Source organism: Caloenas nicobarica, chromosome 8 (assembly GCF_036013445.1).
Source record: "Caloenas nicobarica isolate bCalNic1 chromosome 8, bCalNic1.hap1, whole genome shotgun sequence".
Lineage (NCBI taxonomy): Eukaryota > Metazoa > Chordata > Aves > Columbiformes > Columbidae > Caloenas > Caloenas nicobarica.
In genome coordinates this window covers 7,855,417-7,999,595 of record NC_088252.1, presented here as the reverse complement: position 1 = coordinate 7,999,595, position 144,179 = coordinate 7,855,417, and the positions used below count along the sequence as shown (strand labels likewise).

The window sequence follows — 144,179 nt, the reverse complement described above, 5'->3', positions numbered from 1 at the left end:
ATGTCCTACACCTCCTGCCAGATGTCTGGCGGGAACGTCAGCCCCGTCAATGTGAAAGGACTCTCGGGCCCAGCGTCCTACGGCCCCTACTCGCGGGTGCAGAGCATGGCGCTGCCCAGCATGGTGAACTCCTACAACGGTATGGGCCACCACCACCACCCACACGCCCACCACCCCCAGCAACTCAGCCCGGCCAGCCCCGCGCCGCCCGCGGCCCCGGCGGCGAACGGCGCCGGCCTCCAGTTCGCCTGCGCCCGCCAGCCCGCCGAGCTGTCCATGATGCACTGTTCCTACTGGGAGCACGACAGCAAACACAGCGCCCTGCACTCCCGCATAGACATCTAGGGAGGCTCCGGCCGGCCGCCGCCGCAGAAATGCCGATGCCTCGGCCCCGCTGCCCCTCTCCGATCCCGCCGCGTTCTCCTGGGCTCTCCTGTCTCTCCTCCTCCTCTCTAGCTGTGGACTTTACTCTCTCTGTGCCCCAACCGTTGCGGTGGAAAAATAGTAGCCCTTGTCCGCGTGTAGTGTATGAGCCGTCCTACGGTGAGGAGAAGGCAGTGTGAGTGCGGGAGCTTCCCCAGCGGGGCTGCGCCGGGCGCAGCGGTGGCCGGGCCGCTGCCTCTACGCGAGCTCGGATTTACCGTTCGCTTCTCTGCTCGTGTCTTTGTTTGTGAGAGGCTGGGGAGGGGAGGAGGGAGCATGTAATTAAAATTAGCCCGTTTAGCCCTCAAAACTTTGCTCCACTATAATTCGGCCGGAATCTTTTCGGGCTCAGCCTTGGCAAGAGTGAAGCGGAGCTTGTAAACAACGGAGGCATTTCCATGCGTGGTGGTGCGGGGATGGCGGGGCCTAGACACGGCCGTGTGCCCGCGGTGCTCGTCCTCCTCTTCTTCTTCATCTTCTCTTTCTTCTTTCTCGGTCTGCAAAGCACTGCGTTTCTTCTGAGCTGTGGCTTTTCGTCAAAATAGTACTTATGTGGGGACTGCTGTAACAGCAGATGTGCGATATTGCTGGTTATTAGAAACCAACAAACAAAATCCGCCAGGATCACTCGTGAAACGTTTCGACAACGGTAAATATATTTTTTAAAGGAGACAATTTCCTCTAAGGTCTTAAAAGAAATTTTATACAGGTCTAAAAAAATATTTTGATGTTATTAAAAAAAAGACGGCTTCCTATAAATTTGAATATTTTCCCGTGTGCATATTGTTATTGATAATGAAAGTTTAAACTATCTGCGTTTATTTTTTTTGACCCCAAACCTAGCCCAAAATGGATCTTCCAGTAGGTTCTGCTTTTGAATGCTTGCCCTTTTTCTTAAAACGTTTTGATCCTTCAATTTTACATAGATTAATGTGGGAAAAAAAATAGCGTTTATAATACAGGGGCCAGTTCATAGCGATTTTATAAATGTTTATGTAAGCTGATAGATGCTGTGGCATAGTACCATTTTGGGACCAACTTTTCTAGAGTGAACTAGCACTTTTATTGTACTTTCTAGCCTTGTAAAGTCTCCAATAAAACGCCTTTCCTTCTTTCCATAATCGTTTTATTTCACTCCGCTCCTCCGTGCTCGGGTTCGAGCAGCGGCAGCAGAGAACGGGGCAGGCGGCGTGTGCTGGCGGCGGGCACCGCTCCCGGCCCCGTGTCCCGGCAGCGGGTTTGCAGCGCTCTCCGCAGCCGCGCACGCCTGCTCCGCTGCGGGAAATACGCCGGCTGTACTTGGGCGGTGTAGTGGCTCTGTTAAGTGCCGTGGCGGGCCGCGCACCGGCGGGAAAGGTGCGGCGGGGCCGCCTCTCGACCGCGCCGACCGGCACCCCGGTGCTGGCTTGGTGGCCGCCGAAGGGGCGCGGGGACCGTTTCGTTGGCGGCGCCGGTGGGCCTGGGAGCGCCTCCGCTCCGCTCCGGAACGCGGGCAGCCGCCAGCACTTTGCCCGTATGCCCGGCCCTCCCGGGGCGCTGGCAGGCAGGGCCCTCCCGGCAGTGCCAGGGGCTGTGCCCACCGCAGACCCCTGCTCCCCTTTAGTTTCTTCGCCGCCTGCTCGGGGCTGCGGCGCTGGGCGGCACGGCGCAGCTCCGCGTCGCCTCAGGTCCGGTCCGGCTGCGATGCGGCGGGGCTCGCGCCCCATCTGGGCCTCGGCCGGTGCCGGTGCTGGGAGCCGCTGGTGGGTGTCGCTTTCCCTGCTGGGCCCGTGGCTCCGGCAGCGGCGCTCCCGAGGCCTGGGCCTCGCTTCAAAGCCCGCCTGCGCTCGCAGGCAACGGCCCCGGAGCGGGCGCCCGGGGGCTCACAAGGGCAGGAGGCGGCGTGGGCCCCGCCCGGTGCCGGCCCGGGGCGCAGCGGGTCCTCTTAGACGCTGACCTAGGCCAAGTGTGCTGTCCCGCGGGCGGGAGCGGAGGTGCGGGTGTTCCGCTTGTTGTGAGTCGCGCCAGCAGCTCGCTCCCCGGGCGAGGGGGTGCCAGGGGCGAAACTCGGTACCGGGAGTGAGCACTCCCCTCCCGCGACCGGGAGTGTGCGGCGGGGCCCACGGGAGACCTGACCCGCGGGCGCTGGGTGCAGACAGGCCCTTGCCCGGCTGCGTGATGCTCTCCCTCTCTGACAGGGCCTTCTGCAGGCTCCTTGCACGGAAGGAAGCGGCAGCCTTCAGTTCGGTCGCAGAAATCCGTGGGGTGGACGCGGGGACAGCTCACCCCTCTGCCGCGGCGCAGCTCGGCGGATGCGGCCAGTGCAGAAGGGCTCCTGGGCCACCCGCCGGGCTAGCCCGGCCTCGAGGCGTGTTGGAGGCCCTGCTGTGCCCCCTGTCCCCGGTCCCCAGAGCCTGCTCCGAACGGGAAAGTCTCTGGGAGCGGTGGTGCGACCGAGGGGCTCTGCTCCCGAGCGGGCAGAGGCGGGAGGCTGCGGCAAACGGGATCGCTGCGACGCTCCCGTGCCCTGGCCGCTCCGCGGTGTGCACAGAGCGCTGCGGGGCCGAGCTGCTGCCCCGGCGGCTGGGAGGGAAGGAGCGACCCCAGCTCCAGCACGAACACCGATGTAACGGGAGGTGAAAGACCGGAGCGGGGCGATGGGCAGCCCCGGATCTGCCAGTGCACACGGGACACGGCCTCGACTCACGCCTTTGCTACCCGTGGCTCTGCCGGCCGCTGCCGGGAGCGGGGCACTTGCTTGGGGTCTCTGACCTGCCCGGGACCCTCAGGTGGGAGCTAACGGCGGAGGGGAAAGGCGGCATCGTTCACACGTCCGGAGGAGTGCAGGGCAAACGTGGCGACCGGCCCAGGCAGCCCGGCAGCCGCCTTGTGGATTGATGCCTTGCACTGGAGGGCTCAGGGCGTTTGCTGCTTTTTGCTTATTTCATAGGTAAGACTAGTCCCTCTTGTTTCCTTCGGGTAACGTCGTGGCTATGGCGAATTCGCAAGGGAAACCCCTCCAGCCGCCGGTGGTTGGCACGGGGCGAAGGGAGGAAGGGAGCGCCGCCCTGCGCCCCGCACAGCCCCGCCGGCGTCCCCTCAGGTCCCTTCCTGGGTTGCGCTGTCGCTCGGGTTGCAGAGCCCGTGGCAAACGCCCGGGAGCGGCTGGAGCCTCGTCTTATTTGCGTGAAACGATACCTGGCTGTACTTAGATGCAGAGTGGGAGCGACAGCAGCCCGGGACCGGGCAGTGCGGTGCGGACCTCGGGGCAGCAGCTCGGTGCTGCTGGTCAGCCGGTGCCGCCGTCGGGCCTGTAGGATGTTTTCACGAACGTTTTCCTTATTTTATAAACAGAGGCTGCACTGAATGTAAACTCGTGTGGCTTATTAAACAGCCACCGTGTCCTGGGGTAACGCTGCTACCCCTCATTTCGCCCTGCCCTCAGGGCCTCTCCGGCAGCCCCGGTGCAGACCGTTCCCCCGCTCGGATATGGAGGGACTGGGCTGGTGGGGCCCCAGTCTGCCTCCAGCCCGGCCGAGCCACCGGCAGCGCCGCCTCACTCTGCCCTTGGCCCTTCGCAGAGGGGATGGGAAATCAGAGCCAGAGCCTCACTGGCGTCCCGGGCTGGCCTGCCCACGTTCGCCGGGCTCCATCGGACGGCGGCGTGGGGCAGGTCTCGTCCCGCCGGTAGCAGCGCGGCCTCTGCCGCTGTCGGAAGCGGCCAGGCTTCCCGTTCAGGTCCCACCGGCCTGGGGAGGAGGGCGGCCATCACCTCCCTATTCGCAAGCACCGGGCCAGTGGGGTGCCGGGAGACCTCGCTGTGCGCTAACGAACACCCAGGCGCGGACACGCGGAGACTGAGTGTCCCGTGAGGGACTTATCCCCCCGCGTCCCTAAGTCCAGGCCACTGGGCAGCCTTGCTGCTGTGCAGTGACACTTGGCACGGCAGCTGCTGGGCGGGAGAAGGGGACTGTAGCGACCCCAGGTGCAGGCAACCCCATGGACACGAACGGGGTGCCCATAGCGGTTCAGCGTTCCCTCGCCCTGGGCCGCCGCGTCCTGTGGCTCCCGCCTGTCCCCGGGCGGCGCTGCCACCCAGGCCCGGCCCCGGAGGCCCCTTACGAAAGCAAGCGACCCGGTCTCTTGGCAAGAGTTGGGCTTCTGCGTTGTGTAAGGCCTTTCCCCGTTACATAAATGACAGCAGGAGGAACGCTCCGCGGAGCGCGCTGCGATCCGCGGGACGGCACCGCGGCACAGAGCCTCCGCCCGGCCTCGGGGCCGCCGCCCACAACGGGGCTGCTCCGGGGTCCGGAGCAGGGGCGCCCGAGGCCGCTCTCCCGGCTGAGCTGCCGTCGCTGCCCTGCCGTTGCGGCCCCAGGTTTATGCAATGCTGGCGAGAGATGAAAGCAGAAGAGCGAGCGCTATTCTCTCCCTGCACGGAGCGGGTGTGGAAGCAGTGTGTGTTGGCCACTGCCGGAGCGGGAGCGCGCTGCCCGTACCCCTCGAGGGAAGGGAAGGGTTTGCTCCCCGGGTCCCGTCGCCCCTGTGCTGCTCCAGTCCCCGGGGCAGTGCCAGGCCCGGGGGCTGTTTTGCGGCCGCAGTTTTTTTATCCTCTCTGGTCCTTTGCGCAGCCCTCGAGCTCTGGCCGGACTGGGAGGGTGGCAGAGCCGTCGGCGCCGGGTGCGCTTCCCGCTGGCAACGGCACGGCACGGCTGCCCTCTGCCTGCGGCCCGGCGGGAGCGCGGGGGCGGCTGCCCGACAGCTGGGTCCTGAGGGACTCCAGGGGACCGGTCGAGCTCCGAGGCGTCCCGGTTCCACTCGTCTTGTCCGAGGCGGGTGGGCGACGGTGCCGGTGGCTGCGGTCAGGTCAGAGCCGTGCTCCGAGAGGAGACACACATAGAGCTCTCACCTTGCGCCCCCCTCCCGCCCCGGCCGGTGCGGCTGTTGAATACCGCCGGATTCCTGGTATTCTTGTCCCTGTTTTAAGTGGTGAAAAAGTCATTTCCAGTCCCATGGTCCGTGTTTCACCCTGAACTCATTGAAAAGAGAGTGCGGGGTCAGGACTGTTTATTATACAACCAATTAAAACAGGAAAATATGCAAAGGCTTCATTCAGCGAGATCCGGCTATTGTTAAGCCGAAAACGATATTTTTGTTTCAAAAATAAAAAAATACATTTGTTACTTAAAAAATCTCCCCTCTCCATGTGTGACGGACGCGGCTCCCGGGCGCTCTCTACGGCTGCCGCGCCCCGGCGCTCGGGAGCGCTGCGAACTCCGGTGTCCGGGCTCGGGCCCTGCGCTGCCGGAGGGCGGCCCGACGGGACGGGCGGCGACCGAGGACCCCTCCTTCCCCCTCGCTGAGGCTCGGCCCGCCCTGCGGGGTCCGGTCCTGCCCGCTGGCAGGGGAGGCCGGCCACCCTCAAACGCAGGGACCCAGCTCGGCACAAGCCGGCGTGCTGCTTTAGGCAGTAGAAGACGGTGAAAAAAAATACTGCGAGAACGAAAAAGCCCGACATTGTTGTGAGCGATGGCCAGGGCCGGGATAACCAGACTGGAGAGCCCCGAGATGCGCTGCAAAGCCCCGGGCGCAGCGCTGAGCCCCGTCAGCACCGCCCGTAGCCCTGCGCACGTCTGGGCGGCCAGGAGCTGGGGACGGAGCCGGGCCTCAGGCAGGGCTCCGAGGTCTGCGGTGTCTCTGCGCCTTCTCCATCCACCTACGCACACGCCTTGAAGAGCCCATCTCTGGGTCTGCGGGGTATCCCCGCGGCTTGGCAGGGCTCTCTGCTCTGCGGCCGTGTAACATCTGCCCTGCAGCAGGGACGCGGCCCCGCGCAGGGCATGCGGGGGTGGGGGGGAGTCCTCCCGGCGGGCGTCGGCGGCCCCCGCTCCGCTGCCCGGGCCGGCACGGCACCGCCGCCCGCCCCAGGTAGCCCTCGGGGATGTGTTCAGCAGTGGGCTTGGGAAGCGCTCACCAAAACAATCGCTTAGGCTGGCCTGATCCAATGGGTTTATTTTAGTCCTTGAGCTGTATTGAAAACATTAGCTCTGCTTCTTGTGGTTGTTTACAGTGTGTTGGTCTCAACATCACAGCCGCCCTTCTGGAAAAGTCTTACAGAATTCAGGCAGAGGGAAACCAACACAGAAGTCACTCAGAAAGCATGATGGCAAAGGATTAATGAAATCAGAGACAGGAAGGCGGAGGTAATCAATGAGTTTTCACTTATAGTTTACTTGGATGGACATATTTTTTCCTTTTTCTTTCTATATGTTTAGAAACCACACGTGGTTTTATTAACCAAACAAGCAGCTGCAGGGTTTAGTGGGCTGGTGGGAGAGAATTCGTTCAAAATCAGCTGCATGTTGCCTGCAGCAGAATTCGGCTTTCGACAAATCCTCGTGCTTGCTGCCGCCCTAGCACACGGAGCCGGGCGGCGGCCACCGAAGCTGGGCTGCGCACCGGGGGCGCCCACCCGCTCCCCGCTGCGGGGAGAGGGCGTCGCGGAACACGGAGCACGGACACGTTGACCAGGGGAGCCTTGCTCTCCCTCAAGTTGCACAGAGAGCAAATGTGAGAAATCTCATGAGGTGGGATGTGATGGGGGAGCACTGGCTGTCCCTGCTCTGCTCGGGGAGGGAGCACACCCTGCCCTCGAGTCCCGGGGGCCCCGAGCGTGGTTTTCCCGGAGGGCGCAAGCGGACGCGGGCACTCAGCCGGCCCGGCAGCCTGCCCGAGCCAGGAGCCGCCTCTGACAGCGGCGGAGGCTCCTGACATCCCAGCAGGTCCCGGGAAATGCTACAGTTTTGCTGGCAGATGAGTTGTTCACCTACCTTCGTTTAATTTATTTATGTCTCTCTAGCGAGATATCACCACACAAGGCGAATAGCTCATTCAGAGCAATTACAGCCATGGACTATCACATTTCTCTTTTACACTGACTATTTTCGATTAAATTAGGCAGCACGATGTGAATGTCGGCACGGGAGCGGCGCAAGCTGCCCCAATCCGCAGTCTGGCCCTTGGGAGGGCATATTTCACTGACAACTGGTGAGAGCCCTGGCACTTGGCTGGGGCGAGGGTGTCTGAAAAATCCGTGAGACTTCGGTGAATGGGCTCTGGACGAGGGTGGGGAAGTGCTCCGTGATTTCTAGGCTGGCGGGGCAACGTCCACTTTTTCGGGCCAGCGGTGCGTGCAAACACCCGGGATTTAGAGGCTCGTTGCCGGCTCCGCCGCACAGAAAAGTCAGCGACCTGTTGTTTAAGATACCACTCCCGTTTCCGCGTTTTTTCACAACGATAGCTGTGATTTTTCTTATTACTATCGTTCTGCTCTGTGAAAACCCAAACAATCAATAAAGGAGAGGACGAAGCTGAGCACAACACGAGGCATGATGTCCTAAGTTATCAAAAGGGGGAAGAAACAAAAAGGAGTCACTCGCTACACATCTTTTTTCAGGTGTTGCTTTTAACAAGATGTTCAGAAAAAAAAAAAATCAGGCACATGTTGACGATGGGCTGAGTTTCCTCTGATCCTTACTTCAGGAAACGATATCGCTTGGTGCTTATCGTCGACTACGTCTGTGGCATCTGGTACATGACTCCTAAAGATTGCCCACGCTCAGGTACAAATAATTACTGCGGTGCAAAGCCGGCCCGGCAGCCAGCCCTCACTGCAGCCAGTCCTCGCTGCAGCCCGCCGAGCCCCTACGGAGAATGAGAAGCGGCGCCGGTAACGGTTCGCACAGCCTAGACAACGACCTCTTGTGAAGGGGCAAACGTTCCCCGCAGCTGGCTGCCTGGCTAACAACAGAACCCCCCGCCCCGGGGTGAAGCTAGGAAGGGTTTCGGGGAGAGGCTGGTTTCAGGAGGCTGAGGTTTTGGCGGCCCGAGGTCTCCCTTGATTCGTTTTCAACAAGATTTTTCAGCCCGTACCCATTGCGAGGTGGGCGCGCTGCCTCGGAGCGCGCTGCCAGCCCCTGCCGCCTGCAGAACCATCCCCCAGTGAGGGTACGCTCCGGCTGGGGACGGCAATGAGATCCCCAATACTAGTGGAAGATAGATCCCCGAAGCACGTTAATTCGTGTTCTCATGGATTGCTATGGCGACCATCTAATGTCCCCGGTGCCCGGGCAGGGGGGAGGCGGGGGGTTGGCGGCGGGGGAACGAGGCCGGCAGGGGCGGCTGCTCTGGCCCCTGGTCCTACAGACTGACTCTCCGGTTCCAGTGGTGCTTCCGGCATACAGGGACATTAAAAATAAATAAATAAATGTATTTACAGTTAGCAGGATAATTTGTAAGGTCTGTTAAAATATACATCATTGATCACATCTCCAGTAGAGGAGCTTCCTGCCCTGGTTGCTGTAGTTTCAGTCCCACGGAACAGCACTCGTCGTTTTTTACTCTTTCCCCAAAGCAGTGAGCTTGGTTTGGAAGTCCCTTGGTTTGCCTTTTTTGATAAACTACCGTTCAGTTCATCTCAGAGCAGCCAAGCGTTGTCTGGGACAGTCACCAGTTACCCTGGAATAGAAATGGGAACCACTTGTTTAAACATCCTAAGGTCCCAAAATCTCTACGAGCCATCACAGAAGGTTTTTTTTTTTTTTTTCCCTTCCAGGAGCGGGAAGGGAGCAAGGGGATTACAGGGAGGAATGTCTGCTCAGGCTGCTACAAGCACCATAAGATTTCGGTTTGCCTTTTTTTCTTTTTTCTTACCATCAGTTTTTCCATTCCTTGAGGAAATTTTTTCAATATCTGAATCAAAGTGCATTATTCCAAGATTTTTGTTGTTGTTTTATCTTAGCCCTTTTTCATGTTTTCATTTAAAAAGTGACAGATTTGGTAGAACTCTCAACTGTTTCCCATTAGAGAGGGAGAGTTCACCAGTGCGCTTTTCTGATGTTCCCCATTACACGTTCGGGAGTTTAAAGCAGGCACACATCCTAAGTGGTTGCAGTCGGGCCGATGTGGGGAGCCTCGATGGCGTTATCCCCTGCCCGAGCGCTCCCCGGGACTGAGGTGGCCCGGCCCGCCGCTGCCCCCTGCCGGCCCGCGCCGCTCCGCACCGCCCGGCACGGCACGGCACCGCCCCGCCCCGCATCGCACCGCCCCGCCCCGCATCGCACCGCCCCGCTCCGCACCGCCCCGCACCTCTCCGCACCGCACCTCTCCGCACTGCCCCGCACCGCACCGCTCCGCATCGCCCCGCCCCGCCCCGCACGGCCCCGCGCCCCCGCCCCCGCCCCGGCCCCGCTCCGTGGGGAGCAGCTTCGCGGGCAGCCCCGTGGTGCGGAGGGCCCTGCCGGGGCGGAGGGGGCTCCAGAGGCCGGTTTGCCGCCTGCTCCGTCCCGGCGCTCCCCGCATCGTCCCGTTGCCAGAAAACACCCAAAAGAGTCACGGCGGGCGAGGGGCGTTTCTCAGCCTGCAGGACGCTCTTCATTTGATCTTGCAGTGTGGGGAATTTCTGGGTTATAAATATGCAGTTGTACGCTTCTTCTTTTGCCCTCTCTGCTTCCCTCGCTTATTCTTCTTTTCACTTTGCAGCTGGTCTTGCCACTACTGTTGCTCACTCTCTGTATGGGTTGGGGTTATGTTACGGGGGTTACAGCGTTCCATCCCGACAGCAGGCTTTTACTGTTGCTCTGTTCCATATTTTTAACCACTAGTCTCTCCTTTAAGGAAAATCCCTGTTATGTAACAAGACATTGAATTCTTTTGCTTTGGAGTGTAGCCCTGTACAAATACTAGCAATGCAGTGTGCTGGGCAGTGCTTTGTGTGAGAGTTACAAGGTAAGAAGTAATCTTCATAGCCCAATTTTCTTGTAAATACATGCGGGATACAATACATATTTATAGAAAATCCTCCTTTGGCAACTGAGGCCTTATAACGGTAGACAATGTCTTTGTATGCATGTGCTGAAATTTTTGGTGATAAGCCTTCATTTTTTACTCCTTAGACCCCAAAAATCACTGTGTAGTCCATTGATCTTGAGCAAATGAGCACATTTGTGATTGCAAAATATGAAATGAAAAAGAAAAAAAAAAAGTGGGCTTTCCATACATTACTCACATTCAACAATACAGAGACGCAGGATAGCTGCTAGCTTATAGCGGCAGTTTGTAATTTATACAACAAAAGTGCTGCAGTTATGAGTATAGGAGTGTTTAAGGCACTCACAGTTTATTAGATCCTACATGAATTCTAATATTCGTTCTGTGATCATATTGCCCATATTGCCATTTATTTGAAAAGAAGTACCGAATATTTGTAAAATATTAGGAGAAACAGAATTTGCTAAAGAAAATCAATCAGTGCGTTCTAGAGAAACACAAGGCTCAGTGAAACTATTTATACCCAAGTGAGAAGGAAGTCCTGGTTTGATCTGTGCTGACGCGAGTTCCCTCGCTGGGGCCTGGCAGTGGCCCTTCCCCCTTTTGGTTCTGTGCTGGGGGATTTGTGCGCTGGCAGCATGACTGCCAGGGATTCCCCGCATCCCCCTTGTCTGATCTAGCCAAGGAAGAGCACAAAGATGAGGCTGATCCTTGTGCCTCAGCACTCATCCCAGCTGGCGGGTGAGCTGTGGTGTTTTTGCCTCCACCACCAGCACAGAAACGCAGACTGCGACTGAATCCCCCAAGTCCCTGGCCGCCCAGACCTGACACAGGTGATGTCACTGCCCCTTTCAGCGGTGCAGTGTGAACATCACCACTCTGATGGTAGAATGGCATTTTGCAATGGGAAGGACTGAGCTAGGGGGGTTCTCCACAGTGAGCAAATATATATGCCTAACTTTCCAGGATTGTTTTTTCTTTAGATCTTTCATCTTTCGAGTGACAGGTAAGGAGTAGAGCAGAGCTGAATTGTAGGCTCCTTGAGTGCCCACAGCTTGAGCCAGCGCAGTGGGAAGATGGGGTTCTGGCTGTTTCTGAGAGGAAGGCACTCTCCTCCCATCGGGAATTCCAAGAGTGGGAATTTTTTTTGTTTTATCTTTATAGCTATTGTTATATTTGTTTACTGTTCAAGCAAGAGTGGTGCGTTGCTGCAATACCACAGTATACGAAGCAGCCCCAGGTCCCGAGAACCCTCAGTAAAAATATTTCTGTGATGTTTTCAGACTGTTGGCTCCCTCAGGTGGAAGGGTGTCTTGCTCAGAGAACTTGCCAGGCCTGATACTTCACTGGTGCAAATCAGCACCATAGTAACAAAATCAGTGCAGCCCTATTGTATGAGGTGTGGATTTCTACTTCTATTGAAGTATTCGATTAATAATGCTTTTTTTATTTATCTTGTGCTTCATGTCGCTGTAGTACAGCACAACTGCCATGATTTAGCTTTTGTGCTTTTTCCCAGAGAACTGAGAAGCGTCATTTTCTGGTGGTCACTTAGTATTTTCTGTCTAGTAGTCAGAAAGAAAGCTCATCCACCTGAAACCCAGGTGGGGCAGGAGTAGGGTAGAAAAGATTAAGCACTGTGCACTGCTATATTCTCAGACTATTTGTAGGAGGGTGCCTGTGGATTTGGCACCAGTGGATCTGACACAATGTGAGAACTGTTTTTCTGTATCACTTACATTATAGTTGAAATGTGAAATGAGCTCCATGTGGCAGCAGCCAAAGGAAGGAAAAAGGGAAAGAAAAAAAGAAAAAGCAGCACTCTCCAAAAGTTTCAGTTATACCTTGAAGCTATATTACAACATATACTACTCTAATTGAATCAGTGTGAAAACTTTTCCCCTCCATTTACATCAGTGCTAGTCTCTGTCCTCTTGTCCCTGGAGATGCACACATTTGATACAAAGATGTGCCAAAGACACCCACACCTAGGGTAGGGGTTTAACATTTGTTTTAATGCTTAAACTGCTGAAAAGAAAATGTCAATTCTTACATGCCTTTGCCAGAATCCATTATGGCATTCTCCCTCTTCTCTCCCCTTCTTTATAGACTCTTTATAGCACCAGGGTGTGATGCAGGAGAGTTTTGTCTGAGTAAAGGCTACTAGATCTGCTCTGAGAACACAATAGATTAAATAATCATTTCTAGGGAGTTTGTTGAGATGAATCAATGAACCTTAGAAATACTGGTGGCATCTGTGAAGAGTTGTTAACAAGTCTGATGGTGATGGAGAAGGAATGTGGCCTCAATGCTGCTCAAACTCTACCACCCTATTAGCCCTGACAAGGAGTTGCCCGTGAGTCCTGTCCTTTTTCACCTGTGAAAAGACACCAGGCAAAGCCCACTCGGCATTTGTTACATTTTGCAGGATATTTTTGGAAGTATGGAGAAAATCTCTGCACATTTTGAAGTATCAATGCTATTACATAGCACAAAATTAATTGACAGTTCAGAAAACAAAGCAATTGATCCCGAAATACACGTCTGCTCTTTAAGTATTCACATGTGCGAAACAATATGTGATCCACAGAAACATATGGCTCTTGTATCAAATACATGGAATCAAGTTGAATTATGAAGACTTTGAAAAGGTCCTCAGTTTAAATGTACACGGCTTTCTGAAACGTCCAGCTAAGTTTAGTGAAGCAATTAAAAACAGATAGATTGTCAGGATGCATAGACCAGGGGTAGAGTTAATTCAGTATGAAAGAAATGAGTGACTGGGAATGAGAGAGAAGAGCAGAAGCAGCAGGAAAGAGCAAGAATGAGTGGAGAGATGAAATGCTAATAAGAGGGGTTAGAGAGAGCCAGGAATAGAAGGGAGGAAAGAAAGAAGTGGAAAAAAAGGAGAGAGAAAAAAATTAAGGAAGGGTATGAGATATGAAAGAGAAGGAGAGCAGCAAGAAAAATAATGACATTTTATTGTGTAAGCTGGCAGCTTTCACTTTAGGAGAACAAAGCCTGGAGCAGACCTAAAGGCTACTACTTAAAAATTGAAACTATGTGGGAGGGCTTTTCTTTGATGGTTATATACACATACGCATATAACTATATAAATAAAATTACATAGAAATTGCAGTCTTTTTGGAGATCTCACACTGTTCCCTGGAATCAGAGTTTTCCCCACCCTGCAGCAGTAACGCGCTTCGTGTGCCCCGCGCTGTGAGCCAGGGCTTTCTGTTTCACTTTGCTGTTTGTTTCTGTCCTGCTTTCTCAGAGCTGGAAACCGTGTCTCTGGCTCCCCTGTTCTGCGGCCCCCAGGGAGGTGACAACCTGATCCTACCTCGGGGCTGTCCGCTGAGATATCATTGTCGTTGCAATCGCTGGTTCCTTGTGTTGATATTCATGGCAACATTTTCATTTCACACTGGCTAATCCAAATTGCATCCAACATTTTATTCTTGATTTTTAAAAAAAATTTATTGTTTTTGCCTTGTCTGTCCCTCTACATGCAAGCTGCTAGTAAAATGGCCTAACTTATCAAACATTTTTCGGCTACAAAGTTAATTGGGTGATATTTTAATCTATTTACTTGATACTTTAGCAATGCTAAATATCAATCAGAATACATCTGCCTCCTTTAAAACAGGCCTTTTCTTATTTTAACATCATCTTCTGCCTTTGGCTTGAGGACTACTGGGACCATCAGTTACGTGGTTTTGAGTAAGACTATTTATACTCATGCCCACTAAACTGTGCTCTGTTGCTACATGAAGAATAAAACACTTGGCAAACAAAAATGGATTGGATGTGATCATTCATCTGGCCTTAAGAACACTGTCTCAGGGAGCGGGGAGCAATAGAAGAGGTTTCTGGCTTGGGCAGATTGGCGTGACACACATTCCTCTAGACAGCTGAGCATCCCAAGGAATTTCTGCTGCCTGCTGGAGCAGGTGAGCTGCCGAACCTCCCTGCCATCTACCTGCTCATGTGCTGGACTGATTCTTCTCAGTAAACCAAATACACGTTTTCTGGATCTTCTCAGCAGATCACAAGATTCATTTAAAAGCTGCCTGTGGTCCCTGTGTGTTCTTCTCTTGCTTGAGGTCAAACCATCACACCCACCACACCCTGGATGTTGAGGAAAGTGGAAAATTTGCTCATGTTGCACAGTCATTTATTTGTTGCTGGATGTCTGCATGGGTGAGCGTACCCACATAGCTGGCTCCTGGGCTTGCACTGATTCCTAGTTTTGTGTGAGCTATTCCAGCTCCATTTTGTCTTGCCTTAGATGTTCCCCCCAGGCTGTGAGCAGGGTCGGACCCCTTTATTAGTTTTTTTCCACACATTGGAGAGCTTCCTCTTCTACAAAGGTATCTTCAGGTCCTCCCATGGTTGCCTTTGTCCCTTGTTCCTCCAGGGAGGGCACCTTTTTGAGGACTCCAAGAGATCAGTACATATGTAGTTCAGCAAGGAATACTTTCTTTTCTGTTGCTGTTAAAAACGGCGTCTGTGCATTTTGTTAGTGACCTATATGCTTCATTCCTATGCCCTGTTACAGCTGGCATTGGTCAAAATACCTTTTCTAGGGTACAAAGTTTTCTAGTTTAAGCATGGTTCACAGGTTCATTAAACATTATATGGTTAATCTGTATTTTTTCTGAAAAAAAAAGGCTTCCGGCCATTGCTGGACCATTTCTGAATGTCTTTTCTGCTGTTTCAGATAAAAATCTGAGTTAATTTTTGCTATTCTCCCTCATCATTTCCCTGTTTCATTTCTCATCATTCTAATAGTCCCATTATGAAGACGAGAAGCTGAAACGTGGAGGTTTAACACTTAACAATGTCTTATTGTCTCATTGCTTTTGGAAAAGGGAATAGAAGAGGAAAAACCTCCCATATAGTTTTAAACAAAACAGAAGGAAGTGAGGTCACTATCCACGGGAAAGCACAGCTCTCCCACGAAGGAGATTTTTATTTTGGTTGAGGGGAAATGCACCGCTGCTCCGGTACCGAACAGTTCTTTTCAGCAGGCTGTAGTGCTGCAAAACTTGTCAGGAAATCCCAAATGTGGTCTGTGTACCTTGGGAGCATTTCTGCTGAAGATGGTGATGAAAGCAGCTCATAGTCTACCAGTGTGAAGTCAATGGCAAATTCATATTGAGTCCAGTGTTGCACACTTGGTCTTGCTAGGGAGAAAGAAAAACCACATCCTGCCTTTTCCAGAGGTGTCATTTCTAGTGTCCACTTGAGTCTGACCTCTGTAGTCCTGAGTACCTCCCCAGTTGTTGCTTTCCAACTCTTGGCCTCTTTAGAATCCCATGCCTTTCCATGTCTTGGATATTCCTTTATCTTGTCCTCAGCCCTGACTTGCCTCTGGGCATTATAATGACCTAGGAACCCAGCAAGGTCCAAGGGCAAGGCATCCTCAAGCCACTGGAGATCATGGCTGTCATCACTAAATATAGTAAAAATAGTGGAAGTTAGAACTTCTGAGGTGGTTAAAGGGAGGGATGGTGTAAAAAAATTCCCTATGTTTTAATAGAAGAAGAGAAAAAAGGAGACAGGATGAAACAAACCAACCAGATAAAAGCTGCTTATAGAGTCTGAGGTGGAATCAAAACAATTGGAGAACTGGGGATGAAATGGTTAAAAATCTCCCTGGAAAAAGTTTACAAACTTAGTGATCTTTGTGAAAATAGCAAATAAACAGCAAAGGGCTAACTGAAGTACAGCATTGTGGTCATTACTGCATAAGGCAGAAAATGAGTCATATCCTCAGTTTAGAGCCTCAAGTGAGTAACAGAAGTGGGTGTAGCATCATCACAGCATGAGTTTTCTTGGGGATACCTGCAATATGTCTCTCAGCTTGACTAGAGAAAGGGGTTGTAATAGATTGCTTAATGCCTTGAGTTTCATAAAGCACAAATATAATTGAGCATTCCAATTTTATTCCCTTCCTCCAGAAGATGGCAAAAGTTAGCTGGACTTAACACAGACAGATGAAGAAACCTGTTCCAAGACTGTTTGTGCTATGCTCCAGTTTCAGGACACCACTGGTTTAATGCTCCAGATGGAAGGGTTGATCCCAAACCCACTGAGATAAGCGGTTGTTTGGAGCAATCAGCCACAGCACGTCCAGCGTGGCAGCCCTGTGTGTGGTGCTGTGCTCCGGGCAGCTGAAGGGGCCGCTCGGCTGCGGCACGTGTGCGGCTGGGAGCCACACAACTCCCAGCTTAGGTCAGACATTTGCCTTTGTCAGGAGCAAAATTGTCTGTGACATCTCGTGGAGATCACGGCCAGAAATGCAGGTATGAGAAGTTTAAATTTCGTACACAAAATACGAGAGACGTGAATTGCAGTATTTGTTTGTGCTCACAGTATTGCAGACCTTTTGCTTGAAGAAAAGTCCCTTGAGACTCACGCCTTGAGTACCAAAGAGGTTAGTTGCCATTAATATAGCATATATTTTGGCTAGGACAGAGTGGAGAACTTGCATTTATAGAAGAACCTTGACTAAAAAAAGGAAAAAAAAAATAACAAATAAAGAAACATCAGATTAAGTACAGATTTGGCAGCAAGGGATTTTCTTCCAGCTCAGCAAGGAACTCTAGAAAAAGGGAAGAAATATTACTAATAAAATCAGAAGAGACACTAAGTAAGTGAACAGTTTGTTTATTTTGTTCCTATATTTAGCTGCTCTGGCAGTTTATCATTTCAACATTAGGAAAATGTGAAAGCATTTGGGAAAAGTGATACACTGAAGTCAAGAGGCTTCCTGCCAGTAGAGAACTGAGGACTGCTTGTTTAAAGGATGCTTCTGAGGTGGTTCAGCTTAACCTGGTGCTTATCCCATGGTGAAGTTCTAATTTGATTCCAAACAAGTTTGTCCTCACAGTTTTTTCAGCCTAAGGGTTTTGACAGCCGCTGTAGGTGACTGATCAATGGCCAGAGGGGATTTGTGCCCATGCCTTTGGAAGGGAAGGGAGCAATGAACCAATATGGAGGGTGTTACAGACACCTTTGCAAAAGCCAACAGGCCAGAAACCTGTGCTAACAACACAGCAGCCCACGATAGCTATTCCCTTTCTCGGATCTCCTCTAAAAGGAGGTAGGCTGCGTCCCTAATTGGCAGAAAGCTCTAACTGTCTTCTTAGATACCTTGTGTCAGGGCAGGACCTGCGGAGGTGCAAGGCCACATGACCTCCCACCAGAGCTGCCTTTACATTGAGTTCTGGTTTTGAACAAGGTGCTTCCATTGGAACACACATTTGCTCCTTTGGACAGTGTTCAACATATCAGTCACATTGCTTAAGACCCACAGTAAGGCAGTGATTGTATCTTCTGTTATGAGAAACTACTCACGTCACAGTTGATTTCTTCAAAGTCCTATCCTTATTATTCAAGCCAACTGGGAATTTTTAACAAAGTGATTCCCTGGCCCTCCACTCCCTGAGAAAATGCAAATTTATCAGAACAAAAACTTTTTTCATTTTGAAGACTCTTAATATGTCAAAATATTCTGTTTCCCATCCAGGAGGAGGGAATCTTGTTATCTCTCAGTTTTTGGCAGAGTTGAGTCTTCTGGGTAATACAAATGTGCAGAAGGAATATTGCCAACTAGCTGGTTTTAGCAACATGAGAAACAATACCAACCATGGAGAATGAGCCCACTTTGCTTTCATTTGAATGACTCAGCAAAACTGATTGTCAAGAACAGATTCCGATCAGGTTGGCAGAGTCTTGCAACTGCTGCTTAGTTCAATCCCAGCGGCTGCGTCACGGATGGTTTCCCTTGCTGTTGAGGCAGAGGAAGCAGTGAGACAATAGCTACAGCCGTAGGAAGTTTTCTAGCCTCACCCCTGCTTCCTCCTGGCAGCAGGGGTATTACCTGCTTCTCCGCTCTTCTCTCCTGGGTTCACCTCCCTATCGTCCCCCTGCTCCAGCAGCTCTGGTTTGGATAGAGGGAGTCACCTTCAAAACTCAGCAGAAATGAGGTTGTTCTCTAGGTATGTATTTAGCAGTGCACTGCTGCAAGCTCTGGAGAAGCTGATGCAGTGTTAATAGCTCTGCTGCTGCCAGATGAAAGGAGGAGAGTGTTCAGATCTTATAAATCAACAGACGTTAAAGCAGTTTCTGCCTTCTCTGTTAGACTGCACATCAACAGAAACATGGTAAAGTGCTTTTTTGTACCGTTTAGCATCTGACATTTCAGCACATCTTGTAAGTGTGCATTAGAAGAGTGGAATGTTGCTATATTTGTACTTGCATATTTGGAATGAGAATAAAATCTGGAGAGATGCAATGTGCACATGGAATGTTTTCCAGAGGGACTGAAGCTGAGGAAATCCAGCACAGCAAAGTTTGAGCTGCCTTGAAACTTTAGGCTGCAAATGCAGGGAAGCAAAGCATGTGTTGGTTTTGAAATGGAACTGAAAACTGTTGAAACTTGTAGCTGCTTCTCCAAACCCTGCTTAATTGTAAAATACTGAACTGATGTGTTTGAATTTTGCAGTTACTCTCAAAATGTGTTGTTTCTTCATCTTGTCTGCTAGGATACCAATGATGGCCCTTTGTCTAGTCACTTCAGAAGAGAGCTGTTGTCATTGCAAGTGTCATCTTTAGGGAAGCTGGGCTTTTACTGCTGAGAGCTGGCAGAGACAGCACTGTCTCACTGCAGCCATGGTACTGTGCATCAGCACGATCTCTCCCTATTCTTCTATCAACAGTTTCCTGTTAGATCCCTTCTTCCCTGTTAGTGAGGTCTCTGGAGTCACCACAAGCCTGTCATCAGCAAAACTACCCTCTTGATGAGTCAGGGCCCTTAGGGCACTAATAGATCCCAATGAGCCTGAAGAGCCTCACCTGGGGCCTCCACCCACCCCCTGCCTGTGGCCCAGGAGCCTCTTTCAGCTCATCCTGGAGCTTTCAGTCTTGACCTGAGCTACGTGACGGGAGTGTGGCTCTCCAGCCGTGGTCATACCTGTGCCTGGGTGTGGACCCTGTCGATCTGGACCCCAACCTACAGACTGGTGTCACAGCCTGGCCTCAGACCTGCCTTCTCACCATGGGCCTGCCTTGGAGACCTGCAGGGGACAGGTGTGTTGCTCGAATGGTGAGGAACCAGCAGCCTTGGCTGCATTTTTATATGGGAGGTGGGTCTAATGTTTAACTCCTCCATCCTTGTAAAGAGAAAGCAAGTTCTGTCCAGAGGTGAAGGAACTCATCTGCATAAGGTATAGAAACTCCTTCCTGGTAGCTTTGTGCAGGGAGGGTCAGTGTATTCTAGAAGGTGGAGGTGAATTGCAGAGGCACAAGTTGCAGAACTCCTGTCTGTCTTCCCTCATTTTCCAATATTTCTCCTCAATTAGCTTGAGTGTTGCCTCTCCCTTCTACATTCCCTTTTCTGCTCCTGCCTGAACTCTACTTTGTCTTTTTTAAGAGCAACATCAGCTTTCAGGTCTCCTGTGCTTCCATTTCAATCACCTGTGCTCCGCTGATCGTCTACTTTGTTTCCAGCAGAGCCTGCTAAGGCTGCCTTTAGTTAGTGGGGTTCCAAGGGGGTGCAAGGGCATACTGCCTTCTTTCCTTCCAGAAGGCCTTTAGACTTTTCCCTTTGATGGGAGGAGCTGAAATGAGCATCTTAGACAAGGCCACAGCTCTCAGGGGTTTTCCATTGCAATTCAGCCGCTTCCCAGGATACCCTGCCCTGTGGCCAAGCTACAGGAGGATGTGTCCCTTCCCTCCTGTAGTCCAGTCCCATCACCTTCACCCTCCCCTCCATCTGAGCTACAGAGGCAAATCGGGGCAGTGCTGCAGAGAGACTGCAGCCAGCTTGGCTTCCCCACCTGGAGTGTGAGCTTAAAGGCACTTGGAAGGAGATTGAGCCAGGAAAGGCTGTAGCACATGCAGGTGAAAACATAGATACAGGAGGAAAGGCTTTGGATCTTGCTGGAGTCTGGGTATTGTAAGAACATTTAATATGTCTCTTTTTTTAAGGAACAGATGGGTAGATATACCTTGTTTTATGGTAATAGACACTTCTTTTTTACCCCAGGCATGATAAATTCCTTTCTTGGTAGACCTGGAGATCTAGTGCTGAGCACTGATTTGCAGCTTGAATGTTAAGAAAAGGGCCAGCTGGCCAGAGAGCAAAGCTTTGGGCTGTTAGCAACTGCCCACCAGAGAGTGGTTGCATCCTGCAGTGCCTCTGCGTTTGGACCATTTGGGTGTTACAGATGTTGATTTGAAGGCACAGAGGCAGGTGATAGTGGGATCTAGCAAAAAAATGAAACTCTGCATTAGCGAGCTGCATGGGAGCCTTCATTGGACACAGCACGATGCCTTGACCCTCTCAGGCAGGACTTCACCGTGTCCGTGTTTGTATTAATATTAGTAAAGGAGAATCTTTCATGATCGTCTGCTCCGTGCTAATGAACATTTGGCTAAGGCTCCCCTGAAAAATCATTCTATTTCCAGACCGAGTAGCTGTCCCGGGCTGGGCATGCTTTCTGTCATGTTCCGCCGTCGTTTTGCCGTTTAGGCTGGTTTGGCGTGGTTTATTTCATTACCGAAGTGATTCCGTGTTGAAGAGTCCCGCGTGTCGGCTCTGCGGGCCGCGCGGCGCTGCCGCTCCCGGCCGCCAGGTGGCGCTGCCGCCCCGCCCCCCGCTGCCGGCACCGGCGGGGGGTCCCGGGGGACCCCGCTCCGCTTCCCGCTCCGCTTCCCGCTCCGCTTCCCGCTCGCACCGGCTGCCGGCAGTCACTCTTCGGGCGGCCCGTGGCCGGCCGGATCCCCCCGCGCCGCCTGTCCGTGTCCCGTACCTGGCCCTCCGCCCGCTGCGGCAGGCAGGTGCAGTGGTGGCTTTGCTGATGTCCCCGGTAAAAAAAAAAACCAACTAGACAAATAAATAAATGTTCAGGATTTTAGACTTAATGTGTATTTGTAAAGTGTAGAGGGGCCCTGACTCGGAGCTGCTGGACAATAAAAATACTCAGAATCTTAACATTCCACGAGGCCAGCGGGTGTAAGAAAATCTCAGTAACAGGCAAGTATGGAGTTATGCGTTACTGTGTCACGCTTGGCACATGCACACTAGTCAGAATTGCAGGTAAAGTCCTGAGGATGTTGCTGCCAGCTTCGATGGAGCTGAGATTTCAGCTAGATCCTTTGTTGAAGAAAAATCAAGTGTTAACATACAGCACTTGTGAATTACTGCCTCTTGGGTACATGGTGCTGTGTTTGTCCATTGTTGAGGTCCTTAGGCTTTCTGGCATGTTCTCCAAGGGGATTTAAAATGATAATTTACAAATATCTAACTAAATGTTTACTACCCTTGCCCCAAGTGGAATAAATATTGTTATTTTATAAATATATTTATAAATACACATCCAATCCTTTTTGAATACAGAGGTTTCTCAGCTCAATTTAAATCTTGTGGGAATGAGTTCCATAGCTTAATTATGTGCTGTAGGGAAAGGGATTTTATAATTTAAAATGTTGCCTTTCGAATTGTATTGAAGTTGTCTTGTTCTTGTATTATTAAAAAGGGGTTACCAGTCAGCCTAGGGCTGACAACAGGGATTTAAACAATATGTGCTAGTGTCAAAACACGTTAAGCATAAACAGGTTACTATCTTATCCTGTTAATGTCCAGATTCTCTCTAGACTCCCCGTGAATTCCAGTGTGAAAAAGTATTTCCCTTCTTCAGATTTGAGTTCTCCACCCTTTCTATTTCCTTGCCTATCCCTGTGTTCAAACATCAAGACAGGAAAGAGCCAAGCTCCTGTCTCCCATATTGATCCTATTAATTCCAGGGTGTGCTTAGATCAAGTCTTCTCTCATTAACTTCTCTGTCCTGAAAAGTCACAGTCTTTCAATCTTGATGTGAATTTTCCCAGGCCTTACATCATCAGCATCTTTGTGAAGACCAAGTAGTCAACAGCTTGAAGGTTAGTTAGTGTTTTACTCTGAAGCAGGCAGGGCTGTGATTTCCCTTCTTTCCCAGTACCTTTTAGCACGGCTCATGATTTTTTTCCGTAAACTGAAAGAGTAGCTATACAATTTCACATAATCACTGCCATACAGTGCCCACATATCTCAGGTTCCTACAAAGATATTTTATTTTTTCAGTGTCCCGTACCTCAAGCATCCAAACACCTTGTTGCCTTCTTTGACCATAGCTGTGTGTTCCCATGAAGGCTTTCCTAAGCTGTTTGTAGTAACACCCAGAGAGATTTTGTATTGGCACCATTAGCTGTGAGCAGCAATGTCTGAAAACAGCCATGCCTTATTACTTCACTGAAGTACAATTATTTCTTAAAAAGCCTAGGGTGAGCTAACCTTTATTTTATCTCCTGTAATTGAAATGTGGCTTGAACTGTTTCTATCTACAGCCAGTAAATAGAGACAAAACCCAGTGCCTCAGCAGTAACTCATTCACCCATTGCCCGACAATGTCTCCAATGATTTATTTGGTGACTGTTGCTTGGCCATGTACAAGATGGGGTGAGCAGTGAAAATGATATTCATTAGGACAGATAGGAGCACTGATGAAAAAGCAGGTTCAACTATTGCTGAATGATCTGGGGAGTGCGTCAGAGATGACCGTATATTGGATATGAGCTATATGTTTCTCAAAGCAGTAGGAGGAGACATCAAAATATGTGCATCTTTAAATAAGCTGGCACCCAGATTTTGTTACCTGTATTTAAAGTTATCCCAATAGGCCAACTCCCAGACTTTACTGAAGTTTGCTTATGCAATGTCTGGGGTTTTTTTCCTCTTCAAATTTTGTCCAGAGGAAGCAGGGAGCAGCTGTCAGTGAGCTTCCAGTAGTGTTCTGAGTAGAGGGTATGGCCAGCACATATGAAAATAGGATAGCATTACTCATTATAAGAAGCGGCAAAATCTGGCCTGTAGATATCGCCACTATTTTTCCACTTATGCAGAGTGTTGGTCGTATGCCAATAGAAGAAGCTGCCAACCAAAACGTTTTAAGAAAGGAAACACTGTTTGAAGCCTGGCAATAAATGCTTTCCTTCTCCTGAAATATGTACTGAACATATATAAAGAAGACTGAGAAGAAGTGTCTAGTGAGGTTTAACATTTTATAATCATCTGGGTGGACTTGTCAACATTTTCCACTCTTTGTTCTTTAAAGATGAGCACTGTAGTAAATACTATTCAGATAAAAACGGTTATTAAACACTGAAAACAATAGATAATGTAAAGCAGTTGGATAACCCCAGCAAAAAAGGCAATAGTATTACATTAAAATGCCAACACCGTGAAATCTTTGTTGGTTTTAAATGCCTTTGCTATTCTCCCACTTCCTTTGTTTCTTTATGCTACTGTTTTTTCTTGTAACTGAAAACATCAGATGACCACTAGCAATGAATACGCAGCAGTGCTGCTTCCCAGGATGTGTAGCTGCAGCCTCTAAGCCCAGTGTTAGGGCAGCAGCCAGGATCCACGTGGCTGATTGTTTTGCACACATAATGGTGGTGTATTTATGTATCTCTAAACTTGTTTTTCAGGATCTGTGGCTGCCTGCGTATCGTGAAGCTCGCTGCTTAACAACAGAAATAAAGCACTTGTCAGGCAGAAGCAATGCGTCAGTGCAAAATGGAATTCGCAAGACTAAAGTTTACACGAGGCAACAACAAAATCTACTGTGCCATTCTGTTAGGCAACAAAGGTAATTTGTTATGCAACATAATGAGGACTTGTGTGTGGTAGTCGGCAGCGGCTCTCAGTTACAGGGCATTGACATCAACAAGCACATGCAGCGTGCAGATATAAGAGAATTGCTATACATAGCAGAGAATTCAAAAGCTTTGTTGTTGTTGTTACAGGGTTTTTTTCCCCATCTTAAAATCACAGAATAAACAAACACACTGGGACTAGTCCTACTGTTCTGTATGGTCTGGGTAGGACCTTCATCATTTCCTTTTGGGTTGGTCTGTGTCTTAGACTTGACCATGAGCTTAGGGGCCACAAGGTCAGAGCTCACAAGAGTCATGCATTTCATGTGGCTCTGACACATTTGGCAGGTCTCCTGCCAGCCCACAGAATGACAAGGGAGGAGCAAGTGTGGGGGGAGAAGTACGATACACTCGTAATACTCTTTACAGCTGCCTAGAAATCCATGATGTCCAATCTCACACGCTCCACTGCTACTGTCAGTAGATACTCTCCAAAGCCAGTTCTCCTTCCTACAGGGAAGCAATGGTCATGCACCTACTTGGCAGGTAAACTGCCAGCAAATGGGCTGCGTGGAGAGCTGGAAATTGAGACATGGCTTCTAAAGCAGTGAGGTTCATCTGCTTTGCCATATCACCTTTCAAAACAAACCTACCTGCTGGTGTGATTTGGCCTCTTGTTTATGATGACTTAGGCTGCTCTCTGCCTCCAGAATTGGGACCAGACCCAAAGATCCTGTTTGCTGACATTCCAGTGCTGTCTCACAAATGCTTGTGTAACTCACTGCTGGGTATGTGCTCTCCTGGCCCACACTGAATGTTTCCCTTGTTATTTACCTGGAAGAGAGAGTCTGGGAGAAATCTCTTCCTGAGAGCTGCAAGGGAGTGTCTGTGCTTGAGTTTCACTGATAAATTCATGTAGGAGAAATAAGGAATCAAGACTGTGCCACGCAGCAAGTAGAGGACTAAGCTGAAGATGTGTTGGTAACTTTAGTCCTGGCAATCTGTGGGGTTGGTTCTGTTTCTTCAGTGTGCATGTAGCATTGTACCTTACGCATGATATTCTGGGATAGTCATGGTCAAGTAACAGTTTCATTCAATGGCTGCTGTGTTCATCTGGAGTTAGTGCTTGATTTTGCCTCAAACCACAGTTAAACCAGGCCAGACCACATTAGGGGAAGCTGCGCCTGTAGAAATGTCAAAACCCTCTGTTTCCTTGTGTGCTGTGACTTAAGCATCACTGTCAGTGGCAGGATATTGGAGTTGTTCTGACTGTGCCAGTGACTCAGCAGGGGCCTGATCTGTTTACTCTTACTCAAACAGCAGCTCAGCTACTTAGCACAGTTACGACTGCAGTACAGTTAAGAGTAAACCACTCTGTCAGCCACTACCTTGGCCAAGCTACTTTACCTCTTGGGTAACATGGGAGTATCATCACTATGAACTTACTCCCCAGTGCTTGAGAGTTTAACCAAACAGACTGAAATAGCTAAAGAAAAGCTGCTTTAGTGAGTAACGGTGTACTGTTGGGCATGACACCCAGGCCAAGGTTTTCAAACTAATATCTGATTGAGAAAAAATTGTATTTTAGGGCAAAACAGGCACCTGTACTTAATTTCCAGAGATGCCAGGCACCTGTCATTCTTCACTGGCTTCCTTGCATCATAAGGCAGATGGGTTTGTCTGGCCCTGGTTTTCTCATGTACTTTTTAAAGCCTCTTGAACCATAGTGATCTAGTCCTGACACAGATATTTTAGGAGCCACCATGATAGAAATACTTCATGATGATACTGTTTTTCTTAATTTAAACAAGGTTAATTTAATTACCAACCAAAGAAATTAAATTAAGCCTAACCAAATGAATATTGCATCATAAGAAGGAATAAGATTCCATACCGTGAGGATAAGAACCAAACAAACCAACCCTGACTTTCATGCAGAAGATGCTATCTGGCATTTGCATAGATATTGTATGTGTAATTAAAGCCGTCCTTAATGTGTAATGCTGTTAGTACAGCCCTTGCTATTTTGTAGCAGTTGGTAGACCTTGTAATGAACAAGTATAAAAATATCGCAGGGACTCTAGAAAGCATTAAAGTGACTTTGCAGACAATGACAGTTTTGAAGCAAACCCCACAAGTATCCTTGCTTTTTCATAGGGAAACATCTTGTAAGCACCTGTCAGCATGAATGCCACTTTGCATCAAGAAAACGCTGATCACGGTGTGTAGTGTGCACAGAAAGCTCACAGGTGAGTCAGCCGGCTGGCTCTTTCTGTAGAGCAAATTCAGTGTGTTTTCAAATTCACAGTGCTGCTTGGCTGAGCCTCAGGGTCATGCCGAGGTGAGCCGCCACGCTAGACAGCCCCACGCGAGCTGCCCTCCCAGGGGTACCACGCTTGGCTGCGTGGCGCAGCAGAATTGTGCAGCGGTAGGCGATCTCGCGTCGCATGTGCCGGAGGGTTCTCTTTCCACTTGAATGCAGCCACTTGCAAAGGTTCTGCTGCTTCGTTCCTCTGCAGCGCTGCTTGCAGGACTATTTCAAGGTCAAGGCTGTTAAGCGGGCTGTGACTGCAATGCTTCCACTCCAACTGTGAGGTCCACAGTACATGGCTGATTATTTACAATACGCTTGTGCAGTACCTAGTGCACTGAAATGTTACTTTCCTCAGCACTTGCAACCTGCCTAGGAGCCACATGGTTCATGTGCCTTTTGTGCATCTGTCAGCCCCACTGCCTGTCCCCCGGGGTCTCCAAGTGGGCAGCTGGGCTACCTGAGCCTTGGGGCTCTCACCCCACATACTGTTTGCAGGGAGCAGCTGGAGCGATTGGTGCTGGGGATTAAGGCCAGCTTTTTGGGCTTCCTTCAGCCAGCCTTTCCCTCTCATGTAGGCAGCAAGCGAGCATCCACCTGCCAGCAGTGCCAGCACCCAGAAACATTTTTGTCAAAATTACCTGTCCCTGAGGTTTCTCCACCAGCACCTCTTTCTCCCTTATTTATTCCCTTGTCTCCTTCCCCTGTAGCAGAGGATGCCCCACCACTTCCCTAGCCCTCCTTGCCCTGTTCTGTGGAGTCGGATGTTTCCTTTCCAGCACTACCTGAGTCAGGCACAGCAAGGTGAAGGAACAGCTTGGTAATGTTTAGTTGAACGAAATATCACACATATTGCTGCACAGAACTCACACGGTTTCCATCAGCAGCTTACCAGAATATGAATGAGTAAAATTGTTGAAAAAACAACAAGGATTTTCTCATGTAAGCATTTGAACTGAGAAGTGTTGTGGTGGCAGATAGATGTGTGGAGTCATGTTTCAGGCCTCTACTTTACTGTCTTCATGGTATTGTATTAGTGGCTGTCTCATCTGGTTAGAGATGGTGGGAATTTGCTCCTTTGCAGGAAGTTTGCCATCTGATTTCTGTGTGGATATTTTTTTGTGCAAATAGTGTATCTGTAGTGCTTTAAAGTCAGTGTTTGTGCTCAAACTGCGCCTAGATAAGCTGCTTCGAAATTCAGGAAATGTAGCAGGATTTTATTTTAACAGTTAGAAGAACCAAAAACTAATAGATTGCAACAGGCACTGCACCGCGTGAATGTCAGAGACAGGATGAGTAGGACTGTCAAGGACTGACAGGTGACCAACCAACTTTAGTTGACCAAATTGGAAGTTTTTATATTGTAATCTAAACTGAGTTTCACAGCAGGTGTGTTAGAGGTATTTACTAAGTGCTAGGGCTTGGTAAGTGCTGTTAGTAAGATGAAACTTGAAATTAGGCAATTTGAAAGTCATTATAGGTTGAGTGTCTAATGAAAAATGAAAGAATGAAATTAGCAGGAACAAGAGAGCTCCCACCAGAGCAATAACCTGGTCCCTGAAAGCAGCCGGCAGGCTCTGCGGAGGCAGTTAGCGTGCTCTCTTCTCACAGCTGCTTGAATCTTCTCCCAAGACTGTGGCTTGGCTTAGTTTGGGCTTTGTGGTCCACACAGGCTAATGTGAATATTGTCTGAGTAATAACAGTTAAAATCTCAGGATATGCCTCTGAGAGAATTTTGGCTATTTTTTCAGGAGTAGTCATGCATGTTGCTAACAGCAAATGGTTCTCTACTAGTAGTCAGTCATTTCATAGCCCAGTCTTACTTTCATACTTAGCTATAGAGCAAGAAACACTCAGAAATCTGCTGCGTTCATAATATGCAAAGATCACTTACTGAAAGGGTATGTCTGCGAGGAACATGCCAGTTTCTCAACCTGCCACCATCTTCCCTCTGCTCAGCCTCCATCAGCCCATGGTTTGCTCTAAACGCTTCCTACGGGGCTGCTTGCTACCTGGAGATTGCTCCTGTGCTGCTGCTTTATGGGAATGGTTGGTTTTGGCTGCCTTCTCCTCTTCCCACAGTGAAAGCAAAATGCTGAGCGCTCCCACTCCCCATTCACGGAGTTGCTCTGTGTGTGCCAGGGGAGTCAGAGCTCTCAGTGGTATTGCCAGATGCTACTCTTAGCACATCTGCTGCTGTGTGTGTGGATGCGAGGGGGGTGTTTTCTGGTTTTGAGCTTTCTTGTGAGCTTCCAGATCTTTGAAGTTATGTTTGTAAGAGAAAATATCAACCTTAAAAACTAAAACCACCAAAACCCCAATTGTCATCCTTATAAAAAAGTAAATAATTTAAATTAATAATACACTATAAAAAATATAATTTTTTCCCTAATGGTTGCATGAAAAAAAACCTTAGAAATGAGATGCAGCTGTAACCTAATAGTTCAGGCAGAAATTACCTGATAATTAATATGAAAACATCATACGTTTCAAGTCATTTGCATGATTTTTAAATGCCAAGTATTGGCAATATAATCTCTTTAACAGCTAAATTCAAAAGTACTAAATTGCTTTTTCCTCCAAATAATGTCATAACAATATGGAAAAGTATGTTTAATACTGTTACTTGGTTTGAATTGGGCAAGCATAGACAAGCAAGAAATATGGAACAACATAAACCCCATTCCTTGGGGACTTTACAGGACCATCAGGACATTGTCATTGCTTATCAAAAAATATGCAAATAGCTCCTGGCTCCATTACTTACTCAGGGAGTGAGGCAAGATCTTTTTCTGTAAGCCTTCTTCCAGGAAACTCACCCTCCTCAAGGTGTGTAACAAGAGATGACAGTAAAAAGAAAAAGCAAGAAGAATAAAAGGCAGCACTAGATAGTGACAAGAATACAAAAGATTCTGGGAAGTGGTGAGGGAGAGGCATGGATTGTCAGGATCTGAGGAATGCTAAATACGCTGATAAGTGACAACTAGGCGAGATGAAACTGTGTTCAGGAGTATGTAAGTTAGGCTGGGCAGACAAGCTGTCTGCAGACTGAAAAATCCAACTATGCTAGTGAACATTCAAAATAAGGTTTCTTCACAGCAAGGGCAAGAAACTGAAAAAGTCAGACTTGTCTCTGCAGTACCTTAGTGCCTCTTTTCCTCCTTTCAGGCGATGCTTAGGTGCTGTGTGCAGTGCGTGGGGAACAGCCTTAGATGGAGAGCGTGGAGGGTGGAAGAAGTGAAGTATTAGCCATGCTCTGTGGGAGGAAACTGGAAGTTTGGATTAAAGAACTGTCTTAGGGATACTCAGTAGAGAATTAGAGGAAACTGTGCTTTTGCTGCTGGTTGTTCTCTGGGATTTTTAAGTCGACACATTAACTCCCTTGGTGTAGGTGGAATTGTTCTAGTTCATACTGGGATGTTGAAAGGAAGTAGAGTCCTTTCAAAGCATGGTTTAACCTACAGTTGCCATAAAAGCTGCTGGTAAGGTGCTGTCAAAAGTCCTTCACGGAGAGCAGTACCTCAATCAAAGTCTGTCAGTTCTGATATAAACTCAAAAGCACCAGCAATCTTTGAGACTCACTGGTGGAGAAGTCACAAGTACATTGGGAAAAGAAGCAGAAAGCTCAGGTTTAGTCTGGATTAGTTCACTCATCCCACTCGTCTGGTGGGGAAGAAGCTTGCAGCAGTGGTAGGGAGGGGGCAATGCAGAGGACACAACCAGCGGGCAGGTGAAGGTGGTTTCTTCTTGTGGTGTGGTTTTATGCCAGATACATTTTTGTTTGAACTCTGGCTTTATTCTTTCTACAACTCCAGGTAGAAGCTGCACGTACAAAGTGCCCCAAAGCCCTTCTCCCTGTGGGAGGGTGATGTTGCAGTGTGGTACTATAAGTGGTAGGCAGAGATGTTTGTTCAGGGGAGGGGAACCAACATGCTGCAAGGAATGGCAAGGAAGCTACTGCTGGCTGTATTTTGTTCTCTCTCAGTGGAGAGGGAGGGCTCTGCTCATTCCAGGAGGCAGAGAGTGGGAAGAGCTCTGGCACTGTGGATCTGCAAAGCCAACCCATAAGCACGGGCTCCAGAGGAGCCTGGGAAAGGAAGCTCCAGGTGGAGGCAGCTTGGGGTTCCTTTGTTCTGTGACATTGGCCCTGCTCAGACCAGTTTGTACCAGTACAGCTGTAAGAGGGGTTTTGGCATTGCTGTTGTTCATTGCAAGCTATTGCTCATGCAAAGCATTAAAAGAATGTCAGGCTTTAAAAATACAATGTTGCTGCATTTTTAACATATTTTTCAACCTTGTATGTTTGAAAATTCTCGTTAAACCTTCCTCCAAGTACTATGATTTACAAGAGACCATTAACCCACGTTCTTCTGCTGACGACAACCATTCTTGCTGCTTATGACAGTCAATAAAACAGGAATACAAGGTTCAACTCGCTCTGTGGGATGTCCCAATCCTCCTACAGGGGCATTTTTTAGATTCAGGCTTTTCTTAGAAGCCACCTTTGTCTTTGGTCCCCATGATTGAGGCCATCCCTTCTGTGGGGGCTGCTTACTGTCCCCCTCTCAGCTCTAACAGTTGCCTTCTGTCTTCTAGAAGACACCCCCTGGTCTTCCCACCAAATATAGCCTGCAGTGGCAGAGCTACCGCCTGACATGTTGCCAAATGTGATGACTGGACTTGCACATCTGTGAACACTACACCTGAAGTTACAGGTTTTGACTCACTAAAGCACCATCTCCCAAGGTGGCCCAAAACTTGGTGGTTGTGTTGCTGGTGAAGGTCGGCATAAGATGCTACTGAAGTGTAGAGGATAGTGCTTTGGGTGAAGCTGTTTTGATGACTGGCTGGAGGTTGGTGAGGTGTCTGGGTAGCTGGTTGCTGCTCGTGCCTGTGAAGCATGCAGCAGTGCTGTGCTGGCTCAGGCAGGCCAGAGTGTCCCTCGTCTTGCAGGGTGGTGCCTGCGGGATGGCATGTGTCAGCCTGAGGGGCTGACAAGGGGCTCCTGCATGAATTTTGCGGTGGGCAGAGGCCTGTGGCACGCGTGACATTTGTGGGGAAGGCAGGCACTGTGGATGGATTCACCGCTTGTGATTCACCACTGTGAGACCTGCCTGGGAGAAGGAGGTGTGAGATGGCAGGATGTGGTGCCCTCAGTTGGCCGTGGCAGACCTGGGCCCTGCATCCCCCATCGGTGTCATGTATTACCTGGTCCTTTCCAGCCGGTTCCTCTGGGGGAATTGGAGACTGGCACTCAACGAACCAGCAGATTTTATTGCAATAAAAAGAGACAAAGGGGGAGAAAGCGAGGAACATCTGGATAGCGTTTAGCATGACTCAATATTTTACTACCAAGTCCAAAGTCATCACTGAAAAAAATCATGCTTGTAAACTTTGGGGGCTGGCCTGCTGTCCCACGCAGGGTGAAGGTGAGTTGCTGTCCTGGGGCACGGGCAGAGCTGGGCACGGTGGTGACACACAGGCAGGGCCGCCGCTGGGCTCCCTCTCACCCCGAGGTGCTCCCGAAGGACCAATGCCTGGGAAAAGAACAGGAGCTGTCCCGGAGCCCTTGGGTGGAGCGGGGTGCCAGCAGCCCCGCTGCAGCCTGGGATACCCCATGCCAAATAACCTTTAGGTATAAATGTGCCTTTGCTCCGGGGCCGGGCCGAGGAAGAGGAGGAGGAAGAGGCGAAGGAGGCGGAGGCGGCCGGTCGGCCCCGGGGTGGGGCGGGCAACCCGGGCCGGGGACGCCGTGTCGGTGCGAGCCTGCAGGAGACGGGCCCGCGCCAGCAGAGCCGGGTAGGACAGCGGGTCTTGTTCTTTATTGCACTTTTTACCTTTCCCCCGACCCCCTCCCAGCATGGAGAGCCCGGGGCGCGGCGGGCGGCTTTCCTCCCCGGCTGGGCTGTGCGGCTGGCGGGGCGGGAGCGGGGCTGAGCTGCCGCTGAGCGCTCCTTGGGAGAGGATCGCGGGGACGGCGCCGCTCTGCGCTGGGCGCTGCGGAAGAGCCCGGGCTGAGGGACCGGGACAGCCTGGTCCTGCCTGGTCCTCTGCCGCGACAGCCTCGGCCGGGCATCGGCTTCTGCGGCGACAGAGATGAGCTCGTCCCTGCTCCGATCTACTAACAGCCGGCTCCTTCCTGGCTGTGGGGACTCTGGTGTAGTCCCCTCCTTCTTGCTGGCGTCCGGGGCTTTTTAATTTTATGAAAGCTCCTCTGTCCCACTTCAGTGGATGCTGGTTGAGTGGCTTCTCAGTCCTTCACGGTGGTGCATCTCCAGGAGGTGAATCCTCCCTCCCTGGAGGTGCTTTTGGGGTCTCATTCAATTTTTTGAGAGGAGGGGATGAGAAGAGGGGTTGTGATTGAAAAAGGATCAGAAGCTGCTGGATCAAAAAGAAAACAGGGAGGAAAAAAAAGAATCAATCCTGCCAAGGAGCTGTGACTACAGAGGCTAATTTACCAGAAAGCAATGGGAACAGGGCCTCCAGGAGGGAAACCTCCAAACCTCAGGAAAGTCTGGCAGCTGCGGGGAGTGGGGAAGTGTGGCTGGCAGTGTGTCTGAGGCCAACACCTCCTGCCTGCCAGCATGTGTCAAACTGTTTAGGGTGCTAATGAGAAGAATTCACCAATTAAGCGACATTTCATCCTTTTTTCCTTGAATGTTTTCCAAATGTGCTGTCCCGAACTGTAACCTCAAATTTTTAAATAATGTGACGCATTAATATTGCCCATCTTCTGTAGCAAGGTGTTTTCCTTAGCTGTGATTAATCACCCTGTTTTTCTTTTCCAATTAAGCTGCTCACTTGGAGCACTGAGACAACCAGTGTCTCATTGTATGAGCTCGTCTCAAAATTATCAGCAAGTTTGTCTCTTAGATTGGATTTTTTGTTTTCAGTTTTGGGTTATTATATTTTACTGGCAATTGTAACATGTAGGAGGTTACTTGGGTCCATGACCTGTTAATGCATGGGCAGACTGGGAGGGGGCTGATAAGACCAGAGCCTTGATTGCACGCACGTAGGTGTGCTTGGCTTCTTGCAGACTTTATGTCCTGTAAGAGAGCTACTGAGTCACTATGGGTGATCAGTTGCCCCCAGATCAGATCTGTTAAACATTTGAAAGTGATGTTCCAGTAATAGTTTTTGTACATTAAATATAAAGATCAGCGAGTTAATCTTTGACGTTATCCGGATGATGCGCAACATTCCATGGTGAGCTTAGTCCCTTTTGGCAATAACTGTGGACGGGTACTGGAGCTGAGCTGCTTGAGGAGGGGAAGAAAGGGGAAGGAGCAGCCAAGTACTTGCAATTCTCAAGCATGGGAAGAGTCTGGAAGTGCTGGGCTGAGGCTCCTGTTGCTGGGGCCTCCTGTCTCCTGATGTAATTGGCTTCATCTTTAGCAGTGACAGCCTTAAGGGTTCCCAGAAGTGGTGAGGAGCAGACCTGATCACCAAATGCATTATTTTGCTGAAAATTTTAAAGCGAAGCATATTACTTTTGCCAACACTTGCAGTATATTTTTTTAAAGTTTTGAATGCTTTTGATTGACAGCTTTGACTCAACTGCAGACGGGCTTCCCTGGCTGGGCTGTATGTCCCCAGATGTGTCATCATCTCCCCTTTGGGTGATCTCACACCGCCTGGTGGGAGGTTGTGCTCTGGCGAGTGCATCCAGGGTGACTGAACCACAGCTCCAGTGAGGCACTGCTTCAAAACCAAGTTTTTGTTGAAAAACATAGTAGATCTGGTGGTTTTAGAAATAAAATACTGAAATACCGGACAGAGTGTTTTTAGTGGAAAGCTTTTTTTTTTTTTTTTTTTCCCTCTTCTGGAGAAAGCCACGATTTTCAGTAGGAAAACACCATGAAGGGAGTTTTTTCAGCAGCCCCAGGCAGCAGTTATTAAGGTTCAATATTAATGGAGGGATGAGAAATGAATGCAGTCAGTCTTGTCTGTTTCTCGCCTTGACAGCATCCATGAGTGAAACCCCAACTTCCACGTCATCCTGGTGTGGCACTTTCTTCTCAGAGAGTAGGTGGCTTGTATAAATCTTTATGCTTTGGTCCAAAAGCCTACGTGGTATATGTGCCAATACCAGTCCCTTTCATGCCTTGGTGGATTTTTGTATGCTAGTTGCCTAGTTCCTAGCCTAACAGAGCGGTGAGTAGCCAGGTTTATTTCCCACACTTTTGAGGCATACATGAAAGTTTTTAGGACCTGGGAGTTCTGCTGGGATGCTGTTTGCTGTACCAAGTGCTGTTTTCAGGGAAAAATGTCATGAGCAGGTTCTAAACTTTATGACTGGGGATGCCATGTTCCAAATAGTGGATCTTATTTTCTGCCTTGCATAATATTTGTCTAACTTGGTGGTGAATTTTAGCAAAGCTTTTCTGGCCTGTCCTGCAGTAGTTACATTTAAGTTTGTCAGACAGTGTGGCTGGGAACCTTCCTCTGTAACATCTGGACATGGGCAGTGCTGGAAACAGGATACTTGGCAAAAATGAACCTTGTCTCTGAACCATTGTGTTTTTTCTAATGGAATTAGTTTGCCACCTGCATCTCTCTGGGGTGTGACTTTATTTTAGAGATATTGTAAATGTATAAACAACCTTCTGACCTTCCTCACTTCCATCTTTTGCTTTCTTCTCCATTTCCTTCTCTTCATCTTCTCTCACAGTCCTGCGTCCTTGCAGATGTACCTCACTGCTGGCTTGAGACATGTTACCAATTGACCATTGTTTCACAGCTACTTCAGACAAGAGGAGGAAGGAGCTTGCTCAGTGGGACAGGTATACTCCAGGATTTAATGAGCACCCCCTAAATATCACATCAGCTAAGCTTTGACTTTTTTTTAAAATTTTATTTTATTTTTTTTTCCCCTGAAGGCATCACAGTACCCTGGTTCTCACCCTCTGACTCCTGAGCATTGTGGCAGCTCAGCGGAACTCAGTGCTGGGGCCCCTGTGCGTATATATCAAATCAGCCTCTCCATTTCTTGTACAGAACGGACCTTAAATAAAGAGTTGTGAGCAGTGAGACCGAAACTCCCCAGTGACTCTGTGATTCAGGAACTCAATTACCTTCGACAGGGTAATGCTGTGAGAGAGAGGTTTAGTAGTATTTTTCATGGAAGTTTCTCAGATATTTGTGTTCAAGGCCTGAATATTTGGGATTATATTTTTTTATTTATTGTAGTCAGTCAAAACATTGGCACTGAAACTTCTGTGGGAAGGTTGCAAACTATTAATTATTTTCAGTGTACTTGGCCTAATGAGAAGGATTATTAACATAACCAGTCTTGCAGGTGATGACAAATTCAACAAGCATTACTTCTACTTTTTAAAGAGTTGGGTTTTCATTATTATTAGTCTTTCACATAGATGCCCTTCTCCAGCTGACACAAATTCCTTTTAGAGCCAACCTGAACCTTGTAATTTGCCAGAAATTTAGGATTGCTTTTTAAATAAAATAGTTTCCCTCCTTACTTAATGTAGCAACTAAAACCAGGGCTTTCATTTTGTCTTCTAGAAAGCGAAATGTGGTGACACTATCTCAGCATTCCAAAGTTGCCTTACATTCAATTCTGTGTCTTACCAATCCATCTTAAGAGGAAGAACATGTCTGCTGAATCACAGGATAATTTTTGTCTTCTCATTCAATTAAACACCTTACCTCACCAATATGGCCAGGAGGAAAATAGTTTTCCATTGTTCCTATGTGTTTACTTTCAATATTGAGTGTAGCAGCCTGGATCACAGAGGCCAGACTGAGAATGGACTTAATGGTGGTGAAGAGGATATGGACATTTGGGACCAGCTTGCACTTCTGTTCTACCTACAGCCTCCTTCGTCGGGTCACTCACAGCTCTGACATAATATTGTCAGCACACGTGTAAGCATTAAATTGCTTTTGTGGCTTTGATGGACATCTGTTTTGGTGAATATATGTTAGTTTCTTGCTGGAACTAGTATCCAGATTGACATGAAAGACAAGCTATGTAATCTTACTCATTTTACTGCCTCCATTGCATGTATTGCAAGCGTGCGTTTGTTGTGCGGTACCGTATTACATTGACTACTAAAGTGTCTTGTGGGCTCAATGACTTTTGAAAATGGAGCAATAAAATATTAATTCATGAGAAAGTAATATAATAACGTGAATCCCTGTCTAGTATATCAGCTGAACTGTATGTGTGAGAAAAGTTAGCCTTCTAATAGCCTAAATAGGGAGCTGCTTGTGTGTACCTGTAGGAAAGAAAAAAAAAGTCCTGCCCCTGCATGATTTTTATTAATATTAAATATTTAGATTTCCCTCAGTGAGCGGGTGTGGTGATGATTTATCTGTAGTTAAAGGAAATTAATCTGTTCTGGGTTTAGCTACTCACTTGCTTTGAGGTATCAGAGGGGACAGGGTCACTTCATATGGTTAGAAGTACTCAAGTTTTATGATGAGGCACTACTCTTCTGATGAAAACATACCTTTGAGCATCCCACCCTTACGGCTCTCCATCAGTAACTTACTGAACTTTCCCCAGTCTAAGCAAAGCTTTGGTGCTGCTTTTTGTGTTAGTCGGTTTCATTGTTGACACCATTTTTTCTTCAGTTCCACTGAAATCTACCCTCTGATGGTCTTTTGACACAGGTGGCTTTGTGGAGCCTGAAATAAGCTGCCATGAAAAATGCTGGTTTTCCGAAGCTGAGGTTAAACACAGCCTCAGTGCTGGGAGCAGCGAGTGCAGGGCATACCCTACAGCAGCGGTGACATGTCATCTCCATGTGTCCCTAAGACTTTTTGCTTCCTATTACAAACACAGAAATGTGAAGCAATGTAAATATCTGCTTATATTCCTTTTCCCCTATGTGCCTCCCCAATTAAAATGCTGCAGACAAGTAAGCATTAAAAAGGAATGTCTATTTCTATCTTGACTTTTAACCCAAGTATTATTTCAATGGCAAAGATATTTCTGTCTTGCCATTCATCTTTTGTGACGTGGTCCAATGCGTAACAGTGTAAACTATATTTAAAAATACAATTATAGAGAACAAAGTGATGACTGAGAAAAGCTGGTGTTGTCAGTACCTATGACAGGGCTCCTTCAGGAGTACAGGTGACATCAGAAGTCAGCGAAGTGTCCTCTCAACTTTGTTTCATGTGATACAGATTCAGATGAATTGTCTTTGATAACTAAGCTTGCAAAGTGATGGTAACTTCCTCAGAAGGGCTCAAACCTTAGTTAATACTGTAGGGAACTTTCTTGTGAATGACCTAAGTGATTTTTACAGTCTTCCTTTCAATTTTTTAACCTGCCTTTCCCCGTCCCGTCCCCCTCCCTCTCCCGTCCTCCCTACCACCCCGATTTTTCAGCTGCGTGTTTTATCTACAGTATTTGCGCCCTGTTTTTGGTGAGTGAGATGGGAACACGGAAATCCCATTTTTCATGTTCCCCAGCTGCACAACGAGCGTATTATAGTTCCACCTGTCTTGGCAGGGATTTCCTGTTTTAGAAGATTAATTTTGTTGAGTAACTCTGAGTTCCTCTAAAAGAAACGCTTTTCTTTTCCTGTATGGCAAGGGAGATTGCAATCTTCTGAGGCTATAAACTTGTTTATACCTATCAGTAAAGCAGTTGCTACCATGTAGGGATACCTCACTGTCTTGTTTAAATTCTGTTCTGTTACACAGATGTAAGTCCAAGTAACTGCTGTGGCTTCCTTTACGTCTTTTAGAGATTGTTTTCTGTGTAGCCAGAGTTTTTCATCCAGCTAGAAGCTTGCCTCTTGCTCTCATTATTTCTTCTTCCAAAGCCAAAAGTCACTATCTATATTTTACTACATCTCAGAAAATTACTGCCTTGGGTTACTTCAAAACTTAAATTCTGCAAGTGTGCAAAAGTGGTTTCTAATGTAGCTGCCCAGTTTTGCTGGTGCTACATATTCATGTGGAAAGTATTCACGTGGAAACAGTTTTCACTCCCTCTCCTCTCCTCTCCTCTCCCTCCTCCCCCTTTTTTCTTTCCCTCCTGTTCAGCTGGTTAACTGCTAGTGCTTCTGCCTCACCCAGTGAGCTTGTTCTGATCGAGTTCCAAAAGTCAGTGCGTGAGGAAATGGCCTTTTTCCTACTGATTTTTGCCTCTGACATGTTGGCACATTTCTTACCTTGTTATGAAGTGCATTTGAACGTTGCTTATTAGGAGAGCTAGATTCTGGCTTCGTACTCATTTTGTTGGGATATCATTGGATATATGTGGTACCATTAGGTTTGAATATTGACATTTGGGTGCAGGTGCACTGTTTGTCTTCATCCCCCAGAGATGCACAGTCAGAGCCGCAATACAGTGAAGCCTTGGTGTACCAGGGGCTGGTAGCGACTGTTCCCACAAGGGTCTCCACCCTTCGTAGTGGGAGGAGGACATAATGTATACATGAGGCAGCACTAAAGCCTTCTGATCTAAAACAGGACCTAGCAGACAGATGAGACACCTGTGAAGTGAAGCAGTGGGGCCGTATGCTGAGCTTGTTTTCTGAAATATGTCATGGTGCTAAGTGAACCAGAAAGAAGAGTCTTTCCACGTGGTTCTGCCCGAAGCTCAGTTGTCTGCCTTTGCTAGGCTGAGCTTCACAGCCAAGTCCAGCTCCTCGAGCGGCGGTGGGTGGCAGAGGTTCTGTGTGCAGGCAGCCAGTGCTCAGGCTGCCGACCAAAAGTACTTTCTCTCCCTGAAGCTCTACAGGTTTGTGAAACCATGCTGTAGTAACAAAAGCACGTGGCATATGTGGCATGTTTTTATTTTCTTCACCTCTAAAATACAAGCAATTTTAAGTCTCATTATTGCATACTCTGTTGCTACGGTTATTTTTAGGCAGTTACTGGGAGGCATAGGCAGGTTGGTTGAGATAAAATAACGGAGCCAGAACCTGCAGCAGGGCTGATGCGCTCATATGTGCCCTGAGAGGGCAGCCCCGCTTCTCGGGATTTCTGGCACAGTGGTGTAGTTGTGGTTTCTGTGTACTTCGTAGAACTAAAATACTAAAAATAATCCTAGACAATTTAAGTTGCTTATGCCAGTGTAGTTTGATTGCCTTGCTTTAAACTGGGAACATTTAGGACACAACTCCATAATTTCAAGCAGTCTCAGGTTTTGCTGTTTGTTCTTTCTTCCTATGCTTTTTAACTAAAGCCTGGTTTGCAGGAGGTCTCTTCATAGCTGGGAATTCCCAGATTTCCAAAGTGCCAGAACTTGGTGCATCACATCTCTGAATCAAACATGGTTACAAGTGAACATGAAGCCAAGATGCAGCACGATGGGAATAGTGGAGAGACAAGGCTAGGAAAAAAATAAAGGGGACAGTGTATCATCCAAAATGAATAGGAGAATGTGGAGAGAAGGGAGGGAGTTCACGAGGGACATTGAGATTTTTTGATCTTTTTTCTAATTTAAGCACAAGCTATAAAAATATTTGTTCATATATCTCTCATATGACTTGCTTTGAAGTCTAGTAAGATTTTTCCATGAATAAAACTCTTTGTTCCTCTCTCTCTGACCTGTCATACTCGATCTTTTAAAATAGCTACAGTTTACCAGCAACTGTAAGAAGATATTGGAACTGGTCTCCCGATTCCACCCTAGCATCCAGAACCAACACACCAATCAGTGGTTAATAAAAGCCGTAAGAAATAAGCAACTTGGTCTGTGTGTGCCGTGGACACATCACTTATTGGAGATGGCAAGGCAGCACAATGAGATGTTGTCCCATTATTTTTTCACTGGATCTCATTAAGCCCAGATCTAGCCTTGTTAATTTGACACTACTGTTGATTTGAAATTAAGAAAGAAATTCCTAAGAAACAGTTGGGAAATACTGTTCAAAATATGTAGTTTTTCTCTCCCTCCTATTCTATGTCCAGGTGGAATTTTGGCCACAAACCAGACTTCTGTGTGTTTTTTCCACCATGTACTTAATTTGTCTCATGCAGTTTTAAGGAGTTAGACTAAAAGATGTCAGCTCTGCTAGAGAGCTTTTTTTTAAAATCTGATATAACGAAATCATTTGATACTGATTTTAAAACTCATACTGACAAAAACTGGAAAAATAACTTGACAAATGACAGTCTTCTGCCAAATACCTTTGAACAGGTCACACTCAGCTGGACAATTTGGAGAAACACTGTGGAAAGAAATTTAATTAAGCTAGTTCTTTAATAAATTTCCCCTTAATACCATTACAGTGTACATCAGATAGGAAAAACTGAAAGGAAAAAGGTGAATTTGAAACCTTGGAAAATCACAGTCAACTAGATGGAAAGGCTATAAACAGATGGGATGAATTGGAAAAGGGCAAAATGTACAGAACCCGATGTGCTAAGTGCAGACTGGTTTGGAAAAACAGTTGAACTTGGCAGGATTGCTTGTGTGTGTAAGGTTACATGTGTGGATATGTGGAATCGATCACTGCAGACCGATAGTGCAAAGCAAATGGTGTTTTTCTGTGCATTAAAAAGGCAGAATGTTAATTTACATAGACAGTATCTCGGTATCTGTCAAAGAACTTGAATGAAGCAACTGCAGTAATGCAGAACTGGCAATAAACTTGCTATGCAGGCATTCATTTATAGCCTTCAGACTTTAGTAGCCTTGAATCTAATCCTAATGTGTTTATGTACCATCATCCGCTAAGTGCAAAGCACTTTGCTAATATGCAGATTAGTTTTTTGGTACTGAGTGAATGTGTCGTGTGTATCAGCTGCGACAGCATGTTCCCATCAGTACGAAACACAGGTAGAAAACTCATTTTTAGTGTAGAGACTGGGAGGAGCAATGTTGTGATAGCTGAGGTTTCTGATGGTCTGCAGGCAACGCCACAGGTGCAGCCGGTGTGCGGTAGCACTTACATGTGCTCACTGAACACGTGTGCTTGAATGTTATGTTAAGACTCATCTTACTAAGGGTGTGATATATGCAGAGTTTGCCCAGAAGGACTTATTTCAAAATACTTTGTTTCAGGCAAGATGTGTAGTATGGGATACTGGTTTGTCCTTTTAAGCTACACGACAAAAGGACTTTTCAGGTATATCTTAGCAGGGAGTGGAAAAACAGTGTGACAGGATGGCAATATTCTGCGTGCTGACAGCGCTGGAAGGGGCAGTGCCCTGGAGGATCTATTACCCGCTGTAATGAGAAACACAGAGCATCTTTTGTTGAGTCTCCCTACATTGTTATTCTAATTGAGTTTACACACTGCAACAGCCTCACTTCTTTATCAGATATTAATTAGGATCTATTCATATTTTTTCATCTTTTGAGGGAGGTTATCGCCTGATCTTTAACAACTCGAAATAATCACATTTTTAATAGAGTTCACATGGCCAAGCCACTACAGAACTGCATGTCTATTCCCTCAGCTGTTGTCATGGGGGGAGGAGAGAAAACAACAAAGGAAAATCATGCTCAGTTTTTCAAGGTATGTTTATGGTAAATAATAATTTAGCTGAGCATCATCAATTCATAGCTTTGTGTAAAATGACTGAGACACAAAGCGTAATGGCATATTCTTTGGTAGAAAACCTGACATCCTGTAACAGCGCCTCATTTTCCATATCTGTGTGTATTTCTTTTTTAACATATATCTCTGAAAGATGGTAGTTTGAGTTGTGACTAAGATTAGAAGAGGTGAGGTATGCATCTCTAATACTAATACAAACATGGCACTTTTAAGGTGCACAAGAGATGATATTATACTTGACACTTTTTGCCATCCTGAAATGCCCCTCTAGTCCACACTGTGATTGATTGACCCTACCTGGAAGTTGTACTTGGCAAAAGGAATTTTAAATATAGTTTAATGACAAGGTAAGGATGTGTTTGAAGTTTGAGTTTAAATGATCCTGTGTTTGTACTAGTTGTATGGTGGCATGAAAAATGCTGTTGGATGTGCATGGGATAGTTGAAGGCAGTGTGCTCTCGTTTAATAGTATTACATCCCTGCTTTGCTTTAGCAGTTCACTGTAGTTCAAAATATGGATGACTGCAGCTGATATAGGCTTGCCAAAGTCCTCTGCTCGAAGCTCTGTGAGTTAGTGTACAGTAGTAAGGATACAGATCTAGGGGTAGACAGATATGTAAACATTTCCATATGCCAGATGTGTACAGGCTCTCATTAGCAACCAGTCTTGGCCTTCTCTAGTTATCATTATCTGCCGGATAACGAGTCTGCATCCAGCTGCCTGGTGGGATGTGGTATATAGGACTCATGCAAAGAGGGCTGGGAGGCTGTGCAGGGGCTGCTGTAGTCCTGCCAGACCCAGCTTTGGAACAACAAGGTTCCGGTGGATGTCAGGCTGAGGTCTGTCATTTCTTGCATGCATTAAAAGATAGAAGGCCAAATTGCTGTGAAGTTGCAGGCGGGTGAGGATTATATACATCTATACGTGTACGCAATGTACACAGTAATAAGCCTCCTCAGGAAATCCCCTCTCCTCTGCAGCACCGCGTCCTGCGTTACCCTGTGGGCTGCTGGTGCACAGGCTGGAGCGGACACTGGCCCCTTCCCCGGGGCCTGGAGAGACCTCTCTGGGCAGGAGCAGGGGACACGCTGCTGTTTGCATCTGGTCCTGGGTGGGTGGAGGAGAAAAAGGAGAGTGCAAATGCATTTCTATTGCTGTCATCACATCCCCTGCTGTATAGGGAGTTTATAACCTGAGCTTTGGTGCTCTGAGTGCCCTGAGTGAAAATAAACAGATTTTCAGTTGAATATAATTTCTTGAAAAGTCCAGAAGCCCCTGGTCTTTCTGAGAGTCCACTTAGCCTGAGCAGTAATGTTCTTAGAAGTCTGGAAATCAGTAGTTTTATTGGTCTTTCACCAAAAAAAATTATTTCACGGTATATAGAAGAATTAAGAATGCAGTGAGTAACTCTTTCTTAGGAAAGCAGCAGTGGCTACCCAAAGCTTTTTCTAAAGGTGTTTGCGGATGGTTTGGTCTTTCCAATAGTTCCTCTTCTCTGGGGGAACTAAAAGCAGCAGGGAAGTAGCATTCAAAAACCTTTCTTCAAAACAGTCCTTACTGAGCACTGGCATTCCTGTGATAGCTGTAATACAATCATTAACTCGTTGCTGCATTGCTGGAAACAATTTTATGAGCAGGACAGGCTCGTTCTGGCATGGTTTTTGCTTTGTGCCTGTCCTGATCAGCCCGGACATAAAAATAGGCCCACATCAGTTACTGAGGTGTGTACAATAGTTCTCATGTTACTGTGACCTGATTTTGCCATGGTGGCCATAATTCATGTTTTCCTATGCTTTATTTTCTTTGAACGGTGACTGATGCTGGTGCTGCAGTTATGCAGAGGTGGGGAAGCCTACTGAGACCTGGTGGCCTTGGGAGCTGTGATATTCAGTACCACTAATCCATTACTCATCCAGATCTCGTCCAGATGTGGGAGATCAGGCAAAAAAGGCTGCTGTAAGCAGGCGAAAAGAAGGGGCTTGGAGGAGGTTGTCCTCTGGTACTTCTGATTTCCATACATTGCCCAAAGAGGAGCACATTTCTTACTAGTTGCAGTTTGTCTATGGGAGCAGTCTTGTTGCAACTAAATAACAAAGCCAAGGGAAACTAATTTAACTTTAAGACAGTCTTCCAAAAGTTCTATTGGAGCCAAATGATCAGCAAATGTCAAAACAGGTGATTAATCTCCTGTTCTTGTGCTTTGTTATGCCACATTGCTAATGAAGCCCTATCAAAACCCCATTAAAACCCGGTGTTAGTTTGCCCTACTTTCAGCTTGGAAGATCAATTGAGCTTTTTCTTTTTCAAGCATCTTTGTGTACTGTGAAAGATGTTTCAGAATCAGTGAGACCCTTAGCTCTAGGTAATGTTTAGTGCTGCCGGTGTCATGTCCTCAGTTGGGCTGCAAGTTTGCCAGGAAAACGATTCATTTACACAAAGGAGAACAATCCAACTCAGTCCACAACTCTTAGCCCTGTGCAGTTAGCAGAAATTAGAATAAATAATTTATACCTGGAAAAAGTTATAGAAAATGCATGACTTACTTTCCCACTCAACAGCTCTGTTCAAAGTTTTTGCCCAAGCACTTTTCAGAGTGGAATTTGGTGATGTTTCCTGGGCGTTCCTGAGATACTTGGCCCTAGGTCAGTCTCTGCTACAGAAAACCCTTTGAGAAAGTATAAATTCCAGTGGAAAATCCCAGAAATTTCCTCGAGCAGCTCTCCCTTGGGACTAATGGTTCTCAGTCTCACTGAGGTGATTCAAGAACTCGTCTTTGCCCCAGTGATGTTTTAGCTTTTAAGCACATCCCCTGTTGGTTAGTTGGCTCAGAGCTGCATTTGCCCCTGTTGTGGAGTGTCATAGACAGTAAAGGAAAAGGAATTACTGGCATATGCTGTGCAAACAGTGTGCAGGCCTAAAGCAATACTAAATTCCAAGGGGATTTCCTCTGACAGATTGACAAGAACTGTAGCTTCCCAACACTGTGCTCTCACACCCTTGGGAAAAACATGTGAAAATACTTAATCTCAAAATTGGGGGAGGGGGAAATATAATCAGACAATTCATGATGGGAAGCCAGGGTGGCATGAGAAGAACCCAACTTGCTTCTGATTCGAATTTGTTAGTTGTCTTTAAACATGTTACCAGGATTGTAATATTCTGGGGACATCATGTAACCCCACTGCATAGGCTATGAGGCCAATCAGAGATCTTCAGAGGACACCTCTGAGTAAGGCTTCATTAGGTAAGTTTTCAAGGGGTTTAAAATCTATATTGGGAGATAGGGGAGGAGGGAGATTCCAGTCACTGGTTGGTAGGAAATGCTTCATTAATATTAAGCTTTAGGTGCAGAAAAACAGAGGAAGTTATTTTTCTACTATCACAGAGGGAAGTAATACCAGTTAAGCCAAGGCCTGCAGCAGAAACATTTACTGGAAATGTTTACATGTTACTTAATACCTTGACATGCATTATTCAACTTGTGTAATATCAGCTGAGGCGGAGCAAGGAGGAATGGCTTTGCAGAAGAGTTTGTTTGCTCCCCATGGAATACTTTCCTGAGCATAGCTGCCTTCTTTGGCAATGAGGTACATTCCAGGAATTAAAAAAATGCTCTTCAGCCACACTTTTATGAAGTGCTGGAATGTGTTCTCTTGCAGAGGTGACCTAACCTTGTCCAGATGGCTCGCCTTTCTCTGAGCAGTGATATCCTGTCAGTCTGTCTTCATTGTAAAGCAGAATTGCAACAAAAGCCCCCTGTGAGCCCTCTCCAAGCAGGGGAGCTACATACTAAATGGTGAAGCCATTTAAATGGATGCGCTTCTCATATTGGAAATGAAAGCCCACTTTCCCTTTCGGAGGTGCATGCAGCAATTGCTCTCTCCTGAGCAAACTACTTAGTGTGTGCTTCAGTTTTCCTCATGCACCTGAAGGACTTTCTGAACTGCAGCCAAATGGGCTGCCCTTGGGGAAAAAGGCAAGAATTTGCTCATGGTAGCAATGTCTCAGTGATACAGTGAAGGAGAAATAGATGGGGAAGCGTGAAGCTAAGCTGGGATCTCTCTGCTTCCCTCTGTGTTTACTTAGCATTCACACAGACAGTAATTTCATGATTCACCTGCTGAATGATTTGTTGCGCTGACAAAGCTGCGATAAATAGCGACTTGGCATCATCTGTATAGTTGTTTAATCTAAAGGCGTATGAGTCATATAAATGAAGCTTTCAGACTTGTTGTGATAGATTGCCAGACAGAGTGGGAGAAACACACACATATTTTGATTTGGTTAATCAATACCTGGAAACGTTGTAAAAAGTAATTTAGCACAAAGCCTGGAGTTTCCAAAAGAGGAAGGCAGGCTTAATTTCTTAGTTTTGAAAGTGATAATACACTTTTCCTCTTATGCTGCAGCTTTTTTTTTTTATTTGGTGGCACCTAGCCAGATTTAGTAACATTAGCTATTGAGGACTAAAAAATTGAGATGATGCACATATATCTCGAAGAAATTTTCTAAAATGTAATTCCTAGAAATAACACAAGTCTTTCTGATTCAGGATGACTGGAGTGTCTAGCAACAAAAGGCTGTGCGGAGCATTGCTTGGGAAGATGTACTGGCATTTTAGGAGTATTCCAGAATCTCTCCTTTGTTGGTTGTTTAGTGGCTGTCAGTAACACTTAATGGGTGCTGTTCTGAAATGTGTCACTGCTGGTTTTTCTGAGGGTGGGTTTCATGGCTTGCGATCACAGGAAGTTAAATTAACAGAACTGTGAGATCAAAGTTTTTCTGTTTGTTCCAGCAGAGCACTGAATATTCTTGGTTCCCACTGACTTCAGTGTGTCTTAGTGACTCTTTTTGCACTGATCTTAGTGTAGAAGAACAGCTTTATAGCAAAACAATGTTTGATATGATTAGACACATGAATTAGTATGAAAGGTTTCTACACACTTGGAACATCCTTAATAAGAAATCTATAAATGCCTTTTGAATGCCTATATGCTAGATATATGTATTTTTGTTAGTCCTTTCAAAAATAGAAACTCATAAGTGGTATTAAAATTGTAACACATTCACCAGGGAGAAGTTCAAACCTGAGATTTTTAAATAGGGTTTCAAAATAACAGTCCATTTGCAGCTGAGAATGTATATTTTTAGAGGAATGATGTTGCATGCATGTTACATGTAAAAATTTGTTATTTTTCTTGTGCTTACTGATTTTGAAAATTTTACATGAACTTTTTCAGTTTGCTCTGATATGTAGGTATCGATAGGTATAGATGTACTAGCTTTCTAGTAGTGTGTAATAAACAATGAGATTAAACTGATCATGTTTCTGCATGGGCTAGTGAAACATTAATGCAGTACTTGTGTTTTACGGCAGCAGTAATATATCACATTTGCTTTTATCTCTTTGGTTTGCACATGACATGTAACTTGTGTGAGAAAAAGAAAGATTTGTGTTTGAGCAAGTCTTTCATGACACGAAAATGGCACATGACCAAATTCAGAAGTGATGTTCACTGTGTACTGCAGGTCACTAAATGTATTTGACTCAAAGGATAACTACATTGGTGTAATTTAGGGGCTAAAGACTCCGTGTTTTCTGGCTCATGGCAGTTCTACACAAAACGAAGGCTTGCTAACCCTGACTTGCACCATTGTGACTGAACAATTAGCTTCTCTAAGAAAACTTGAAAAAACATCAGTTGAAAGTCTTCTGCAAGGCCAAATTCAGAACTAATATAGCATATTTCTTATCCATAGTCATTAAAAAGTGTGATAGATTCAATAGTATTTGTGATCATTATTCATTTTCACAGTTGTTGTATCTGTTCTCAGAATAGCCTTAACAAAAAGGCCAGCTAGAAAATGAATATATAAAGAAGGTCGGAGAGATATGGGTTTCTTTAAACCGTTTGTGTTCCAGTTCCCATAATGAATCTCTTCCTAGTCTTTGCCTCTGTCTGAGAACAGTAATACACCATTAACCCAAGAGATGTAAAACATGCTGTGCTGTGCTTGGAAGGGTGTCAGAAATTCCTCCTGTAAGGATGGGAAGTCTTTTATTGCCTTTTCAATTGTTGGACAGTCTAATCCTAGTACGCATTTTAGCAAAATGGAATTACTGAAGTAATTGTGAAGCTTGAGATTTGATTTTCATAATCAGCATATTGCAAAGATGAACTGGTAACACAGCTGTATCAGGGCAAGTATAGCAGCTATTACACTTGAAGTGCTAACACATTACAACCTGCTGGACATTGAAGCCTATTTTTAGTAAAAGAATAAATAAGCCGGCTGTGCCCTACTTTTTGTTAAAATGTGTCATGGGATCTTTATATTTGATTAGAAAAGTCAGCAGAAATAACACAAGGGAACTCAGTGCCTCATCTAAAAACTGGCAATTCTAACAATCCCGTGCTTCTCTTTATTACAAAAATATGCTAATATTGGGTATGAGGTCAGACCTATAAAGTGGGCAGAGGAGATAACAGCTGGTGGGAGACTTGCCTGTGTTGTGTGAAGTTATATGTGAACAGAAGTCCTGGTTTTATTAGGCACTAGCTATTCAAGATGCTTTCGATGAAAGAAGTTCGTTTTGTATTGATTAATGGAACTATTTTTGCAAAATCTGTGTGAGGAAACTGGAAAAATGAAAAACTATTTAGAGATATTTACATATAAAGAGAGAAAGTAGCAGCAAAATCAGACAGCTTGGAAAAAGTCAGACCTTATTCTTCTTAATTCTGAGCAGTTTTTTTGATCTTCACAGGCTGATATAAGGTGGATGTCCACATACCTCATGAACAAGCTGTCTTGTAAAGTACAGCCATATCTAGAAACCTCTGTTTGCTGTGAGCAGATGGAGAAAATAAGCAGCTACACATACATTTACTATTGTATAGAATTAGTGACAACTAAGTACTTTCAACCAGTTTCTCTACAGATAAGTGATATAAAAAATTGCTGATTTATTACAGTGGAGTTGGCATAGATTGATCAAGAATGCCACCACTTAAAGGTATCTGCGGAAGAGCTCCTGATCCTGGAGTTCCTGTGATTTGGAAGCAATATGACGATGTACCTTCTTGGGGTGGGTTTGCAGGGTAGGGGAGGAGGGTTCAGCTCCCAGCTCTCCCTGGCACACTTGCAGCCTCAGTACAGAGGGACTCTCCAATTCCCCCGGTCCACAACCCAGAGTTAGGAAGCCCGAGAGGAGCAGTTGTGCTCTGTGGGGTCACAACCAAAGCCGGTGCTCCAGAACTTTGGGTTAAGGCCTCTCTCCCACTGGGACCTGCTGCTGCACACCAGCTCAGGCAGCTTGTCTGAGCGGGGCAGAGGGGCAGGAGCTGAGCCCCCTCATGCCTGCTGCATCCATCAGCTGCCCTGCTGGTACTTCTGGTGTGGTACAGTGGCCAGGGGAGGTTGGGGGGTTGAAGAAGAGGCCCTCTATTTCAAGTGGCTTGCATCATTTAAGTTAGGCTTAAAATTTTAAAATGAGAAGCCTCGAACACTGAATTCAGTAGACAGAACTGAACAGTGAAGTGCCAGGATGCTGAACATTTGGGTACTGGTGCTGCTGGCTGTTTGAGGTGCTGCTGTAGGTTTGCCTCTCTGGCTCCCGTACATACGCTGTAAGTTCTCAGAGAACTTCTTCACTGAATATTACACATATTAAATAACTTGGCTTAGCAAAGCACTGCTAAAAGCTGCTTGCTCTTGCTGCAGGCTGTAGCTTCATTAGCCAAATTCAGCATCCGTTTTGTCTGACATCTGCATTTGCAGTCTGGTACTGAATGTCACTCAGTCCATTATTTGCTGCTGCTCCCCCTTCACCGGAGTCACTGTGAGAAACAAAGAGAAGCTTATTATAGACGCACACATGGGTGCAAGTGCAGGAAAAGAGACCAATGGAGTGTACAGACCACCTTTGAAGGAATGTTAAGCTTCCAAAATTGAGTTTGTGTGTTATGCTGAGTTTTTCACCATGCCACTAGCACTTTGAGTGTACTCGGAGAGGCCCTAATAGCAATGGCCAGCTTTGATCTCAGGCGTTGGTCTAACATCTGCAGAGATGGGTGGGGAAGGTCCAGGCCAGCTCTTATTTATCAGCTGAGGCTGTTATGGGATCGTGCTACTCTAACCTAGTACCTGCAATCAGGTATAGACTTAGGTAAACATACTTTTAACATATGGAATTCCTTGAGAATCTCAGAGTATTTCCTTTTTAGAAGCTTAAATATAGACATTGACAGTTAAACCTGATTCTTGTGATTTATTTTTTCTAAACATCTATGTGATTATCTCTGGCTTGAGATAGTCATGCCAAAATTATTTGCTTTTGCTTATTAGCACCTCTTAAATTTCAGTGACTAATGAGAGATTCTGTCCCCCAAATGGTAACAGCCCTACTACCTTAAGCAACAGGGAACATTTTTTTTTGCCTAGTATAGATGAAGGAGGGACTTAAAATGGAAAAGTTCTGTTGATTCCAGATAAGCTATATTTTGAATGTTACAATCCAAACTGGATTTCCTCTAGTGACTACTTAGGAGACTGTCATGTTATTTTTCATACATGAGATGTTCTAAAGTCTTTTATTTGGATGACAGCAGGCAGCACGCTGACAAAGGAATGACCATGCGGTGTAGAGTGACCATTATTCTCTCTACGATTGCTCACACAGTTTTTGAATACAAGTCTTTTTTTTCCTTTTTTTTTTTTTTTTTATTTTAGGAAATAAATACTCATGAGAGATTCTCATCTTATTCTGTATTTGCCACAAAATGTTCCTGTGCATTAACTACCCAAAGCTGATTTGGTTTGTAGATGTTGCCATTGTATCACAGTATCAGACACGAGGCATGTTACTATGAGCATTTAAGTTTTGTAATAAATGATTTCTAAGTGCCTCCTGCCCAGTATTCAGCTGTGTTCTGGATCATTGTCCTTTAGATTTACTAACTTGGATTTTTTTCACACCAGCTTTATCTACATTGGGCCAAACATCCTTCACATGCCATTTTGCACTTGCATGTTCTTTCTCCCTCTGTCCAGGTCCGCTGCCACAGTTCTGTGATGTCTGCAGATACGCAGATGACTTGTGCATTAGTCCCTTACTTCTGATCACTGCAGTGACACAGGGCTAAAATAATGTAAATTCAGAACGATGAAAATGACACATTTTCAAGTGACCAAGAATGTGCCCTAGGTGTACAGCTGTTTCACATGCAAAGACATGACTCAGATACGGCCTTTTCAGACAAAACCCTTTTGTTATACTGAGAACGCATGTAACAATAGCCTGGGGGGGTTGAGAATAATAGAACATTTGTTGTTTTGTAAAGGGGGCAGGAAGAGAATCAAAAGATGAGGAAATTGTAAATTAAAATGATATTTAAAGTCTGAGGTTTTTTTTCCACTGCCACACAGGGTATGAAAACAATTCTTTAAGATGTTTCAATACAAGTTCCGTATCCATATTGCACGCACTGTCCATAATGACTCCACATGTGCCAAGAACATCAATATTATGCAAGTTGATAAACTACAGCCTGAAATATGTTGATAACTACTGATTGAGAGGTCTTTACTCCAACTGCTAAATACTGATGATGTATTTAGAGGCATTAAAACACAAAATGGAAAGGAGATTTGAAGTCAGAGATTACAACCCTACAGAAAAAAATTATGTTAGCAGATTTCATTGAAGTGTATTCACAAATACAGGAGAAATTGACTATACAAGACAATTATTAAGTGCTTGCGACTTTGTGCATGACAAATGCCTCAAGGCATCATTATTCAATTGAAAAGATGGCAGTGTAGGAAGCAGATTTTGAAGTTTCTGGATTGTAGCTCTCTGCCCAATCTAGCAAATCACTCGCATCCTAGTTGATTTACACTTTACAAAGACCGCACTGGATCCTGTAGAACAACAACCTAATGTTGCAAGATCCAGAGTAAATAGCTCTTTTCTAAAAAACATTATCTAGCCTTTCCAGGCACAAAACCATTTGTCATCAGTGAGGCCAACTAGTGAGCCAAAGTTCGAATATCTAGGCCGAGACTATCTGGAACATTTAATGTCAAAACCACAAGTATTAGACTGGTTTGAAAAGTTACATATCTGGGACTTTTTGCGCTACTGGATTTCATTAATACCTTATTTTTCAGAACTGTATTCCAGTAGCAATGTAAACAAAATAGACAAGTGGCTCCATGTGCTGAACTGAACTTCATTATACAGGACACGATCCGTAGAGATGATACGGTCTTTGTATGATCTGTACACTTGCTTGATTAAACCAGTTACTTTCCTTTGCAATCTATTGACTTTTTTTTCCCCACCCCAGGAAGAAGGGAAGTCAAGTGAAGTTACCACACTCCTGCGGTACGAAGAAGGAACATGACGTTCAGAAACAATGCCTGTAGTGCTGAGTGGCCTTAGAACAGCTGGTTTAAAAGCAAGAAGAGGAACTATTAATTGATACAACAGACGGGCTTGGAAGGCAGCTGACACGCGGTAGGCAAGATTTCTCATTAACTTCAGCCCTTCCACTGAGATTTGGCTCGGTGTGCTCACTGTTCATGCAAAACCCCTGTTTGCTGAAATAAGTGGGGAGATCATTGTCCTTCCCATAAATTTCCTGTTAATCCATGTTGTGGTTGGTTAGTTTCTTTGGAACAAACAATTAAACATCCCCTAGATGTTTTCTAATCCAAATTTAATGAATTTTTAGTGCCTTGAGAATTGGTAAGTGAAGCTGGTGAGGAAGTAAATCCATGCATCTTTCTGTTTTCAAAACTGGAGTAACTGGAAAAATGAACAGAGGAAAAATAGACAAGACTAATAGTACGGCATGATTATTAACATGGAGATGTTAAAATATGCATAATATGATCATACTCTTTTTGAATGTGGACAAGGACATGCTACGCCTCGCCCTATTTTCATTAAAGGCAGTAGGAATGTTGCTGCTGATTTCAGTGGGTGGGAACGGGGCTAGCTGCATGCAAAAGTTGTTTCATTACTGTTTACATTCCACCTTGTTTTTCTTTGATTGTGTCTTTTAAGCCTTAGAAAACGACCTACTTTTTAATGTACTAGCTTCAATGCAATTATTCTTAAGAGCTCAGCACCAAGACTCTTAAAATGAGGATGTATCAGGGAAGTCATTGGCTAGGCGATAAGCTGCTATAATGAGGTCTTCCCTGCTGATTTCCAAAAGCCGCTTCGGGAGAGCTGCTCTTTGATGAGCCCTTTTCAGTGTGAGCGCAGGCGGTTCGGTCCGCTGCCAGCCGGCGGGGGCTGTGGAGCCGCAGGCTGCGGGGCGCCTGCGGTGTTCGCGACCACGCGTGAGAAAGGCGATGCGGGAGTGCCGAACAGGAGGGGGAATGAAACTCCTCCTGACTAAGCGGGGCTGGCAGGCGGCGGGAGCGGGCGAGTCCTGCTGTAGCTCGCAAGTGGGGTTTTCGCGCGGGGCTCCGCGGCCCGGCTCGCGACGGGACGCCCGTCGGGCGCTCCCCCTCGCTGCCAGCCCCGCAGCGCTGGCCGGGTGCGGCCGGGGCCGGGCCGTGGGGGCCCCTCGCCGCCGCCGCCTCCGGTCCCCACGGGAAAATGGGCCCGGGAGAGCCCAGCAGGGGCGGGGACGCGCCGCGCGATTGGCCGCCGCCTGCAGTTTGATACCGAAAGCTGCGCCCGGGTTGGCGGCCCGCGCCCAGGGGGCGGAGCGGGGCCCGAGGGCGAAGCGATTGCCAAGGTAACCCCGGCGCCCCCGCCGTGCCCGCGGAGGAGGCGGCGGCAGCGCGCGGCGCGGCCGTTAGCGGTGGCGGCGCGAGGGAGCGGGCTCCCGCTAGCGACAGCGCCGCCGCGCTGGCTGGGGCGCGGCGCGGGGGACGGCGCCGGCCGCTGCCCGGACAGGTGCGTGTGCGCGGGCAATGCGGGCCGGGAGGCTTGGGCGGCCCGAGTCGACTGTGCCGCGGAGTGCGCGCCGCGCTCCGGGGCGGGGGACGGGACGGACCGGTGGGGCACCAGGTCTGCGTGGCAGCGGGGGTGCGGCGGGGCTTCCCCTCTGCCCCCCACCGCCGGGTCGTTTCGGTCGCTCCCCGCCCCGCGCCGCCGAGCTCCGGAGGAAGGGGGCACTTCTCGGCTGCCGCTCGTTGCGACACGGCAGTTGCTCAACCGAGCGGGGGAAGGTTTCGGCGGGCTGCGGAGGGGGGTGCGGGGCCCGGGGCGGGCGGCGGCGGCCTCGCGGAGCGGGCGGGCGCCTTTGCGCGCGGCCGCGCCGCGAGCCGGCGTTGTGCAGGAGCGCGCGGCGGGAACGGCCGCCGCAACAAGTGGCTCCCGCGCCCTCGGGCCCGCGGGTCGCTGCGCCGCCGCCCCGGGACTCGCTGCTGCGCCGCGCGCTGGTTGGCGTCCCGCGCGGCCTCCGGGCTCCCGCGTGCCGGGCGCGGGCGGCGCCGCCTCGTGCCACCTCCGGTGCGGCCCGCGGGGCAGCGCCTGTGCGGCCCTTCCGCAGCCGCGGGGGCTCCGCCGCCACAGGCTCGGCGGCCCCTCGGGCGTTCGGCGCCTTCTCCTCCGCGAGGTTCCGCCGGACAAGCTTGGTCTTCGCCTGGAGCCTGGTGACTTTTTCGAATGTATCTTTCCAGGCTGGGAACTCTTAGTGCTCGCTTTGTGATTTTTAACGTGGCGTTTAGGTTACTCGATACTCCTGGCTGGTTTTAGCTAAGTTTCCGAGCACTGTTTTCCTTCTGAACCACAGGAATTTGCATGGAAAGCCGCGTTTGTGGAGTGCATTTCCAGTCAGATGCTCACTGCGCAGCCCGGAGGGGGCAGTGCGCAGAGCGGTCACTGGCAGCGTGCTGTCTTGTATGCTTTCTGAAGTGACAACTAAAGTCTGCCACAGATGAGGACTTGTTTCTGTGTAAGGGAGAGATAAATCTTGATGAGTCCTAAAGAGTTCCTAGGAGAGAAGCAGAAACCTTTCACGCCAGAACCGCTGGTCTGTCTCGCTGTAACACGTGTGCTCACAGACTGATGCTGCATACATTCCAAACTCAAGGAAACTTAAGTGTTTTTTTTGCCAGAACCTTTCTGCGTTTACCAACTTTTCTTGTCACCAGATACAATGATGAGTTTATTTCATTGGGACTGGTAAGTGTAGCCAAAGGAAATGTTATGTACTGAGTCAATGTTGCTGTTACACTGTCGATATTGAACTTTATTTGGGCTTAGGAAGTTTTTGAAGCTGGGCATTACTAGAAACCCCAGTAACACATTATTTATGTTTTCAGGACTGTAATTTAGGATTTGAAGTTCTGTGAATATGTGAAGGATGTCATACAAATTCAGTCAGCCTGCGGTTTGCAGTATTAGCTAGAGCCTCCCACAACTGTGGGTCTTCAAAAATTAATTAAAGGTGAGATAACTTACTTTTAGGAAAATTGCTTATGAAGAAATGTTGAATATCCATACACTTGTCAAAGGGTTGCGAAGTCTAGTGGAATGCATTAAGATGGCCAGGGAATCAATCACCAGGCACATTGGAAACTGTCAGCTGGAAGCTTCACACTGACGATGGTTTTCCAGGCTTTGGAAGATTCATGCCAGGAAGCAGTGCTTTTCATAGAGTTAGAGAAAGAAAAGAATTGTTGAACAAAAATTCTTTGGTAACTGGTTTTTTTGGCCTTTTTAAAAAGAATATCAGGGATATTGGTAACATCGAGAATGTTTTGTTGTGAATTGACTTGGAAATGTGTTTGGGTGGGTTTGCAGCTTGTAAATAAACATTTTATATATATATATTTTTTAAAAGGAACTTCCTCCATACATGGTCCTAAAATATTTTTGTCGATGTCCGTTTAAATATCTGGTTTTCTTCAATAAAAATCACTTCCGTTAAGTCAGGTTTCACTTCCTTGGAATATCTGATGTCATAAATTTGTTGGTTCTCCAATTGTCTCTAGACTTTTGGCAGAACTCCAAATTCTAGTGTAGGAAAGCCTTAAAGAAAAAAAAATTCTTTTTTTGATTCGCGTAATATAGTAAAGAGAGAATGTACCCTGTCTCTCCTCCGTGATTTCACTACTCTGCTACTCCTTTCCTATTTTTGGAAGTTGAACCTAGAGGCGATAGGCTTGTGAAATGTTGCATGCTTTTTAAAAAGTTTTTGTGTCTGCAGTATGCTCTGTTTCACAAATGTGAAATTTTAAAACAAAATGCAGTAAAAATACAAGCTGTCAAGATGTTATGTGTACACCAGGAGGGTGCAGGAAAAATACTAACTGTTATTGTTTAGAGACTGGGTGGAAATGCATGCTGGTGTTTTGGCTGTTTGGCTAGAAAGCTGTTTCAGTGACCAGAGGGAGAGAGTTTAAGTAGCATAAGTGCTTTTTTCATAGATCTAGAGATACATATGCAAGCTTTGCCATTGGTTCTCTAGAAGGTGCCACTGGTTAACTTATCTGAAAATAAATACTAGGTTGTTGGGCTGTGGAATGTGGCATTGTATTTTATGCAAGGTACATGGGGCTGCTTCAGTTTGAGGTGGACTTTCTGACTTGCCATGCTTGGTAGCAGCAGACCGTTAAACTATGAAGTTAACCCTTTTTCACAACTGGCAGTTTCTGTGAAAGCAGTCCTGGATAGAAAAATCTGAAATAACCATCATTTTCACAGTTACATAGGAAAGCTTGCCTTTTGGGGTTTTTTTTAGTGTATATGTGTTTGTACTCAAACTGATACACTTGGAATATTGACACACATGGTGCTACAGACTACATCTCAAATCTCAATTCTTGCCTCAGAATAGGAGGACTTTGAATCACAGAGGGCTAAAAAAATATTGAGTATTAGTGTCCGAGTGGGTTAAACAATTTGTTTTGTGGCAGTGCTGTTAGTCCTCACAGTCACTAGCCAAACGAAAGTTTCAGTGTGTTTTATTTTGATAACTCAATGAGATCTGGTGGCAAAAATAATCTTGCATTAGAAATTTAGCAGTTTTCTAAAATTAATTTTCAGAAATTGGAGTTGTAACTTGTAAGCCGGTGGTTTTGCTTTGAGTTGGCAAGGTGTATACTTATGGTCCAGATTAACAGCAGGTAACAAAGTGGTGTTTCTGTCAGCTATCACAAATGGGAGAGCCTGCAAGGTTAAGGTTACATCTATTTGTATAATGCCTGAAGTACCAGTTAGTTCATGTGCAAGGTTGACCTATCTGTTTTACAATCTATCAGATTTACATGGGTAAATCTTTATATCTCAACCTTTGGTGGAAATAAATTCAGGAATGTGGTTCCATTTACATATGTTAAAGTTGCAGAGTGAGGCCCTCATATGCAAATGCTTGTGGATATGTAGCTACCAAAATAATTGAATTTACATAGTGGTTTCAGAAGATTAAAGAAACAAATAGTGGTGCTGATGTGTCAAAAAAAAGCTTCCTTTGAGAATTAGGTTGGAGCAATTATACTGTATCTCACTGATAATTTTGTTGAGGGGGCATGCACATTGTTTATTTGTTTCGGTTTTGGCAGTTTTAGGTAACCAAAGTTTACTAGCATGCTACAGAGTATGACCTTTGGTTAAACTGGTTGTATGCAAATAGAGGACCCACACTGTCCTCAGGTACAGTCTTTGCTACTTCTACTTCAAGGCTTTCACTGTTTGGCCATGGGGGAAGAAAATGACCCAAATATTTCTCAGTTGCAATAAAAAGGGGAAAGAAAGGGGAGGGGGCGGTGTTGGAGGGGAAGGGAGGAGCTGTGAGAACTTTGATTATTCGCTTTCTTATCTTGGATACTCTTGACTTAAAATTGTGAATTAATTGAACTCAGGAGTAATTTTGTGTCTTCGGAGCTAAATCTACATATATAGAAATATTTTTTCTATTTACTTCAAAAAGAGTATAAGAATGATGAGTACTGTAATTTTTCTCTTGATGCAAAGTATACTTAATGTAAATTTGCTACTTAGAGCTTGCTTCTGTTTCTTTCAAAATTGTTAAACACATTTTTGATAATGTTGCATTAAATTTTCACTGTGAAACTGAATTGTAAAGGGTACTCTTCTGTTTCCAGAAAATCTTGCTATTATTTGCAATAGCTGTTCTGATTTTTAGAATAGCTTTGTGAATTCTATATCAAAATATCTGAAAGGAACTCTATCAGAGATATCGGTATCTAGTTTTATGCTTGTGTAACTTACCTTGTGTTGCTGTAATGCTGAACAGCTTTGCTTCCCATGTTAAGCTGATAAATGATTTTTGCTGCTTCACTTTTTTGTTTTGTTTGTTTTTTAAACAGAAAATTTGAACAAGTGAGGTATAGTTCCTTGGGACAGGGAGGAGTGAGTTGAACTGATGGGATAGATCTACCTCTGAAAATAAAGCACTTCTAAGAGATCATGAAGAATTGTGAATATTGCACATAAAATAGAGCTATAAATACACTTTTTTTCAGAAACCGACAATTGATTCAGAAAGAAATGCTCTGTAATGGAAGAAAAAAATAAATATTGTCAGTTTAATTTTTGTACCTGTATGTGATGGTATCTTTCTTCTTCCTATGAGTTTAGTCATAAGAGGGGAGGAGGTGACAACCCTGTGATTTCTAATTTTTTTTTCTGAGACCCAAGTAAGTGGTGCATTCTCATTACTGTCTTTTGAAGTTTGCTTTTGGAGACTACCAAGAGTTTTGACTGAGGAGTCTAAACTTCTTTTCACAATATTCTTCTGAGGCTTTTGTTCCCAGATTTCTTGTATCCAGAGGAGAAAGCAGAGGCTTTTGTTCATGCATTAATTTGGAACTCCCTGGGGAGCTTGAACGTTTGGTGTCACTTTGACTCATTCCTGTTCTCCCCCTGCCCCCAGACACTATATATCCACCGGATTTAAAGGGAAAAAAACCAAACAAACGAAACGCAAATGAACCAACAACAAAACCCAAAAACCAAATCAAAACACCAAACAAACAAAACAACAACAACAAACTGTAAGAGGGTTCAAAGATGAGTTAGATGAGGCGAGTTCTGAGTTTGCATCAACTGGCAGCGTGTGCAATAGCTCATTTGGATATTAGAGGCAGCTAAATAGTTCCGTGGAAGTCATGGGAGTGTTTGTGGTTTGTGTTGTCAGTTAACAAGAATTAATAAGAATATTAGTGTGTCTTTGGTTTTAGGACGCTGTTGTTATGAGGCATTTGCTAATTTCAGAGTTTCTGAAAGTCCTTTCTCTGAATGCACAGAAGATATCTTCAATGAAGCAATGAAGTATTTTAAAAATAAGCATAAGAATAGTTGTTATGCTTTTGTGTGGAATGTGCAATAACTGTCATTCTGTAGGATCAACCTGACATTTTAAGAGGCTCACAGTCCTGCTGTCAAGTGGGTTTGCGACAGATCTAATGAGGAAGACTTGTGCTTGTCAACAGTTACAGAGTACTAGAAGCAGTTTGAAAATCAGAGTGGGTAGATGGTTTGGAGAATATTGTAAAAAGTTGCTAGAAAATAAAATAACCGGTAACGTTTGTAGTGCTTGAGATTCTTGTGGTAGCAATCTATTGAGCAATGTCTGGTTTATATTTCGTAAATAACGCGCTTGGGAGATGGATTTTGATATCATTGCATTATTTTGTTTTCTAAGAACAAAAGGTGATATTTTGAAATGTGCTGTATTATTTTGAGTTAAGAAATTGATGTATGTGAATATAGAATGCTAATAACAGAACAATATAGAGCATACCTGATTTTAAAAACTGATTACATTTGTGTCACTACAAATAATGCCCAAAAAGACTGCTTTCAGGTAGCGCAGTATGATGGTTTTCTGTCAGTGATACGAATATTGCTGTTGAGTGTTGTGTGTCCTCCAGCCAGCTGTGAGTTAGCTTGTGGTTTGTGTATACACACATGGGCACAGGCACAGAGGAGAGCCAGGTAAACAAGGGTAAATGTTGTTAGTAGAAACTCAAAGCTAAGTACAAAGTTGATGTGGTAGAAAGATGCACATAAAATGTTATTTAAAAATCATATTGGCTACTGTATCCCCTTCCTGCCTGGCTTCATGAGTCAAATTCCTTCCTCTGTTTTTGAAAAGCACCTTGATCTTTATGCCTGTACTTTTTTCCACTTCACCTACCTTTCAGTATTCCTGTCTTTTGTGGGATTTTTAAACCTTTTTTTTTTTTTTTAATCCTATGATCTGTCTTTACATTTACTACTCTTGGCTTATTCCTTCTCCCCAGATCCCAAATTATTTCCTTCCCAACCCAAAGAAATTAAGGACCTGTGCGTTAACTATGTGAGTCCTCACTCTGTTAAGTGTCTTGTCTTTTTGGACTGCTGGTTCTTGGGGGCACAGGCTAGTTCCTTACTGTGCCCTGGAGAGCCCTGTCCTGAGGATGCATATTAGAAATAATTTATGTTTGACAAAGTATTCTATTCTGTCAAATGGAATCTGCAGAAGAAAAGAGTCTCTGATGACAGCTGTGGGAGGAAAGGAAAGCAGCAGTGACAGATGAGGTCCAGGCTAGGAAATGAGCAGACTGCCATGGTGAGGGCTCAGTGGTCTGGGACTAAAGGGACATGGGGGAGACGTGGGGGCTGCTGTGGTAGGACTTGTGATGCTGGGAGGCTTGCTTTTCAATACTCAGTGTTTCAGTGCTCGAAGAGGGCTCACAATATTGTTTGTTCTCTGCTGGTGTTGGGATGTTGATTTATTTTTTTTTCACATCCCTTTTGGACTTAAATGGGTGTTGCTAAGGGGCGCAAGGCCTTTGGGATTCTCCATTGTGCATGGTGATCTGAAAATCAAGTGACAAGCCATAGGACAAGAGGAAATGGCCTCAGGTTGTGCTGTGGAGGTTTAGATAGCATGTTAGGAACAATTTCTTCATGGAGAAGTTTGTCAGACATTGGAACAGGCTACCAGGGAAGTGGTGGAGTCACCATCCCTGAAGGTGTTTAAAAGACGTACTTAGTGATCGACTTCACAGTGTAAGGTTAACAGTTGGAACTGAAGATCTTGTAGGTCTTTTCTGACCTAAGTGGTTCTGATTTTATTCTTTCAGTTTTCTTATGTCAGGTTCGAATGGGAGTTTCATGTGAGTCTTATATGCACCATGACATTAGGATTGAGACATAGTATCAGGAGGTGAAGAATACTTGTCTGCATCTGCCAACATATTTTAAATTATTTACTCACAGTAATAATTTAAGTGTGAAGAGGTGTGTGTATGTGTGCGGAGAGGAGCTGTCTTGTTTTTCTTTTAATGGGAGGACTGTATTTAGAAATCTGTGATAAATGTTGACTGGAAAGTGACTAGTAGCAGTTGCTGAACCCTCTGGAGTGAAGAAAAGCATCGTTAGTCTGGCAGGTTGTCAGCAGCAAATGGTACATTAGTTTTTGGCACAGAACTCTTGCTAGCAAAAAAAGAGGCTTTCCTTTCTGTTGTTAATAATAAAAATGAGGAGGGACTGATTATCTGTTCTCAGCAGGCTGATATTGTTCAGCTTCTTTTCAATATCCACGTAAAACAAACTCAATGCTTTTGACAAAAGCACTTTTATATTTTATTAAAAATAAAAACATACTTTCTGATATCCTAATGATCTGCATCCCTCTACATAACCAACTTTTCTTTAATAATTTTATTATGATTACAAACTCTATGTAATCTATTGCAAAATTTCAAATGTTATTTAAAGATGAAGATATACCACTTTTAAGATGTGTATTAAACTGTGTGGAATATGGTGAATCTTCATCCTAGGCCAGTTTTATTTCCCTAGCACTTCAGAAGCACTGTTTTACATCTACTACTAGTGGTAGTAATATAAGGAAGTCCTATTTTTTAATTAAAAATGTTTTTCTACAGTTGAATTAGGTAATATCTAGCTATGCTGAAAATTTTAGTAAGCTCAACATGATGATTGCAATTGATTTCTTACCTGAGCAATAACAAAAGCATTTTTCTTTACTGAATTGTTGCTCTAAGTGTTAGGGTACTATTTTTTAATACTCAATGTGATTCTGCCTAAGTTCTTAGAGTTCAGCTAACATAAGTACATAAAAATTGTTTATTTTTATACAGTAGTCTGTTTTGATAACTACAGTAATTTCAAGTTCCTTGGGGTGCTGTAAATAAATCTGGTGTATGAAGAGCTACAGTGATTAAGAATAGCAGGAAAGTACTGCATAAAAAGGAAGGGTTATTTAGTAGGAATTGAATTCTTCAGCAAAAACAAGATTTGCAAGAATATAAATATGTAATTTAAAAAGTTAGAAGTAATGTTAAGACCACAATCAAGTCTTTTCCTCATCAGTTCTCATCTGAATTTGTAGTAGTTTCATCAAGATTTGCAGCAGCTCTGTATTTTTGGAAATCGAATGCGCATATTGAGTGCTTTCAGAATTTCTGTCACTGGAAATATACTGAATTGCGACTCACTTTGTATTCGATTTGCTGTTAACCGCAAAATGACAAAAGTCTTCATCTATTTCCACTTTTAATACTAAGAACTTTTCACTTTCAATTTTTTCCTTTATTCCATTTTGTTTGACTTGAAAGCTTCAACATTCATTCACTTAAGTGAGAAATACTGTGGGTAATGCAGTGGCTAGGGATTTGTAATAATTAGATTCTGTTTCCAAGCCTGTTTTCATCTGTGCGTTGGGGATGAGGTCGTTACTTTTTTCTTTCTTTGTTGTCTTTGCTTGGTAAACTTTTCTTGTGTTTATGTCCTTGAACATACATAATGTCAACTGTCTTGGACCTTGAAGTATGTGAGATGCTACTTCAGGATAAACGCAAACACTTAATTAAAAAATACTTTGTAGCAGCTCTGGTGGTTGAAATGGATAGCAAGTACGTTTTATGTGCTTTCTATTAGGATGGAGAGAAGATAAATGTATTTTTAAGTGGTCCCATTTAAAAAAAAATCCATTTGGGTGGCCACATAAAATCATCCTAGCTCATGTGCAGCCTCACTTTGCCTAGTATCTGTGAGAATGCTTTTGTTGAAAGAAAATCTCCTTTATTGTATTAAAAAAGGAGAAATTATTATTAAAAGTAGGTAGAAGCACTGTAGTATAACAGCTAAAGTATTTTTAAAGCATCATATTAAAAGATTTAAAAGTTAGAATCTTTAGTGTATTGTTGTCATGGGAATAGAAATTTGAGTGATTAACCCCCTTCTATTTATAGCTGTTTTCTCTGAGTTAATGTTCCTGTTCCAGTTAACTTCTAGGTAAATTTTACGAGAAGGCAAAGCAATTCTTGCCTTAGTGTGTCACTGCAACTAATCATTTCAGTGTCCTCAAGTTACTTTCTTTTTAATGTGAATTTCACAAGTCATGTTGCTGTATTTTCAGATTTATTTGTACTTTGATAGCTTGTCAACTTTTATTGCATGCAACTACAGAATTTAAAGAGGCCTTCAGCGTTTGTTGGTTCCTTTTGTCTTCCCATCGCTACTTGCTGATTTTTAATCACTGGTTAAGACTGATCTTCTGGGCTTATTGGCTCATGAGAATGAGAGCTGCAGGCTGTGTGTGCTATACCAATAAAGCTGGAAAGGGCCAAACCTAATATATACCAATTATTATGAAAATTTTCCACCCACTTGATGCCAAAAGTTGCTTCTTTGTCACTAATTTAATTGGGGCTTGTTGGCCAGAAAAGGAGCATGCTACTTTTACTATGCTTTTAAACTCTATTTGTGGAGCAATGAAGGGTATCTACCTGTTTAATGACAGTTTTCTTGAAAAACAGACAGTATGGTTGGTTAGACCCCTTATATAAGGAGGAGTCTTCAGAAACAGCAGCATTCCTGAAAATTTCAGCTCAAGCTTCTACATTTTGGTGATTAACAGACCCAGCTAATCTGTAGAAAGATTTCTTAGGGTGCAGTGGCAAATGAAATGGTGTGGTGTTTAATTTTCTGTTGTACTGTGATGTACTTTTTTCCTCCTGTGATTTACTTATGAGAAGTAAAACAGGATTATAGAGGGGCTTTGTTTTCTTTCTGACTTATCATGGGACAGAATTTGAAAGAAGTTAAGGCAAATATTTTTCAAGTCTTTCCTCAAGACTTGTACCCCTTGGCAAACCACACTTGTACTGTCAAGTGTGATGGTGAGAAATTTTTATCATGGTCAAACTACTATTGTTTGTGTGAAAACTGAAAAGCCTTTGCTTTCAATTTGCAAGAGTCAGTTTTTTATTTCTGATTTCATGGCATATTTGAAGAATTGCTTTCTTAAGTACAAATGCTGCTGCTCCAGCGCTCTCCTATGTGCCCGGGTTTATATAGCTTGTATACTACTACCACTATTACTGTTGTTTGGAGTTTCTTTGCACCTTGCTGTTCATGGCTTATCTCAGTGTGAGGAATTGCTTTGCAATTTGATTATCTTGAATATAGAATTAATCTGGTTAGAGCAGTTCTATTCACCATAGCATCTACGATACTAAGGGTCATTCACCTGTGTTAGAGATCTGCCAAGCAGCCTGCTCTCTTCATGGAAGTAGCTTATTTCTCAAGTATTTCGGTGCTCTGTTAGTGCTGCTGTCACGCGGGGTCATAGTTGTTGGTACTCTTAGTGTGAAATTCTCTGAGGGGAGTACACATGGCAATCACTGAAAAGGGTACTTAGGGCAAGTTACAGCTCTAGTACTGCTATAGCTCTGTTGCTTCTCAGAATATCGAAGTAAATTTCTCACTGCAGTGTTCCCTGATGCCATGCAAAGCTTTTACTTCTGTCAGAAATAAGGCTACAGGAAAGATAGTTCTTTACTGGAAGCTTTTAATTAATGAAGGAAGCTGAAAGATGCCATATAGTCTGAATGACTATGCTGAGCATTGCAGGTGATGAAAATTGAGGGTTTGAGGGTGTGGTTTTTTGTTTGTTTGTTTTTTTACATCAAGTGTTCTGTAATTTTAGGTGGTATGTCTAAAAGCTGTGTAAAACATCTGAATACTATTCAAATCTGACTTTTAGATCCAAATCCAGATTTAAACTATTGATTTGATGAGAAGAGAGTTGTCATCTTTTTTTTTTATTTTCCTCTCTTTAAACCAAGCACTCCGCTGCTTCTAGCCGGCGAGTTCTACAAATTTAGGGTTCTTAAATTATGTAATATTATGAGTTGTCATGCTGAAATGGTGCTGCTTTTTTTTTTCCCGAAAAAAACCCCAATCCTCGAAATACCCACCCAAACCCAAAGCAGTCTTCCATGAGTAGAGCCTGGTAGCCGCATGCTTGTTAAGTTATTCTTCCTATTATTGATATGTAGTAACTGTCATAAAGAAACCTAAGTAAGTTTATTAATATGGAGAGGAATTTAAAAAAATATGTTGGTGAAGCTAGGAATTACTTATCAGCTCTAAGAAGACAGAAGCTTTGGTAGACGTACACTTTTTTCTTTTTAAATAATGGATGTACCACATGAATGAGAAGATTATAGAACTTTTATGTAAAGAGGCATTAAGGGAGACAGTCTACCAATATATATTGCATTGCAGCTTTTATGATATTAATGGAAAAATATTTAATGGAAGGGGTAAAATAATCTTGCTATAAATATAATATTAATGCAAAAGATTATATTGGAACCTGGGAACTTGACTGTTTAATTTTATATAGAAAATTTGATCTCAAAATCACTCCCAGATACATTCTATATTTCAAACTGTGCATGGATTTCCATTGTACTGCCAATCTGAAATTCATACTTAAGGGCTAGAAGGAATCACAAAGCTGCTGTCATTTCAGTGTTTCAGAAGAAGTGCAAGAATTAAACCCGAACCCCAAATTTGTATTCAGGCTTGCTATTAGTTTTCTGTTCAGTTTTGCCTGTTTTTCCTCACCCCTTTAAACGCGTATCAGGTTTGCTGTTGAGCGGCTAATACGAGCAGGAGGGTGGCTGTCCTTGCTTTCTTCAAACTCTGCTCATCTCGCTTCCACGTTCCGCTAGTGATGCTCTCCCTCTCTGTTCTGAAACACAGTTGAGGTTCTTGCTGGGTTTCCATATGCACACTGAGAATCTGAATTTCCACATTCTGGCATATAGCATGCAGGTCCTTTGATAATACCCTGAGTTTTCAGCACTGGAGTATGAGGCAATAGAAGTCTCACTATGTGACAGAGGAGAGAGTAAGAGCGAATTAAAATGCAAAGTGTTTCATTACCTAAAAAGCTTAATAGATTTGCTGTTGAGTGTGAGGTGTAGCTGAAGGTAAACTCTGTCTGTTAGATGCTTGAATTTTTCTTTCATCACAAGAAATATTGTTAGTATTATAAATATTACAAAGTAATCACTATATTTAGTATTTACTATATTTATTATATTTTACTGGCGACGAAATAGCATTGATATTTCTCCACCCTTTGGAGTTTGTTTTAATCATAAAGAACACAGACTTAGGTATCTGGAGCATAGCGGGAAGTAACTTTACAAAAGGGCTCATAACAATTACTGAAAAATTGTTTAGTCTTGCTTAACTCTGCTAATGTGTTCTCATTTACATAAAATTAAGTAAGCACAGAACAAAAAGCAGAATTTGGGAACTAAGTAGAAGTAAATGTGCATAGTTTCACCATATTTGGCATTTAACAGTGTGAATAGGAAGTGAAACATCAGCATGTGAAAGCAGTGAAGAAAACAGACTACACAGAAGAGAGAAGAAGAAACAGAAGTACTGAGTTGTTCTATTAATAATGTTTCAAGTAACTAAATAATTGTGATAAGATCTTTGGAGAGACAAGATGAAGACTCAGTACTTTATTGCTCTGTTTAAAATGCAAATAAATATTTATTAATTTAGTAACTTTTGGGCGCCATCAGTAGGGGTTTTTGCCGTGTTTTTATATCTATGACACACTGGTGAGTAGAAAATGTATCAACAATAAGGGCCATATTCAGGTATCCTGAATTGGGAGGAAATGTCTAGTCAGCGAGAGCTGTGCACCTGAAGTCTTTCAGAGTTTAAGCCAATCAGAGGGAAATCATGGAGAAGAACTTCATAAACTTTAGAATTCTGAAAAATGGCCTTGATGTCATTAAATGAACATAAGATTTCTTTATCAAAAAATGGTGTCGAGGTAGTTTTGTTCCCTAACAAGTCCTTGTGTTCTGTGTTATACCCAATAATTAACTTAGCTTCGAAAGTAGGTTTTAAAATAAAAGTAGGAGGCATAATTGTGGTGTGATATAGGACTGAAAAAGCCAGTGCTTCACTGACATCTCGCTGGTACAGGAATTGTTGTGCTGCTGGCAATTAATGCCCCCTTCTTCGAGACTTCTGTTTTCAAATACTGCTTTAGATGTAATGAAAATCCATGCAGAACCTGTTTTAAAATTATTGCTTGCAATCTCTATTAGTATTCTGAAGGATTAATTTTAGTAGTACGATTGCAGACCAGTTGACTGGCAGTTCATTAGCTCCTGCAGACATCTCTGTAGATGTCACAAGGGCTTGTACAGGGTGGTGGATTTGTTTGCACCTGCCTGAACTACTGCTCAGTGGTTAAGTTAGCTCAGCCTCAAGCCTTTGAGCTTCATACTATGTGTGTGTCTGCATGTGTGTATGCATATAGTTATGGATTTCTTGGAAGAGGAGCACTGCTCTGTGACCATGGCTTCTAACTCTTCACTTGTGTAAGCCAGATTTAGTGAACCAGATTTAGAAAAGCTGCTGCACTGGCCTGGAGGTGTAATCTGTGGGCTCTGGGAGGAGATGGGGGAACTTACATCTTCACTTGGCTGAGTGTGTTCAATCTAAACTATTCCTCTTTTTGTCACCAGCTTTGAAGCTACTGAACCAATGGGATAATCACTTGTGGCCTAAACTGGATTGGAATTGGAAATGAGCTGGAAAGCATTACTCATTTGACTCTGTGTTTATGCATCAATATAAAGCAAACATAAGCACTTGTTCATGAGTCATCTGAAATCACAAAAACACTGCTGTTCTTATAAAATGGTCACACGCAGCCTAGAACTTTGTGCTTTTGACCTAGGGTATATTCTCAGATCTAGTACATTCTCCAGCCCAGAATCTCTCCTAGGATGTTTTGGTATTCTGCAGCTGTTGTTATAAGTTATTGGCACTGGCAGCCAGCCCTGTGTAATACTGAGCACATTTGTAGGGTCTCCCACTTAAACAGACTTTGCTAATGTTGATTTCAGCATATTCACATCACAAGAATGATCGGTTGCCTAGCAGAATGAGAGCGGAAAAAATTGCCATCTACTATAGTATTTTTTGTTTGTTAAGCTTCAGTATTAGTGATGTGTTCCCCTCTGTTTTGCCCAGGAGCATTTCTTTTGAAGGTGACAGAGCAGAAGAAAAACAGTTGAATCATTGAGGGACAATAAAAACAAACAAGGTTTTCGTTTGTCGATCCTAAGTTGTGCAGGTGATCCCTTGCCATCTGGAACCATCCGTCCTTTGCTCCTTTAGTTGAAGGTCCTTCATTTTCCAGTGCCAGTAAGAATCCTGAGCCTTTTGCTCTTTTATTGACTGTATTGTAAAGACAAAAGTTTGTAATTTGCCTCACAACTTCAATCATATTGACTTCAAAACTACAGGGAGTAGGAGGATTACTGGGTGACTTAACCCTGAACACCATCAGGAGAGATCACTCTGAAAGAGGGATCCTCTCCCCCTCCCCAAATTAAATTTAAATGTCAGTAACTGATACCCTGTTAGAAATCAGTATTTTCAAAATCAAGAGTTGATGAAAGCTTGCAAGATCTTTTTAGTATTGTCTTGCAGTTCTAAGCTGAAAGGAATTCAGTAGGGTGTGTAACCAAGCAAAAAAAAAAAAAAATCATAGAATTGTTTCTGTTGGAAGAGACCCTCAGGATCAACAAGTCCAACCATAACCTAACCTAACTCTAGTACTAAACCATGTCCCCAAGAACCTCGTCTAAACGCCTTTTAAACACCTCCAGGGATGGTGACTCCACCACCGCCCTGGGCAGCCTGTTCCAATGCCTGACAACCCTTTCCATGAAGAACTTTCTCCGAATATCCAATCTAAACCTCCCTTAGCCCAATTTATTGTAAAGCATATTAGTATGTGCTTGTGTGAGTATAAGTTTCTCTTAAATAAGCCTGTTGGGCACTGAAGGGGATTTCACAGAGGTTCACTCTGGGCAGAGTGAACATGACTTCACTGGGGGGTGATTCATAGCAGTTGAGGACAGAGCTCCTGCTCTGAATCACCCACTGGATAAATGTAATTATGGTATCGAGTTCTTCTTAATGAAGACACGTAACTGTATTTAGCTTCAAATCATGTTTTGAACTGTTACCCATTTAAATTAAACACTGACCCACATTTTTTAGTTATTCATGAAAATTCTTTGTGGTCTTTCTTCATTTTAAGAGAGGAAAAAGAAAGCCTGTAAACTGATAGATCTTTTTTTGCAACTCATTTAGCTTAGAGTTTGGTATTTTGCAGTTTCTGTCTCTGCTTGTGTGGTGTTTGTTTTTGTGTGGTGGGTTGTTTGTTTTTTTTCTTTTTCTGTGGGTATTTTTATGTGATGAGAGCTTGTAGCTCTATGCCTGTTTTGTTTTGGTTGAAAAGATTTTGTATGAGATAAATTGGTTTCATAGAAAAATTTCGTTCTGCATTTTAATGTGTCACTTTTCAGAAAAGGTTGAGCTTTTTTTTTTTTTTAAAGGATACTGTTGGTTTTTGACCAACAACCAACACCTGTGAAAGTGGAACACAAGGAAGAACAAAGCTGTGTGTATAACAGTATGCTGCCCATATCAGTGAAATATTTTGTCTCTTAATATTAGTGCAGAAATAAGTGCCACCTTTAAAAGGTCAAAACTGGTGTCTGCTGCTTAAGTGACCATGGGCACTGCATAATTAGGATGATGCTTCTGTACAGTTCTGCTGTTTGGATCTGTCTGTGTGCAGTGCTATGCAATATATAGGAAATAATTTTTTCAGATTCAGGCTTTAATTTGTATTTTCAACATTTGCACTAAGATGTGCGGTATGTGGAAGTTGGAAGTTGCTGTGATTTAGCCAAACACACACTGCTGCAAGTTCTTTTTCTCACTGTTTTAATTCCTGAACTTGGGTTGTAATGGCTTAATTACTGATAGAGAAAGTTCTTGAAGAATTTTGTGCCTATTATTGTTGAAACTTAGGGCTGATGAAGGAGGGAAAATAATGTTTCTTTATATTTCTCAATATTCTTTTCATTTGAAGATATTTAGTGTGTTTACTGATGGTTAATCCTCTTGTCTCAGAGCCAATGAAATGATGAGTTTCTTTGTTGCTGAGTGGATGCTACAGCAGCTAATTCAGCTCGACATTCACTTGTCCAGTCTTCAGTGCTATTGAGAGCATGAAATGCACAAGACAGCTTTGAGATAGCTAAAGATGTGAACCAAAAACTATAAAATACCCTGGCTGTATGTTTCTCTATGTATCGCTGTCCAAAACATCTGCTAGTGCACTCAGCACTTGTCCTGATGTCTTCCACAGAGCATTCTTCCAGAGTCGGAGATTTATTTGCAGAGAAGATACTCAATAAACTGCTATATCATGTCATTCAACCCACTCAGAGTTCCTTATCCTAAAGCAAACCCGGAGTATTCTCCGTAACAAACGGTTTCTTTGTGTGCTGTGGCTGAATTCACAGAGGAGTCTGTCTGCTGAGTCTAGAAATTGTTATAGAGTGGAAGACTGTAGGGCCACAATTAGTCCAGTAATTTCTATGTGGCATCTTGCATTGCTTATGATTTTCTTTTTCTCTCTCTTTTGTGAGTGGCCTACTTCCCTGGCTTATAATTGTTTCTGTTATATATATATATCAGATGCCACACAGAAGTTCTAGGCAAAAGTGTCATTTACATTTTTCCTCTTCCATTGTGGTCCATTTTTTTTGTCATACATTCGTAAGTGTTTCTGTGAACATAAAGACATAGAGAGGGCAGCTATATAACTGTAGGAAGTTTTACTGTACTGTCACAGGCGTTCTGATAGCCACCACATAATTTCATGGTTCCTGAATTGGTGAGATTGCTAATGTTTTTTCTAAAACAGTTATGATTCACATAAGAGAAGTATCTATGTAGTAAAGGTGTAATGAAAGGATTCACAAAAATTGTTACTTTGGAAAATACAACTTCTTGTGTAGAAGTTGCAAGCTGAAACAAAATAGGATTTCTGTGAGATCCCTGGTGGTATTTTCTGTAGAAGTGGTGCAGGTGTGGACCGAAGGGCAAGTCTCCAAAGTGGTTGGCATTGTGTTTTTGGCTGAGCTCACGGTCAGCAGAGACCCATGAAGGAGGTCCTGCTGGTGACATCCAGGTGAGAGTTCTATTTTTCCTGTGTTCCCCACAGAGATGCAGTGGGGAAAAGACGTGTGCTCATTGTGGAGTCCAGCTTGTGTTTGCTGCTTGAGGCAGTTGCTACAAGTCTTTCTGATCTTTACTCTGTTTCTAGAGATTATGCTTGCAGGTTTCTTACGTTGTTGGAGTTCTCACTAGCTGTTTATAGTAGTTAGAAGGCCAGCAGAGTTTGTACCTTGGTCTGTTAGGTAATATACTAGCATTTGAAAAATTTTCCACTCGTGCTTTAAAGGTAGAAAGTGTACTGTCATATGAAAGGTTGACCATGACCTGATCTGCAGTTACACTGATAACCATCTCTGTAACTTCTGTGCTGCTGTTCTGAAAAATGAGAAGGGTTGGTTAGCTAGAAAAATTAAGTTGCACATGGTCATCCTGTAATGAAGGATTTGTTTCTAATGCTTATAGTAGCGAGTAGTTCATCTGTATATATGAGAAATGTGTTAGGGTCTGAAGAGCTAGCCATTCCCCTAGCTATACTGCATATAGTTGGTTGCAGAGGACCAACAGGAGGCCTATTGTCAATGTCATGTCTGAGTTGCAGTGGAGATGCAAACTGCTGTGAGAACAGAGGGGAAAAACAACAGATCTGTAGGGAAGTGAGCGGAAGTCTAGCAAGCAAGCGACTGTGGAGAACACAGGGACTGTGAGAGGAGCCATTCACAATGTGCTGGCTTGTTAAATGTGTACAATTTGTGGACCCTAGATATTTGGGGGGATTTATGTGTGTGCCTAACCCTTAAATTGGATGCTAATGTGTGGACTACTGTGCTAATACACATTTCTTTTATTTCTCACCAAATTCTGAATAAGGCATAAGAAGCATTTGTTCTCCTTGCCTCACCAGTGCCTTAGAGGTGAATACAGTGCAGGAGGTTGACTCTGAGATAGGAATGATTTGAAGCATGATAGGAGCCAAGCAGCTGTGTCCTGTTCCAGGTCACAGTTTGCACTATGTGATGTGAAGAGGAAGGAAAGAATGAGACAGAAGGAGTCTTGGGGCAGAAATTGCAGCACTAATATGACTGCCTGCTTTGTCTTCTGGTACCTGAGGTATTTCACAAAATGCAGTTGGTTTTTGTTGGTTGGTTGGTTGATTTTTTGTGTCAGCCTTGTTTGGTGTTGGGTTTTTTTGGTGGGTTTGTTTTTTCCCAAATGCACTCTTAGTCAACAAATCTGGCAACACATCTGTGTTACACTTTGTTCTCATTTATGAACTTAATAATATGGGTAGATAGCATGGTACAGAGAATGAACAATGTCACAGTTTTTTCCAGTGTATCAGTGCTGATACTAGAAAATTAGTACTGTGCCTTTTGCCTGTGGTTCCCATGTTGCATTTGGGAGGCTTTTCTGTAGTTTGCGAACCTCTATGGAAATGGTAAATTTATATCATATATACCAGCAGTGGCATATGTGTGATTTCAAAACACCATTCTTTGCTATGTTGGTGCTGATAGGTTTCCTGTGAATTTGGGATGGTGTGTTAGGCTCCCACCATCTGATTTGTCATCACCTGACTAGTTGGCAGATACCTCAAGAAGGTTGAGATATCTAGTTTTTAGTTAAAATAACAATCTGGTTCTGCCCCAGGGTATGGTACAGATGGAGCAGCAACTATTTTTCTCTCAAAGCCACTGAAGAACTCTAAGTTGCTTCACTGTGCTCAACATGCTGATCTCTAGAGAGGTTCTGCTCTGCGTGGGAGAGGGAATAACAGCCCTTGTTCTGATCTCTGTGCTGCACTGAGTTCCTACAAGCAAGTGTGGAATACCTAGTGTGCTGTAGGAAAAGAATTGTTTATGGCAGGAGGAGCGTAGTTAAACACTTGTGTTTTGTGGCTTGGCCTACAAGCTTGTAGATAATATCAGTACAAACTGATAGCACTGCTTTGTTCTCAAGGGGGTTTTAATTCTTGTTTGTTTGTTTTTTGTTTATTTCACTTTGCCGAGAGAGGCTGTTTTGCAAGGTAGAGCTAAATGGAGATGATGTCTTTGCTCTGTGGAGCTATTTTGTCCTGTACATCTGCAGGATGTTGGCAAGAGGAGACCTGAACCTTTCTCCTGCTGTTTCACAAATTGAAATATGAATAGGATGATGGGATCACTTGTGTCGTCAACCCAAATTCTCCATGATAGAACTACAGATGACATGACACTCTTTTAAAAAAAACACCAAACAAACCCAAACGAAACAACAAACAACAAAACCAGCTTATAGCCAAGTGTAAAAGAGAAGATGTGGTTAGGAGAGTGAAGCCACTGTCCCTTTTTTTGTCTTTACTTGCAATGGGCATCTGCTGATCTGATCCAAACTGAGTGTATAAAAATTTAAAAATACTTGCAGCAGCTAAAAAATGTTTTTGACTATGTAATTTGTTATTATGATACTTGTGTTGTTAAAATAAATGACATCTTCTACATATATTTTTACTTTCCTTTTTTTCTTTCTGGTAACCTAACATTTGAGAATTTGACATTCATTTAAGTATTGGATTGTGTAATGTGAATATGGTACTGTAGTATTTGACGAGAATTAAAGTCTGTGGTCAGATATTCCTGCACAAAAAGTTTATGGAGCTATTAAACCCACTATAAATTGCTGATTTTTCTCATTTGTTTTGCTTTTTTTAGGTCTCATTTAGGTCATCTGGTGGAACTTTACGAGAAAACAACAATAATAACAAGAAAATGATATTTAACAGAAGTATCACTACACAGTCAGAGTGAAACACGAACAGGTTCTGTGGAGTAAGTATTTTACAGTGTGGTGTGGTGGTGGTGGTGGTTGTTTTTTCTTCTAAAGTCAGTAGCATGGTTATTAGGCTATTATTGTATTTAACCTTGTTGTAGTTGCAATAAAAAATACCAGTGGTTTCATACTCATTTCAGTTGATTGGCTGGTAATGGCCACTCTTTTGGACTCTTATTGAGATACAATTGCTTCCAAGATGGGAGGTATCTTATGAGATTTAGATGTTTCAGATTTTTCTCATCTCCTGTGTATTCTGGGTATGGTTTTGAGCAGGAAGTGGCTAAGTATAGATGCGATTACATATAACCCCCAATTTGCTGGCAAAAGTTAAAGCCTGCCTGTATCTTCCAGGGAATTTGAAAATTTAATTGGGTTTTTGGCCTAACTTCCACTCCTGGCACTTTCTGTATGACTTTGATATTTTTGTTGTCAGTATTTTAATATTTGTCTTGTATTGCAGTTCCATCATCCATCAAACTAGCTTAAGTCTTCAGTTTGTCTCAAATACGTCTTTTCTGCACAGTAGTTAACTTCTAGCTTTTGTGAATCCTAGGCTGAGATGTGTGTCTCATTTATGATATAAGAAGCTTAGCTACCTAGGTTGGGGACTGTGGATTGCATCGTTTGGTACTAGATACCTAAATATTTATATACTGATACAGTATAATTCTTCATTTCTGTGTGCTTCACTTGATTCAGATGGGAAATGTAATAATTTTTCTGTCACCTTGTTTGCATCAGATTGTAAGATGTTTAAACATATTCTTGTAGAGGTTAGAAACTGGGAAAAATCTGCGTAATTGTCTGTCTGATGCAGATTTTACTCATGATATGTGAATGTAATTCTACTGGAGTAATTGAAAATACGCTTCAGTACATAGTTAGGAGTGAAATAAATCTGGCCATAAGAACTGAAAGGAGGTGGAAAATGGTTTTAGTTTACAATAAGTGTATTTTGACATATTGCTTTATTGCCAAGAGGAAATGACTCTTCGCTGCTTCTTCAAAAAGAGATGTGTACATGGTGTCATAATTAAACTAGAAAAATGTCTGTGAAACCTAGTCAGACAAGCTAAACTTTTCCTACTTGGTCTTTCTTCACAAGTGTTTTTAACTGATGGAATAACACATGGATTGATAATTTTTTTTCTTTTTTTAAAGGCGGGAAACAAGTTGTTATAAAACATGTATTTAGAGAGGCTAATGTGTGTGTTAGTTCCCTTTCTGTAAGTACTTGAAACAAATGCTACAGCTTTAAGTCAGGACATGTAAATTTGTATCAGTTCCTGATCTAGGGCATATGTCAAGTGGCCGGTAAACATGCTTGCAAAACGTTCTTGCAGCACCTGATACTTGAATTCTGACTTGAGGGTTTTAGAAACTGTGTTGTATGAAGTGATTTGTCTTTTACTAACTTACTGTTAATAGACAACACAGTAGAAATGCAGGGACCTGTCACAGTGTCCAAATAAAATAATACCTGTTTGCTGCTTACACACTTATTTCGACAAGTTAATTCTTGACTCCAGTAATCAAGTTGCTGAAATAGATTGGTAATAAATTTGAAACTGAGCTTTCCAAACAAATGAACTGGCCATATAGTCTCCACCCATGGAGACTTTCAAAATTATCTGTACAAACCCGTAAGCAACATGCTTTAACATCGATGTTGAAACCAGTCTTGGGACCAGATGACTCCCAGACATCCCTTCCAACCTAAATTATTCTGATTTTTAGATAATCTTAATTACTTTTTGGTCTTTGTGTTGAATGGCCAGAACTACTTTTGGGTTTATTACCATTAACTTAATGACAAAAGTCTTGATTGTGTGCAATTTTTTTGATTTTTCTGTTCTACCAAATGGCATTATATTTCAAATTGTCTTCATAAATGTCGTGAAAAAGATGGATACAATACATCTAAATATTTACATTAGACTGGAATTGTTGGATTTCTTCAATACTTGTTCAGCATTGAACAGTCCTGTTCATATAACAAACAGCTGTGAACAGCCACCTCTGGATCTGTGTAGTGGGTGACAAACTGGTGTTGGAAGAAAACTAACTGCACATCTTGGTGCAGATCAGAAATCCAGACTAGATTGCTCAGTGTAAGAAACTCACCCAGTCGGGAAGAATGTCAAACCTGATGAAGCATGTAAATGTATGGTGTGGGGGTTTTTTTGCCTTAGAGAGCATCTTTCTAACTTTTAATATCCGTGGCATCTCTGTATATGAGACTTAAGCACAGTCTCTTTATGTGATAGCTCTGTGTTTTGGTCTATGTGCCTTCTGTTTAGGAGAAAAATTCACTCCTAATTAATTCTCCGCTGTTTTTAATGATTTCACTTTTTTACCTCTCTGTCTAGATGCATACAATCTGCCTTCTGGAGAATAACCCTCTCTCCTAAAGGTTTTGACTGAAATATCAGAAATAATTGAAAAGCAAATCTTTTAGTCCCTGTGTGAAGAGGTATCTATATATAGGAAAACCTCAGTTTCTGGTCTTAACTCTTTAGGGTAGAAAGTAATCTAGCTCATAATTTAGAGATGTAACATTTTAATAGCTGAAGGGAACAGTCGTCTGCTGGTGAAATTTGATGGTCTAGGTCCATTTGTGCAATTCGAAAAGAGATTGAATATTAACCATTTATATATTTAAATGTCTTGCAAGTGGAATGTTTACTCCTCCTTTCCTCTCTGTTTACAGTGGAACAATTAATTACTCTGTGTGGTAGAACAGGCTAGAAAACACCAGAGAGCAGAATTAGTATTGATTTACTACTTCCTGGTTTTGTTGTTAGATTATTAAGACTTTTTGTACAATTCTTGTATAGCAATGAGAGAACGGGGTCCTTAAAGTTTACTTGCTACAATAAAGTATTAAATCTCAACTCCTAAGTTTTTAATGCATCTTTTCTGATTCATGACACATGCATTATGTAGTCTGTTGAATAATAGCTTGGGTTGTTATAAAGCCAGACCTTTAGGCTCTAGTTTTATCTACAAGTTTTAAAATGAGCTTAAGAACTGTAAAGTAGCAAGCCAGCCCTGGGGCTGGAAGAAACCGTCCCTCTACCTCTGCCACTCATCTTGCTTCTGTTTACATCTCCACTTTGCTGGCACAAGGAGTTATTTGTAAGAATAAGCTTCGTAAGAAACTGTCTGACTCACCTGTGTTAAAATGACATCTTTGTTCTGGGTTAAAGTTCAGCTCTTTCTCCTGCTTTCCCCTTCGGTCTGATTGTCCAGTCTTTTCTTCCCTTGTGCCAGCTCCATTCACCTTTTTTGTTAAGCTTGATTTTTATTTTATTATATACATTTTTTTAATATCTGTGTGAGCATCCCATCATTTAAATGTTTGATAGAATTTTTTTAATAACAGAATTCAGCATATCCTAACATTTCTTGCTAACCTTCCCCTAGTACATAAAATATCTACAGTGATCTGGATTATTAAAAACAGATTATTGAGATTGTGAACTAACTTCTAACTTCCGGTCTAATCTTCTGCCAAATCTTTAGTCTTGTTTTACTATTCTGGAGTATGCTATACACAATGGATTGCTCTCCATGCTGGGTCCCACTCTGCCTGCTGCTATTTAAAACTTATTAAAAGTGTCTAAGAGAGCTGTTTACAGATTTTCCTGAAGGTGAATGTATTACCCAATTGACACACAATACTGAATTATTTGACTGGGCTTTTGGCTTCATTTAAGCTTTTCTTCTTGCCTCTCTGGCTCTGTTGCTCCAGGTGTCAAATTAACTGTTATTTTTATGACAGTGCTTTTCTAATCTACTGTTTTCTTTCATTTCTTTATGTTCCCTCTCATCTCGACCTTGCAGAACTGAATTCCCATGAGGTAAAGGGGATGTTTTCTTACAGTGGCACCAGCTTCAGTGTGATCCAGTGATCAAATACTTCTAGAGCTAATTTCAGACAGTAGCATTTCAATGTGAAAGTTTTTATTCTCCCTACAAGTTACTTCAACTGTACAACACAAAAAGATGACCTGAAACTCCTTATTTATGTATCTGTATTTAATGTATCTATCTAGTGATTTCAAGGTAGAGCAAAGGATAGTCATGAACTAGCTGTGACAAACTGTGATGTTACTTTTGTATTTTGTATTCATTATGAAAGATGTGCTGCCTGTGAGTCGTCTGAAGTCTTGACTTGCCTGAGACTTGAGTTTTATTCATTTATTTCGTCATGAATAATCTTTGGAGGGAGCAGGAACTGCGTTTACTTGCCTGAGTATAAAGTAAGGAGGAGAAAGAACTTCCTTTTCTCCTCATTATTCAAACCAGTTCTGGTAAGTGTTCTTAGTCTAGAATATCATTTTAATAGCGATACTCTCTACCTGTAGACTTGTTTTGGAGGAGTAAGTTTCTGAAGACAACAATCTCACCTGCTAGTTTTAAAGTTACACTTTAATTGAATCATAGAATAATTTTCATAAGAGGGGACCACCAGAGGTAGTCTAATCTGTCTGCTCAAATCAGGTTGTGTAAAATTAAATTTAATTTTAATTTGAAACAAGTTAACATGTTGGCATTTTTTTTTGGTATTTCTAAGTCATGTAGAAGTCAATTGCAAATTCAGGTGCTCAGCATTTTTTGAAAACTGGGCCACTTTTAGAGGCATTAATATCAAAGTAGAAACTCCATTCATTGTGGTTTTAAAATTCTAGCTTCAGTTTTTAAAACTTAATGCGTATTGCTATAGGTACAGCAAAGGAATAAAGTTACAGAAGGTGAACAGAAGAAGTAATCAGGGACCATGGGAGAAAAAACTCTATTAAATTATTTTTATGGAAAACTAGATATATTTCATGAGAAGAATTAGAGAATCTAGACTTGAATAGCTGAGACACCACTCTTGGTATCAGTCTGAGCACTGTGAAGGAGTGCCATTTAAATAGGGCCTTTAGTGTTTTCTATATGTGGATATTTTTAGAAAATGAAATGGTGATATTTTTACTCTGATTTCTTGAGGAATCCTGACTAAATGGACACTTAATTTTCCATTCCATAGGGCCAGTTTGTCTGGCAGTTGCACCAAACTGCTGGGAAATATTTATTGTACCACATGATCTTTAAAAATAACTTCCCAGGCCACACTGTAGATGTCTTGAATTCTTAAAATCTTTGCTATTGTAGCTAGCGGAAAAATCTTAGCTTTGCTGATTTAGGCCTTTGTATTTACAATCAAATTGTTTGTATTTCCTTTTTAAGATTGTAAACATTTTGAGACTGAAATTCAACGCCAGAACCTTGAATGGATTCACTCTTTTGGGCAAAACAGCAATTTCAGTGGCATGGTATGAAAAAAGTGTCATTAGTGATCCTGTGTGAGCTGTGAGGTCTATTGAACAGAAAATACAGTTCTTAGTAGTACGTGCATTGGTTAGCATGGGTGCCTTCTTCTGTCACATTAAACTTTTAAGCAAAACTAGGTTGCACTTCCACATTACACCTGATTTCATCCCTGTGGCTACTACTGAGATGTAACTACAGTGTTTTCAGCCCACCCTTGTCAGTATAAATACAGTGGAAGTCAGTCAGCAGACTGGAGTCCCGCGCACTGCTCTGAAACTGCTGCCGGTGCATTGCCTGCAGAACCATCGCCTTGGGCCTGCAACTCATAGGCTGTGATGGCAGCTGTGGATTTGTTACAATTTTAGGAACAGAAGAGGATGTAGTTTTATAGAGCCATGAACTGGCACACCAATCTAATGTCTATATTTGACTTCAGAGCCTTCGAAGAAATCAGAATTCTAAGTTTCATAGGATATGTCTTCCTGCATATTCTGACTCCTTTTCCATCTTTGCTGCTAGATTCTTTTCCCTTATCTGTTCTCAAATATTTCCTTTATAGCTTGCTCATCTTTTTATAACTAGATGTTTACGTAGTTAGAAAAACTATTACAATGATTACATTGTGTAAGTGCTTAGTGTTTCTCCTACTTAGACTACGTGATATGCGGCTGCTGTTTGCTAGAAAATTACTGTGGTCAGATTGTCATCTAGTCTGTTCTGGACAATAAGATATTGTTTAAACACTGTTCTTGTGTGTCTGGCTGGATAGGGTGGCCCTTTTCAGCTGCTTTCGCTGCTGTAAGACTTTTTGGGTTTTTTTAGCCCCTTGACTGCCACGTGACGGAGCAAGCAGTAGATAAAAAGCTGTATTGATCACAGTGATGATAATCTTGAATGTGGTGCTTAACAGTTGTGATATCTTATTATATAAAGCAAATATATGAATAAGCAGGGTGCTCTTAGTTTTTGCATAATCAAAATAAGCTAGTTTCTGATATTTGTCCTTTATGTAAATTTAATGTTTTTAGTGAAAAGAAAAATAAATCCAGGTTTATGTGAAACCTGAAGAGCTGTAGGTACTTATGTGCCCTTAAAATGCACACTTGTTTGAAAGAGGTGATGTAAAATAAATTTTTTTCTTAAGGAAACTGACTTTTTGATACACAAGTGATTTCTTCTCCCACTCCTCCCCCCACTATTCCTCTTTTGTATCTATTTGGGATAGCATACTTATTTCATCCTGAGAGAACTGTGACCATATCTTGAGGATAGGTGACATCATTTCAAATGTACGGTATCTCTTCTAAATAACTGTCTGAAGACTATATTTTCTTGGTGCTACGAGGCAGCCCAGGAGAATAAATGCTATGAGGGATAATAGGGCATCAGAATTTTCCTCTAACACTGTGTCATGTGGGTATTTATATTTACCAGCTTCCTTGCAGCTTATTGTCTTTTATTAATATTCTTTTGGATTGTGCTTTGGCATAATAGAATGAATGTTGCATTGGATTTTGCAGTGGTATTCTTTTAATAACAAAAAAAATACACCTCAAAGGATGAGTGTTAGGGGATTTGTGGCGAGTTCACAAATAAAGGAGAATTTCGAACTTAGTGACATAACGTGAAATTTCGTAATTGGTGCATTCTTCAAATGTTGGTTTAGAAGAACTCACCTGACACAGATTAATGTTGGACGTTCATAACAATCCATATGGATTTGTGAGTACTTTTTAATGTGTAAGTCTTTCACTGATATGATAAACTATTTTCAAAGGAAAGTTCATTGCATTGTTACTCCATGTCTAATTTTTTGTGGTGCCTCAAGACAGGCTCACTCTTTCTGAGCATGTTCTTGTTCTCTCTCATGCTTTGCTTTTTCTTTCATATCTTCTTGGTCAGCACTGTTTTATGTCAGATATTTGCACCTCCTGAGTTTAATTCCTTTACATGAGCAAGTTAACTACTCAACACAGGAAAACTGAGTTCACCAAGTCTTACAGCAGTGATGTGAAGCCTTTGCAGCTGGGTGATCCTGGGATCTTAGTGCTGTTTTCTCCTGAAGTAGTCACGGTGGAATTGAGTTTGCCACAAACTGGTCTTGCCTGCCTTCTCAGCAAAACGGGATTAGCTTCTGAGTGGATGGCTTGGTAAGGGAACACAACCCCAACTTGTAACCACAGCTTCTGGAATCCTACTGGTCTCTAGTTTAAAAGATAAGTCTTGTAATTCTTGAGGATGTTCTGAATGCCTGGGTTTTGTTAATTGATATCTTATAATGTTCCAGTGGCTCTGGTGGTGATTGACACTTGCTGAAGGCGTTGCCTACATTGTTTTTGCAGACTGCTTTTTACCTGCACTGGATATCCCAGGCACACGTGGTTCTAGTTCCATGTTTTGGTTGGGGGGGGGAGCGGGGGGGGGAAGAAAAAAAAGAAAAAAAAAAAAAAAAAAAGAGTGGGCTGCAATTCACAGAAAAACATTTGTAGCTTACTTTTGACTGTCATCTTTTCTGAAAACCTTTTAGGAAACAGTAAAGAAGCAGCCTGCTTCTGATAGCCCCCTGTTTTGCTTGTTTGTGTGGTGGTTTTGTTCGTTTAATTGAGTGCGTGTGTTTTTGCTTGGGTTTTGCTTGGGTTTTATTTGTTTGTTTTTCACTTTCCTAGTGGTCTCTTTGGTTAGATGATGAGATATACTTTTGTCGGGGTGGGGTGGAAGCTACAAAGTCTCTTGGCTTCTGGAATAGGCTGTTAGCACTAGAGCAAATTCTTCTGTCTGCCTAGAAGTGGTAAGTCCTTCAAAAAAAGGAAATAAGACGCACACGCCCCAAACCCCACAACATAACAAGAACAACAACTAAGAATCCTGTGTCTGGGAACACAGCTGTTGTCAATAGCTGTTCAGGAATTGTAGTCTGTGGCTGGTCTCTCCTGCTTAAAATGTCTGGTTATCTTGTGATCAAGGTTACAAACCAGAGGAAAGACAGAAAATTAAATCCTGTAACTTTCACATTGATTTCACAGAGGAAATTCTCACTCTCTGCAGGAATCCATAATGAAGACAAAAATATCTTACATTGCTTCTGTGGTGAAACGATCTGGTCTGTTGGTGTAGCAGTGTCAAGACAAGTGAATGTTTATGGAAGACATCAGTGATGGAAATCTGTATAACTTGCTGTATAGTTCACTAGAATCCTTCCTCCCCTTTTACCTAGCTGGAATTGTGTTAGTGTGAAGTATTAATTTTGCTCTAGGCATTTAGAATGTGAATTGTCTTTCATTTGGGAATTCTTTCTCCCTGTTGAAAGCAAATGAAAGCGTTACTTCATGTGTTGCTTAAGTTGCTCAAAAAAGGGCTGCTGTCAGAAGAGATGGTCGTGCCCTGTTCCAAGCCAAGTGTTACTACCACTTTCTCTCTGTGTTCCTGCAGTGTGCCTGCTTAGAAAGCTGTTTTCACTGAAAGCTAACTTTAGAGAAATACCTAAAATCTCAGTTGGATCAGTGCTCTGATCTTGCTGACAGGGCAGGATGATCTTCCATCAAATTTAGCCAGTTGTAAACCGCATTGTGAGGTTATGACACAATCTGGAGGCTTGCTGCTGATGAAAAGGGAAGATCCTGCTTCCATTCTTCTCCTTTCAGAGGCTCTGGCACTCTGTAGATCCTTCTGTGATTTGATTCAAGTAGACAATGTGAAAGAAAATGACTCATCGATTCCAGCTGGATGATAAGGTGAAATGGTTGGTGAGGAGACTTGAGGTGTGCTGAAGCAGGTGCGGGCAGGGGAGCAGGACAGGGCAGCCCCGAGCAGGGGGGCAGAAGTGGGGATGCTGGCTCCCTGCTGGCTGTCCATGAGCCTGGCACTGTGTTGCACAGCTGCGCTTGCACCGTCTGATGGAAACCCTATTATGGAGGTTTCCAACCCGCGGGTCGACAGCTTGCAGTGGTAGTTGTTCCACTTCAGTCCTAATGCTTGGTGCAACATACCGGATGTACAGATTCATTGATAGAAAAAAATTGCAGGCAGTTGTCTTGGTTTGTTGTATGGCTTCTTGTCTGTGTACTTTAAATGCAAAGATGGGTGTTACATTTTCTTTTTCTTTTCCTCATTCTGCAGATGTTCTACTAATGTCTGTTCCATTTCTTTCCATTAGTCTAAACAGCTCTTTCAGAACTGCTGGTGTATTAAAATACAAATTGAGTGTTTCTGAGATTGATTTACACATTTCAGATTTGTATGCGTGTGTGTATATATACACTTATATATGCACACACACACACTCAAAGTTCAGAGAGAATTTACACCTTACATGGGGAGGTTTGAATGCTCTCTGTCAATACTATGTACCTGTGACTTAGAAAAGCATTTAATATTGGGCTTTGTTGCTATTTAATTCAAATAATCATTGATTAGACACTTGAGTAGCCAAGTTTAAGTACTGCTTTAATTACTTCCTTCTTTTGTGCTAGAGGTTGTTTTTAACCTGACGGTAGGCAAGAATAGCTATGAGGTTAACAGCCTGAAATAACTTTTTATTATTATTTTGATGGTGGTTTTCTTTCCTTTAGCTGGAAGTTGTTTAAAAGGTCTCTGGTGTTATTGCTCCCAATCCAGATGGCTTTCTGCCTTTGTTTCAGTTACTAGATGTGATATTGTTAGTCACTAGTGCCACCACACATTTTACAGTTTAGCCCATGACTCATTCTCACAGCCGTCTTATGTTGGCAGTCAGTGTTATTCTCAGTATAAATACTTGTTCTTTCTTGACCCCTGTGATGTCAGCTATTGGTGGAAACTGGGTGCTGGCTGTAAAAGACACTAACCTGGTGCCTTGAGGAAGGAAATATTGAGTAAGTGCCTGAAAGCAAGAATAGCTTCCCAGCATGCTCAGATTGGCGTGATGATTGCTCGTCCTTTTTTAATTGAAAATGGAAGTGGTATTTTAAAATATTCTGATGCCTGTGTTGAAAGTCTGTGATTATAAGAAAGTATCTTACAAGAACATAATAACTCTGTGGTGTCTAGGTTATTGGTATGTAACAGCATTTTGAAGTGTTGCTGCTTTGATCATTTTAAACTCTAGTTGATGCACTAAAGTGGTTTCAATAATTGCACATCTTGTGGAAAAACTCCCGAAAGAGGATGACAATAGAGAAGATCTTATGCTGAATTAAAATAGGAATTTTGAACGAAATAACTATGCAGAACAGATTAATGTTTTCCTTGCTGCTGTATCTGTTAAAGTGATATCACTTTATTTTGCTATGATGCCCACGGAAAATAACTGAAAATATAGTCTGTCTGTGTCCAGGTATGAAAAATCATTAGTTTTACATAATTCAAATGATTTTTCCGTGACTACTATTGTCAGTTACAACAGAATTTCAGCCATGATTTTACAGGTAGAAGTAGCTGGATGGAGGAAAAGAAAGAATATCCTGTTTAAATAATAGCTTGTTAAAGATATACTGATTGGTAATGAGAAACACCACATTTTCTCTAGATTTTTTTGGTAGATGCTGTGTTATTCTAATAGTGTAGTCTGTGTTGCGTGGTGGGGTTACATTTTATTTTTTGCCTTTAGACAATTTAAGAGATTACACACTGTGCTTAACTTTCCACACCCATTGATGAGTGAAGGGATGGATTTGTCAAGATCTGGTAATTACGATAAAATATTTTCACACCTCATTTATTTTCGTCACCAGGTCTACACGCCCACCTCCATTTCTTTTTGTTTTGATTCAGTCTGGTGCAGTGTAGCGGATTTTTTGGGACAATAAGGACCCAATGCTGATAAACTATTATTCGATGATGAAGATGATAGGAGCTCCCTAATGGTTGCTTCCATTGGGGAAAAGTATTTTTCCTTATGTATTTATGCTTTTTGAAAGTTAGAGGATTTTTGTTTGCCTTTAATGAAAATTCCACTTTATTTTTATCTAGTACAAGCAAAATACTAAACGATCCACAAATTTAGTTTGGTAACAAGATGTATTGGCAGCAGTTGTGCTTGTGTGGGTCCTCACAAGTTTGCTAAGGCTGGATGGAAAGGTTTTGAAATGACTTGGGTCTCATTATTTAGTGTATTTACACGGCCGTTAGAGGTGAGACTTAAGTGTCATATCTAAGGCAGCTTTGAACTGGCAAGCTAATAGTAGCACAGCTGTGCTACCAAATACCTGCTTTGAGTATTTAGCTGGGCCCCATGTGGAGTTTGGACTTGCTGTTTCACTGGTCACTGGTAAGCTCTAGGAGATTTCAGTTCTTTCTAGCCAACCCTCTTTCTCTGCTGGAGATTTTAATCTCTTGAAGTTTTCTAAATGTCAGATGAGCAATTTTATATATTTACGGTAACTGGAGGGGTAGACACCAGTACTGAGGCAGAGATGGACTGCGAATATTTTACAATGATGCTTTAAATGGTAGTATTTGTTTAACAATGATGATCAGTAAAAGTTAGCACTGAACAGCCCTTTATAATATTTACAAAATATTAATAGCTTGTTTGTCAATAAAAAGTCAGGCTTATGTAGTAGTTGATTTTTGTGCTGCTGACGTATTCTCTTATCCATAGTAGGCAGATTCAGCTTTTCCCTATGCTTGCTTGCTCATTTATTTCATTGTAAGCTGCCTGTATCAAGCAAGGGATTACAAAGAGACTTTCTGAAGTCCGACTTTTGCATTTCTGTTGTCAGTTAGGGACAATGATGCATGTGACAATGGATTGTTTGATTTAAAAGCCTACCAATTTTAAAGGTTGAATTTCTGTAAAATGGAAGTATCAAACAAATTTAACTTGCTATAAATGAAGTGCTAACTCCTGTGTATTGTAAAGTTTGGATTTAGTAGCTGGTGGTGTGACTTTTCCCAAACTAAGCTGATTTGTAACGAAAAAAGCTGGGGAGTGAGGGGCGCTTGCATTGTGTTGTAGTTGGTATCCTGGAGTTTTGTGGTGGGTGCATTATAAAAAGGTTTCCTGGTTGCTTGTTTTGGTGGAAAATAGTAATAAAGTGCTTTGGGATTAAAAAACTGTATTCATAAATACATATGCATTTGGAAAGTTTGCACAGTGTGATAATTATTCAATGGCATGACCAATTTAAGCAATCTGTACTGTATCTATGTATACCTCTATACGTTTAGCACCTGTAGAAAGGATTACCTTTTGATAATGGATTTTGCCTAATGTCTTAACAAAGTGGAAAATATGTGTCAGACTTTTTTGCAATGTAGTCAGCAGTAGCAACTGAATTTCAGGAGGCTGTTGTGCTTTTTTTTTTTTTTAATTTGCTGATGAGCTTGTTTGAACCTGCTCTGTGATGTATAAAGAACAGCAGCCCAGTGGGTTGGTTGCCTCCTGCTTTTTTTACTGGTGCTGTAATATGGGAAATACCTTCAGTTAAGCAGAACAGGCCTGATTTCAGAGCAGGGAATGGATCTAGAAGAGAAGGGAAGGAGTGATAAAAGTAGTGGAAAGCTGTAGCGGAGTTACACATTCTGACTTATTTTTTTTACAAATGGTGATTTCCCACATGTTATGACGTCCAACAAGAATTAGAAAGGTGTAGGAGTAACTTATCTTTATCAGAATAGTACATTACCTTAGTGTTTTACAACATGTCTCATCCCTTTGTCAGCTGAAGACCATTGCCTGGATAAAGAGGAAGATAAATACTTCAGTGAATAGTGATTGAAGGGAAAATGTGTCTTCTGAGAGTGGTAATCAAAACATAGGACTTGGAAGGTCAGAAAAACTAGTTAGTAGCATTAAGAGTAAATAAAAAGTCTTGAAATACGAAAGACAAGTAATCAGAAAGCTGGTGTAGTCAGCTGAAGTAGATCACACCAAGGGTTTTCCCCCACCCTGCAGTGGATGTAGTTTACACAGTGGGTTGAATTCCTAAGAGATCTTTTTTGGAGGGTGAAAGCAAATGAGATAAATGTATTTAGGGGAAAAGTCACTTTCTAATAGAGCTGAAGTTGATTTTCCTACTATTAATATAGACTTTCAAGTTGAATATGTTACTCGGGCCACATTTGTGGACAACTAACAGGGAATTTGCAAAAACAAATTATGAAATGGATCATGTGTTTTCATATTAAATATTGCCATGTGTTGTCCAAGAGGTTTGCTTTGATTGTCTTTTATGCAGGTAAATAATTTTAGAAAAATCCAAAATGAATTTCTACCTTTCTTTTTAACCAACCTTTAATTAGTTAGTTTTTTCTCCTTTTACTTTGTTTTAATGATTTAAACATCTCAACAATAGTGCTTTACTAGACAAGTGCTTTTATTATACTAAATGGAATTAATGACTAAAACTATGCTTATGTGTTTGCAATTCTGGCATTCGAGACCTCAGACTTGCAAGCTGAGCTGTACAAGCAGGCTTATATAAACTTTCCAAAGGCTTTAAAATGTGTGTCTAATTATAGAAGGTTAAATATACTGAATTTTCTTTTTTCCCCCTCCCTAAGGCCATGTGGTTATGATTTTATCGAGGTTCCATAATGCCTCCTGCCGTGACAGACAGCCTTGACATCTGGGCAGTGGATTCACAGATTGGTGCTGATGGCTCAATATCTGTGGACTTCCTGTTGCCCACTGGAATCTACATCAACCTGGATGTACCGCGAGATGCCACCATATCTCATATTAAACAGGTAATACCAAATGGTCAAGTAACTTAAAAGTTAACTCGTATTTGGAATTAGTGCTGTGTCTGATTTTTATGTACCTTTTTGCATATCGATTAATGAATTTGAGCAGGCATAACAATAACTTACCGAAGGTGCAGGCAAAGCAGATTGATTAATAAAGGTGTGTATGTTTCTGTAGATTTGGAATGTTTTTGGGCAGATGGCAAGGTTCAGAGGTTCAGAGAAATTACTTCCTGATCATTACTTCTTACACTTCAGCAGAGATTGTTCTAATAGCTCTACATTAATACTGTATTGCAACATCTAAACCTTTTTTAACACATTGTTAATACATTGTATGTTGATTTAATATTTTTCTGACTAGTGTGCAAATAGGAGACCTTGTGTGTAATTTATTTTTTATTATAGAAGTCAGATTGTGCTCCTCCTTCTTTTGATTGACACCTGAGATGGATGCTTTATAAACTATGTATGCCACTTCTTAAAGGTTGTGTTCAAGTGCCTTGTTAGGGCATCGCTTAAAAAGTGAGGGAACACCCAAATAAAAGGAACGGGAACATGTAAGGAAATAATCACAGATATTAAAGAATAATCTACTGACCTGTCATTGGGTACTGGCCATGTGAGAGCATTTAGACAAGTTACTGTGCAATTAGGTAGTGGGTGAATTACAACACCAACTAATTTGCTCCTTAAGCGAATAAAAATAAAATAAAGAAGTGTGATTTCTAGTTTCATTGCATTACCTGGAAGATAAGTACAATGTTTTTCATTCCTATTCAGTCTGACAGTAATCACTTGTCTATAGAAGTTATTTTCTTTGTATTAGTAGTAGCTTCATGTAATTTACTGTACACTTAATTTGAAACTTTCTAGACACTGAAGTATTTTATTTATGCAGTGGACCACCCAGGATTTTAGAAGAAATAAGAATGCCACTAGAAATTGAAGTGATCTAAGAAATAAGTTTTGTGCTGTACTCAAATACTTGAAGTAATTCTGACTGGAAAAATGTCATTGTTGTTTCAGTAAAAGGGTAACCTGGGCAACTACAGGTTAGTTGGTGAGTAAAGTAATGGAATAGCTGATAGTGATTTCAACTGATAAAGAATTTAAAATCAAGTGTATAAATGACAACAGGAACGGACTTGAACTAGGCTGTCTGGTTTTCTTGATGGTGTTGACTTGTTGAAACTTAACATGCTATAAACAGGTACTGTTGATATTTGGCTGTTTTGCAAAGAAGAGGAATGTTGATCATAACTAGCGAGGTCTTTAATGAAAATAACCGTATTTGAAAATAAAACAATAACGAAGACTTTGTCATTCTGGATTAGTAGCTTTGCTCCACAACGTTGTTGTGATAAGACCTCATTTGTGGACCCTTGGTTGTATAAATAGAAGACTTGAGAGAAAGTGTAAGGAGTTTATCTTGTACGTGAAACTGTTAAGATTAAAATACGAGAAAAGAAGAAAAGTAGCCAATTGGTTTAGGCCTGAAGAACTTTTAATTTCTGTAGACTTTATAATTCTACCAGGCCAGTACTTTGGGTGATGGCAAATGGCTTTCAGTGGAAGTCAGGTTCAGAGACTTCATGGCTTTTTAAATTTTACAATCATTAAGAGATGTAATAAGTACCAGTAGTTGGAAATTGAAGTTAGACAACCCAGGAGGGGAGAAAAAGAAAAGTACAGACATTTAATCAATATAATTATAATAGCTATTGGAAAGGAACACAGAGGCAATAGTAGATTTAGTCTTTTGATACCTTTAAAATTTGAATTTTTGCTCTACACCAAAGGTGGTTGCTGGATTCTGCTCTTAAATAGGCAAAACATACTGGAATACATTTCTGGAAGACAGAATTCATTGTACAAATCAATGAAATATACACAGGTATATGCAGTCTGGCAAAAGAAGTTCAGTTCAGCTTCAGTTATTTGAGCAGGGGTTTTTGTCATTGCATTATTGATCCTGAAGCTCCTGTTTCGAAAGAAGGTTCAGAAACAAATCTATAAAATATAAATTATTAACATTAGGACAAAAATATTCTTACATATAAAGATTTGAATAGTATTTAGGTTGGGAGAGCTCTTTTTACTTCCAATTTTGATTTCTGCTAAGGATTTGGTATGTTTTATGTATTTAGTACATTGGTGTTACTTAAGGTATAATCTGCTATTTAAATATTCAGTTCAGTAAAGCTTATTTAGTGTTCTGTGGGTGAATTGCATGTCTTTGTGGTTTGCCAGTAATTTACAAATAATTTTACTTCAGGCTTCTCCAGAAAACAGTGAATTTTTTATTCAGGAATTGTTTCCATAGTGGGAACTTGCTGCCTGTGTATCACAATAATTACTGGAAAAAGAAACTATAGAGGTGTCTTGAGGGAGAAGAGTTTCGATAGGAAGCTACAGGAATGGATGGAGGAGAGTGACAGTGTGCTGGTCGGTGTCAAGAACATCTGCCTGCAAAATCAGCAAGTGTTTTGTTACTGTAGTGGCAACCACAGTCCTGCAACTTCACTGCAAATAGGACAATATTGGGTCAATCCCAGGAGAAGCGCCAGGATGAGGGTTAGTGCTGCCCTTCTCTCATTACGTCGTAGTCCTTGTCCTTGTGGGGTGTTTTACCCTGGGATATTTATGCACACAATTTCTGCTTAAAAATAACCTCAAGATAGAGACTACAAGCAAGACAAAGTAAATATACAGTGACGTATAGGGATAGAAATTAACGAGGTTACCAAATATGTTACTCTTATGTTCTTTTGGGAACATAAATGGAAATTAATGTTACTTTTAGTGCCATAAGGTATGCTCATGCTTTCTTGTTTAGTTTGTTTCTTTGTTTTCTTTGCAGCTGTTATGGAAGCAGGCACATTCCTATCCACTCTTTCATCTCCTCATGGAGATTGATTCTTACATGTTCTCCTGTGTGAATCAGACTGCTGTACATGAAGAATTAGAAGATGAAACACGGAGACTTTGTGATGTTAGACCCTTTCTTCCTGTCCTTAAACTAGTGACAAGGAATTGTGATCCAGGAGAAAAGTTGGATTCCAAAATAGGTGTCCTTATAGGCAAAGGTAATTATGTTTAACTTTTCTGAAAAATGAGGTTAAACTATGTTTTTTGAGGGCCTAACTTAGCAGGTAACAGTGGGGGGAAAAAAAAAATCAAAACCTAAGTATTTCTCTGACAGAATTTCCCTTTCTCAAGCTGTTATAATAGTGACATAGTTTTAAAAAAAAAATACTCAAGATGAAGCATTTGAAAGTTGTTGAAAGCCACATTCTGTATTATATTTCAGCAGTGTATTGTATTACTCCATCAATCAAGAGCAAATTTTATCTTACTAGATGAGGGGGAAAATTTATAATATTATTACTAAGTAAAGGAAAGCATAATCCCTGAAAAGTGTTATCATAAATAGCCTAACAGACACAGAAGGAACTAGAAATTATTGTGGTTTTGTTATACATGGGTTCTGAGTTGGTTAACAATATGATTCTTGTTTTTGCTCTGAATTGTGGCACTGATTTTCGGCAAACAATGAACAGCTATTTTTTAAAGGTTTCACAGTAACTTGTTCTTGATGTTATTTCAGAATTTTTAGCTTTTAAATCGACTCTGCTTGGTTATACAATCAAGATTGACAGGGTTGCGTGAGGTCATACCTCTTGTTTTAAAACAATGAACCGTTGTTAGCTATTTTATAAAGACTACAGGTTTTGTTTAGATTTCTGTCTGCCTATTTGTTAAAACTGACAATGGAAACAGTTAGCCAGTTTAACCATTCAGACATATTCTGACAGATTCTGAGAGATTCACATTCTTTGATTAAATATTTTCCGTATTATAGCTGTATGACATCTTTCCTTATTCAGCCCCTATTCTGCACCTTAGCAGTGGAAAAAATGTGTTCCTGTCTAAGCTTCTAAACTTAGTGGTTTGTTCTCAAGAGGTGTTCAGTGCTTTGTGTAATTTGGACAATGTCCTTCAAAGTTCAGGAGAAAAGAAAGTAACACTTGCAGGCCCTGTACTTCCTCAAGTACCGAGTCCCGTTATGTGGACTCTCCACTGTGTATTCTCTCTTTACATATTTTGGAAAAGAAACTTTACTGGTCTTGGATTGGTTAAAATTTTAGTGCTGTCATTTTGACTTGAATGGAAGAAGGAAAATTCAAGAATAAATCTATCTAGTTACAGTCCCACTAGCCTTCTTTTTTGGCTTCTAAACAAAATTTTAAAAGTATCTTATCTTTCTGTGGGATTAAAAAAAATAGCTTGCAAACACTTCTTCCCCCTATTTGCTGTGCTTTCTTTGCATTTGCTCTTGTGAGGAGAGACATAAAACTTTCCAAACTCTCTTGAGCTCAGCGTGAGATTGGCTTTTTCATTTAATAGTACCTAAAAGAGATGTTAGTTGTTGCTGTTTAAACTAAACTCTCATGCCAGGTTGCATGGGAATTGTGCAGGTAACTTTAGAAGTCCGCTGATGTACAGGACAACACAGAACTCAACTCACTTTTGAGCACCCAGTTTGGGTGGGATGTCTGAAGAAAACCACGTATGTAACCTTAACTTAAAGATAATAAAGGTTTGAGTGGGCTGGTAAATAGATGAGTAGTATTTGCAGAGGTGTGTATCCTTTTGCTTGCTTGAATTCTTTCAGGTCTCCATGAGTTTGATGCGTTACAAGATCCTGAAGTGAATGACTTCCGAGCTAAAATGCGGAAAATCAGTGAGGAAAAGATTCAGTCGCTTGTGGGTCTCTCCTGGATGGACTGGTTAAAGCACACTTACCCACCGGAACAGGAACCTGTTATCCCGGAGAGCTTCCAAGATAAGCTTTATAATGGAAATATTGTAGTGGCTGTTCATTTTGATAACTGCCAGGTAGGAATGGTCATTCACCACGTTTCATGTACTGTTCTTGATCCTGATCTCAACTAGCTTGTGATTGATCAAGGATGTAAATGAAATAGAATACTAGCGTTATGGTGTTGGCCTTAAAATGCAAATTTTTTCACCAGGATCCTTGACTCTTGAAAGAAAGTGAGGATGTGAACCTGTAGTTGTGAACTGAATGTCTAAAGTCAAGTTACAGTTCTACTTCTAAAGTCAAAACGTACAACTCGTATATTCTATATTATTTCATGTTCATTTAAATGTAAAACATAATTCAAAGTTGTCAGGACTTTCTTTGGCTAGGTGTTGTTACTGTGTTGCTTAACTAGAGTTCAATTTTAGGCTCAGGGGATGCTGATGAATTGGGAGGCACCATATTCAACACACTTCTCTTTGTGTGTTATTCATTGTTGAACGTCTTTGGGGTTGGTCCAGTAATTAGGTTGAGCGACATTTAAAAAAAAAAAAAAAAGGAATTGGTATTCCCTACACTAGAGATACATATAGACCAATAAACCACTAGCTGAGATTTAGAGTTACCTTTTTGTTTCAGCTAACAAATCCGTAGGTTGTTTATTTAAAACAAAACAAACAACAACAAACCAAAAAACACCACCCCAAACCAAAACCTTTAGTTTCCACCTAAAATGATTTAGCTTCATTTTTTTTTGATGTTGAAGTTTCTATGATTCTACCTGAGTTCAGCATGACCATCCTTCTCTTTGCACTGTCTTCTTTTGGGTAACAGTGAGGGATCAGCATTGGAAACCATAAAATCTCACAAGTGTGTCAATATATCAGGCTATATTTGGTGTCTGTTTTGACCCAGATGCTACATACTGACTTTTTTCTAATGATTCAGCTGATTTTACTTGCAAAACTATCGTAATTTTGATACTATCATTTTTAACTTAAAAAAAATAAAAAGTCCAAAATGGTAAAATCATATCTGACTTTGGAAACACTAATTGCAGAGGTGAATACTAAATTTGATCACCAGTAACACTAGCTGATGTTGGATGTATAGGTTTTTTATAACAAAACCTTTTTCCATCTTCTTTGGCTTAGTAGAGGCCGTGTAGTTGTCCAGGAATGAGAGTACCTGTGTGTTAGCTTTTAATGAAAATATTGTGTATATATATGTGTATGATAACAGTACAAAAGCAGTGCAAAAGTTCATGCTGGTGCAGAATCTATTGCCTTCCACTGTAATAGCTTAGGCTGCTGACATTTCAAATGTTTTGGATGCTTCTGCTGCCAGTTCTGACCTTCAAAGCTATTAACAGTTCAAATCTGAGCTGGTTTTTGGAGCAGTAAACTGTTCCAGGCTATACTACTTGCACTGAGTACTGGAGTAATCTCAGGAGAATTAAATAGGAAGTATGGGAACTGTCGTGTTCTTTCAGTAAGAATGCTGCAAGATTGAGAGAAAGGAATATTAGAAAGCTTTGTCTAGAATGTGTGGGTGAGCTGTAAAAGCTACCTAATCATCACTGGAGCACGAGAAAAAGACTGATTCTCTTTTCTGTGACATATGTGCAAAGACCTACAATTCGGAAGCAAGGCAGCTGTCCTAGAGCACCAGCTTCCCGGGGAGAAAAAGTGTCACTGCCTGTCTACTCGATACCAGTTATGATAGGAGAAGAAAGCCTTCACACTTTGGCAGCTTTCTGAGAAGTGGAAGCTGTTGTGAACCATGCAGAAACCGAGAAAATACTGAATTAATTTTGCCTGTCTTTACAGAGCTAGATTTTTCCATTAGGGCAGCTTGGCTTTTTACCAGTAAACTTCTATATAAATAAAGCACAGGTCAGACGAATATTAGCCAGACAACAGTTCACATTTGTAAGTAACTGCTTTTAGAATGCTTACATCTTCAGGAGTCTGTGTATGTAAATTAAAAAAAAAAAATCAAAACAGTAAAACCAGAACTTACTGAATCAGCCTTTGCAAGTAAGTGTGGCAGATTAAGGGAGATGCAAGATTTCACAGAAGGCCTTTTACATGAGGAGCTTTAAATTACTTTATTTTTGTTTTCTTTTAAATTTTAAGAAAGTAACTTTTAACCTTTTTATAATACATCACTATTAGAGATACTTTGGAAATATGTAGGTAACCTCTAAAGGTTTGATGAAAATTTTTCTTTGAAAATGCAGGGTCTCTCTGTTATATTCAGAATGCTACAGTATTGGCCGCTACCCCTCTTTTCTACACTCCTCCAAATGAAATGGTGTTTTTGTACATTGTCGAGGTTTTGATTGTGGGATGACAATAAACCATGGCAGATGTATTGTTAACCCCCTCTCCCCACTTCCCACTAAGGACAGGTGATTGGGAGGGAAAGAAGGACAGAGAGAAGAGAGTTGGAAAAATTAAAAATGTTTTACTAATGCTACCAATAAAAATAGAGAAAATAATACAAAATATACAAAACCAATCTTGAAAGTCCCGGCAACTGCTCCGGCAGATGTGGGGCCGGCACCCGAAGCCCTGGCCTGGACTCTGCAGCCAACCGGAGCTGGATTCAGTCTGTCACTAGGACTCAGTTCACAGGGACGACTCGCAAGGTCCTCTCCCAATGTGAGCCATAAGGAAAAGGGACGAGATCCTCGTGGTCTCCCACTTTTATATGAAATATGACATGAATGGGATGGAATACTTTAGTTGGTCAGTTTTTTGGTCACCTGTTTCAGTTCACTGGTTTTGCGAGATGTGCACCCATCCTTATCAATGACCTCGCATTCCATTGCCATGTCTACCAAAACATGTATCTCGCTTTCAGGAAAACTGCAGTTATTTAGAAGGCTTTAGCTGACAGGGAAATACACTAAAAGAGAAACTTGTTTTTTAACAAAACCAGGACATACATAAATAAACATTAACAGTTTCTTCTGCTTTATTACTTGAAGCTTTCTTTTTCTTAGTACAGTGGTATCTAGAAAGAGGATAACTTGCTAGTGGCTAGAAAGAAGAAAAATTAACACATCTAGTAGTGCTAAATACCTTGAAATATATGCATGATTTATTGTCTCCCTTATTCACATTCTAAAATACAAGCTTCTAGAACAATATCCTGATCTAGAAGTCTTTAAATCACTGAATCCCTTAGATAAAGTTCTGTGTTCGTAAAAGTACTTCTGATACTATACAAGTTTGGGAATAGAACATTTTGCAGCTTTTGGGGTGACTGTTGCACTGATTACACTGAAGATGTAGACATAACTATCTTATAATAGACTAGTTTTAACAGTTCAGTATTTCTGTCTGGTTTATTGTGTATGCTATGGTTTAAGCCTTGTACATCTGACTATAACAAGTTTGACATTCGGTATTCCTGTTTGTGTTTTGTTAGGACGTATTTAGTTTTCAGGTGTCTCCTAACATGAATCCCATCAAGCTGAATGAGCTGGCAATCCGAAAACGTTTGACTATCCATGGAAAAGAAGATGAGGAAGTTGATCCTGCTGACTACGTGCTGCAAGTTAGCGGAAGGCTAGAATATGTTTTTGGTGATCATCCATTAATTCAGTTTCAGGTGCGTACAGCTCTTTAGAACTTGGTGTAACAGTTCTCTGGTGCCTTTGCCAAAAGTTGACCTTGCTTCTTGTGCCACGGGATGGTCAGCTATGCTGAGCAGTAATACGCTTCCTCCTCACGTCTGCAGCCCTCTCCGATTGTAAAATACATGTGCACCATTTCCTTTGTATCTCTGTAATATATTATTTGTTTCGTTGATTTGAAAGTTGCGGTAGAAATACCCTGCTGGCTGATAACAACTGTTTTCCATGGGCTTTTAGTATATACGCAACTGTGTGATGAACAGGACTCTTCCTCAGCTGACTCTAGTTGAGTGTTGCACCATAAAGAAAATGTGCGAGCAGGAGATGATCGCTATAGAAGCTGCCATACATCGAAAATCATCCAACCTTCCTCTTCCTCTGCCACCAAAAAAAACAAGAGCAACAACTGTAAGTTGATATGGAGAATATCTAATACCCAAAGGAACAGTGACTTGTGGAATATAAATCACAGTGCCTGGGATTTGTGCTACTGCTGTTGTTTTCCAGTGCAGGTCACCTGGGTCTACTCAGAGTCTCCTGTTGCTTGTGAGAAGATTTACATCAGAAATAGCAGACTTTGATGCTTCCTGGAAGCTTTTTACCTTCTCTTGCCTCATCCATCCCTCTCCTTCGCCATTTCCTTTCCATTGCTATTGATTCTACTCTTAATCAGAGCCCAGAAAAGTGAGTCATGATCTGTTACCAGCAGCTGGAGAAGTTATTGCAGAGAACCTGGATTCTCCAGCTTCAATACAATGTGTGGGCTCCACTAGCTTGGGTAGTGGTGGTCTGTGATCTCTTGTATTAGCCCAGATCTCTTGCCTGGTGTTGCCACTTCAATGATGGCAAGTTTTGCCATGATATACACCTAAATATCTTTTAATATGGTGCTTCCTTTATTCCTAAACTTATGGCCTTACAGAACAATTGGAATTTATGTACTGTCATTCTAAGAAATCCGGACAGACTTTGCCTGTTACACACTCTATATATTCAGAGTGATCAATAATTTGAAAGGTTATTTCAAATTGCCAGCAAGTAACACCCAATGTGTTTTACCACCTCCCAACCTCCTCTTTCATCTATGTGTTTTTTTCTAATTTTTTTCCCTTTAGAACATCTTGTATGGTCTTATGATAATAAATTCGTTTGAAGATTTCAAATTTACGTTTTTAAAAATGCATCTTTTTAGTTTGTATTTATGACTTTGCTTAAAATGCTTAGCTTATAAAATAGGTCTGAATATGTTACATTGATTAAGAAAGAACTTGTAATCTTTGTTTCCCTTCTCAGAGTGTATGGGATATTTCCAACCCTTTCAAGATTATTCTGTTAAAGGGTAATAAACTAAATACAGAAGAAAATGCCAAAGTAAGTAACTATGCCTACTATCAGAAGATGTTCTCTTCATGATTTTAATAACTTTCAATGTTTAGTGAAGTCAAAATAATACAGATTTCAATTCAGCAAAAGTGTAAGAATTTTTAGTTATTCCCAGTTATGTTGGTAGTATTGGTTAAAATCTTGCATTATTGCTAAAGTATTGCTTTATTGTCTGAAGTTAGATATGCGCATTAGAACATTTTCAGTAAGCATGGGCAGTATGACACAACTGTTCATATGGTACTTGATTTTTTTAAGACGGTATCTGTATAGTACTGATATTGGTATGAAATACGCTTATTCAAACTAAACTGTTGTAAACATCTGACAAATTGAAGTAGATTAAATAATAAACGTTTTTCAATGGAACTTAAGGTATTCTTTTAGTCCAAAATATATTCTGTGTGTGTCTAAACATGGACTGCATGCTTCCATGCAATCTGTATTTTATTTTCTAAATGTGCTGAACACAAAGAAAAGCTGTAGTATCACTTCCTGTAAAAATGTACATGACTGGGCTACTGACTGTTTTACAGACCACAACTTGTTAACACATGGGAATTTATTGCACAAGTACTTAAAGACCTTACAAGACACTTGCCTGTGAGGTAGAACAACATTCATTTCCTTTATTTTGTTTGGCGATCAATAAGTTATATAGCCAGTCATGTACATTAGGAAGAAATTCAATTAGCCATTGAAGTTTGCTGTTCTGATGCTTTATTCAGGATACTCGGTGCATTTTCTTTCTTTCAAAACTGTTGTTAGAACCTCTTTGTATATTAGCCATACTACATTTTATTACATAGCTCCATGAGCCATAGTTAGGATTTTACTACCTGAGGTACTGTGCCCATGGAAATGGCTGTCTGCACAAAGTGAGGTTTCCTTTTTCTCTGTCTAAACCATTATTTAGCTAGGTGTGCTACCTTCTTAACTCTGCCTTCTGTGGACTCTTGAAGTTTTTAAAAGAAAAGGGAAGGGAAAAGAGAAGGTGGATTCCAGAAGCAATATAGCTATCAAGTTGGTTTGTTTGGTTTCGGTGGGGTTTTGGTTTGTTTTTCATACTTACAAGAAGTGAGTTTTGGCTAATTTCAGTATGCATTTAGAGGAAAAAGAAAATATATCGATTGTAAGCTTGAGGAGAAACAGGAAAAATTGACTATTCTTTGGTATTGGTGTCTTGTGGGCACTCTTAGTATTTACCAAAAACTTGTACCAAATTTTAAAGATCTCAGCATTTTCCTTATAGTGCTCAGAAAGAATATGATAGCTTGAAGGGAATGTTGGGAGGGTTGTCTGAGGAGCGCAGGGAAACCTGAAACATGAGTTCTTTTACTCATTTAACCATAACATGGAGAACTTCCTTTTGATGGTGACCAAAGCATAACATTTGTGGGTTTTTCCCTCTCTCTCTCTCTCTCTTTTTTTTTTTTTTTTTTTTTAAACCACTGATATTTTGGAAGGTCACCTGAAAGAAGTTGACGTATTTGTTTCTTCGTGGTTTTTGTTTGGTGTTTTGTTTTGTTTAGTTTTTGGTTTTTTGTTTTAGTTCCTCCCCCCACAACAAAAATAAAGACAACCTTGTCATTCTTGTTGAAACAGTCCAAGAGTATGAATACAGTTTTCTGCTATTAAACAGAAGTGCAGAAATGACCCACATCTTAGCACTGACCTGTAATGTGTTTAATTTCAGTGCCAATACCTCCAGCTTCTTTCTCTTCTTGCCCTTTTCCCTTCTTGTTCACTATTTTTATCATTCAAGCTAGCTGGTTTTTTTTGGTTTCTGGCTTCTCAAGACAAAACAGAATTCCTGGAAATCATAGATACTGTTCCTATTATTATTACAGGTGATTTTGGATGTCAGAGTCAGCAGTGTTCCTTTTATACATTTTTATAAACAGTTTAAGTAAAAATGGATTTTTTTCTTAAGCTGAAAAAAAACCCCAAACTTTTCTCAATTAGAAGCATAAATTGGTTCTACCCAGAGATTGGAATTTGTATTCAGAAAATTAGATTTACCTTTTCATTCTGCTTAGTTGTTTGTTTCCTATTATTTCCTACATGTTGTGCGTGTTAAGTTAAAAACATTTGTATATCCATATATTGTATTTGTTTCTACAAATTCATTACTACAAATGTTGTTATTATTAGTTGTATATGGTAATATAAGTAATTTGGTACTGAAAAAATAGGTAGCCAACATGATTTAAACAAACATATTTTGATTGGCCAGGAATATGAACAGCAGAGTAAAAAGAATTTGTTCTCAAGAATTGTTTGGTTCATTTTAAAACCTCAAAACGAGTATTTCCTTTAAGATATAAATATGGACAAAACACATTTGTGTATGTTCTGTGTAATATTCTATGTAGAATTTTGTAGGTTTCGTGGCAAGCTTAAGATTCCTCTTTTTTTTTTTTTTATTGCAGGTTCATGTTAGGGCTGGTCTTTTCCATGGTACAGAGCTCCTTTGTAAAACTATTGTAAGCACAGAAATATCTGGGAGAAGTGACCATGTTTGGAATGAAGTACTGGAGTTTGAAATAAATGTCTGTGATCTACCAAGAATGGCAAGACTCTGCTTTGCAGTTTATGCTGTGATGGATAAGATGAAAACTAAAAAGTCAACCAAGGCAATGAATCCTTGCAAATACCAAACTATTAGGAAAGCAGGAAAAGTGGTAATTATTTCATTTGTTGTTTTTCTTGAGTGTACCTCTGAATTATATAGAAATAAGTATTCAGAAATCTTTAATTGTCTTCACTTTTATGTTCAAGAATGCAAAATGACAAAAAAAATAAAAAGAACATATGTATTAAGAATGGTGCATCTTGATACGAAAAAGAACTTTTCATACTTCTCAGACACTGAAAAAGGCATGAAAATTTTGGTTGTAAGCCAGTTGGCAAATGGCTGCTTAAAGAATTGTATTTTAAATGGTCGGTTGTGTTCTGAACTCCAGATGAGCTGTGATTGGGAAAAGATGAAAAAATTAGCATCTAGGCTCATGTTCAGAGAAATGTGTATTTATGTGTGTTTTTACAGTGACAGAACGACACCCTTAATTTTAAGTCTTATTGTCCTCAGTGGCACTGGGGTTCATACTGAAAACTCTGCATGCGCTTAACTGCTTTTCTGAAAGATATCATCATTAAAAAAACCCCGACAAAACAACAAAAAAAACCCCAACAACAAACCCTCAACCCTCTTGATTTTACTTCTATTGTAGTGTTTGCTGCATAGTAGTGTTTACTGGCACCTTGGTTTCCATGTAAAAATTCTTTCCTTTAACAGCATTATCCTGTAGCCTGGGTAAATACCATGGTATTTGATTATAAAGGACAGCTGAAGAATGGAGAACTGGTACTGCACAGCTGGTCGTCATTCCCTGGTAAAGTTTAACTTCGAAGATTTGGACTTTATTTATAAGATCAAAGAAGAGTAGTGTCAAACAGTAGAACATTTTCTGTCTGCATGTTGAATTTTCTTGTCATAATCTCTTTACTACTTGTATTTTTTATGTGGATAAATATATGTCTTAATCTCTTTCCTGAAAGTATTGTGTATCAGGAAGGAGAAGGCCAAGAGTCTACTTGGAAATAGTGTTCTAAAAGTTTTATCTGTTATGGAAGGAAAATCACATAGAAATAGATGCATGTTGATATCTAGTGTTATCTGTTTTTACGATACAGTTTAGGTTTCATTTGGTTCCCTGTGTCATGCATGCTAAACTAAAGAGATAAGCTATATTGTATGTGATGATATTTGTGTCAGCAAAAAATGTGAATTAGAATTTTTTTTAAGTCTTCCTTTCCTGACATTCAGATTGATTAGTAAGAGTGTCTGAAATCTCCATGTCACTCTTCATTCTATCCTGAGAAACGGTGTATGAACTCTGCTGTAGTGCTGAGAGAAATCTGGCTTAAAACTCTGTTTTTTCATGCTGTGTGTTACATAGGCAGTGTGTATACTCGTTTAGAGAAGCTGCAGATCTTACTGGGATTTGGCTCAGTATAGGGGTGTATCAGCTTCCCGTGACTGTTACGTTTATTTTGGGAAGAGAAAATCAGTTTCTCATTGGGTGAGAACTGGTGAATGTAGGAGGTATGGGTAGTTTATGCTGGAAATGCAGTGCATTGTAATAAAAATGCTGTGCAGCAAAACTTGCTTCTGCCCATTGTAGACAATAAGCAATTTCTTATTGCGTCTTTGCCTTTCGGATTTTTTAATTTTAATGCATGTCTCACCTATAATATTAATTGTTCTAATGTTTCAGATGAACTTGAAGAAATGTTGAATCCAATGGGAACCGTCCAGACTAATCCTTACACTGAAAATGCAACAGCTTTGCACATTAGATTTCAAGAATATTCAAAGCAGCCTATTAATTACCCTCCCTTTGATAAGGTAATAGCTATTTCTTCTTTCCTTTCAACACTGCCTTTTCCACTGGATTCCCCACTTCCTTAGTTAACATACTTGAGTTTTTTAAACTTACACTGCATGAGAATACCTGTGCTCTGATTTGGGGGTCTTCAGACAGTATTATGAAGACATATACTTAGTCTCTTGAGGGTCAGAAGCATAATCAGTTTCCAATATCAATGATTTTACAAGAAACTAAACTTACGTGCCATTCTGGAAACCTTCAAACTCTGCTTGCCTGTGATCTATAAAGATCTGTTATTTCTTTGTACAAATGTATGTTATCCATTCTTTGGGACACTTTCCTCTATGAGCTAAAATACTTTAAGGATAAATAGACTCCAAATACTGTGTGAAAAGGGATTTCTCAAGGTCTGCTCTTGAACAAAATCCACTTCAGTTGCCCTGCAGTTTTCTACAGATATGGAATGTCTGTCTAGAAAAGAAATGCATCTTTGGAATACACATGGTTATGTCCGTAGTGTGAACACGAGATAGCACGTTGTTCACAAGCCAGCAAATAAAGCTGAGACCAGGAAATAAGTAATAAAATAAGTGTTAAAACAGATGGCTAATGATGCATTTTAAAAACAAGGTTTAACTCATACATACATTAGTCTGAATTTTGTTTTGGGGAAAGTTAATGATTGCTTAAAGAAAATGTCCCCCTTTGGGGGACATGGACAAAAAGACAGAAACTGCCAAGCTTTATCAGTTTGATAAAAAAGAGATTTTGGGTTTTAACGTTCATCAAAATAAGATCAAATAACAAGATAAGGTTTTTTTATTTTTTAGGTTGTGTGGTTCCTTCATTGTTGTTGTTTTGCCCCTGCCACCCCCATCCCACCCGCCTTGTATTAAAACAGCATTGGAAATACCTCAAGAGCTAAAACAGTACTTACTAATTGCCTTCTTAATGATGGTTGACCAGTTTACTCTTCATACTGGAAATATTTTAGTCAGTTTTGTTATTGGTTTATTTGCAATGCTTTATTTTTTTTCTCATTATACTTTATGTATTTAATTTATAAAGAAAAAAGCTGCTTTTATGTGCCTATTACAAACATGTTATGCAAAAGTATATTTCTTAAGTAATTGCATATTTGTTCTAGCTCTGTTATTCCTTCTCCTTGCACCTGTGATACCAATTTTTCAGTATGTTAAAATGCTGGAGTGAATACAGACAAAAGATTTTACTGAGCAAGTTGCCAGATGGTTTGACATTAAAGCAGTGTCTGATGGTCTTCGCCATCCCTTGTAACCTTGGTTAGCTGCTGGATTGTTTTATTTTGTGGCTTTGCCCCCTTCTTGAACTGTACCTGAGAGATCCTGTGTCTCAGAGGAAAATCCCAGAGCATCTTTATAAAGTGATTGCAGAGTTGATAATGAAACTCTCATTGAAAGCACTCAGCTTTGAGGAAATGCTACAAAATGGTTTTGGTTTTGTTTTCTTTTTTAGCATTTTTTTTTCCCCAGTAATTTTTGTTACTTGCAGTTCCCTAGAGTTAAAAAACTGTTTTGCAGTATTGCTGGGAAAATCAAAGCTCTAAACTCTTTGATAATTAAATCCATTTCTGTGGGTAGAGTGAAATTTCTCCCTTGGAAAAGAGAGTAAGATACCCGATCTCTGGAAGATTCTCTTGGTGAGGGTCCTATTGGATCATTGTAGCTGCTTGAATTATATCAGCTGAGAATCTGTTTTTCAAAACTGACTGAATGAGACTTGCCTGCTGCATGGCTGCTTCTAATTTTCCCAGTGTTGTTGTTTGTTTCTGCCAAGAAAATGGAGAATTGGATGCCAAGTTTTTATTTTAAGAAGCATAATGTGCAAAAATAGATGGATCTTTTCAATCCTAGCATCAATCCACTTGCAATGAATAGCTCTTTGCGGCTGAGTGAGCGGAAGTGCCTTGACAATGGATAAGAAAACTGTTATCTGATGCAGGAGCCATATATTGGGCTGGTTAATGATCGGTGCTGCCAACACACTGAGGGGCTCATCATTCAGATGAACACAGCTGGACTTGCAGAAACTTTCAAAGATTATTTGCAAACAGAGTAACTCTAAAAAGCACAAGGCGGCAAGCATCAAACACAGAGTTAGGACATTGTGGTTTGGTTTATGCGTGCTTTTATGCAGTGTATAAACAAGCTTTGTAGCCAAGTAGCAGATAATGCATCGTCATAATAAGCATTTCATACAGAGAAAGAAATAAGACAAGCTAATATACCTTTTTAAAGGATTTTTAGCTGCTGAGTATTTATGCTCGGATTATGGTAGTCTTTTGTTATTTCTCATATTGCCTGAGTAAAGACAATACAAGTCTTGCTAAATCTGTGTCTGGGGGTGGTGTTATGTTCGCGGGTGATGGGAGAGGCAGACCTCTGAGGGAAGGGAGGTGGTGTAGTTCTTTAGACTTCTTTCTTAATTGACATTTCGTTTTATGAATTGTTCCTCAAAGCAGCAGCATCTGACAACTGTAGATATACCTACCTGACCGGTTCAGCTTAGGCAGTCACCGTTCTAACACATCTCTGTTGGTTGCAGTAAGGGTGCAGAATAGAGTTTGTTTGTGTTTACAGCTGTACTTTAACTACTCATCATGATTTATTACATGAACTTCAAAAACTAAGTAGAATGTTCAAAAGGCCAAAAAAAAAAAAAGGAGCAACAGTAACTCAGAGCTAAACTTCCGGGGAGGTGTTGCTTTGCTGTTAAGAAAAGTAGCAATTCTTGTTCCTGAAGGTTGCTTTAATTAGCTGGTGCTGAGAGCTTGTTGAAGGAATCTTCACTGTATCATTAAATGAGTTTGCATTGGAAGCTGATTGTTCATGATGTTACACCATGGAAGATCCTAAATTTAGAGAACTGGAAACGCTAATTGAGATCATATGGGCGATCTGAGAGGATGGTGAAAGGCCTGAGTTTGTGGATTCTCACTGAAACAGAATGCTATAAGTGTGGATCTGTGGGTAACAGGTATGGGTCATGGAAACTGGGCCGCCAAAACCAGCAGAAGAAGAGATGAGAAAGCAAAGGATAATTTAGAGTGGAGGAATTGTTTTGCTGTACTGAAAAACAAGGAGGAAACACAAACAGAAACAGACAATGAGATGCTATCGGGAAGACGATTTAGCCTGTGAGTGATGAAGAACAACAACATTTAAGTAATCATGAGAGCTCCTATTCCTGATCTCCCTAGTCCTGCAGATTGGAAAAGGGACACGGCATAGAAGTCCATGTTATACCACTGTATATACAAAATAATAGTGTTGTAATTATCCAAAAGGTAGCAAAATTTCCTTATCTAGTTCATTTCTATGTTTATCCTTTCAATGCAGTCAGATTTGTTTTAAAATCTAATTTAATTAAAACCTTCTTTTTGCAGATACTTGAAAAGGCAGCTGAGATTGCAAGAAGCAGTGATAATGCTGCAATGACGGTAAGCATCTGCTAAAGACCATTTAAAAATTAATTTTCTGAGGTTTCTTGGTTTTTATCTTCTACATCAATCTAGAGATAAGTCAACTGCTCGGGTAACAACAGTTCTGCTGGCTCTGTTTTCTTATGTAGTTCACTTCGGTGAACTGCTGTATAATTCCACTTTTTTTTGGGTATATATCCACTTTTTCCGATATATTTTTGGACTTCTTGGCTGGTTTTTGTCAGAAAGCACAATTGCTTCACATACTCTGGATTTGGAACACAGCTAAAATTTACATCACATCTAGATCTGGAATACATTCCTAGGATGCATGAAATATTGCTGGAAAATTGCTCAGTTCTGTCAAGTATGATGATTTGCCTGATTGTCAGATGTTTCCAAATAAGCTCTCTCAAAAATGGTCATTGATGATGTTTCTTAAATATGGTGATTATATGCTGCTTTTGAGGAACTGGATAGTTCTAACTTAAGGACAAATTTTGAAAAGATCACCAAAATCTGAAAGTGTTTTCTTTGTGTTATATACAAAAATACAAAAAATTGCAGTTTAAGATGGTGAAATCACAGTTGGATCAACAGTAATAATAACTGCATTTTATATAAGAATAAAGCAGTTAGTCGAAGAATGTGTCAGTTGCACTACCAAGTGCTTTATGTGCTCAGGAAAAGTGAAAACTCAGTGCTACTTTGGGTGCAAACAACTTAGTGTGCAAATAATTGCAAATCTTAAATGGCAGCAGGCCAACTTGACAGAATTGTGACTTAATTTGAAATATTAACATTTTCAGATACAACAATCACCTTAATTTCAAGACTGTTTACTTATTTGGATACAGAATCAGAGTATGTGCTTAGTTTACCTAACAAGCATTGCAATTCAACCAGCTTTTTAAAGTCTGTTCGGTCCTAAAGAATTTATACTTAGGTGGTATTTTTACATGAAAATACTTACTTAAAACATTTCAGCATAATACAAGGCTCAGGCATTAATCATTCCTAGTAGGAGCTAAAGTTAAATTTTCTGTGCAGCAGATGTATTTTTTGTCAGGTGGGAAACCTGTGCAGGATGTTATTTCATGAGAGCTGTTTGTTTCTGTTATGGATCCTACTTGGTTTTACCTACCATTTCTTTTGAACTTTCCTTTTTTTAAAATTTTTTTTATTTTACATTAATGTAAAGACCTTTGGCCTACCTCTTAAAATTACGTGGAAACTTCTTCAGCTTTGCGAAGATAAAGTTGTCTTTGGTATTTAAAGTTTGCCATATTGTTTTTCAAAATATGTATTGAAAGTAACATATTCCCTTCAGCTACTAGTACCTTCTTACCCAGAAGCAGCAGTTTCGTTTACCTCCCATTAATTTGTGGAATGCTGTTGTTGCTGATATCTCTGCTTTAATTTCTGCCCGTGCAGTTATTAGCTGAGCCAGTGTGAAGACTCATTCATACAAATTGATTTACAGCATCAATACCAATGTTAATGTTTCACAGATAAAATGGTGCAAAATGTCTGGAAATGACAAGTCTGGACTAGAAGACAAATATGTGTTTATATACTTAGGAAATGTACTTCCCTTTGGTTATCATTGGAAAAGTATCTTTTGACTTTTAATTAAAAATAAATTATACATATATTTATTAAATTTGCTTACTGGAAAAACAAAAGGAGAAAGTATATGCATCCTAAACAAAAGTTCTTCATGTTAGAGTTGGAAAATGGAAATATTGCCATCTAGTGTCATTAAGTCTAAAGTTTTGTTACCTTTTCAGAAACTTCTGTATACTGAATTTTGAATCTTAGTGACAGTTCTTACAGCTTAAGAAATTTGAATTTGAAAGAAAGGCATAGTAGTCATTCCCCTGTGTTTCATGAGTTTTATCTGATGTTTTTCCTGGTGTAGGATTTCTAGTATTTGAGCTAAAATATAAGAATCATACTGAATATATCAAAACATTATAAATTTCTCATTTTCTAGGGTCGAGGTGGTAAGAAGTTTTATATTGTGCTAAAAGAAATAATGGAAAGAGATCCTTTATCTCAACTCTGTGAAAATGAAATGGATCTTATTTGGACTTTGCGATATGACTGTCGTGAAAATTTTCCACAATCGTTGCCAAAACTGCTGCTCTCTTTAAAATGGAACAAACTTGAAGATGTTGCTCAGGTAAGGGAAAAGACAATGACAGTGGAGAAAAATGCTGGAGTCACATAAAGAGTAGATAGGTTTTTCTTTCCCAAGTATAAACATTTTGAAATGGTACTATTGTGTAAACCAAAGTTCATTGTGTACGTTCTGTGGCCTGGACACATACGCAGCAACCTACCTTAAAAAAACCAAAACCCAAAATGCATTTCAGAGGTCCTCTGAATGAAGAGAAAAGCACAGCAATTATTTATACAGGCTAATTTTAAAATCTGGTGCTCAACTTTGATCTTAAAAGGAAGGAATTTCACGGAATCACAGAAGTCAATTAGGTTTGGAAGGGACCACTTGAGATCATCTAGTCCAAGCATCCATCTAGCTCAAGTATGATCACCTGGAGCAGGACTGTGTCCAGCTGGGTTTTGACTCTGGAGTCTCTCTGGGCAACGTGTTCCAGCATTTGACCATCCTCATAGTAAGAACTTATAAAATAAGGTTATTAAAAAGAAAACAGTTTAAGTTTGTAAATCAAGATCTGAAATAAGGCTTCTTATAAACGTCGTTAAACTGCTCAAAGATTATAAAAATCCACATCTCAGACTGGGTAATTAAACCTCATTGAGGCAGACAGGTGATTTTTCAAAGAGATATGATACCCACTAGTGGTAGAATGTACTTCCTGCTCATGGTGCTGACTATTTGACCAAATCGAATCTCTTTAAAGTAGTTTTAAATAATCAAGGACTTGAAGACTGGTGCTGTGATACAATATTACATTTTCAGTAAAACTGTATAATTTGTATAGATGTGCAAGGTTATTTCCCTATACTGTAAGGAAGTTGGTGTAGCTGCCTTTTGCTATATTTACTCCAATAGAATCCAACTCATGCGATGCTTTTTAGGAACAGGTGGATCCTTGATACGGAAAAATTATATGAGTTTGTAGTGAGACCATTCCTGCTTGGTAGACTGACTTAAAATTAATAAAATAACAGACCTCTCAATTTGTATTGAAACTTTTTAGGTTTGTGTATAGAGCAGGTTGAACAAAACTGTAAAATTGGCCAGTGTTAAACAAGCGCAATGCTTTTACTCTCAGATGTTTTGTTCATCTGCTTGTCCTCATGGAATTGCACATTGAAATGATGCTCAACTTCTTGTAGAGTGTTACACTGAGATGTTATTTGTGTGTTTCCACTTGGTTGCTTTATTTTTTAGTTTTAAACTAATTTTTTATATTTTCAACTATTACTTTAATCTTTAAAAACTTTGAGCTAAAAAGCGTTTGTTGTGAAGGATTATGATTGATAGTATAAATTTCTTTCCTAGCTTAGTATTCTGACCTTTGTCAGGTGTTCTACGAAGAAAAGGAAACTACTCTATAAAAACTCAACTTCCAACTATATTCATTGTGTGATTTTTATCACTATTCAGTCGGTCAGAATCTTGGTTTGCCTCCAGCAAAGAGTTTTTCTAGTCTGTCCTTCCTACCAGCTAGATGTATGTGTTCTGTGAACTTATAAAAATAAGTGGAATTTCATCCTAGCTCATTGTGCAACAAACACAACACTAACAAAATGTAGCACCCACAGATTCCTTGCTCACTTGTATTCTTTCACTTGCAAGAATCCTTTGTTTCTTAGTAATTCCATTATGCACTTTTGAATTTATTGTTCGTTATTAAAAGTTATCTGGAAATACAAACTGTAGAAATATAAGCAGATATTTGTTTACTCATTGAAGTATGTGAAGGAAAAGGTGTTCTGATTGCTTGCTATGGGCTTTGAAATATGGCCTTTGGTAGCAAAATTCTGAAAAGTTATTAGGTGTATGGATAGTAGCTGACAGCTCAAAGCCATTTAAATTTGGTAACATTAAAAAATATGTATAAAGCATTTTATCTAAACAGGTGGCTGAAAATATGTAGTCATCTTGCTTGTTACTGTGTATTTTCTGGAAGGAATGCAGTATTTACGTTTGCTTATGTATAGACAATACCGTGGTTTATATTTTAATATTTTTGTCAGCAAGAATAGTCTGTCTGGAAAATGAGATCTTATCCTTAATCATGCCAAATATTCCTGTAATACCTATACATGTAAGTATTCCCAATTACGTACCTTTTCAGGTAATGGAAGACAACCTCGTTAATTTTATGAATTACAAAACTAGCAGGACTTGTAATTTACCTCTTGTTAAAAGTAAATATATATAGTACTAGCTGTATGTTGCAGTATTTGTGCTGCTACAACATGCATGCCATGGTACCGCAAAGTTTTTTTTTAATGCCTATTGTTAGCTGCAAGTATTTCAGTAAAAGTCTCGGCACTTAAGACAAAAAGTTTTATAAACACAACCAAACAAACCCCAACCAAACACCAGTTCTTTATAAGAAAAATGAACTAAATAACCATATTCCTGTTTCTATTAATGCAGCTCAAAAGTAGTAAGTTGGTTTTTGTTTTTTGTTTTTTGGTTTTTTTTTTTAGAAATGGACTATTATATTTGATTGCAGACCAGGCCATCTTTAATCTAGTAGTGCAATGGTCCATGAGGTTATGTACAATGGATTAGAGCAGCTTTGTATTATTTACCTTACAGATTTAATCCAAGCTCTCATTGTATTCCAATGTTTTAGTAGAATAGTTGCACTGAAGGAAGTCTGAAGGTGTTTGCCTCTTACTGGTGCCATAACCTCCTCAGCTCAGCAGAGTAGTAGGGTGACAGAACTTGTTAGCAGAATTCACAGGCAGTATTTGTTCTCAAATCAAAATTTTAACCATTATTAAAAAAAAAAAAAATCCACTCACTTTCAGTGAAGTGACACGAGCATTAATGAGAAGTAGAGAAAGGACAGCTAATGTTCGAAACACTTGAAATAATTGGAATGCAAATACTGTCCTGTTTTTAATTGTATTGTCTCTTATAGTAAACTTGTCTTGTTAGGAAAGAAATTGTAGTTATTTCTTTATAGAAAAAATATTGATACACCGAGTTTAGAGAAAACCTTTAGATTGTTGTTGAGAATTGAAGTTTGTCATTTTCTCACAGTTTGTCAGGGGTTGCAAACCACGTGAGAGAAGTATGCACTAGTTCATGTATGCAGCATTTTAACATGTTTGATATTGCAGAGAAATTTTAAGAACTTGAACCACATATTTTGAAATGTAGAATTTCTTTACAAATGAAATACGCTTGGCAGTTCTTCCAAGATACCTGGGATGCGGAGATAGTTGGACTGCACTTCTCTCTTAATAAAAGATCCAAAGCAGAATGTGAACAGAGCAGTAGGTATTTGGGGACTTATCTTGGCTGTTTTATAGGTCATTTAGATCTTGCTTCCTCCAAGCTCACATGACTTAAAGTTTTTTCATTGTAATAACCTCGGAGATAATTTCAGCAGTCTGAAGACCTCTGAGAAGGCCTGTATGTTCAAAGAAACTTCACAGTTAATGTACATGCTGTAGACTATTACTTTCAAAATTCATTGCCCGATACATGAGGCTTAAAAGGCCACTTGGACTTGTCTTTTCAGATTATATTTCAGTTTCTCCACTCATTTTGATCATTCATTATCAACAAAATACTTCTGTATTTTTGTTGGTTCTGCACCTGATTTAAAGTAGGTTGTCTAGAAGTTCTGATACTTTTGTTCTGAAATTTCTTACTGTGTGTCTTACTGACAGGCAGAGCTGCTGCTTGCATTTGCAACATCTGTTTTATGGTATGAAGTATCTGCTCAGTGTTAGTATTCTCTTCAGAATTTCAGTACAAGTATTCATGATATGTAAGTGTTGATGGCTGTAGTTCTTGATGTAAGGACTGGTGTTGTTGACCCTACTGGGCTGTGGATTGAATAGATTTTTGCATGTATATTTCTGTGGGATTATGACATCTATATTTTAAAACATCTTTAATTTTACTTTATATCATGGTGAATCTTGCATGTGTTCATGCCAATATTTGCCTATGAAACCAGTTTAATTGATTCTTCCCTCCACCTCTGGAATTGTAGCATGGGTAGCTGCTTTGCTTTGTGACCGATCTGTGCTCATTTCTTGCCTTCTGAGTTTCACAGAACTGCACAGATGGACCAGTTCAAAGTCTGCCCGGCCCCGTGCTTAAATAGTGCTATGAACACATCTGTTAAGTGCCGGCTGAGACTGAACTCAGACGTGTTTGTCATACTTGAACTGGAAGCATTAGCTGAACTATGACATATAGTAGAAATAGAGATTTTCCACTGTTGTTGTAAAAGGATTACTAAATCGTGAGGAAAATAACATCTTCCTAATAATCCAAATTTTATAAGTTGTCATTTAAATATTTAATACGTGTATTAATTAATTTATAGGAATGGGTATTTTTATCATTTCTACAGAGAAGAAGAATCTTGTGCTGTTGATATACTGCTTTTACACATTCATGCTCGTTTATTTTGAGTAATAGTGTGCTGTTTCAGTCATACAACTATACACATATTAAACACATACTCTCAGTGGGTGGCTTCATTAAAATGCAATAAAACCAATTTATTTTATGAGACCTGTAGATGATGTTCTTTTTGGTAGTCCAAAATAATACACTAACGTTTTCTGTAATTTTTTCCAGCACATAATTGTCTTTGGTATTGGGATGATTTTTTTAATATCTAACCTGAATCATCCCTTTTGCAATTTAAGCTCATTACTATTCATAGTGCATGTGGGAAAAGGCTCCATCAGTTGAGGTGGATAAATATTTTTGGTAAAGATCTATCTCATCACAACCTTTCTTTGATTTTTTTTTTTTTTAATGGAAAACTTTAGCCATTCCCAAAATATTTATATATTTATGATAGCATTTATGGAACATTATCTAAATTTTATTGAAACTCTGTTTCTAAAACATATGTATCTGGGTTTACCTAATTTTTGTTTACTGTGCATGCAGAAACAGATTTTTCAGACTAAATGTAAATGAGACCTAGTGCCAAAAAAATAATCTAGAACATTTTAAAGGGTAAGAAACTTAATTAGAAGTTGGCCAGTTTTTTTCCCAGAATTCTTTCTCTCCTTCCTGTTCTCCTCCCGCTTATGAGCAGTCTCTAGCCTCCTTCTGTTAAATGTGAATGCTTTTATGGGCAGTTATACCCATCTGCTTTCTTAAATAGTTAGTTTACTTGTAACCTAACAGTCTTCTTTTTAAAACAGCTTCAGGCTCTCCTTCAGATATGGCCCAAGCTGCTGCCTAGAGAAGCATTAGAGTTGTTGGATTTCAATTATCCAGACCAGTACGTCAGAGAATATGCAGTGGGTTGTTTAAAGCAAATGAGGTGAGTATATTGTATTGCTTCACTGTGCAAGGATTTCTGGGGTGAAAAACTGCATTCTGTTTGTTTACAGAGAAAAGAAAGATTTAAACACATTGCCTGCCATGAATAGATGGCCAAATAAAGCAGTCTAATTTCTAGATAAGCATGTTGGCAGCCAAATAAAACCTTCGTATTCTGACATCTTGTATTCAATGATTATTATTTTCCGTGTAGCTAAGAGAACCTTTGTCCCAAAGAGGGTTGTGTGTTCGCCCCTCTCTTGGAGAAAGGGAGAGCAGGATAGTGTGAGAACTTCTTAATAACAAAGGCAGAAAATATTACAGTAATCGAATACTATGAAAATGGCCATCCAGCCACCTCACACTCTGTGTCAGGTATTTGCGATGTTATTTAGCAGAAATGTAAGTTGCAGCATATAATACAAAAACCAAAACCAACCAAACAAAAAACCAACCAACCAAAAACAACGACAAAAAAACCCCAAACCCGCAACAAAAAAATAAAAAAGAAAAAGAATTACTGTTTTATTTGTTCTTCACAGTAGCTTTTGCTATCTGCATTTCTTCCTTTATCTCATGTAATTTTGCCCTTCACTGTAACCTAGGGCAAGATTTTATAACATCATTTGCAGCATTACTGCACATATCCTGTCCTTGAATTCTAAATTCTCTGTGGTGAATAGCTTAATGATTTATTTTTTTAATGGTCAAGGCTAGACTTCTGGGATTTAAAAAAAAAAAAAAAAAAAAAAAAGGAATATTTTGACTTCTTTCAAATGCAAACAAGCAATTTAGCTGCTGGGCTGTCCTAATAATACTGAGTTGTTACATCTGGAATTATTTCCAGAATTCTTAGTTCTGGCTCCGAAACAAAACTGTGTTCAGTTGGCTGTCAGAAATCAATTTTCAGCTTCTTTAAAAAGTCTGATGAAAGCAGCTGGTAAAAACCATAACTTAAAGGTGATCTTATTAGCTGACATTAAAAAAAATAGGCAAAAATAAATACAACACAGCATAATTGAACATTTTTGCCAAGTTACTGAAGCTTTTCAGAGTAAGATGGAGAGAATGAAATAATTCACTGTGTGCATCTCCGAAGTCTTCAAGGGACTGACAGAAGAATTTCTGCTCTTTCCCTTCCATCTTTGCAGAGAATTTGAATTCTGCAGGCCTTTTGTAAGAGAAAAGATACTCAAATGTAATTAGCCAAGGAACGTTCACATTTGTTTTAGAGTAACATAATTGGGGTTTTTTTGGGGGGGCGGAATATAGAATTTTATAAATAATTATTGGAATTATTTTTATTATGTCAATAATACTTGAAATAGCATAGAGCTTTTCAAAGGTATGTTTATGAACTGTGGCTAAATACCTAAATTTGCACTTAGAAAGTAGGACTAATTTGGGCACTTTTTGGTTTCTTAAAGGTGATGTGCTTTTTCCTTATCCTCTAAAAACCTTCATGTTGTTGGTATGATTAAAACAAACAAACAAAAGCAAAAAAAACCCTAAACCAAACAAACAAGCCCAAACCAAAATATTCTGGCTAAATGGATCACTTTGTAGGTGTATCTTAATAAATTAACACCTGTTAACTGACAGGTAGTAACTTAAAGACATGTTAATTGAATTGCATTGGGTGGAATGAATACTCTCCTCTTCCTTGTTTATAAGCTGAGTGACTTTGAGTATGTGCAATTATTCCTTGTCTGTGCCCACTGCTGCTAACTCCTGGGTTACAGCGGTTATTTATGTGGTTCCAAAGGTCCAGCTCCTCAGTCAGAGGGAGCCAATGTCCAGTCTGAAATAATTTGAAATAATTAATGTCCCAGATGCTTAACCTAGCACTCAGTTCTTGGTCTTGTAAAAGCTCGTGACAAAACACCAGGTTTTTGCTCTATGCATTTGAGGGCCATGAAATTCTGTTAGAGGTATAACTTACTGATGAATTGATCAATCAGTTGCATTAAGTTGTGTTTTATTGTCTTTCTCCATGCAACTGAAAAACTGGGGGACATTCTTGCTATTGAAACAAATCTGACATCTTTGGATTTGCCATATGCATCTGAATTTCTGGAATATCATTGATCTAGTTACTCTGCTACTAACTGTATCTCATTCTAGCGATGAAGAGCTCTCTCAGTATCTTCTTCAACTTGTGCAAGTCCTGAAATATGAACCTTTCCTTGATTGTGCACTCTCCAGATTTCTATTAGAGAGAGCACTCGCTAACAGGAGAATAGGACAGATGTTGTTTTGGCATCTAAGGTAGGATTTTTTCCCTTATGTCTTTCTGAAACTGTTGAGTCTGTTTGGACTTTCAAATATGACTTCTTGAAGATTTTTCTAAATGAGCCATTATTGTAATCTTCTACAAGTCCGCTTTGTTTCTTTTCATTTGGCATTTATAGATGAGAGCAAGCCTGTAATTAAAAATATATTATGGTGGTTTGTAATCTACTGTTTGACGAAAACTATCCCAAAATGCATTCAGCTCTATCTGATAAGTTAGGCTTGTATATAAAGTTCTATTGTTTGTTTTGGCTATGCGTGCAGTAAAGGTACAATATTTATACCTCACAGTTGGGAAGAATGTCTATTATTGTTGAGAGTCTTAACGGAAAACAAAAGCAGTTATATGTGTTCTCGCTACTTTTGATAACCAGTTCTGTGAATGGCAGAAACCTTGCAGAATGGACTATAGGTTACAGATTTACAGAATCACAGAATGTCAGGGATTGGAAGGGACCTTGAAAGATCATCCAGTCCAATCCCCCCACTGGAGCAGGAGCACCCAGATGAGGTTACACAGGAAGGCATCCAGGCGGGTTTGAACATCTGCAGAGGAGACTCCACAACCCGCCTGGGCAGCCTGTTCCAGTGTCTGTCACCCTCACTGGGAAGAAGTTTCTTCTCAAATTTAAGTGGAACCTCCTGTGTTCCAGTTTGAACCCATTACCCCTTGTCCTATCATTGGTTGTCACCGAGAAGAGCCTGGCTCCATCCTCGTGACACTCACCCTTTATATATTTATAAATATTAATGAGATCTCCCCTCAATCTCCTCTTCTCCAAACTAAAGAGACCCAGCTCCCTCAGCCTTTCCTCATAAGGGAGATGCTCCACTCCCTTCATCATCTTCGTTGCCCTGCGCTGGACTCTCTCCAGCAGTTCCCTGTCCTTCTGGAACTGAGGGGCCCAGAACTGGACACAATATTCCAGATGAGGTCTCACCAGGGCAGAGTAGAAGGGCAGGAGAACCTCTCTCGACCTGCTAACCACCTCCCTTCTAATACACCCCAGGTACCATTGGTCTTCTTGGCCACAAGGGCCCAGTGCTGGCTCATGGTCATCCTGCTGTCCACCAGGACCCCCAGGTCCCTTTCCCCTACACTTCTTTCCAACAGGTCATTCCCCAACTTATACTGGAACCTGCAGTTGTTCTTGCCCAGATGCAAGAATCTACACTTGCAAGTACTTTATCAAAATGTTTTGGAGGATAATTTGCTCGGGTATAAGGTTCAGTGGTTTGTTTCAAAGTGTTCCCCCTCAGGCAAGTTTAGGCTTTTCACTTACGAAGATTTGAGAACACATGATTTAACATCAGCCCTGACTGTCAATATCTTCCATGACTTATCAGTACTACTTTCTTGAATAAAAGGGGTTCCTGAAAACAAATATACAGTTGCTACCTCTTAACATTACTGCCTCCAGAACAGTCCTAGATCTTGAAACGAGTGGCATGTGTTGAAACCAGGCAGTCTTCAGCACATAAGTGTTCTGTTATTTCTTAAGAAATTTGCCTTTTTATTTATGTGACCATGAGGTGTTTTGGTGTTTATTTTTTGTTTTGTTCTGTTTTGGTTTAAAATTTTATTTTAATGACTTGAAGACTGCTAATCTGTAAATGCTGTGGTCTGATGAGAAGCTTTTCTTCTTCTAGGTCAGAGGTTCACATTCCTGCTGTTTCAGTACAGTTCGGTTTGATACTTGAAGCTTACTGCCGGGGAAGTGTTGCTCATATGAAGGTGCTTGCTAAACAGGTACAGACTTCCCTTCTCCATGAATCTTGGCTTCTCCTTGCTTGTAACTCAGATACTTATTCTATTGCTCCTATGTGGCATATTTGGTTACCTTGACAAAGCCTGTCTGCTGGGGAGTGGGGAACAGAAGGAAGCCTCGGTGAGAGAGAGGAATAAAAGGGCTGACTGGCTGGACGTGGTCCCTGGCACAGAAAGCAGGTAGCGCTGTGGTGCCACGGAGGTTGGCAGCTGCTTTCCTGATGTTCAACATGTCCAAGATACTTTCAGCAGTGTGCAGATTTGGGATAGAACAGTAGACTGTCTGGATTATTAACTGAAGAAGGGTTTGTGTGCACTTAAAACTTGTGATGCTTTTTCTCCAGTAAGGGTAGCTTGTTCAGTAAAAACTATTTCCTTTCTATCTAAACTTTATCTAGATGAGTCCAGAACTGCTTTCTGCAGCTTTGGCTTTTGTTAAAAGGTGATGCAAAAAACCCCTGAAACGGTAGTATAATGGTAGTACTCCCTGGAAATAGAAGTGTTGAAGCAACCAAACACTTGTTTTAGTGTTAATATAGATGTGCCATTTACCAAAAAAAAAAAAGTGTTTGCTTTTAAAATGTGAGAGCTTTTCTTTTAAATACACTAACAAGTGTATCAGCAGATCGTTGAGATACTCTCAAATCATGTTTGAAGTCTCTAATGCAGTTTCAGCAAGTTAATTTAGATTGTGACCATAGAAATCTTTGAAAAATGGTCTCTCCCTGGAACTAACGTATTTGCTGTATCAGGGCACAAAGCCTAACTCAGTAGGTACTTGTCTGATGAGTGTTATTTCTAACAGTTTTGATACTGTCTACCTTGAAACTGTACTTTGAGAGGCACGTGGAACAGGAATGTACTGTCGTGCTTTTTATTACTGCAGTTCACAGGGCAATGAAAAGACTGTCTTTACACGAGTGCCTGTTAGTATTACCAAAATCATGAAAAGATTAGGTGATGAAATGCTTTAAGCGATAGACCTTAGGTCAGTAAAGTTCTTGTGCACTTCACAGGAAACAAATGTCAGTACAATCAAAGAAGGGGCAAAAAAAATCCCAACTGTGCAAACACGGAAGAAATTCAAAGTAGAAATACTTCAAAAAGTTCCTGTTTGTACAACACAGGTTCCATTTTGTTCCCTTGTTGCTGATATTTGTACAGCTCCTAGAATAGTGGAAAAGCAGAGCACTTTTGGTTTTGACAGATGGCTGGCCTGGCAGGTCTCCATTGCCTCAATTTTATGATCAAACTGCGTACAATTTCCACAGCATCCTGCCTGACAGGGCTCAGTCTGTCTGTAGAAGTGGTAAGTTTTGACTCAGCACCTTTTAAGTTAGACTCAAGCTTCCTTGTATAGAAATCAACTTTTGTAGTTATTAAATTGATGCTGTTTGCTAGAGAATATGTGTATTACTGAGCATGTTAAATGTGGCTAGTGTGAATACAGCTGATTGTTTTATCAACTATGCTATACTGAGCTAACAAGTTGTTTAGATGTAGATGTAATGTGTAAATTGCATTGGTTGTATGTGCGATCTAGGTTTGCTACCAAAGGGCTTTTCTCTGTTAGTGTTATGTACATTTACCTCACTAGTTTACCTGTTTTCTTAGAAATTATGTACCAGTAGAAAACTTCACAAAGCAAGAGGAGGAGGTAAAAGGGTTAAACCCACCTGTATTGATTGCAAATATTTGCCTTGCAGTTTTACACATTTTTAAGGTAACAGTATTGCTTAGATGAGATAGCGATTTGGAACACTTTAATTGATTAGAGTATTTACCTTATGCTTAACTTCAGCAGAATTTTAATGAACAAACATTTGAGACTCTGCTCTATAAAAGTTAAGTTTGTGTAGTTATGTATGTGGAAATTGTGTGCAAGTGGTCATACGGCAACTGAACAGGTACGATGAAGTATCTGCATCTATAGCTCATCTCAAGTAATGTTTGATTTTGTTAAGAGATATGAAGCACTCAGTATTTCTGTTGACTTCAATATGGGTAGAGGCGCCTATGTTATGTGCTTTGTTGAATTAGTGGATGAAAATTGTATTTTGAAGAAGGAATTTGTGTAGACTTTTCATACATCGCAATGCCTCATTCGTTTTCTTGGAAATGTTAACTTATGCTTTAAAAAGTGACTCTCAGCTTAGGACACTTGAGTGACTTAGAAAAATGCTGTTCTAATGGGTTTTTTTGGGAATGCCATCTTAATTGCCATCTATTATTTTCATTTTTTTTAAGTTGCAGAATTATTCAATACTGTTTTGTTTTGAAACTGGATTTTACATTGTGTTATGTGTAAAATCAGAGCAATAACTTTTAAAAATAAAATCCCTCTTTCAGGTGGAAGCCCTTAACAAAATGAAGACTTTAAACAGTCTAATTAAGCTGAATGCCATGAAACAAAGCAAAGCAAAAGGAAAAGATGCAATGCACACGTGTTTGAAGCAAAATGCTTACAGAGAAGCGCTTTCTGACCTCCAGTCTCCTCTGAATCCTTCTGTTATACTTTCGGAACTACAGTAAGTTAAGAATGAGTGAATAAAATTTCACTGTAGCTTTTTCATGGAAAAAGCAAAGCAGAAACACATCTGTGTTTTAACTTCCTTTGTCTGTATTTTCAGCAGACATGCTGTCACAGGGAACTTTTTCTATAGGCAGAGAAGGTCTGTTGAGTATCTTCCTGAGTTAAGTTAGAAAATTTTTGTGATCCACCGTGAAACTTAATACTCTCTTTGTCAATGCATTACCATAGCTAAACACATTTAAATATAAGCCCAAAAGTGAATTATACTGCATTCCTGCCTTCTATTTACAACAATAAGCACAAAACCCATTAAAACTTTAAGCAGCATTTAAATATAAAGTAAAAAAATTGATGAGATAGGATATAAAACTATTTTCTCTGAAAATGTGTGTGCTCAATTTAAACATTAGATATGTGTATGCCAGTCACAGTATCCAAAATATGCCATCTATAACAGATATGTTTGTCATTTTGTAAGTGCTTACAGCGTAGTAGCAGAATGAAAGCAGAGATAACATTTAAGTATTTCCGAACTGGAAGGCTATGTGTGCTGTTGTGTTTCAAACAATGTTTAGACCTTTTCAGTTGAATTACTCTTATTTGATTAAAACTTTTGTTGTATTTTATTCTAGTGTTGAGAAGTGTAGATACATGGATTCTAAAATGAAGCCTTTATGGATAGTATACAATAATAAAATGTTTGGAGGAGATCTTGTAGGGATCATCTTTAAAAATGGTGATGGTAAGCAATGCTAAAAATTTTAAATTTTTCCTTTTCCTTCTTCATTCCCACACTTGCACTGGAGCTATGCTGCTCTGTATTGCCATAATATAAACGTTGTTTATTCTAACATTGATAAACAAATTAAGCATCTTCTACTGACTGGGTTTCAAAGTATAGACATTATCAGTCATGATGATATAATTATGGTTAATCCCGCTTCAACCCTTAAACTTGATGAGTATTTTTAGATACCTTTTCCTGAAGGTGGTATAAACATTAGAAAGTTTGCCTATAACACACTGAGAAATTGAAGTAGCTCTTTCAACCTCTCATTATAGATCTTCGACAGGACATGTTGACACTCCAGATTTTGCGTTTGATGGACATACTTTGGAAAGAAGCTGGTCTGGATCTCCGGTAAAGATCTCTTGAGGGCTAGTTTATTTGGATGGAGAGTCAACTTCTAGCAGAAAAGCTTTCCTGTTTTTTAAATACCTTTCCCACTGTCTCCTTTCTAAAGATTGATGGCCAAAGGTTTCACTTGTCAAAGCCAAGGTCGTCAAGCTATAGAAAGCAGTTACTTTAACTAATTAGATGGTTTCTCTTAGCAGTTCATTCCCTTGATGACCCACATTACAAAAGAATTTAGCCATTAAAAGAAATAATGGAAGTGTGAAGTGAAGAAGTGAAACTTTGTGATTTTTGTTTATTATCAAGCAGAATATTTTTCCTTGTGCACCATCTCTCATGTCATTTATCTAAGTTGCCACACTGATTATAAATTCCACTTTTCTCATCTATAGTTTGCTGTTTTCATCCTTTGAAAATCATCTAGATAAAAAGCATTGTATGAGAGGAGGAAACAATTCTCGAGCTAAGGGTCCAGCAAGCAGGTGTTGTGCTGCCTGTTTGTGCCTGTGACCTTTCCAAATGGAGGTGTTTCTTAAACTCCTCGTGTAACAAACTTGCCTATTAATAGTTGCTGATTTTCCAGGCATATGCGAAAACAGAGATTGGGTGATTATGAGAATTGTGACTCTCAAGTTCTAATACATATGCGCAAGTGAGGCACAACTTTTGGCCAGCAGATCTGTTCCGTGTTTATCTGCTGAGGGTTGCATCTGGAATACACCATCAAGATTTTCTAATAGGCAGAACTCTCTAGAAATGAGTCAGCTATAAGTACTGGTAATTTGGGGTGTGGGAGTAGGAGGCTTGAGATTCTTTATAATAGAATTTCACTGTCTGGTTGAAAATTACCAGAATTGTGGAACAATTTTGTGGCACAAATACAGGTTCTTCCTTCTAACATTTTCCTATTTCTCTTGGTTATGTATGGTTTGTGCTGCCATGGCCACAAGTGAATGTATCCTGTCCAAATAAATTTTATACTTGTGATGTATTTCCTACAAAATTTAACAGAGGAATGTCCATCTTGCGTTAATTACATAATGGGCTTCGTGAAGATGAGGGTCTTGGGAGAGGAGAAGTTAGTGGCTTGTCCTTCTCTTCTAGGAGTGCTGCTGCACCAAGAAAATGGTGCTGATTTGGAACAGTCACTAGGGATTTACCGATGGTGATCCATGCCTGACTAACCAAATTGCCACCTTTGAGGGAGGGAAGGAGCAGTGGATGTCCTTCCTTTGACTTTAGCAAAGCTTTTGAGTCTGACTCCCATAATATTCTTGCCACTTGAGTTAGGATGTTACAGTCTGGATGGGTGGACAACTACATACTCTGCCTGGAGGCTGATGACAAGTGGATTATCGCTGGAGTCTATAGGGAGAATTTTATATTCTTAGCCTTGTCAGTATCCTATAGTGAAAGACTTTTATTATTTATGTATGTAAGAAAAAGCACTTCTGTTTTATGCTTACCACCTGCTAATCTCAGTTACTGCATGTTTTCAGTTGTATTTTTGAATCATGATAAATAGTGGATAGTCATTCAAGAGTAAGACAAGATTCTAAAGTAAGATGAGGGTGACAGGAAAGGTGATATATTTAGAACCACTACAATATAATGGGAAAAAATATGTTGCAGCTTCCTGATAATTACACTTTTAATGAAGTAATTCTAACCTAGCCATTATAAAGTCAGTGGAGAAAAAGCATAATGTCCTAGTGCATTTTTACTAAAGTGTTAAAGAAGTTTTTATCGTACTGAACTCACCTATATTTCATGCTAAAGCTTCTATTTCTGCTTCCTTTGTGCAGGTTTTGTAAGGTTGTAAACTTACAGTAGAAACGAAAACTCAGAACTTAGGTGTTCTGTTAGGGCAGAAATACTCAGTTGGAGAAGAATCTTCACATTTGCTCTGCTGTTCCTGCAAAGACACTTCTCTCAAAATGAAGTAATAAACCTTTCCAAGATATCATGAGTACACTGAGTTTCCAGCGTTTGGAAAACTTGTTTCAGAATGATGAGGAGAGTTTTGGGATTTTCATGTATTTACTAGTTAAGTCTTTAGGGCGATGTCTCCTCCCATGAAAACTAGTCACTTTTTAATTGATTGTGTCAGTAACAATGAACTCAAATATTTTTTTTTTGTGGTAGACACTCTTACCACTGTTGTTCACAATGACTTGCATTCTTTTCTTGATAAAACACTGTTTGGATGTCCGAAAACATTTTTCAGCTTAGAAATATCTTTGTATCTTCCAAAGTCTCTTGCAAAGCAGCTTTCTTACCTTCATTTGCTTGATAGGATAAGCATGAATTCTTTGTGGGAATACTGGAGTATTGCAAAGAGAAACTTTATTGGGCATTGTTCAGTGTTACCATCCAACCCTCTAGTACCTGGGGAACTTTTCCAGCCAAGTCTATGCACCAGTTTTAGCTCATATAATTCTCAAATTCTGATTTATTTTTAGAAAAAATAGTTCTAAAGATACTGGGTGTCACATTACTATAAACTATTTGGAGGCTATAAATTCAATTTTGTATAACTGAAAGAGCTGTAATCCTTTGTGTTAATTTTTTTAAGTGTTGTTTACAAGGCTAGAAGTACTTGTTTAAATATTACTTAAAATACTTCATTTAGATTCTTTGAGCTCATTTCAATTTTTTTGTGGTTGAAGCATAACAGTGGGAGCTTTGTAAGGCACATAACATCAGCCCACACAGATAAGTAAAATTATAAACTTATTACTTATGCTGCTTATGGAAAGATTCCTTTGAGTGAAGTATGGGTTAATGTAGGAATGTGAATAATACATTGTTTCTGGAAGTGTATGTTTGCGATGAGGTGGCTGAGTGTGTGTTAAGTTGAACACTGAGGAAACTTTCGATAATTTATGTAATTATAAATAGACTGTGAGGAGACTGATCCAGTATTTAAGGGCAAGGACAATCTCTGGCAGCTGTGGAATCCCAGATGAGGCGTTTTTTGGTTGCTGCCTTCCCAGAAGCTTAGTTTGTGGTTCCAGCCTGGGCCACACACTGTGCCTAGCAAACAGGAATAGTGATTAGGAGTTATCAAATATGCTTTTCCTGACTAAAGCATTTTTTAACCTGACAAAGGAAAACCAAAAAGTAGCTCTGATGTTCAAGATTTTTCTTAAAAGTCTCAGAAGAAAAAAAAAAAAAAGAGGAAGTTCCTAGTGAGAATTGAAGTTCTATAATTGGCCTCTTCCATTTATTTACTTAACTGGGAGCATCTTCCTTCCATTCATCCTCTCATAGTTTTGATTATAAAATAAAATTCTGGGATTGAGGCGGGGTTACAATCCTATGTCTATTAAAGGGACATTAGCCGGACAGTTGCCAAGGGAAGACTCTGAAATGGCCTTAATTGAAAACAGAATTGGACAAAAACAGTACTCCGACTGCCTGGAGCATGAGGATGCAGCTAAGTGGGTAAGACCTTGTGATCTCCATGTTTGCATTCTACACATCTCTCAAGAGGAGGAGCTCCAAAATCTATGAATTAGCAGCAGCAGTAATGGGTTCTGTTGCCTTGTTCATGAGTCAGGACTTGTTGACTTGCTTCTTTTTGCTTGGGTAAGAGCCATGGTGTCAGGAGAAAAAGTAGTGTCAAACAGAACTGCTTTCCTGAAAAATACTTCGTATGTCCATATCACTGACTAGAGTCTTTTCTTCTTGCCCTGTATCGTCCTTTGAGGCTTTAGTTTCCCTGAAGTTGTTGCTTCCCTTTTTCCTCTTGTGGATGCATGATGGATTTTGCGCTCTTCAACTTTTTCCACTACAGAAAGTCTGATAACTCCATTCAGGTAAAAGCAGAGCTTTGCACCTCTTTCACCAGTGTAAGAGCAGAAGCACTTGCTGTTTGCTCCTCTCTTCCAGTTGATATGTTGCCACAAGCAAATTGTACAGCTTCTAAGAAATGTGGATCAAGTGGCAACCAATGTGCTGCCATCGAGGAGCTTGGGGTAGGATCAGTTTCCTTATAATTGCACTGCAATCTGCAGTCAGTTATTTAGTAGTAATTTAAAATGAAATCTTAGCCCAGTCCGTGTCTAAAGCAAGCACGATATTCCTGGTGGGATTATCAGCTCTTAGGAGGAACATGAAATATGTGGTTTTGAGATCTCTAAAGCTGAAGAAGGAGAAAGGTTGGTTGGTTTGTTTGTTTTACTGTCAACTAATTTGTCTCATGGGTAAACTGGCCTCTTTCACCCATGGCGTGTTTTGTTGTTGAGGTTCCTGTGTGTGCATTCTGACAAAATACCACAACAAAGCCAGGGTTTGTATCAGAAAAAGAAATATGTGTAGGCGGGAGGATGCAGCAATGTGCTGCAGTGGTCCTTCAGCCTGGGCTGTCACTGGATGGACTGTGGAGTGCACAGGTGAAGAATACTTCAGCTGTAAAGTGCATCTGCCTCTCAGTCCAGACTCAACCATTAGACAGCAAAGATGGTCACGCCAGATGAACGCTGCTCTGTCATTTAGAACCATCTGGCTCGGAGTCAGTTTGCCTTAGATGTCAGTCAGCCAAGTGCCGGAAAGAAGTGATAAAACTGAAAAAGCATATGCTTTAGTTAATCCCCATGCCTGTTCATTTCTAAGACAAACTGTTACCTGAAAATTGAGCAGGAAATAGTTGGCCTAAGACTTTCTCAGTTCTCTCTGTAGTTTATCTCTAATTGTTTCTTGTACTTTAAATATAAGCAATTATGGAACAAACTTACTAAGTTAAATGCTATCTATATGAGGTTGCATCTGCAGAATGACAAAATGAGACTTTCAGAGTTACAACTCTACAAGTTTTCTTGCTTTAAAAAATTCTACATCTGAAGTCATGTGTATGGGCATGCTCATAGTAGATGACATAACTTTCTATTATTTCTGTGAGGAATGTTTAAAAATTACAAATGCATGTCACAGCAGAGGAGCATAACACTTGCCTTCCCAAGCATGCTGTGGGCTCTGCAGTGTTGCATTTCTTAGGAGAGTAATGCTTGTATCAAAAAGTATTTCTGCTGCTTTACCTATATTACAGCATTGGAAGTGTGTTAAGGGAGAAATTATTAATGTAACAGAGCAACATAAACACCTAAGTTTGAGGAGTTTGATCTATATCAAGTGACCTTTGCTGCGGTAAATTGTCATAAAAGTATCTGGTTCTTGGTTACTTTTTGGACAGATAGAGGGAGTTCTCGAAATTATTCTTTCATTTCACTGCCTATTTATAGTGAGTTTTCATTTTTGTCTCCCTTGATGCGTGTGAAGTCTGATGTTAAGCAGCTGAGTATGAATGAAATCAGAGTTCACAAACATACTGAAAAATGTATTTGTAACAAGGATGAAGAATGTAATTATTTTTAAACCATTGGACCTGAAGTCACAGAGAATGTGTTGATAAATTACTATAACTTGGTGGTGTATTTGGAAGGATACTGCTCTGGAGAATTAACCTTTTGAAATAAAAACCAGAATTAAATGGAGTGAAGAAGAAAATTTGTGTCCTGCCCAGAATTGCTGTATTGATCTGTCTGTGGTCTTTACTGGCATTAAAAGCAGGGAGCATACATATCCTGCTGACAGATGTTGAAGTTAGAAAGACCAGGATGGGATGGAAAGGGCCCAGAGGATTTGTCCCTAACTTGACTCCTGTCAAACTGTCTCTCTGACAAGGATGTTTTTTCCTCCAGTTGTAAGCGCAGAGTCCTCAAGGGGCTGAAGGCTTTCATCATTGCTTGCTTTTGAAGGGGAAGTTGTTGGACATGTGCCCAGTTAGGCTGCAAGGAGGGTGGGTTGAAATGCCGTGGAAGAAGGCCAGCGTGCACTTTAACCTGGCAATATTTGGCTTACATTTGTCGTGTCGTGATAAGGATGGGCAGTGCTTCCTTGTATCATGAACGCTGCTGTTCAGTAATTACAGATACCAGTCTGTTCATTGTGAGAACCCTCTTGGTCTGGAGTTGAGGTTTTAACTGGGAAGTAGATTAGAATAGAAACGGGAAGAAGGTTCCAAATCTGCACTTCTTTTTTTGTTTTGAAGTTGAGTGTTCACTAAATACCCCTTGAATCTGGTTTTCAGTTCACTTTGATGCCATTAGAGAAGAATCTCCAAATCTATAGTTACTACTATTTGTGCCACTTGAGTTGTGTGTTATTACTGAGGTAGAGAAACTGCTCAGTTATGTAATAGCTGTTATGCCAAGGAGTTCCAGTTGATTTCATCCAGAATTTTATTTTTCTTCCATGGCTTCGGATAATAGAGTGTGCCAGTTAAGAGATGTGGTTCTGCTTTGTACCAATCAAACTTGGTATCTGTTTTATACATAAATACTGATGACAACTCCACCAGCAATGCTTTTTTTTTCCTATATATACAGACATACGCACACACACAAGTATGTTAATATGTCCTGCGATTTTTTATACAGCTTCGTAAGTTAGTGACTGCTAGTCTGTACGTTTTTGTGTACTGCAGTTATGTTTGCATGGGCATCTGTTCTTTTATACATGGACCCATGACGAGAATTGAGACAATAGTCCTGGCACAAGATGCCCAGCATGAGAACAGACACCTCCGTTTGTGGTGCAATGCCTTTGAAGAGTTTCCTTTATGCTTCCATAGCATAGGTTGAGCTTCCATCTAAGTTGCCATTCCATTTAGCATTTTAAGCATTTGGAGTGAAGAAACATTCTGGAAAAATACACTTATCTATGTAGGCACATCTCTCCTTGATTCATATCTTTAACTGTCTTATTTTAATGCAATGATATTGTAGATATTTTTACTAGGCATAGTACATGAATGCACAGGTGTATTCTTACACATCAGGCAGATTAAAAGATGTATTCCTGTTTTTCATTAGGTTTCTATGCTTAAAATTAGTAAGAGTTGGAAAACATTATAGTATGTTTATATTTAAAATTACTTCTAGCATTTTAAGTTGAAATAGGAAGAATGAGGGAAAAGGATAAGATCCTCTTTTCCATGTGAACAAATAATTTAGTGTAGAATGAACATGAGACTCACTCTGTTTAGCCAGTAAATTAACAAATGAAAGGGCTCCCTCTATGGTTTCTCCTATAAAATTACAAGTAAATGTGTTCCCTAGTCAAAGGGAAAAATTGGGGTTGCTTATAATTTCTTTTTTAACATATATGTATGTAATAGGAAAAAATGTTTTAAATATATTGCTGCTATTTTAACTTTGCAAGCGAAATCTGTATGTTAACCTTCAAGAGTTAGCGCTCGAGTTCAAGTTAGCGCTGAGTATTCAGCCTGCTCAGAATATTGATACACTAATGAAACAGTCTTACTATTTTTGGTTTTAACATGAATTTGTGTTTTGTTTCAGGATATTGCCGTATGGGTGTTTAGCAACTGGAGATCACTCTGGCCTTATTGAGGCTGTTTCTAGTTCAGAAACCATTGCTGACATTCAGTTAAATAGTAGCAACGTTGCTGCCGCCGCTGCCTTCAACAAAGATGCTCTCTTAAACTGGCTGAAGGAATACAATTTAGGGTAATTTCTACAGTTATTTTCTCACCCATAGTGTAAGCTACAAAATTCCTGTAAGTTTCTATTTCAATACTGAGGAATGTGTGGCTCTTCTGGCGGGTTTGTCACTACTTATTTTTCTAGTGTGGTGAATTCTGACTCAGATTCATGATGCCTTTGCAATTCAAACAACAATCCAGCTGAAATTCTGGGATTTGCAGCATTTTGACTGCATGTTGTTGAGTAAGTCATACGAGATTTGGCAAAACAAACAAACACAAGAAAACTACATGGGACTCAAGTCTTGATGTTGTAGCCTTTCATAGTATTTCCATTTCTCCTGTTCTCCACAGATAACTTTTACTGTATTTTCTCTCAAATATGTACAGTTTTACAACATCCTAATGGGCTTCTGGTTTAAACAAGCAAAAATCCTTTTTTGAGGTCAAGGTATGACGTAAATTAGCAGTAGTATGCACTAACATTGTTTGTCTTTGTGCTTTTAGGGATGACTTGGATCGAGCCATTGAAGAATTTACTCTGTCTTGTGCTGGCTACTGTGTAGCTACTTATGTGTTAGGAATTGGTGACAGACACAGTGACAATATCATGGTCAGAAAAAATGGGCAGGTAAAAATCTCTTTTGTGTCTCTGTCTGAGAATTATCTTGAGAACCATTAATTTCTTTAGTGTCCCAGTAAAATGAAATCCATGCATTGTTGGAACTGCTGTCTTTGTTTACTGAGAATTGACGAGAGCTTCAAAGAAAGGAAATGTAAGAAGAGCAAAAGGACTGACCAGTGCTTGTTTAGTCAGCAATTGTGTATCAAGCGAGGCTGTTCTAGACAACTTCAGAACATCCAAAAGCCTGCTAATAGTTCAGATTCATTGAATAAAAGTAGTCTTAGAGTATCTTGCAAAAGACCTTCATTAAAAATACAGGAATTGCAGTTTTGAGTGGTATAGCTTTCCTGAAGTTAGTCTCTGCAGTCCCTCCTGCAGAAATTTTCTATACGGAACTCAGTACCAGCTAAATGCTGTGAGCAGAAGTCTCAAAATCTAGAACCTAGGTAAACTCTTAGAAATTTATTTCCCTGTTTAATTGCTACTTTTCACTGTAACATGTCTGATTTTATTTAAGTTATTCTGACTATAAAAGTAGCAAGGGTTATAAAAGTGAGAGTTTTACAGATATTTGCAACATTCTTTTAAGTTTTTACCTACTAGAAGAAAGCCGAAATGCCCTTATCTTTGATTCTAAATCAGGAGAACTGTCACAGATTCCTTGAGATTAATTTAAGTTCTACTAGCTTTGCTCCTGACTTTATGTAGGAAGCCCTTGGATATTATGATGTTGAGCCTCATGGGCTCATCGCTGGGCTCATTTCTCTATCTGATATTACCAACAAGATGTCTATTGGCAGACACCAGAAGCTTAAATCTGAGATAATCTTTTGCACACTGATTTGTAGCAGTGGTCTCTTGTAACATCGTGGATGTTATTGCTGACTTTAAATAAATCTTGAAATGTTTTAAAACTAAATACTTCCAAAGGGTTGAAACCATGGGCTATGGAGAGTAGCGTTATGAGTTAACTGTTCTTGATACCAGCATTTTGTAGAGATATAAGGGAAATATTTAACTGGAGAAATTAATTTTCGCTTCTGCTTTTTTAGCTCTTTCATATAGATTTTGGGCATATTCTTGGAAACTTCAAGTCCAAGTTTGGAATTAAAAGGGAACGGGTACCTTTCATACTCACCTATGATTTCATTCATGTTATTCAACAAGGAAAAACAGGGAACATTGAGAAATTTGGTCGGTGAGTATTATTTTGATTTCTTAATTTGTAACTGAGATGATCTCTGGTGATAATTTCCAGCACACCAAGAACCTGCCTGGGTCTGGTTTGCTCACTTGTACTTCTATGAAGGTGTGCTACCATGCATTTACGATGTTATCTACTACTCTACCTAAGCTAGAATATATATACACATTACTTCATACGTCAGAAACCACAGCTCTGCAGTAGAAAGCTACACTACCTTTTTATCTTGGGCAGGAGATAGCAGATTCTTCTGGGCTCATCTTTTTACCTTCAGCAGCACTGTGCACTAGGGAGGGATTCCATAGACTGTTGGTTCAAGTGAGATGAAGCAGTGGACTTAGAAACAGGCTCCCTTCTGCCCTTCCTGTCCATCCACGCACACTCAGTACGCTGACCAGTCCTGGCCTTAGATGCTCTGGCATCTACAGCCATCTGCTCAGAATCCAACACTGTTGCATGCCCCTTCCCAACTTGGGTTAGAGAGCTACAGTGGAACATGAAAGCACATGACAAGAAAAAACTACCCTCTGTGATCTTACCTGTTGAGATAGATTGATTTTTTTTTTTTTTTTTTTTTTTTTTTTTTTCCCCCCTCTCTCCTGCTTCTGTATCATTCTCACCAGTTGACAGGATGGGCATTGTGGATGTTTTCCTGCCACTTTGCTGTCAGTTTTCACAGGAAGAAGTTTTTGGTAGGCATGAAATTAAGTACCTGGATATGGCTTGACAAATTTTCTGGCTGCTTCTGGTAGAAGCAGCTGTGCATATATTTGTAATGGTGGGTCTAGAAGAATGGAAAACACCTGCCAGTGAACATGACTCTCCCGGAGAGTGAACAAATTAACCTGTAGCTCCATTTTTAAAACCAGTAAGCAAAGACTGTTATTTGACTGTGCTGTTGCAAGAGCTGTGGAATATGGAGTACTTTAAATAGCAGTAGGATTCCATTTTCTCTTGAAAAATGCCTCAGAAGAGATTTATTCTTCGAAATATAGACTGTCATCTTATTCTGAAGGGGTCTTCCCATTTTCCAGATTGAACACTGGACAGTGGCACATTTAGGAATATTGAGCAAGTTCTCAAGTGTCTGCATGATGGGTCTTTATGACAGATCTGGCAGCTCAATTTTGACCATGTTTTCAGGAAGGAATTACTGTACAGACAGGCTGGATTGGCAGGAGCTGCTACAGAGGTTCTGTTTTTCCATCGTAGGTCCACTATATAGGATCAGCAGGGCATTTCACCTAATTCATTCTCAGGAAGGTCAAACACTGGCATTACCTTTGGCATTTTTTGGTCTTTCGGAAGAATATGCTTTTTAAATTTTCTTTAAAGCTTTTGGTCCTGTACCAATGTTTTACGGGCTTGTTGGAGAGGCATGGGTTATTTTTGTTGGAATGCATTGGAGGTTCTGTAGACATCTCTGTTGTCCTTTCTGTTACCATGTTCCTAGGATATGTGTGTTAGGCCAATTTTTTTGAAATGGTTACATATATTTGTCAACAGTGTAAGTTCTCATGTGTTGTCTTCGTTGCATGTGCATTGTGGTTGAACATGAAGGTTCCGCCAGTATTGTGAAGAAGCATACTTGATTCTGCGAAAACACGGAAACCTATTTATTACACTCTTTGCACTGATGTTAACTGCAGGGCTTCCAGAGCTAACCTCTGTCAAGGACATCCAGTATCTCAAGGTAAAGTAAGATCTACAGCTCAGCGGGACTTAACACTTTTCCAGTACGTGAGTTTTGGTTCCTAGATGAATACATTTTGTTTCCTATTTCTCTCAAGATTGCCACACGGTGAAAGGAAACTATGAATATACTTTCTTCTCAGCCATTCTATAAAGAGCTCAGCATCCCTGCATCTTAAGTGTAGTCATTTCAGGGGTGTTTTATGTCTTGGCTCTTGCACAAGCATAGACCTGTAAAGGTGAAAATTATTTGCTTAATTCTTTACTTTTATCTTTAAACCCAGAAAATACTACTAATATATTGCTTGATGAATAATCAGTGAAAAAGTGTCAAAACAAACACAATGTGGTTTGTGTTGAAAGGTGAAGGAGGCTTTAACTGTGGTTTTTAAAATTCATAACAGTACTTGTTTTCCTGTCTTCTTAGGACTCTCTCGCCTTAGGGAAGAGTGAAGAAGAAGCACTAAAACAATTTAAGCAAAAGTTTGATGAAGCACTCCGGGAAAGCTGGACTACTAAAGTGAACTGGATGGCTCACACTGTTCGAAAAGATTACAGATCCTAGAAGATTTTTGCATTTGCACTAAGCTGAATGTTACCTTGATAAGTGTTTCTAAAGGGGACCTGTAGCATGGACCAACAAAACTTATTTTAAACAACAAAGAAAACAAAACAACAAGAAGAAATGTGCTGAAATAAATCCTGAGTCTTTTGCACTCTGCTTCTGAATGCTTGATTCCAAGACTGTCTCTACAAATAGCGAACATCCTGGATAATCAGTTCCTGCTGACTTTGCACGCTGAGAGCTACTAGGCATTTTTAAAAATTCTTTGGTACTTTATGGAGATGTAAATATTTGGTTTTATACGTTGGGGTAATGTGCCCTAACATACTCAGGAGGTTTGAAGACCTCTGACAGAACTGGTGTTTGTTTAAAGTTGGGACTTGAAGAGGAAATTTTTTTTTTATATCCTAATCTGGCTAAAAATGACCACATTGTGTATATTTTTCATAAGAACTCTGCCCTACTGGCACAGATGCATTAATTCTACTGTAAATAGCAACCACAGTATCATTGTATTACAGGGAGCTGCTTTCATGTCTTATACTGCTGCCAAAAGAAGAGCAGGTATCTGTAAGATGGAGAGGGGTGAGAGATGGGGCGGGGGGATGGACCTTTTAAAATGATGCAGTGTCCAGATGTTCAGGGTTGCACAATTTTGTTCCTCTGACACAACGCACACAGAAGCAGCCCTTCAGAAAGAGGAAAGTTAGGCCAATTCCGAACACGTCTGAGAATCCCTCGCTGGTGAATGGTCTCCCATTTGGCTTCTGGGGCTTTGTTTTCAGCTCCTTAAGGGGCACCTTTATTTCAGGTTCAGCAAGAAGCCTTACATTGAAATGCGTATCTCAGATTAGTTGTGCCATGTAAATGTACTGACTTATATATGGAAAATTTTCATTAAATATACTACACATAGTGATTTTTAGAGCATATGTACCAAAACCCACAAATGTTTGAAAAAGCAAGTGTTTATGGGTATAGATCATTCCATAAAACACCAATGAGAAGTCATTAATCTTTCCATATTTATTAAAAGCTTGCAGTAATGTTGCTTTACCAAGATATATATGTTGAAGATGGTTGCTGAAGAAACTGGATTTGTTTTAATTTATTTAGTGAGGTACCAGGCTTTTAGGTGCTTAAATGGAGAGCAAATTTGTTACGTGCAATAGGGAACTGCTGATAAAAGGTGTAACGTACTGTTTCTGAACATCAGCAAGATAGACTTTAACTACTGCTTGTTCTCCAAGGAACACTGGTAGCTCAATTCTCGTTGACATTTGGAAGAGAATTAAACATATATATATTTACTTTTTGACTAAACAGTTGTTTTGCATAGAATGTTGTTTTCTGTAGGAATTTAATTAAAGGTGGTTTTACTTTGTTGAGAGTGATGTATTATTTTTTGTTGTTGTTTGGGGGTTTTGTTATTTCTTTTAAAGGTCAAGAACCTGTCTGGAGCCAGAATAGCATTTTATGCTGTAGTTTGATTCTCTTGTCCTCACCATCCAGGCTAATCTTTGTATCTGTAGCTAAAAAGGCAAGTCTGTTCCATGTTCCACCCCAGACTTCTGAGGCTTTCAACAAGTCATTCCAGTGAGTGCCTTAGATTCCCATCAGCAAAATGGAGAAAGTAGCACTGACCTCCAGATGCATAAACACCTTCCCTCGGTTACCACTGGGGTACTGCACAGAGTAAAGATGGTTTGTAATGTGATTTTTTTTTTTGGATGTCAGTTTAATGCAGGCTATAAAAGTATTTGAGCCAGGCAATGTGATTTCCTTGCCATCTTCTTTAAAAGTGCTAGTACTCGGAGATTATTAGAAAATACTGCTTCTGCTCAGTATTTGTATTGGTTAATAGCCCTTGAATGGGATATGTTGTATTTGGTTGTCTTTACCTTCACTACATTTACTCTTTGCAATTTATTAGCAAGAATCGGGAAAGAAAGTTAGAGGCTTGTTAAATGGTGTATTTCCGTGTTTGGCAGCAAAAGAAAAGAATACATTTTCCTCATGTAAATTGAACTTGGTTGTCAGTTAGCTGAGAGGATAGCACATGTCACAAAAATGCTTTTCCAGGCTGACTTCTCGAGGGGAACCTTACATGAAGCTGTGTTTATAAAGTAACCCAGGTTAATTTTGTGATACCTTCAAGTTAAGTTTTGAGAGGAGTACTGTTTTGCTGAATTGTATTAGTAAATAGATAACCACTTGCCCTGTGTTTCTATCATCCATGCTACAGCTTGTGGCATACAGATTCTCATTCAGAAAATACGTAAGTAAATAAATAAATAAACCACTTCGTGAAAAGTAGGAGAGGCAGTCTGTCCTCCCCATTTTGTCATCCAAGAGGAGAACAGTGGAATTTTGTCACATCAGTCCATTAATTATTTCTGTACTTATCTCCTGAAGTAATGGTAGGTTAATTTGAGTGGGATCATATTGTTTTCTTCTTCTGAGCCATTATTTTAGACCATTGGCAGAATTCAGAAGGCATCAAATGGTCAGATTATAATATGAGAGTTTAAAGATTTTGTTTATAACAGTGAGTGAAAACATAACCTTTTTAAATGTGGAAGCTTCGGAAAGGATATAATTTTATGCAGCTGTAGAAAAGAAATATAAGCTACAACTTTAGTGTAAAACACCTGCAGTTCAGATAGTCTCATGTTAATTACTTTTCTCTAAGTTGACTTCTAATCTGGTCTGTGCATTTCCACTGGAAAAATTACTTAAACCAGCTCTGCTTCTCAAGACCTGCCTTGTATCTGACAGGGGAAAAGATACCTAGACTACTTAAGAAACAACAACTGAAATAGGGTATGTATAGGGTGTGTATATTGTATACATTTGTTCTGATGAGGTTTTTTTGATTGCATGATTAGTTGATGGGTTTGTTTTCTCTACCTTGTATAATTTGATTTGTGACAAATGGTGACAGCTGCTGCTTTTACACTGTTGCTTGTCCTGTATTTGATTTCCAAGGGAAAAGCTCACAGGGATTTGCCCCTCACTAGTGGAGTTGCTTTCTTCCCCTTTTGTGCTTTTATTGGTTTTATTGACAGTGGTGTGTTGATTTGTTAAGTCATTCACATCCTAGCAAATGCCTTGACAGAGCCTATTCATATATCTAATAGTCCGATATTCCTCTTTAATTTCCTAGAGCTACTGAAATCAGATAATTTAATAGTACAGGCTCTTAATAATTAACATGTCAGGCTATGACCATAGCTTTAGGAATTATTTCAAGCCTAAATCTTCTATGTATGTGATCAGTATTTCTATTATTCTTTCACAGTATATTGTATTAATATAATTACATGTCTGAGCTGGCTTTAAAATCGAAAGCTGAAATGCTGTACTCAGATAATGCATTCTGGTTTTTGGCAAGTTTTCTTAAAATAACTTTTAAAATAAGTTGTCTGACATAATACTGTCAAGAGATGAAGTAGTAGAGCTGTCTTGATGAATGCAAATTTTAGCAGGTGCTGCCACACGAGATGGCAATGCTGTATTGCTGGTGGACCTCACACTTTGCATATGGCTGTTGGATTTTTTTTTTTTTTTTTTAATAGACAAATGTGCCTCATTCTGGCCTGGCTCACAAGATGAAAGTCAGACTATGCTCAAAGTAATGGTTTTATTTCCTGGCCACAATACCACACTGACTACTGTTTCCAGTGCAGAACTGTTTTGTTTGAGGCATGTCTGTCTGCCACTGACTGTTGGTGGATATAGTCTGGGCATAAGGTGAGTGGTGAAATTATTTCTGTAACTGGAATAGCTTTGCAAGTCAGTCACAGTAAGATCACAATTGTAAAATCTCAAGTGATTAAATAGACATAGGGATTGCTGATCTTTCATATTTTGGCAGGTCAGTTCAAAAAACTAGCTTTGCCTGTCCTCAGAAAATTGGTTTAGATGGTGTGGATGTGAAAGCTTCCTCTGATATCTTCTGTGGGAACAGCATGCACAATCTCATGCCTACGTGGGTCACTTACTTAGGCAGCACAGGTAAGTGTCTGCTAGTGCAGGGGCTGGGGAGTCAGCAGAGCTGGATTTTTCTAATGTTTCCATGGGGACACTGGGGACTTTTTCATGTAAACCCGAGCGTGCAGAAAGAACAAACATGGTCTCGGTAATATGGGATCCCAAGCAGATCTCTGAAGCAGAGTTCAGTAGCCAATCCAAGAAAGGTGCAGTAATTTTACCAGTTAATGCTACTGAGAAAACTTGAGTACCGTGCTGCTCATGCTACCTCATTTCATAATAAAAATATTGTGGTTACTCTTTCCAAGCATGACTTCATGCCTGATCAAGAAGAGGGTATGTGCTTCTGCCCATGCTGACCAAGGAATTTATTTACCCTGCTCATATTACTAGCTGTTCTTCAAATAGCCTAGCAAAATGGCAGTAACTGTTGGTGAAGTGAGGAGGAAAAAAACAAACAAACAAACAAAAGCTATTTCCTTCACTGAGCTGGGCTTGCATGCTACTGTTACTGGGATGCCTTTCCAGCCTAACAGCCCACATGAGGAACTTACTGTCTGTCTTCTAGCAAACCAGAAGGGAAACTGCCAGTTAGATACTGATAGAACTTTACTTGTTATGTCACCTCTAGAACATGTAAAAGGTTAATTCTGATTTGCTGGGTATTGTTTGGCTTTTATGAAGCAAATGAGCGGAAGTGACAATTGAGCACCATGGAAATATGATTTCTGTTTGTGAATCCTGCCTAATGTTTTCTCCTACATATTTTACTTAACAGGCTTTGCCCTGTGAGCATTCTCTGGATGTGCATTTGTGATCTGACCACCTGTACGACATGGGCAAAGTAGCTCATTCTAGTTTCTGAAACTGTCTCTTTAGTTCCTTTGCATAAGGAGCATTGAGTGTTCATTTGACATCAGAAAAGGAGCTGAGCAGTATCGCTCAGGATACTCTGGATTGTGGGGATGCTGTATACATGGCTCTGAATTCCTCTTGTTGAAACTTTTCCATGGGGGCAGGGGGACCAACCACACAACACAAGAATGGATGATATAGCCCAGTTAAAGTACTCCCTAGGGACAGGAAAAAAAAAAAAATCTGGATTCTAGTCCCCTTACCAAACATGCAGTGGAACAAAAATGGAACAGCTCCAAAAGGGGAGTGGGAAGGACAGAGAGTCCTTTCCCTTGTGGACTAATGGCTTGGGAACTTAGGAAGAGGAGTGGTGAACCAAAGGTCCAAACTTCCTAGCCTGTGTTCTGTCCACTTGGCTTAATAAAAGAACTCTTAATGTCAAAGTGAGACGAAGTCTGTTTAGCCCATTCCCTACCAAATAGCAAGGAATTCATCCTGCATATAGATTTGTGCCAGTTGGCTTGGGAGAAGATGCATGCTGCTAAGTTTGGGCTGATATGCTTCAGAGGCTGCTTCCATGCTTAAGCTGTATTTATGAATTCCATAAAGGTGAATAGCCTTGTGTATGCCCAGACCTTAATGCTACCCACCCCTACCTGTGTGTATTGGCTAGTCACCGTGCTGCTCTCCTGGTCGTCACTGGGCAAGCTCTTCCATGCACTGTGAAGGGAATGGAGACAAACATCTCAAGGCGTGGGTTCCACTGGTATGCTTAAACTTTGAATACTGTTTTATTTGGTGCTGTACTACACAGATCTTAAACCCAAAGAAGATTTTGAGTTGCAATTGTTATTGTTCCTCATAAGGAAAGGTACTGGATCATAATTTAGGAGCTGAAAGACTGTAAAAGTTCAGATGTTCTAGAAGGGAATTCAAATGCAATCTGCAGTGTTTGTGGCCAGGATAGCCTTTAGAAACCCAGTTTCCCCATCAAATTGCATACCCATGCTAGTTAATTTAAAAATAAATGAAAAGTTTAGTGTTTCAGACCATGAACGACACTGAAACATACCTCGGCATTACAAATAAGTGTAATGCACCACATGGTTCTGCATTTAATATTCACTTTGTCTTTTGCAGCTCAATGGGATAATCTTGTTTCCTTGAAAAGAAAAAGAAAACTCTTTGAAACTGCTTCTGAAACCATTCCTGCTCTTAACAGCTCAGAAACCTTTAGCTCCAGCTTACAAATCTTTGTTTGCAGAGTTTATGCTAGTTAAATTAGCAAATGTGCATCTGCTATGCACAGTAAGTATGAACTACAATACGGTTGTAATTGCTGACACTGCATACAGTTTGCGCAAACCGGAGATCCAGTCAGCCTCAATGGATGCAAGCTTTAGCATTTTGGATATAGTCAGGTACCGACAAGGCACCCACGCCAAATCTTTAATCACCTCCATATACTTGACTTTCTGCAATCAATGCACTAGAGCTGGTGTCTCCTCTGTCATAGTGATCAAGCAGGCTGTGGGCAATAAAGCTGCTTTCTGAGTGTAGTGTCTCACATTTTCGGCAGACGAGGATTTCACATTTCGGACACATTTTCCCAGAGTGCGGCTGCCTTAAAGAGCATATTTCCTCCCGCGCTGGCTTCAGCTTTTTGGAACCTTTCCTGTGTAAACATCTCTTCTTGTCTTCAAAAAGCTGACTTCTTCCCTGAGGGCTAGAACAGTCAGAAAGGAAGGTGACAAGTTTAACCTATATGCTTCCTAGATGAATGAGCTAAGCAGAAGCAGTTAGTACGTGATTTATGAACTTGTTATGAGGCTTTACCTATGATACACTAGGAGCAGGTGCAATGTGTGGTCACCTGCAGAAAAGAGGACTGGACAGAAAAAGGAGAGTCTGGCTGTCGTGCTGTGATGGCACTGATAAGCCTTTAGTTTTAGAACATAAAATTATTTAAAAGGATTTGTCACCATTTAAACAAAAGCCTTAATCATAACTAGCTAGGTAGGAGCTTTCTACTCAGTTCTTCAATATGCAGCTTTTCTGTGGGTGACCATGGCATGAGTTTCCTGTGTTTGCATGAAGACAAATTTCATACAGCTCTGTGTACCTGAATTCCAGGCCTCAGACCTAGTAGACCTCGCCTGTACTAGGTTCTTTTTCCATTTGCATGCACTAATAATTATGCTGGCTCATAGATTGCCCTATATTGCACTATCCTTGAATAGAGATGGAAGGGCTGAAAGAAAAGCACTATTTACTGAATTATATACCATTATATTTTATATAAAATAGTACTTCAAAATCAAGACACTAGCTTACAATAATCCCTTACAAGAGCTTGCAAATCAGTTTTGATTTGTAGAGTGTGACAGTAGAGATGATCTGATTTGGCTACACCACTGTGAAAGTTGTGTAGGCCTTGATGCATTGAATGTTTTTTAAAAATACTGCCATGCAATGTCTTGGCGGAAATACATGCAGTGAAGTCTGAAGACACCTTCCCATTAATGTGAGAGTACTACGAGAAAGAGGATGCTATATTACTGTTTCAGGTTTTTTAGATCAAAGAGGAAAATCCATATTCATCACTTACAAATAAGGATCAAGGCCCAGAAAGCATGATTTTACTGATTCAGTTGCATTTGTCTGCCTTGAGAATGCATGTTTCAGTGAAATTCTGAACAACAGAGAAAATTCACAGCTCTAATTCACTAACTCCTTGGATGTTTGACTGTGTTTCCAGTTCAGTTCCTCAGCGATGCAGCAAAATGAATCACAAAGCAAAGCCCTTTTAGGTATTAGTTGTTCTGCAAGTGGATCAGTCCGAGAGAAGAATCTGGCTCTCGGGATCGTTTCTGGGTAGTGTATTTTAATCTTATGTCAAGCTTGTAACCAGCTGCTGTGGCTATCAAGCTTAATGTAGTTAGCTGAGTAATTGCTGGACTTGCATGCACTTCCTGCTAAGACGGTAATTTCATGATAATTATCCAAGACAGACTCTTTTTAGGAGCTTTGTATAGAAAACAGCTCTTGTAATGGATGAGAAAAGACACTTTTTGGAAGCTACTCCTGATCATAGCGTGATGCATACACTAAGTTTACCTCATGTTAAGAGTGAATAATGTCAAGTATAAAGACCAAGAGAATTTCAAGTCGCATAAGACTGATGACAATAACTCAAAGCTAATACATGCACAAAGCAGTAAGCTCAAACTCATTTTTGCCTCTTTGGTTAAAAAATGAATAGTTTTGCATTGCTTGTCCTTTTTTTTAATTATTATTATTTTATTCTCTCTGAGAAACAGTAAGCATAGAGACACTGTTATAGAAACATAAGCAATAACTGTGCTCTGATTCAAGAAACTTAGTAACACTAACTTTGAACAGTGATTTTGGCTGCTGCCCATACGTTCCCACTGTCCATTATACCCTGGAGCTGCAGAAATCTGTGCAACAAAAGCTGAAGCAATGTTATTCCCTGAGACAGCACCCTGGGTCATCACAACTGGTAGAGGTGCTGCCCATTTAAATCTCTCTTGCTGGGTGGGAGGAAGCACAGGGAAATGGTTGTAAGATAAACATGCAGACACACAAGGTTTGGAGACCTTCCTTTCATACCTACTTCTGTCTGTGACTTGCTTGTCACATTAGTTAGCCCATAACTGTTTCCTTGTTTGTGAAACAGTTAATATAGCAGAGGTAACAAAGGTGTCTGTGGCTCTTTTGCAAGGTGCTCTGGAAATACTTTAAAAAATTCTTGGTTAAAAAGGTATACAGTATATAATCTTGGATGTACTTACAGTTTATTCTTAGGAGACCCAGAGAAGAGGCTCAATCCAGAAAATCTTTTCTTAAATAGCCGCTCTCGCTTCTTTCGACTGTGCTTCCCATCTCCTGTGCTTTCTTCTGTGAGTTCTTTCTTTCCTTTGTGCCAGCTCATTTTATCTGTCATAAAAAAACACCTGCTTAGATGAAAGCAGAAGTCTGAGTAGCTTTACGGAAGTCTCTCCCTTACTGCGTTGCACCTGGTGATGTCTGGATCTGTTGCTCTACAAACCTGTAAGTGTCCTGGTTATGCAGGTTTAGTTAAGATCAGTGAGAAGCTGCTCTCCATCAGATGGAGCAAAGACCTGCTTTGAAAAATCCTGCAGATACAAGGCAACTGGATATTCTTACTCAACCGCTATTCCACGTAATTATGGAAAGTAGGCTTGGACATCTAATATAAATATTTCCCTCTACATGCTCTCTTTCATGATTGGGCTCATTGCTGAAAACCAAGAGAGGAGGCGGCTCGTTTGATAAAAGCAAAGAACCAGGAGCCAATGAAATAGTTTTGCGCAGACAACAGCAGCAGCGAAACAAATACGAGATGGAACAAACACTGCAAAGCAAAAACCAGAACCCTGAAAAGATGAAGAACCAACTGGGGATTTTAGTCAAGGCTTGGAAATTGTTTCCTTTTTCTTTTGATAAAGCAGTTGATTAGTCTGCATTTCCGCGTTGCATTGCTTTGTCTCCAAGAATTATCCTTTTGGCCTCTCTGATCGAATTAGTCGCTCTGCTCTACATTTGGTACTTAGTAATTGCATTAACTTTTGGTTGCTTGACTTGAAAGGTCACTTTCACCCCCTCCTAATAATTGCGAGGGCTTGTCTGTTCAAAATACTTTACATCAATTGTCTAAAACAAGTCACACAAAGTTTGTAGGCTTAAAAACAAAATTGACAACCATTTTGAACTAAGCACCTTCCTGATTTTACTCTTCATCTCTTCCCCCTCTGTGTGTGCCCCCCACATCCTAACCGCCTTTTAAGGATGGTTCTCCTTACCCAGTTCTTACAATAGGAGATACACAGGCACTAGGGACTCACTGTGCAAATGCTTTGCAGGATCACTCCCTGAAACAGTTTTTCATTGTCTTATAATTATTTACCAAAATTATATGTTGACATACATTAAGCAAGCAACTATAAATACCTTGAAGGAACAAAGAGAGACACACCTTGCTACTCATGCTTGGTAATGAAACACTCAGCTTTTAAACAGAACTTAGGTAAGCTGGACCTTTCTCTCCCACAGAAATGGCAGAAAAGATTATTTATGAAAGAAATTACAAACAGTTCATTGACCTGTAAGAGGAAACTGTTGCTAAAGAATTACTATGCTATTAAGGACTTAATAAAAGTTGTGAATGAAACAAAATTACACATCTCAGAATTATAGACTTCCCTCCAGTTTTTAATTTGTGACAAAATAATTTGCAAGTTCAAGACCCAGTTTAGGCATGTGGTGGTGCTGAGGTGAAGCTTTGCTGAGCAGAACAATCTGTGGGTAATAAAATCAGCAATGGGGGAGGCAGGAATTTACTGTACCTCTGAGAAGTGAGCTTCAAAGGTTTCTCACTGCAGGATATTTCAGTACGAATTCCACTTGCCTAAAAGATCAAGAGAGGAAAATGGAACATTGAAAGTACAGATGTAAGTATGTGGAAATTGGTGACAAAGCATTGGAGATACACAGAAGGGATCTTTTCTAAAGCCTTTTCGTCAATAATTTTAAAAAATGTGTTTTGGACATGTGTAGTATTTCATTTATCTTCTTTTGAAGATGAGGTTGTCTGGCTATGTTGAGTTTCCAGTGTAATTAATTCTAATGATGTAGGGGGAATTTTTCCTATATTTTAACTGTATGTTTAAATGTGTTGCCAGGTCAGAAGACTTTAATACTCAACATTTAAATATTTTTTTTCTTTCCTTCTCTGCTTAAATCTTGTGCAACTTGACTACCATTGCTTTCAATATACTGATTAATTGCCCTCACGTTTCTTACATACCAAGAGCAATAGTGGGATTTTTTTGTTTTGTAAGCCAAAGTAACCAGCAAAAGTGTTACTGTGGGTAGCCCTGAGATTTACTTTATTATGTGGTCAGTCTGTAAACCTATAGGTTACATAATGAGTCTTTAAAACTGGAATTCTACTTGTAGATCTGGGAGAAAATAAGTTTCCTTCAGATGAAGGTCGTGCAAAACCATTTTCAGGAGCCTCAGTGTTCTATCTGTAGGTTGTTAATTACAAGCAAGGTCTAGTACCTGCAAGACTTTAGATGTCAAAACTGATTTGCACTGATGCTTGCTGTTTTCTGCTTGCATTCCTGAACTACCTGAGCAGTGAATTGGGGCCTCTGTAACTACCTTCATATTTAGAAATATGATTTCAGGACAAAGTATGAATTATGGATGGGGTAAAAAAAACCCCAACCAACCAACCAGCAACAAAAAAATCCCAAACCAAAACCAATTTACAAACGAGACCAATAGTTTTCCCTGCCCAGGTCTGGCAGGTTAAAGATACAGGAAACTGTTTTCCAGAAACGGAGCATTTCCACACACGTTCCTCCAACTGCGGCAGCACACAGCAGCCCTGACCCGGCCGATGTCCCCTGGGATAAAAGAACCGAACAGAACAAGAGATAAGATCTTTGTGGCAAGGACCATCATGCAAGCACACAGGGCAAAAGAGGCCAGACAGGAAAGGAAGTCTGGAGAGAGGAAACGACATGACTAGCAACTTGGGAAAGATTTCTCTGTGTCCCCAGGATGCAGCTTTTCTGATCCAGTTCTGTGTCTTAACTAAAAAAAACTTAAACTGTTTGAACGAATTCTGATCATACTATTTTTACCACCACAGGGTGTCTCTGCATCTCTTCTTCCACCAAAGGCTTTGGTAGCCTTTAGTGGCAAGCTGTAATCTCAAGGGGATGTAGGGTTAAAGGAAAATGTCCCCCTGTTTAGCTGTGGATTTTCTTCAGGATCATGAGCCTTCTTGAACTGGAAGGGTGATGCCTTCGTTAGATGGTAGGAAATTATGCTTTAGCAAGTAAGGCCATAGTCCAGTGGTTTTGAGAGCTCACCTATATCAGATCAAAGCAAGCTGTGGCCAT

General features: G+C 41.1%; 2 protein-coding genes across 3 annotated transcripts in view; both read left to right on the top strand.

Moving 5' to 3' along the window:
- FOXL2 (forkhead box L2) overlaps nt 1-345 on the top strand; it is a 918-nt gene extending 573 nt beyond the window's left edge. Inside the window, exon 1 of the mRNA XM_065640467.1 lies at nt 1-345. This exon is cut by the window's left edge and continues 573 nt beyond it. Coding sequence (XP_065496539.1) covers nt 1-345 — 345 coding nt within the window.
- Nucleotides 346-31,979: 31,634 nt separating this feature from the next.
- Nucleotides 31,980-133,740, top strand: PIK3CB (phosphatidylinositol-4,5-bisphosphate 3-kinase catalytic subunit beta). 2 transcript variants are annotated; one of them, XM_065639836.1, is made up of 25 exons: nt 31,980-32,047; nt 52,096-52,265; nt 73,757-73,873; nt 87,681-87,866; nt 90,727-90,952; nt 92,542-92,765; nt 96,130-96,312; nt 96,575-96,745; nt 97,631-97,708; nt 100,153-100,404; nt 101,019-101,115; nt 102,001-102,131; nt 105,539-105,592; nt 107,571-107,759; nt 112,931-113,052; nt 115,176-115,319; nt 116,994-117,093; nt 119,461-119,639; nt 120,277-120,386; nt 120,707-120,785; nt 128,144-128,311; nt 128,794-128,917; nt 129,964-130,109; nt 131,676-131,808; nt 132,235-133,740. In XM_065639836.1, the coding sequence occupies exons 4-25, from the start codon at nt 87,714-87,716 to the stop codon at nt 132,370-132,372; spliced, it is 3,201 nt and encodes a 1,066-aa protein (XP_065495908.1). In that variant the 5' UTR covers nt 31,980-32,047; nt 52,096-52,265; nt 73,757-73,873; nt 87,681-87,713; the 3' UTR covers nt 132,373-133,740. The 2 variants fall into 2 exon arrangements, with proteins under 2 accessions (XP_065495908.1, XP_065495909.1); XM_065639837.1 differs by lacking the exons at nt 31,980-32,047; nt 52,096-52,265 and adding an exon at nt 53,581-53,663.
- Nucleotides 133,741-144,179: the final 10,439 nt, after the last annotated feature.

Bases quoted from the DNA above. Each gene is read 5' to 3' on its own strand.
- PIK3CB (XM_065639836.1), top strand. From the start codon at position 87,714: ATGCCTCCTGCCGTGACAGACAGCCTTGACATCTGGGCAGTGGATTCA. The intron at 87,867-90,726 runs GTAATACCAAAT...TTTTCTTTGCAG, and splicing joins CCATATCTCATATTAAACAG to CTGTTATGGAAGCAGGCACA. The intron at 105,593-107,570 runs GTAAGCATCTGC...CTCATTTTCTAG, and splicing joins GTGATAATGCTGCAATGACG to GGTCGAGGTGGTAAGAAGTT.